The sequence below is a fragment of the Onychostruthus taczanowskii genome, unplaced genomic scaffold (genome assembly GCF_017590055.1).
Source record: "Onychostruthus taczanowskii isolate IOZ18803 unplaced genomic scaffold, ASM1759005v1 scaffold49, whole genome shotgun sequence".
In the NCBI taxonomy this organism is placed as follows: Eukaryota; Metazoa; Chordata; class Aves; order Passeriformes; family Passeridae; genus Onychostruthus; species Onychostruthus taczanowskii.
In genome coordinates, this window is record NW_024502458.1 from 4,822,654 (window position 1) to 4,925,257 (window position 102,604).

The 102,604-nt window shown below is 44.0% G+C and overlaps 1 protein-coding gene across 2 annotated transcripts; it reads right to left on the minus strand.

Annotated features, from left to right (window-relative positions):
* Positions 1-33,099: 33,099 nt before the first annotated feature.
* On the minus strand, positions 33,100-92,121 carry LMO1 (LIM domain only 1). Of its 2 annotated transcripts, none has more exons than XM_041415071.1 (4): positions 92,018-92,121; positions 49,026-49,239; positions 38,235-38,360; positions 33,100-33,540 (listed from the first exon to the last, which is right to left on the minus strand). In XM_041415071.1, exons 2-4 carry the CDS (start codon positions 49,229-49,231, stop codon positions 33,435-33,437), a joined length of 438 nt encoding a protein of 145 aa, XP_041271005.1. In that variant the 5' UTR covers positions 49,232-49,239; positions 92,018-92,121; the 3' UTR covers positions 33,100-33,434. The 2 variants fall into 2 exon arrangements, with proteins under 2 accessions (XP_041271005.1, XP_041271004.1); XM_041415070.1 differs by lacking the exon at positions 92,018-92,121 and adding an exon at positions 87,531-88,089.
* Positions 92,122-102,604: the final 10,483 nt, after the last annotated feature.

Here is a 102,604-nt window from a genome sequence, read left to right on the forward strand (position 1 = left end):
AAGGTGCCAGCTTCCCAAAGCCTGGCTCTGTTCAAGTATGAAGGCACAGTCATGTACAGTGAGCTCCTCTGTCTTTGGGAGGTGCACCTGGATGGACCCCAGCATGCTTGGGGTGCATGTAAATTCTCACTGACATCAGCAGAACTCCAGACAATTTGGATTATCTCCTGGGTATCAACATTTCTAATGTGCTCTCTCTCAAAGGCACTTTCCATGCAGAGTGACAGGCAGGACTGCCACTGTTCAAAGTGGGAAAATTATTTTGAGTCCACACTGCATCTTTTACTGCAGGAAGCCAAGGAGAACAAGTTAGGAGTTGTATAGGAAAGAGTGGAGAAGTGGGTTCATGTCGCTGCCTTCAGATACCTGTGACATAAACATTTATGTCTGCTGTAAAGCTGCTGCACCTTTCAGGGCCTTTGCTTTACTGGAAGCCAGGCAAGAGAGAAAGGCCTTCAAGGAAAATCAATCAGCTGTTTTGTAGGCTCAACTTGCCAGTGGTGCATTCCCATATGACTAAAGACAGACATATATTTCATAGAGGAATAAATCATTGTTTTCTAAGAAGGATAATCATCTACATCTACGAAGTATTTTCTAAAGAAAGAATGGGCCAAATCATGACCTAGTGCAAAGAGACACCCCTGATTTTGATATACCTGTATTTGACTGCCCTCAGTGTCTGCTGGGGATGATCCGATTGCCAGAAGAGTCTTTGGAGTTCTGTCCCTGCAGCCTGGTCTGTGCCAATTGAGACCAGATCCCCCTGCAGGATGGCTGTGGCAGTTCTGATAGGAAGTCTGTGCCAGTGTCTCTGTAAATGCTCTCTGTGCCTCTCCCATGGGCCCGGCTGCTGTGCCTGGGGAGTCACCTGGAGCTGACAGACCAGAAGCAGCAGCATCACATTTCCAGAGGAGGCTGTTCTGTGTGCCCAGAGAGCTCCTGCTGAGCTCAGCCCTCTTGCAGGCAATCAGCTAATGAGCAAAGAGAGCAGGTTGTAATACTGTGCTACTTTTTGGGTCAGGGTGAATTAATGTGTGTCTACTTCTGCTGAGCATGTGAGGTAGCAGTGACTGCAGAGCTGCTGAAGGAAAAGAGTGTGGAGGTGATGCTATGATTGAAACACTGTGTTTCAGCAACAACCTGTATGTGGAACACTTTAGCAAGGACGCTTCTAGGAGAACCACTTATGTACTGCGAAAAAATCATAAATTTTGGAGTGAAATTAGCACTGATTAAAAGAAGCATTTCAATTAAAAAACAGGTACCAGAAAAAGTTAATCATAAAATGAGTGCAAAAGTTCAGAACAGCATCAGAAGTACCAAGGAAGCCTCAAGTTTTATCTAAGAACTGCAAGTGGTCTCAAACTTTAGCTTTCAGCTTCTGAAAAAAATTTGACATATGAAGAAGATGCTGAAAATATTGAAAAGCATGTCATTCCCCATCAGTTTGTTTTATCAGTGATATCTTTGTGTAAGCTGAACATTGGATAAAGTAATAAGGACATTATCTGCTAGCCTTCACTAAGCTTTCAGATTCCAGGTTGAAATTTGAACATGGAAGCAGTATTGAACTTTTCAGTGCACCTTTAGTGGCAAAACCCCAGTGCACTGGCAGGCACGTGGTCCTGTACCTGAGACACACAGACATGGCAGTGTGGAGAGGTTCTGCTGCTATTATAGAAAGTGCATTTTTAGGCCTGGCAGTACTGCAGAAATGCTGTGGGAGGAAAGGAAAGGGAGCATTGTGGTGGCCAGCAGTGTGAACTGCCATTTTTCCAGGCCTGAAGAACCTTCTGGTTGGTGCTTTTGTTTTGAGGCCATTATTAGCTACTCAGTACTAAGACAGAAGAGCTGAAAGCCCAATGACTCACTAGAAAAATCTGAGTTATTCATAAATAAATCTTTGGAGTGCCATAGGAATTCCTATCCCTATTTACAAGGCCAGTTCAAGCTACACTTGCAGTAGCTTGTGACAGAGGAATCTTGGCAGATGCCAAGATCTGAATACTTACAAAAACAGAAGCAATGTGGATTCACAATCTGTCTTGGGTAAAATCTCTGCACTGCTGATGTGGTCTCCAGATAGGCTTATTGTGAAACTAATATCGAACATTGCTCTAAGCATGAGAGAAATTATTGCTGGCTGAAGGGAATAGATGTGTCCAGGGAGGGAAAAGAGTCTGCTGCCTCTCTTCTCTTTGCAGACATGCAAATGTTCCTCATCTATCAGTGGTGCAGTTGCAGGAAGACACTGCCAAGTAACCAACTTGACATCCATTTATCCTACAAAACCACAGGAAAAGTTTTTCTGCCTAAAAGGAAACTGCTCTTGTCTAAGAGAAAGATCTATGACAAGGTGTGATGTAAAAATCTTGCGGAGATCACCTGTTTCTAGTAAAAGGAAGGCCAGACATGACTTTTGCTTTGACCATAGTCAAAAAAGCGGTTGCCACTTTCCAAAACCCTGCTATCCACAGGATTATTTCAGAGAGCAATTCAACACTATGCACAGTGAGAAATGAACAGGCTGGGAAATTGAGTGCTAGTGACTTCCTTTGCAGCAGCTTTGATATCCTACATGCATCACAGGCAGAAAAAACCATATCAGAACCCACAGCATTAGTGAAAGGCTGTGCAATTTTTGGATGTCTCTGAGGTCAGCATCCCTGCAGCATATGGAGTGTGGTGGGAGCAGGAGTTGTGCAGCTGGAGCTGTGTGTGGCTGGCTGACAGAGCAGCCTATGTACCTGTATTCCAGCGCTGTGGAGATGGGAATGGTCCCAGCAGGGTGTGGGTAATAAAACATGAATACTTCACACATAGCTTCTGCCCAGCAGAGAGACAGCAATTGGAAGTGAAATTTGAGTAAAAACAATCCACTTGGTTTTGATTGAAAATATACTGAAAACAAGGCATGGAAAACAATAAAATTTGAATAAGAAAACTAACCCAGCACCTAGAGACATGGGAATCATGCTTGGAGGTGGGGGAAATCTTTCAGCACAGCCAGAACCACTGCTTAGTAAGTTGGTAGGATGTTCAATGCTAATTATCACAGGGTGGCTCAGAAAAGGCCAAGAAAGCAGGCAAAAATCTACAATGCCATCTCCTTCCAGATGGAAGCTGCATTAGAAGACTCTTTACTGCTAAAATCCTGCGGTCAGAAAGCAGCTGTTCCTGGGTAACTGAATGCTGGGGGGATTAGGTAAAGGATCCTGCAAAATTCCTTGGTGGGCAACCCATTTTGTGTTTAGGGTTATGGTTTGTAGAGAAACACCAAACTGCTGGAGCACTTGGTCATTCCCACCATCTCCTTTTGATAGGAGTAGCCCACAACACTCCACACACCACATCCATTCTTGTTCCTCAGCAAAATCCTCTGATAACAAAGAGCTGTGCAGCTATTTCTGCACCAAAACCAGGCATCTCAGCAACACCTAAAGCCTCAAATTTAAGAGCTTGTTAGCTTTTGTACTTAACCTCTCTCTTGCTCTTGAGAAGTTTCTTTCAAGGTGAAAAATTTGGGAGAACAATTTCAGTTTTTCCAGGAGATGGCAGTGCCACTACAGAAAATAGCTGAGTGGTTGAGTAAGTGGTTGAGCTGCTAAGGTGTCTGTTCTGTAATTTGCCAGTTTAAAACTCATATATAACAAGTTTTGATTTTTTTAAAAAAATAGATGATCAGATAATTATACTTCAATGACTGTCAAAAGCAATAATGATAGCACTCATTACAAGTTTAAAGTGTGTCTGAATTCCCAAGGGCTCACAACAAGCATTAATTCATCTGAATGGAAACAGGAGACATAATTGGGCAGTAATTCATTTCTATCACATATAGTATATGCTATAATTAATTTTCACCTCACGTTTTCACACTGGATGTTGAACTGGCCTCCTTACACACATCTCCTCTGGCTGGGTCAAGTGCAGGTGTTGCAGGAGTTGCAGCATCAGGCACATAGGCAGCAAACTCTGGATTCAATCCGAGGCAATGTGATAGCACATCTGGCAGCAGCCGACAAATTTGGATTATAAAGTAGGTGAATAAATGTATTGAAAATTAATAAGGAACAGAGCACTGCACCAGATGCAGTGGTATGCTAAGTACATTGCTAAATAGATTGCAATATGCTAACTAAACTGTCTAAAATATATTCTTGCTTTCATGAACTCTGTGAGCTGATGCCTTTAATTTTCAGGTTGAGCTTGATTTCTGATGATTTTTGTCACATCATATTTCAAGGATTTTGTATTATGATTACATGTGATTTACTAAAAATAACAGATCAATGAAAAGATGCAGAACTTACTGTGCTTCTCTTTCCATTCACTTATTATATTTTTCATAAGTCTTTCATTACAAAAAAAAAGGCCTCTATTCACACTAGAAAGGCTACCTACCAGTTCAGTGAGAAGAAGGCAAGCAAAGAGTTATTCTACACCCTGCTAACATATTCATATAAAACTCATCCAATTTTGTTAAGACCTTTTGTGGAGAATCAAAAGTTAGCTAAGATTGCATTGTAATTCCTCTTTCCTGACCTGAAAGTCACACAGCTGGATTCAAGTAGGCCAGAAATATGTGCTTTACAGAAGCACCTTGTGGCTGGGGCCTTTTTTGAAGCTCTGAAAGTTTATGCTGCTGACCCTGCCCCCCGTACCAACGACCGAGTCTCCAGTAGGACCTCACGGCAGAAGACAATTTGTCACAACTGTCAGACAGCTGTCAGAAGGAAAGATCCTCCTTGTTTCATCCATGTCAGCCCCTTCGTTTCCCTTGTAACAGGGCAAGAGTGGCACACTGCTCATTAGACCCAAGAGATTCCGGTTCTGTGGGACACATCAAAATTTAAATACCCTGGAGGAAAATAATTTGCTGCTTGATCCAACAGCACCTTTTGAAGTCGGTGTAAAAATGTTCATTAGCATCAATGAGATTCAGATTAGATCCCTGTTTCATAGTCAGCACTAATATAACATAATTGGCTGTTCAACATCATATTTTGCAAATCATAGGAATTCGTGGAAAGCCATGTCAACAGCAGTCTCATTTGTTAGAGCAGCAGCAGCAGCAGCACATCCAAGCTTTTCACAGCCTGACAGGCACAAATGTTCTGTCATTTGCATCCCTCCTTGGTGGTGCTGAACGAGGTCCCAAACTGTGTGGGAACACCACTTCACTGGTGGGTACTGGTAGGAAGGACTGATAATTTGTGATAAAGGACATAACTAAGGTACAAGAAGGAAATTAAGGCATGGCATAGCAGCATTTTATATGTGTGAATTTTAGATCTCATTGTTAATGATGATGGTGAAGTAATGATGGTAGTGGTACTTTGCATTACATATATGACAAAAACATCAGGAAATTAATGTACATGGCAGTTAATCTCTGAATTATTTATCCATTTTAATTTACTGCTTAGTCTTTACAAAAAAACCAAAACAAAACAAAAACAAAACAAACAAACAAAAAAAACCCAACAAAACCCAAACACATAAATAAGGTATTTAAATGATGATTTTTCAAATATAACATTCCACATATTAAACTGTGCATCAGATGAGTAGGACAGGGTGACACCAAGAGCTATTCAAACAGGAGCTCAGGTAGGTCCTGTGGCTGATAACTCTCATGTTAGGGAAAATGAAATTATCACTCATCCTGGTTTCTGACTAAGCGGTGCATCCTCCAGCCTCATGTCGTGACTCTGCACTGGTGGGTAAGAGGATGGCTGGGCAGGACTTGAAAAGTGCACTTTGGTAGAGCCACCTTGATTTATATCCACTCAGGATTTAATTCAGCTCTTTCAATTCAGCATTTAGCACAAGAAATGCCAACACAGGTGTCACGGACCGTGTTATTCAGAGATGCTACTCTGTACATGTGGACAACAATGAGCACCAAACAGGCCAGGTCATTGTGGAGTGTGGGGCACCAAAACCAGCAGAAGGAGCACAGCAGGTTCCTGTCATGTATAAGAAACAGCCAAGTGTCTCAGGGGTAGAGCATTTCTCATGCACCCACCTGATAGCATGCAAATGTCTGTAAAACTCCAACCAGACCCTGGAAGGACACACCCCCCAAAAAAAACCTGATGGAGCTGGAAGCAAGCTAGATGAATAAGACTGAGAGCATGTTCATAGTCATCTGTTGTCGCCCAGGTAATTTTCAGAAGTAAAACTCTGTACCTTTGAAGGCATGTGCATCTCCCACACAAGCTTAAGTGCAACTTACTCTGGGGTGTGATTCAATGTCATCCTACTCATGCAAGAAATACATGTGCAGCCCAGCTCCATGCAGCACATCCATCCCTCTGCAGCCCTAGGTAGGGTTAGTCACCAAAGGACAGGCAGATCAAAGAGCAGAACATTTACCAGGCTCTCAGGGGACCTGTTATTTCTGGGACAGTTACTCTCCATGTGTCTTTACTGAAGCCATTCAACCTCTCTTGTCTTTAATTTCTGCTTGGTTGGAACCTTCCAATTGCTACCAGGACTTCAGCTGTAGTCCCCATTTTATGTTTAAAGCTCAATTGAAGCTTCTAAGCACACCACTATTGCTACTACTGACAGATGGTTCCAACAAGTGAGGAAAAGAAGAATGCTCTGAGTATGGCTTGTTTTAGAAAGTCCCATTCTCAGAAACTGAAGAAACACCCTCAAAGAGAGGCACTGGGGCTACAAACACACCGGGATGAAGGAAGATTTAAGGGCTTGGCAAAGAGGGTAGAAGCGATAGGTTGTGATTTTTCAGTGATAGGCTGAGAAAACATTCAAGTTTAAATAATCTCTGGATGTGCAGCTGTAGGGACAGCTAATACAGAGTTCCCATTAAAAATCTCTCAGGAGATCTTGCAAGATTAAGTAAAATTAGCCCAAAAGCCCAAATTCTGTCTGCAAATCAGGCATCATCCACTGAAGTGAAAAAGCCCAGCCACACAAGAGCAGGCCAGCCACGTGGCCTGGCACTCACCCTACGTGTGTCTCCCTGCCTGTCCTCCCTGCTCCCTCCAGGGCTGCTCCCAGCCCACTCTGAAGCTCATGGCTCTGCTGACACACACAGTTACACACTGAAAAATGCCTGGAGAAAGGGCAGTTTGTTGATCCCACAAGGGCCAAAGCTGGATGTGCCTGATACTACTGCCATTGAAAACCTGGAGGGCTGGGCACCTGTCTTTGGGGTAGGGATGGCTGTGAGGGGCTGTTTGGCTGGCACTGCTGGCTCACACAGCAGTGACAAATGATGACAGCATGAAAGAATATAGAGAAAATAAATCAAAGAAAGTGAAAAAATCCCAGAGTTATTAATGGGTATGAGCTGATGGTGCAGGTTTGCCTTACTTTTTCCTGTTACATCCTTAGGCTGTGCAGCAGACTATCACATTGTGCCACAGCCTGTGATACAACGCTGGCAACAAGGCTTTTCTCCTGATGGCAGACAGATCTCTGGTGGAACTGCTGCTGAGCTGGGGGCTGGAGATCTGCAAGCCACAGCTTTGCAGTGTGCCCAGCTCATCTAACACACTGGCCAAAATTTTTATGCCAGTCATTACTGTTTGCATTTGGCAAACCCCAGCATTGCCAAGTACCTGCACCTGCAAATAATTCCCTGGGAATCGCTGGCTGCTGGTACAGCTTGGAGCTCAGCAGCCTCTCTGCTGGTCCATTAACTCTGGGAGATGTTTATTATGAAGGAAGAACTTATTCAACCAAATCTCACAACAAATAGAAAGCATAAGAAAAATATTAGGTCAGCACTTGGTAAAACAATGAAGAATATGCTGTTTACCAGGGGAGGTCTCAGTTCTGTTTAAGTGGTTGCAGGAGGAGACTGGACTGCACAGCTACAAGGCACTGCTTTAAGCAGACTTTTCCTCCCTGATCCACAAGAATACTTCCGTGGGAGTTGCTCACCTGTGCTTCAGTCATTGGAAATGCAAAGCTAGGTCTCTTAAACCTTACCAAAACCCAGAGGGATTTAGGCTAAGGAGTCCTGCGTGTTTGAGGACATTCAGGCGCCTCAGTCTGTCTGACTGTCTGGGGTGTGAGATGCAGTGCCAGGCACAGATCCATCCTGCTGCACTGGCACACAGTCCAAGATGTGCTGCAGCTTCTCCAGGAGTGCATCCATACACATCCATCTTCAGAAAGGGGCAGTTTATAGATCGAAACGGAGGATAATGGGAGGACGGTAATTTAAGTCAGAGTAGTTAATTGCACGTAAGGATTCCTACCATCCTCTTAGTTTCCTAATTGCTAATATACTTAACACTGATTTTATCAATAGTCCATGATATATAAAATTACTTCATATCAGCTCATTAGTTAATTAATTATAAGAAGGACACACACATCAAAGCCAAATGTAGACTGAGGACCCAAACTTCTCCTTGAGCACAAGGAGCAGCTCTAGTGCAGTGGTGCCAATTCCCTCTGTGTGTTTTTTCCAGATACTTATTCACAGCAATGCAATTTCACAAAGGAGAGGTAAGGAGGAGATGTGGCCATCACGCCAGGACCAGCCTGTCATCTCAGCTTTTTGAGACTTTACCTTTAGGGACAAAGAAGCTCCTGGGTAAACCACAGCTCAGAGCTGCAGCCAGCAGATCAATGGCTATGAGAAAGTACAGACTTAAAATTATATATATATATATATACATATATGTACCATTTTTTGAACCTCCTCCAAATAGCTGAATGAGTATGCTAAGAAATGGGATATAAAGTTAATTTTTCTATGAGAGCATCTCACTAAACCAACACAGAAAATATATTAGTTATAATTAGACAAGCACTCTGAACTGTGTTCAATGACTGCCTTCTCTATGGCTGGTTTTGGTGAGAGTGAAATATTGTACATTTTTCCTACATTATACAAAAATTGGATGAACTTAATGTTTCTGATTACCAAACCCAACAAACAAAGCCATTTCAAGCCACCACGTTCTACTTCTAAAGTAAGTCTAGAAAGGGACAGACAGCCATTAAACTGATGTGCCACAACCTCTAAGTGATGGTCTGTCCACAACCTGGAGGTCATCCCACTCATTTATGAGTAAGGATAAATAGGATTGTTCAGTAACTTGTGGGGTTTTGCCTTTTTCTTTCCTGGGCAATGGAAAGGGAGGAAGGCTCCTGCTCCAATAAAGAGTTTTTATCACACAGCAATCTTCTCTTTAATTGTCCAGTGAGTCAAAATTTCATTAATTCTCTATTTTAAACATCAAAGCAAAATGATCACACTTTCTTCCCAACACTGGCAAATGAATGGTTTCAATTTCCTCATCTAGGATTTCTCCCTCTTATGGGGCTGGAGACCCCTCTGCCCAACATACTCTCAGTCTTCTGCCCTTCAGCTTCTGCATGTGATATATATGTTTACAAAGAAAATGTGAACAGCCAACTAAAGTGAACAATATGAATTTTAGATTTGCAGCCTTCCAATTTATTATTTACAGAGAAACCCAAACTCCAGTGTTTGCTTCATGCTGATTATCCTTCTGGGGATTAAAAAAAAAAAAAAAACCCAGTTGATTTTAGTTGATTTTTCTTTTACCCTAATTTCCACATTGCTTCTGTGCACACAGTGTGTGCATACCCCCTTACATGATTTTTTCCCTCCTGTTGAAGACCAAAGTGAGGACTTTTTGCTTTTTGCAGCCGTGGACTCTTTACGAGCGCCTCGTTTGTCCCATTTCTCACCCCAGCCTACAGTTACCCCTCTGGTTTAGTGTGCCGATTTATTGCTAAAGACTGTATTTTCCATTAGGGGAGAAGAAGGGAGGGAATAAGTACCAAACAAACTCCAGTGGCTGCATTCAAAGTGTAATGCTTCTTATCACAAATAATTTAAAAAATGCAAGAACCCCAATTTGCAGCTAGGAGGCCCACTTGAGGGATCAGTTAAAATTTACTCCTTTATACGCATGCCAACTTTGACTTCAAAAAGACTTTATTCCCAAGGATAAACAACCCAATATTTGTGTAATATAATTAAGTGAAGGCATCTTTAAATGTCATACCAGCTTGTGCCATGCTTTAAATTGTTATGCATCAACAGAATTTAACGAGATGGCCAAGGATCCTGCTTCCTGCGTGAATGCGATAAGCCACAAATACTGTATAGCTCTTTAATAGATTGCCAAAATAAAGCATTTTGTATGCAAATTATTCATGGAGTGGCAAAGCTAATATAGTGCCAAAATTACGCCCACTGGTCCCCTGCAATTAGTAGTTAAGTTGAAGTATCTTCAAACTGCAGAATTTCTTTCAGTGTCTCCCAATACTTGAAACATCTTTTCATTTATGAAAATAGGAAATAACAGCTTTTATTTTCTCTTTAAGGTTTAGGGTATGTGTGCTATAGCAGAGAAGTGGCAAGAGGGATCTAATCACAATAATTGCACATAGGCTACCCAGGAAATAAATATGAAAGTCCAGTGACTTGCAAGAAAGTTGAAGGAGAAAGAAAAAATTTGATTTCCCCCTCCCCAGCCCATACCCCTAAAATAAAGTCTGTGAACACTGTGAAGTGGGTCTCAGAAAAGCTAAGTGGAAAAACCAGAGCAGGTAGAGAAATTACAAGCATTTACCAATAGCTGGGAATGGATTTTGGTGTGGCCCCAGGTACAGCACCTTCCCATCTCCTCACAGAATCTCCCTGTTCAAAACACGCCTGCATTCTCCTGGCAGCACCAGGAGAAAACTTCTTGGGGTGCACCAGGCATAAGAGCTGCCACCATGAAAGGCCCACAACTGTAAACCATTTAAGCTATAGCTTCACTGGCAAGAAATCACCTGAAATGTTCTTTTCCAGTAGGTTCAGGGATAAGCCATCCATAACCAGGAGTTTCTAGTTTCAGGTTAAGTACACAAATAATCAACAGCCACCTCACCTGGGAAATACTTGCAAAACTCTCATTTTTTCTGTAAAGTAATAATGTTCTGCCTTGAATATTGGTTATAGGAATCCTTTGTCAGAAACAGGAAAAAAAAGGAAAAAACAGGATTTCCCAGTCTCCACATTTCCAGTGAAAAATCTCTTTCCCTCTTTTTCTGCTCTCTAAGACAGTTATAGGGTTGGTGAGGGACCCATGGCAAGGGGAGAAATTAGCATTGCTCCGTGATGGACAAGTTTTTTGAGAAACCTTAAACTGCAAAGTATCCAGGCTGCATTTACCCTCTTTGGTCACTTGCAGCAGGATGTGGAAATGCAGCTTGGTGAAGAAGTGGAGGGGCAGATAGGTCCTGTAGATCAAGCCCCCATTCTGTAGAGGGAACTCCAGCTGTATTTTCCATTTACAACCTAATCATCAGAGTAGTGTGGTACATGCCAGGGGCCTGGGACGGTGATTTAAGGAGCCTGTGTCAAACTGCTTGGACCTAGATGGCCTTTCCATGCTAACCTGGAGGATTTACTGCTAGCTAAACAACAAATGTAAGTTCACTCACAAACTGTTCCATGAAATGTTGTGGAATACCATAAACAACCGTGTTCAGTCCAGTGAACTCCAAAAGCTGTAATCTACAGCACTCTCATAACCTGGGGGGCAGTGGGGACACCCAAAGCCACCGGACCCACTTCCATATTTTGATATTAAGAGAGGGAAAGGACAGCAGGCCTTACAGCAGAAAACTGCAGTCCCTCGGAAAAATAAATAAAAGCAGCCACCACCACCACTCATAACATAGATCTTGCATTTTGTCATTTTTTATAGCGAGGCAGGTTTAAATGTGTCCTTTTTTATGGCGATGTGGGTTTTAATGTCCGCCCCGCCGAGGGGAACGTTCCCACTGAGTCTCTGCCGGACAAGATTTGGCAGAAGGCACAGGGAGCACGCTGCCCCAGCACATCCATGTGTGCCTGGCCAGCAGCACCCCCGTGCCATGGGGAGCACTTGCCAGATGCTATTGGTCAGGGTCCCACACTGACAACTTGTCATCGATTCCGCCGGAAAAAAAAAAAAAAATTAAAAAATGGCAACCAATGAAAATCAATCTTCTGATGCTCCGCTGCCTTAAATACCACTAGAGCAAACAAACAGCCCTAAACAATACAGCAGAACCCATATATCAATTACCCTAAATGCTCAAGCATTTTTACTTCACAGCCTGCAACATCCGACTGTGGTACCCGCGCCCGCTGCGCCGGGATGATAATGGTGCCGCATTGTTCCCGGGCGTCTGGCGGCCTGATAAGGGCTGCCTGTGCTTAGATGATAATGAAAGTGGGCAGGCTTAACATTGTGATTGGAAAATTTCTTGGGTCTCAGAAAAAGGTTCTATTAAGCCCACTGACCCCAATTGAATATTAATTAGCTAATTAACAGATTTATTGTTCCACGCAATTTCTGGAGAGGCGATTTTTTTTCAAGTGCCATTATTTTTTTAAATTATTTTTTGCATTGTGTATAATTGAATCTTTGCAGCTGCCAGCATCTTCTGCATGATTTGGCAAAAAAAAGAAAGAAAAAGCACTTATAGCTTTCCTTTTTTTTTGAGACCCAAATGTTTCCAATCGCTTTAGCGAGTGTTTGGGGGTGGGGGAGGGAGGGAGGGGGAAAGACACAGCTGATTTATGTTACGTTCTACAGATTTATTTATTCTTAAAAGCTTAACTTAAAAATGTCCACACTTTTTTTTTTTTTTTTTTCTATTATGATTCACTGGTCTGTCTTTTAGCCTGAGGTTACCACACAGTGCACTGTTATTCCCAAGGAAGACACTGAGGTCTGTGCCCTGCCTTTCATACACATCCTTTTAGGCATTAAACATCTTTCCTCAGCTCTTACCTGTTTGTTCCTGCTCTTTTCTGCCATGCAGATACTTTCTGCCCAGCTGGGGAGGGCAGGGGACTTGGGCCAGCCTGGCTCTGCCCTTCCTACAGGAGGGCCCCTTCCATGGACCACATGGTTCCACATTTTTTGCACAGTATTTTCCTAAATACTGAATTATTGGTGAAGAGAGGAGAGGTGATGTTTTACCATATGGATGATTTCTGACCGTTTCAAAGAAGTTTATTTGGCACAGACTGCTCCAAGAGCTTCACGTGGAAGTGAGCAGGAGCCCACAGTGATCTGTCACATTAAGCTGTTTGTCGGGGTAGGGGGTTGTTGCAAATTTCTTACAAATAATTTACTGCCTCATATCTTTTTCTAAAGGAGAAAGATGTCTTTTAAATAAACCCATGGTATTTTTGCTGTTCAAAGACACTTTTTAAAGTTTCAGCATTAAAAATCCAGATATTCTTATAATGTTACAAGCTGTAGTAGAAAATGTCAACAGAGAACAGCATTATCCTGTTAAAAGTAGAAAAGACAGGAATAATCTTGCATTACAGAATAGAGAACTCAATTTATATGGTGCAAGAGGGCGTACAGATCTCTTCAGTCCACATGCCTGGACTTTGGGCTACTTCTGATGTCCAAACACAGGATTTGCATAATCTGCTGTAGCAAATGTGGATCAGAACCTAGACCTGGATCTTCTAACAGTGTCTTCTTTTAGGACCTTCCATGGCCATTGTGTAAGGCCATCAAGACAACAATACGTTATAGTTTAAAACTAAGAAGTGACACCCTGATGGGACATGTGAAAGACTCTCAGGCACTTACAGAAATTAAACTACATTTGCCTCATGCCCCATGGACAGAAGACAATACAAGAGAGACAAGTTTATACCTGCCACAGCAACAGGGTGATGTAAGGATGAGAGCTTACAGATAGTTCCTCCTTGGTTTATTTCTCAGACTGATGACTTTTCAGTTATTTTTCTTTCTTTTAAATAAAACTGCCAGTGTTCAATGAAATAATTGATTCATAGCTTTTAAGCAATGAATGTTTCTACAGCTCACAGTCATGTTTAGAAACCTGTGAAACAAGTCCTTGATAACTCAAGACACTTTTTTGGATCCACAGAAATGCTGCCAGATTAAATGAGTGGAAATACACCCAGTATCCTGACAGCTGCAGGTGACACCAGTGCAGATTATGGACTATACTTGCACAGCAGCGTAAAACCCAGCTTGTTGTTTCTGAGGGGGAATTGACACTTTCACTCAATGTCCAGAACTAAGTTGTATGACCCAGAAGACAACAAGCCAGCAGAGGCAGCTCTGGGCCCTGCCTAAATTTGGATCTAGCCCACAGCTCATGCAGTCACGGGGAGAAGTGCAGGTGCTGGGGTGCTCTTGTCCATTGCTGAGATAACTGAACTGAAATATCAAATCACAGAATCACAGAACTGTTAGGGTTGGAAGAGACCCCTGGAGATCATCCAGTCCAACCCCCCCTTGCCAAGGCAGGGTCACCTCCAGCAGGTGACACAGGATCACATTCAGGTGGGTATGAATGTGTCCAGAGATGGAGGCTCTGTGATCTCCCTGGGCAGCCCTTCCAGAGCTCTGCCAGTGCTCTGACACCCTCAGTGCAAAGAAGTTTTTCCTCACGTTGAGGTGGAACTTCTTTTGTTTCATTTATGGCCGTTGCTCCTCATCCTATACCAGGGCACCACTGGAAAGTGTCTGGCACCGTGCTCTTAGCCTGCCTTTGAGATATTTCATGCACTTTAAAGATCCCCTCTCAGCATTCTCTCCTCCTAACTAAACAGTCCCACGGTCTCCTCACTCAAAAGATGCTCCAGACCTCTCATCATCTTTGTGGCCTCTGCTGGCCCCTCTCCAGTGGCTCCTTGTCTCTCTTGTAGAGAGGAGCCCACCAGAGGACACAGCACTCCAGTGGCCTCAGTGGGGCTGACTGGAAGGGCAGGATTAGCTCTCTCAACCTGCTGGCTAACTCTTCCCATTGGCCCTCCTGGCAATGAGGACACACTGCTGGCTCAGGGACAGCTCACCACCCCAGACTCCCAGGTCCTTCTCTTTAGAGCTGCTCTCCAGCAGGTCACCATGATGGTACTTGGGGTCATTCCCCCCCAGGCCAGGACCCTGTTGAACCTCATCAAGCTTCCCTCTGGCCTGGGTGAATCACGGCATTTTCATGAAGTGCTGTTGACCTAAACTTGTTTTTATTCAGATTTCTCTGCCTTTTTCACAGCTATACCCAATCCTGAAGTATGCTAGTCAGGGAGGTGGTGTTTAAACCACATGATCATTTACTTTAAAATGTTAGATGAAATACTACTGGGGCTCCAAATAAAAACACCACAAAATGGGATTTCTATTTAAGCATAAAAACACAAGGAATAGGGAAAGAGAAACATAAAGCTTGCACTAGGCTTATGGAGATGCATGAACTGTGCCAGCAAAGAGCCTGGACAAGACTCATCAAAAGGTTGGTTGATACTATTTCGTATTGACTTTGACCTTCTACTCTAATGTAATTACTAGGAACAATTTAAATAACTTTCCTTTTTTTTTTTGTTCCCAGAGGAAAAAAAACCCAACATTTTCTATTGCTTAAAACTGGAAAACAAAATGTTTGATTGAGGTCATCTTGACATCCATTAGTGTGATAAATGAAGTGGAATTCAAGGCTGCTCCATTATCAAGGTTCATTTTCGTTGTTCAGATCTGGTTTCCCCCTCCCCTCTCCCTTCTTTTTTTTTTTGTTTTTTTTTTTTTTTTTTTTTTTTTTTAAAAACAACATGGCCTCAGACTCAAGGCTGATTACAATAATTACATTTTCTCCCCATAATAGTACAAATGATTCAAGGAGTTATTCAGAATGTTTCAATGTCAGCACTTAGATAAATGCTCCTTCTTTCCCAGGGATTGCATTTTTTATGCAGAATGTTAGTTAGCAGCAGCAATAACGGTGTAGTTGTCAGAAAACCGTGAATTTACGTGCCCAGTAACTATATTCACAATTGTTTGGTACTCGGCCTGGCAACGAGGCTGAATGGGACACCAGATAATTTATAGCTGCTCCCCAATACAAGAAGAACAATTATATTGTGTGCAGTATAAAATGGCCATTATTTAGCTCAATTTTTAAAAATTATTTGAACAAAATGCCTATCCTTTGCAGGGCTATTTTCTTCTTGGATCTAATTAGATACCCGAGGAATACAGGATATATAAATTTTAGCCAGCAAATATATTTATGGAATTTTAATTCGCTTCTTGTATACCTCTGCCATAAACTTTGTAAGCCTTCCTTGGGAGGTTTTTAATCTTAAAAAAAAAAAAAGCAAAAAACCCAAGAGCTGTACAAAAGGTAGCTGCTGTTTTTCTGATGAGCACCAAGACGCTGGCTGTACATTTCTCCTCTCGCACCATAAAATTGCTGCTGTTTTATGAGAACAAGTTTGTTTCTGCGGACTTGACAGATTGCAACTCCTGGCAGGGAGGAGCTGGGAAGAGCTTTGGAGGAACCTCAAGCAGGTTGGGATCCATGGGACTTCCTAGCACTTGAGCTGAAGTTTCCATCCCCAGCCTTCACCCCCTGCCCCAAGCCTCCCCTTGGCTTTCGTGATGAGCGGGTCAGATTGCTGTGGAAGGAACTTCTCAGGCAAAATGCTCCATGTAGCTGTTCTGACACCTCACAGAAGAGGAAACAACCCCCAAAACAGTTCATAAGCTCCTGACTGCAAAGATCAAAACTCCCTTTTTCACATGGGAAAAGACAAGGGGGTAATGGCTACGAGTTAGTCCTGGGGATATTCCAGATAGACACAAGAGGAAATATTTTCAAAATGAGCACAATCAGCCTTTGGAATAATCTCCACAGGGAAATGGTATATTCTCAGACACTTCTAAGATTCAGCTAGGCCTTTTTTTTCAAGTCATGCTTTTGCCAAGAAAGACTGGACCAGATGATCCTTGGGGTCCCTTGTTCTATGATCCTATGAGTATGTGACTGCCCACCTTCCTCTGAAGGTGGCAGGGGCAGGGAGACTCCACAGCACCAAAACACCTGGCTCTGGTACCCACTGTGCTTTTCCTTTGCAAAACATGGAAATTTTGGTCTTTACGGTAAAATTGATCTCCATTCACAAGGGTGGCACTTTTCCTTACTTTGCTCTAAAGTATTTCAGGGGTGAACAAAATGCATGATGAGTAGGGAATGGAGGAAAGTCAAGTCTCTGTATAATTTGTACCTAAACAGGAATTCAGGTAGAGAAGGGACAGACAGATGTCAGAAAGCTCAGGTTTGTTAATAACTGGGCCCAGTTTAAGATATCATCAAAACTTAAATTTTACCGATTTTGAAAGGAAATTATCCATGCTATTACCATGACGGTCATGCAATCAAAGTCTAAAATTAGGCTTTCTCCTGAATGAAACCTTAAAATATCTGACATATATTAATCTAATCCAGCTGTCTGGGAGTTTATGTCACCCATCACTGTAGAGGCAGGTCACAAAACATTGCATTAACCCCTGCCTTAGGAAGGAGATCTTTCCTGGAATTGCATCTGCATCCATCTAACTAAAGCAAATCCAGTCATATGTCTTGCAATGGAAAAAAAAAAAACAGTCAAGGGAGACCAGGAAGGCAGCAGGCAGGGGAAGGGCTGCAGTGGTGTCCTGCCAGCATTTCAGCTGCCACAGCTTCCACCTGCCCTTGCCTTCACAGAGTCCAAGGGTATGGATGCAGGAGAGAGCTGGGATGAGAGGCTGTGCTGAGTGCAATTAATTTATATCTCCATTTAAATAAAACCCTCTCATAGACGCAGCCTGGGAGGAGGCAGCGCCACTTGGCAAACAAAATTGTATTAAGTGCACTCCACTAGAAATGTTTATACTTTGTCCCTGAGAAATGTTTATGCTGGAGTACAGTATTTAACTTATCAATCTGAAAGTGAATGACGAGGAGTACAGAGGTTTTCTTCTTTCAGAAGCATTTGTTAAGTGCCTTTCATTCGTGGCAGCTCCAAAGTCAGGGTAAATTGTCTTTGCCTGGAGGAGTCTGCAGTGACCAGAGCCATGCTGAGTGTGCCTGTGGGGACACTCCAGCAAATGCACACACAAAAAAATGAATGAAGGTTTGGGGAAATATCTTCCTTTATGACTAAATTCCTTTCTTCTCACCCTCTCCTGGTGCTGATCTGCCTCAGGAGCCCAAAATTATGTTAGAGCAACTGGACCAGGGCTTAAAAGAGAAGACTGTACCCATAAGCATGATTTTCTCCCCATTGAGCAAACCAGTGCCTCCAAGTTTTGATCAGGGGCCAGCAGCCAGCTGATCCCATCACCAGGGAGGCTGCACTACTCTGCATTTTTTCTAGGGAACCTGTCTCTTAACACCTGGGTGCAAGAGGAGCGTGCATACAAGGAAGTGCTTGAGTCCATGCTCCTGTTGCTGCTGACTTAGATTCCTCACTGGAGAGTCTGCAGGCTTCCTGAGATGAGTGTCATGTCAGATTTCTAAAGGCATTCTGGAAAGGCAATGCAGTGGTGCAGAAGATACAGTTTTCTGTAGAAAAAAATTTCCCAATTAAATGTTGTGTTCTGCAGAAGGACAGTGTAGAAGTTTTGCATGTTGGCCATCTTCAGGAGTCTCAAAACCAGGATTATCTTGTCCTTCCGCAGCAGCTGGCAGCTGCTTCTCCCACCACATCCCAAAAACACCACAAGACTGTGCTGCCAGCCCCAGTTGTTTTTGCTTGGTGCAGTGTGGGAAAGATCAATTAGAGTGGAGGGAAATAAATGTGAAAAAAAGGAGCAGGAGGGGAAGGCAGATTGCTCACTCTACCCATCATCCATAACATGGCATTTGATCTTTACATGAGGCTCCCAGGGAGGCAAAGAGGCAGTGGAGGTCTGAATCTAGGAATAACAATGTGCACTTAATAGTTCTCACTGCATGATGGAGTGTGTGACACTGACATTTTACCAATGTATCTTCAGAGGTTAATGGGGGAAAACCTGCCTGGAGCCGACAGCCCAGGACCTGCCAAATGGGAACGGGTTCTTTCTGCTGGGAGAAGAGACCCAAAAGAGGGAAATCAGAGGCACAGAACAAACCACCCTGTGCATCTGCATGATATTTCAGTGGCCAACTATAAAGAGCAAAGGGGGGGAACCTTATGCCAGAGGGGAGGTGATGAGGGGAGTTCAGCAGCTCATGGACAAGGAGTAGGAAGAGAAGAAGAGCCACATGTCCTCATGGCAGTCTCAGCATTGAACATAACATCAAACAGGCTCTTCATTGTGTCCCTAATGTATCTGTCCCTGATATTTTTTCCCTCCTCCAAAGATTTCCTCTAGAATATATATGATCTGGGTGCCTGAATCAGCTCAGAATCAGCAGCATTGTGATAATAATAATAATTTTAAAAAGCATTCATGCAGAGTGGGAGAAATAAGCACGACCTCTGAGAAACCCAGAAAACTCTGCAACTCTTGGGTACAAGCACTAAATGAGATTTAAAAGCTTGCTGTCCTCTCCAGCCCATGTGTCAAGACCAGATGTGGTAGTGGAAGATTGAAGGAGAATAATTTGAAAGGGAGGGGTATAATTTATCAGATTCTGGGAAACTCATCACTTTGCTTTGGATGGGAACTAGTAGCAAAAATAGCTGGTAGTGATGAACAGATTTTAGGAGGCACCTGCTCCAAAAGTGCTTTGTATTATGCAGAAACAGGAAATAATTATAAAGTTATTTTGCCTTCCCCATGGTTCATTTGGTTTCCTCTCACCACAAAAAAGAAAAGCTCTCTGAGAAAAGCAGCATGTGTCCCTGCTGAGGGGGACAGAGCTGCTGCCTTTGGGACATCTTGGTCCACAGGTTGGACTTTTTTCCCCCTCAGCTTATTTTAGGAACGTTGCACTTCATTGGTAAGAATAGCATTCTTCATCAACAGTTAGAAGCACACATGTTTAGCCTTGAACTATAGGGAAAATTGTCTCCTGCTAACAGCACCTGTTCTCAGGGATGAGAGATCCTGATCAAAAGCTCATGTGACAAATCCTGCAATTATTCCTGACTCTGACACGCAGTGAGCTGTGGACATGGCATCAAATCTCATTTCAGTGCATTGGAGGGGCTTCACTGGCAGCCCTCAGGGCTTTCCAGAGCAGTGAATTCCCCACACACCTCAAAATCCATCCTGATCCTAGCCATGGCTGCTTGTGGCATGACTTGACCCAGCTTGGTGCAGCCTCCTTGTTTGTTTGGGGCTTTGTCTAACACAAGACCAAGACACCGAGTGCCCAAAGCAGGCGTGCTGCCGAGGTCAGGGTGCCTGAGGCTCTCCCCAAATGGTTTCCAGCCATTTGTGGTTTCTCCCCAGTGGTTCCCATGTGGCAGCTGGCTTCATAGCAGCCATCCTGTGGCTGAAGCAAGCCAGCACCCTACACACAAAAAGCCCCAAAGACAGGCATCTCTCCAAGGGACCAGCACATCTCCTGAATGTGGGGTGGGATGTGTGGCCTTGGTGTCTGCAGCATTCCTGGGAAGCATCAGTGCCACTGCTCCCCCAGAGCAGCAGAGAAGTCAGGAGAACTGGAGCACTGCCCAGCCTGCCCCAAGGAGAGGAAGGTGCTCCTTTATAAACCCTGCCTGCTCTGGAGCTGGGTGCCTCCCGTTACCCGGAGCCGAGATTTATATGGCAGGAGACGGGGGAGCGCAAGCACACGGGCTGGAGCAACTGGATACCCTCAGATTTATACTCCATTTGGGATGATAATGAGGTGGTTAATACAGAAATACAAGACAGCAATAAACCACTGACTTTTATAGATCTCAGTGTGAATCTGAATCATCATTTGGTGAGCAGGAGATGGGTGATATACAGCAGCCTGTCCCGCCTCCCTCCTCGCGGCTCCCTGGGAGAGCAGCAGCACAAGGGAGCACCGGGGCTGATAAATCCTGCCTGCCTGTGTAGGAACAGTGTCCGTGGGATGGGATTTGCTAATAGAATATGGACCAACTAATCTCGATTAAAAGCATGTTCTTGTTGCTTCAAGATCCTTTTTCCTCTGCTCATGTTGTGCTCATTTTAAAACCCTTAGATTTCATTGGAAACGCACGCTGGCAGCTGAAGGCAGATTGTGTTGCTTCCTTTAATAAAGGGACTAAAAACTCTTTGGTTTCTGATGGGCAAGGATCATTAACTACCACTAAATGATCTACTTTCATGTCACATAAAGTCATCTAAACTTCCCTCAACCTGTTTATAACTTTGAGAAAAAAAATCACAGAACTATGGAACATGTGTTGTAAATGCCTGAAAGTTCACAGGAGCTAAAAAAACCAAAATAGAAGAGCAACTTGACAAATTAATGGCTTGAAAGGCCCCCTTGCCTTACAATATGACACCTCCTTACAGCTGCCCCCAAAGCACAGACACCGGAGGCTGGACAAATGTTGTGGGCAGATGCACAGCCCTGGGTGCTCAGTGGTGCTGCTGCAGGACTCCTCTTGCAACTGTGCCCTTGGCTGCTCCTGCTGACCCTGGTTTTTGCTTGGTATTTTTTTCTATCATGGACCAGGAAAGCCAAAAAAAACCTTATAGAAATACCTTCCAAAGTAAAACAGGGACTTTAGGGTATCTGGCTTTAACAGCTCTCTGCTGAGAGCAAACACTGTCAGCAGCTCCCAGCAGCAGGGCCATAAAAAACATGAGCGGCTTCCCAAAGTATTTCTCTTTGTGCATGCATGTACTTTTCTGTGAGAGAGACTTAGAAGCTGAAGTGATATTTCATTAAGGGAGCTGGAGCTAATCCTTCCCATCCCCATTCTTCTCAGAGACAGCACAGGCAGGCAGGGCTGGGCAGCAGGGTTTCTGCTACCTGCACACCCCAAACCCATCAGGAATGGAATATAGGAGGATTTCATTTAAATATGATGAAAAAAAAAAAAAAGTTAGAGGAAATGATCCAGAAATGCTGAAATATAAATGAAGGACTGAAGTAATCTACACCTACTTTATTTGTGGCATAGATCTAAAAAAACCCTGGGCTTTATTATTATTATTATTATTTTTATTGAGAATCCTTCTTCTTACCAAGAAAATTGTTTATGTAGAATGTCCCAAGAAGCTTCAATTTTTGTTTATATATTCATATATATGAGTGGTGGTAATTTGAAGCCCTCCAAACAATCACTTGTAAATTACAGCCTTTCTAAGCAGCAATATATATCCACAAATCAGTCCCAGGACACTGAAGCTATATATGAAAAGGTCAATTTATGTTACTCCAGGCAGAGAAAAAAAAATTGCTCGGTTTTATATAAAAAGAAAATTTCTTATTAACATGTGCAGTTAATTGGATAATAAAAAAAAGACGACCTGGGCTGACTAGAAAGTTGATCTAGTGAACTCCTGAGCAGTGTAATTTACCAGGGCAGCCATCGCACTGCAGGTACAGGTTTACCTGCTGCACAGCCCCAGGTGTGGCTCCTGTGCCCCCCACACACACACTGGGAATGCTCCTGTGGCACTGGAGGTGGTCTGCACCACAGCAGTGGTGTGCTCTGCAAGAGATCCCTGAAAAACTCAGGGCAGGGCCAACAATGTGAGAGGAGCTGGAGCAGAGCGCTGTAGGACTCCTAATCCCAAATTCCACCTCTCACAAATGCAGCAGGCAGGCAGGCAGCCCTGGAGCCTCCTCCTGTGTCAGACCGTCTCCAGCCATGGGGAAGGGGCACTGGTTTGAGCTTTTGCTAATGGGATAAAACCTGAGTTTATTTTATTTTGGTGGGGTAGCCAGCCATAACCCCAGAGCCAAGCAGGTGCTGCCCATCACACCTTGCTGCTGAAAAAGCCCCTGCCAAGTTATCCCCTTGGGACCCTGATCTGGGACATGGATGGGCAGGGTTAACTTTGGCCAGATGGGCCCTGCCAGTGGTCTGTGTGCAAGGAAAGACAACAAAGGTTCAAAGCAAGGTGTGTTTGCACCTGCAACTTCCTCACAGCCTTTATCTCCTGCTGTAAATGAAGTTTTTGGGGGCAGCTGATGGAGGATAGCTACCACAGTGCTGCTTGATCCTGTTGTCAGCCATAAGTTGAGTTTCCAGGACCCTGAGCCTCAACACTTGTAACAGCAGAGTCCAGATCATACACACAGTTATTTTAAAATAATATGCTTTTCCTCAAAGCAAGACTTTAGGAGAAGCTGCTCACAAAGCCAGCAAATGACATCAACCAAAGGTTCCATTCATCAAGTGGCTTCTTAAATGGCAGGAGTACTTTATAGAGGCCAAAGCATCTATTTGCTGCACCTTTTCCTTCCATAAATTGTACTCTTGGCATCCTCAGTGGAGCACCACTGGAAACATGAAAGAAAACTAACAGTTGTATTGAGTCAAACATAAGAAAATAAAAATTACTAGAAAAAAATGCATCGAGGGCAATTTCTCAAACACTCAGGTGAGTTTAAACATGAGCAGCGCTGCTTAGAGGGCTTTTGTCTTCACCTTCCATCAGTGCACAAGCTTTGCCTACAGAGCCTTTTTTGTTAGGTTAATCCTGTCCACACCAGTCTTGGCTTTTGCCATATTTTCAGGGAATTACGACATTTCTAGGAAATTTGTCCTGGCTGTGCAGAGGGAGAGTGCTGGGCTACTCTGGCAGTACCAGAGAGGCAATTGGTGTGAGCCATTGCAGCTGGCCAGCAAAGACAGAGCACACTCACACACCCTGAACCAAAAGGGGAAAAAACCCAAACTCCATTAATTCTGAATAGCAACAGTTTCAGGAAGAGCACAGCCCCTTTGCAGATATTCAAGAATAGGAGTTGTGCTCGTTGAAGGAATTATTCACTGTGAGTTATTTGCTCTGCTAATAAGCTGCTTTCCCTCCACGTGCTTGCAGGAGGTGAGAGCCTCCTTGCTCTGCAAAGTCACCGGAATCACCCCAAAATCCCAACAGCACTGGGATGAGAAGGCATCATCCACACAGAGGGGAAAAGCAACTGGATCTTCGTGGGAGAGAGGCCCCTCTGCCAGAGGCAGGGCTTGGCATCAGGGGGCTGTCACAGCACAGGGATGCTGTCCTGGAGCAGCGCCGGAGCCACCTGGTGCCGCAGTCTGCCTGCAGCAGGGCAGGGAACCCAGGAGAGCCTGTGCTGGGACACAGGGACACGGGGACAGGGGCAGGTGGTGCCCAGAAATAACAGAAATAACCACAACTTCATTGCCTGCAGTACCCCCAGGCCAGGATGGGGCTACAGGGCACCTCCTGCAAGGGACACGGTGCCAGGAGCCCTGTGACACAGCACGACGCAGCACAGAGACACAGGGCAGGCACTCTGTGAGCTGTTCTCCCCAAAACTGCCCAGTGAGGACCTGCACAAGCCTCAAGCACCAAAATCAGAGCAGAGCTGACGTGTTCTGATCTTGGGGAAATTACATCCCCCACCCCCCCCCAAAAAAAAAAAAAAAAAAAAAAAAGGCTCTCCCTGCTGTAGCATGGGGACATCAAATGCCATCAGGGTTGAAAGGCTTCAATAATTCAAAGGTTTTTGATCTTGGAATAAGTCCTTTGCCTAGTGCCACTTGGAGCAGGCTTTGATTAAAGGGTATTTTGTTAATTGATGTTTAAAAGGAGGGAGGATTTTTTGGGTAGTTTTTTGCCTTTTTAAGAGGGGTTTAGTGCTTGTGCTATGCTCAAGCTGCCAGAGCAGTGTGACACTGCTGGGCATCACTGCAGCCTGGCAAGGGCCGAGCTCCTGGCCATTAATTGCCGGATGGCTCGATGTCCTCCAGCTCCTGCCCCCCTTCCAGCTCCAGACATTGATGAATTCTAAGCTAAAAGACCAACTGAATTTATTATCTTCCATTAGTCTAATACAATACAATTTATTTTTAAACAGCTTCGCTCATGCAAAAGCATCCCAAAATGATTCACAGCTGATGACAGGCTCTGCATGCAAATCCAGGCAGTTTATACCCTCCTGCATGAGTTGTCCCACTGGCTGGACCACAACCAGGAGGATTTAATTATCCACAAAATGGCAGCATTGTGCTTTGTCCCCCAGAATGTGCAATCAAAACAAGGTAAATATGGGAAACAACACATATAGGCAGGGCAAGGGGAGAGACAAAAGTAGATTAAAACATGAAAGAAAGGTTGAGAAAATCACACTGCAAAAACAATTCTCCACAATTTGGGAGGAGAGGGAGAAGCAGAAGGAGCAAGGAAGGGAACTGTTTGGAAATCAGTGGCACAGAAAGTGGACATTACTATAGAAGAGCAGGGGGCTGTCCCAGGACTCAGAAGATGAGAGAAATACAGTACCTTCACAGGCAGCAAATTTATTTGCATCAGTCCAGGATCTAGCCCAGTGCCATTTCTCCAAACAAACAACCAGCATTTTCCAAAAAAAAACACTAACAGAAGTTTTTTTGACCAAGCCTCTCCTCTAAGTTGTGGTCAGGACAGATTTACTCAGATGACAGAGGGGAAAAACTCTCACCACGACAGCCTGACTCAGTCTTTCTCCCAAAACCCAGCAGGAGGGGGTGGGAGTTTTGTGACCAAACAGGGCATCATTCCCTCCCTTGGCAGACCCGTCCTCCTGCCAAGGGGACGTGCCTTAACCAGTGATTTGACATTCCTTATGTACAGCTCCTAGCAAGGAGCCAAAACACAGCACCAACACATACCACCTGTCCAACACAAGGCTCACTCCCCTGCCCAGGATGTGCAGACACATCCTGCACTTTCTCCAGCCCAAAGAAAGCTCAGAAAACGCCCACTGATCTGTTCCAGGCAGAGACCTGCAGCACCTCAACCCAAACCAGCTTCCACCACCACCACCTGCAGAAGGTGTAGCCCTGATCATCTTCCTGCAAACCACCTGCAGCTGCTCCAGCACAACCCCCTGGGACAATGAAAGGGACAGAGGAAGGACACAGCAGCATGTCAGAAACCTGCAGGATGTGCCTCAGCATTCCTGGCCGAACTTGGAGAAGCAGGGCCTGCAGGATGCACGCGAGGAGCAGCATCACTGCCCGTGTGCAATGCAGGCATGGGGCAGGCAGGAATCATTGTTTGTGCACAGTGTGTGACAACTGCAGTAACAGCATGGCCCTCGGGCAGCCGGGACAGCCCTGCAGGTCAGGGTAAAGTGACACACATGCTAAAGTTACACAGCCACAGCCAAAACAACACCCTGCCCACGGCAGGTCCTCTTCCCTGAGCCAGCATCCGTGCCACCAGCCCCACCCCGCAGCCCAGGGACCCTCCTCAGCCCTGGCTGCCCTGCCCACGGCAGGTCCCCTTCCCTGAGCCAGCATCCATGCCACCAGCCCCACCCCGCAGCCCAGGGACCATCCTCAGCCCTGGCAGCACTCTGGGGACATCACCTGGCACACGCTCACCGATTCTGTGGTTGCTCTGGCAAACAACTCCCCAGGGATGATTTCAAGTCAGACACCCCAAAAATCAAAACAGATTAATCCCACACGATTAATTGCATCCCATGTGATTAATAGCATATAAAGCTGTCTCAGATGCCTTGATTCTTTTTTTTTTCTCCCCATAAAGAAATAGACACTTATGCCATGTGAAAAATAAATTTTTCCTTCTGATTTTCTCCTTGTCTGTAGAACATTTATAAAGTGGAAAAGCCAGCGGCAAAGCATGTCAGAATTGTCTTTTAAGGGGTTAACATTTGTAAGATGAATGCTGCAATAACTCCTTTTTTTTTAATTAAAAAATATATTTCTGGAGCAAAAACACAAGCAATAAAGAGTGTTTGCCTGTTGGGAGGCTTGTTTTGTAATGCGGTATGAATAACCAGCTGACAATCCATTTTTTTGTTTTCTGTTCGTATGGCCAATGGCCACGAGCCAGCCAACTTTATTGTCCTTGAAATGTCACGATTTTGAGTATGCACAGAATTCTTAACTGCCCAATTTACTGCATAACATCCCTTTTTATTATATGGCAACAATGTGATCCTGGGCTCAAAGACTTACTAGTTAAGAAGATTATGTGTTTTCCTTTTTCTGTTTTGTTAAAGTGCCAAGTCTTGCATTTTTGGCATCTTCTAAAGAATAAAATGTCTTCTGAAATATTCTTTCCAAGCACAGAAGTTACCTCAGAGGAGCTCGGCATGGCAGGGCTTTTCAGTACTTTCTCACTCTCTCAGAAGTTCAGACGCATTTCTTTTCCTCAAAAGCTTCCAATTTTTGTCTCTTTGTGTGTATTGACAGCAAAAAAAATTTGTCCTTCATAACTTTGTGTTTCTTTACTTTACTGATAATTCATTTCTCTCTCTTTTTATTTTTTTCCCCCCTTTCCCCAGTGAGGACTGTTCATGCTAGTGAGCGGGAGTGGGCAGGAGACAGGCAGGATGGGGGGACTGCCTGCCTGCACCTCTGGCCACATCCCTGCATCCACAGCATCCTTATCCTGCAAAGTTTTGGCCACCCCATCACCCGTGCTGAGAGTGCACACCCCAAACTGGGAGAGTTTTAGCCAAATTCAGCTCTGGCACAAATGTGAAACCCTCCCTTTGTGGGAGACAGACGTGCTGAGAGTGTGACAGCACTGGCTCCCCCAGGTCTGGCACCCAGGGAGCAGGAATATGTTGCAGCTGGAGAGTACAGGGGTCCATCACTGTTGCCCTGGGTTTCAGTGTGGCAAAAACCAGAGTGGCTTTGCATACCATCTCCTCCAGCTGCCTGTGCTTCCCCGGCAATGGAGCCTTTTAGATATGTTTTCATCAGTTGACATTTAAGTATGAATAAGCAACTATTATGCATGCACTAAATATTCATGTTTTACAACATTGCCATTGCACTGAGGAATAATTTATGAGGCTGCTGCTCCCCAGTGGGGTGAGGGGACCTGGTTCAGGGCAGCCAGGAGCAGCCCCTGGGCTGTCACTGTGGCCACAACTGAGCCACAGTGTTGATGATTGTGTCTTGCCAAAGGATGGCATTTCCTAGAGCTTCCTCTGAGGTGCAAAGGCAAGGCATCCTGCTCTGGAAGATGTTGTGTCCTGAACCTTTGCATTCCAGCTGAGACTTTGGGGCACCTTTCCTCCTCCTCCTCCTCCTCCTCCTCCTCCTCCTCTGGCAGAGGTCATTGCCTCAGCCCCCCAGGGCTGCTGTGGCTGCACTGTGTGTGCTGCCAAGGCAAGATGCTTCACTGCATCTCTGGGCTCTGCTCAGCAAGAATGTTAAGAAATAATCATTAGAAAACCCTAAATTATGACAAAGATATGCTCTTCTCAGAAAACCAAACTGCAAACAGAAGTCCCTCCTTCTGAACCCAAGCGCTGGGCGTTAAAGGGGTTACTTAAATTAAATAACAGACTTTCTGAAAAGCCATTCTTGAAGACTGGGGCCCTTCCTATAGCTGCTGCTGGAGGATGGGGACAGGGACACCTTGGGCAGTGTTTTGAACATCCACTGCCCTTGAGGCACCAGCTGGAGGCCATGGCTTGAGGAGTCACCACCGTGATGGGACCCAAAGCCAAGGAGAGAAGAGCGATCCAGGGTGGCTGTCACCAGAGTTTGTCCTTGGAGGGTGGCAGCATTTCTGAGCAGCACTGATGGCCACTCTATTACCACTAAAAAGCTTATCTGTAACCCCACTGGGATAGACATGGATGGCAAAGTGCATAGGGAAGCATTCTGGGGGTGAAAAATCCCTGTGTGAGCTGCAGAGGGAGAGGCAGACCAGAGGAAACCATTGAGGCTTTTCCACTGCTGGGAGGCACATGGGCCTGAAGGGTAAGCCCCAGAGTGAAATAGGTTTTGAACAACAATATTTTCATTAAATAAAATCACAATTTTCTAGTTTCTGTAGGGATGTCAAGACCTTTAAGAAAATGCCTGATCCTATTCAATAATAATAAAGCTATTCTCAAGGTAATTTTCTAAGTAAAATCACCCATAAAAGCCCAGGTTGCATTAGCAACATTTCTTTCCAGCAGTGTTATTATCAAGGACTAAAACAGGCAGCTGGCCCCTCTGCTCCCCTTCAGGCAGACAGCAGGCAGCACCTTCTTCCTCTCCTCAAATAATTTAAGTTAGCAGTCAAACATTCCTTCCAGGAAGCTCCTGCAGCTTCAGATTCACGTGGCCAGTCAGCAGTAGAGGCTGGATGTGCACTTATATTTACACTTTCACTGTTTACATCACTTATGAGGGGCTTCATAATGCTTCTGTGGCAAAACTGCTCTTGTTCTGGGCACTTGCCTTCCAATTGCTCACAAAAATCACCCAATATTTGATGCTTTCATCTACAGCTGATCCCCTACTTAATTCCACCTTTCTGTTTCCTGCTGTTTCTCTGGGTTGGTCCTTCCAACCCTGCTTTCTGTCAGACCTTCACTAAAAACCTTCAGCACTACAAAACTGCCCTGCCAGATGTCTCAGCCTGGCCAGAGTTGCCCTTGGTATCCTTCAGCATTTTGCTATTAAAACCAGAGCAAGACACCCAGGTCATTCCCTTCCTTTAAGCAGTGGAAGGCAGCAGCTGCTGGAGGAGGTGGGAGGTCAGGGCCCCATAAACAAGGACAGGGTTTATCAGTGGGACACAGAGTGAGCCCGTGAACAATTAAGTCAGAAGCTTTCACTGGAAAGCCATTTCCACCTCCAACAACTCCACATTCCTACCTAGCTGGGACAGCCCCAAGTGTGGGATCATTGATGTCACCCCGTGGGGCACCCCCAGCTCCATCCCCCTGCCCACCAGCACATCAGCTGGCACTGCTCCATGCGGCTGCTGGATCATTTGGGGAAGTGGCTTTTGCACGATTGCTTGCAGGACTTTGCTCACAGCTCCCTCACCCCCGCGATTTGGAAGTGAGGCACAGGGCCCTCACCGTGCTGTCTGTGGCGGACAGACAGACCTGGGTGAGTCCCTGGGGTGTGCAGGGGCACTCCCTGAAGGCCTGAGGAAGCTGTTGGTGTTGCAGACGTCTGCCCCGTGCCCATAGGTCTGCTGATTTCCATACTAAAGACATTTCCTGGATATGTTTGCCGCCAGGGAAAGCTGCTGTCTACGACTCAGCTCTATTACTGGAAGAGCAGCAGCGGCATTTATGCTACTCCCAATATTGCATTTCCAGGACCTGCTCTGTGGCTTTGGAAATCCTCCTCCGAGCTCCCCACATCCCCCCTGGCCAATTAGGGAAGATGCCTGGTGGGGGTGATGGCCCCCTCCCCGTGTGGCAGTGCCGTGCCCAGGGACTGAGCCGTCCCTTCTTGGCCTTGGGAAGCGCGGTTCACAAGCCAGTGACAGAGGGATGAAATGCAAATATAGCATTTCTTGTAAAGTAAATTAAGCTAACAACGAGGTAACAAACCGCTGTTAATATTAGATTAACTTGTTTGGCAAGATATGAAATGGGGTGAGCTGGATTGCCGGTGGCGGAGTGCTCAATAGCGCTAATGCTGCTCAGGGAAGTATAACATCCCTCTGACAGACAGGGGCATGCTCCAAAAATAAAATAAATTAAGTCTGCAGGAAGAGCCAGAATCTGTGCAGCAATTACACCAGCATTAAAGATGAATGGAGACGAAGCCTAAGATTTTGATTGCCTTTAAACACTGGCTTGTTTTTTAATCTCAAAATCAGACTGTGCTGTGATCAGCCATTAGCCCCGACCACAAAAAGAGAAAGAGACAGAAGATCCTAGATTTTAACATCCGTAGTATGAACTTAAAATTCCTCTTTGATCTAAGATAAGGAGGCAAATGGCAGATAATGCAGAAGTTAAAGGCAGTTGAGTGCAGTTGGCAGCTGGGGCTGACTTTGGGAACGATGGAGGCTTGGGCAGAGGGGTCACCAGCAGCTGTGTCCTCAACACGGGCACTGAGGCACAGGCTTAAATGTCATACTATATGCCAGTGGTCACTAAACTGATTAAGCAGTGGTTATCTTTAGCAGTAAAAAGGCTATCTGCTAATACTAAATTATTAGCAGCTAAAATGCCATTTACTCTGCTCTGATTCCTTGAATGAATATTTATGCCAAGTGATGACTATAACACCATCAAAAGGTTTCCGTGCTCTGCTCCGTAGAGTGGAAGCGATTATTCAGGAGCAGGTCTGCACTCCAGCCCTTGTTTCTATTAAGCAAATTTGCAGCATTCAGACAAGAATTCATGATTGCACTGTCCTCCTGGGATTTTTATTTTTAAAGGTGTCCCACCTCCAATGCTCTTTGGGGCATGGGCTGTGGCAGGTAGGCCTTGTCTGCTGTGCAGACACAGAAAAGAGGGATACAGACGCTGCACAGTTTCTCCCTTGTATTTTTTCTTTTTTAAATACAAGACAATTGGACATTTGCCCCACCCTATTCAGCGCTGAGGAGTTGTGTCCTGCCCCAGGCTTTCCTCCCATCCACCCAGGCTCCAGCTGGGGCTTTTGCATGAGCCAACATCATGAAATTCCTCTTTAGGAATCAGGAATCAGATCTACAGCAATGGTGAAAAATCAAGAGGGCTGCCCATCAGAAATGAAGCCCCTGCACCCCAGCAGGGGACTGCTGCCAACAAGGGCAAGTGCAGGGAGGCAATGGGAAGCCACTGCTCCTGAGTCATGGCCCATGGTGTAATAAGGTACCTATCTCTGAAGGACTGCATTTCTAAACTGGTGCCAAAACCCACCCTAAGAATCTGAACTGAAACTGAACAGTCTCTCCAGCTTGTTTGGTGAGTGGTTTTGGTTTGGTTTTACTGCTTCCCTCCTCACCACAGGACAGCAGCCTTGCCCTGCCACTGTGTGCTGAATTGCAGCAAATCCCACTGGCAGGCAAGCAGGCAGGGATCCATCAATCCAGAGCACAGGCAGGGGCAGGGGCTGTCTGGCAGCCCATTTCAAAGCAAGGAATGGAAACATTTGGGCAACAAGCTGCTCCTTCCGTAGCCCCAGGGTGGCTGCCTCCAACAGCCTCTACAAAAACAGCATCAACTCTACAGTTTCCCAAGAGACAACCTCCCCCCACCCCAAAAAGCACTAAAATGGAGCAGCAGTTTAAACACCACATATCCATAGGCAGCTCTAAGTGGCTTTTTAATTGCTATTCCATGTTTACGGGGATAAAAAGGGATGAGGCCACGCATTTTATACTGGGTCTCCCAACCCAAAACATCTGTTTGTGAAGAAAAATCACTGAATCAATCCACATGTCTGTGGTAGCTCTAGATGACAGGCGATATTTTGAAGCATGCTAAGTGTCTGGTGGTGTTTTGCTTCTGCTTAGCCATTATTCAGCACAGGTGTACATAAAAGCATTTCATGCAACAGGCAGAGCAGCACCAAGCTGCACTGCACCTGGCATTTGCAATTCAGAGAACACACACAAGCGACCCAGGACCAGCAACCAATTAAGTCACATCAGAAAAAAAGTACTCGGTGTCTATTTATTAAAGGAAAGGGGGGTAAATCTAAGAAAAAGCAAGAAGACAAAATAAATAGAATTGCAGCCATCCTTTACAGCTACTGGTGCACTATATTAAAGTGACACTCACTATACAAAGAAATGTGTTTGATACAGTCCAGTGGGTTGCACATGAATTGCATAACCTTGAAAATCATTGCACAAAGCATCGCAGCAGGAACACAGTTCAGAATTTTTTCTCCGGAAGATGCTTCAAATCTGATTGCTTTTATTTCGTGGGAGGTCAAAGCACCTGGCACAGAGTAAGCAAAAGGGCTGGGAGCAGGGATCTGCTGCATCAGCGCCCGGTCACGTCCCAGCCCTGACATCAGCTCTCGCAGCAGCTCTGACCTGGACAAGTGATGCCCCATGGGAAAATCCCACTGCCTAGCAAAGCCTTGAAATTAATATTCTGATCAATGCCCAGGCACCTGTTGGCAGGGCTGCAGGGAGCCTGTTCCTTGCAGCCCAGACTGGAGACACGGGATCAGGCAGCCAGCAGGAATTCCATGGCAATGCTCTGTCTGAATCCACAAGGAGCCTCTCAGCCAGCAGCCCAGCACGGCACGGCAGCCCCGCCAGCGATGCCAATGGCTCCCAGCCACCACCTGCCCCCAGCTCATTCCCCCCATTATACAGGGAAGCAGGTGGTTGGATGGAAGTCTCCACAACCCTGCAGCAGCATTTCCCCCAGTTATTACGAGAGAACTTGCCTCTGCTGTGATCCATGCCGTTTCCAGGGATCTATGTACACGTTTCCAACAGTCTGCTCAGCTAAAGCACAGGAAATACAGGCTTTTGCCACACGGGGAAGAAACCACGGCAAAGATGACCAGGAAACATTCATAATTTTTAATTCACACCAGTAATAAAATTGCATTACATTTTTCATAAAATAAATGTTCCAGTTTATATACAGAAAACAGACTGTACAGAGCCCTCCCCCAGACCCCAAAAACTCACAAACATACAGGCAATGCAGTGCTCAGCTAAGCAGGCACAACTGTACATCTAAAATTGTAACTGCTTTGTGTTGGGGGGGAAAAGTACTACAATGTATATAGTCCTCTCTGGACCAAGAATTAAAAAAATATTGCAGGCAAGCTGACAGGCGCCCTCGCTGCTCGTGCGGCCAAGCGCCCATCCCACAGTGCTCCAGCGAAGCAGGGGCTGTTATTGAACCTGGGACTCGAAGCTCCCGTTCAGCTGCCCTTCCTCATAGTCCATCTGACACAAGATCATGTTGTTCTTCAGGAAAAATTTGTCCCCCACGCAGAATCTGGAAGATAAAAAAAAGGATTGGTGGGTGTGAATACGAACAGACGTGAGAACGGGGGGAATATGAGGCAGTTTGGGTCCAAAGGTGACTCTGGTGAGCAGAGTTTGATTTCCAGCTCTGCCAGTGCTTCTCCCCTTGCCATCCCAGGGTTTTGCTGTCCCTTTCCCTGGCACATCTGTGCTTGGCTCCAGGCCACAGGGAGCAGCTTGGGGAGCAGGTCCCACTCCCTGCAGGGTCCCGTGCCAGCTGCAGGAGGAGGTTGCGAGCAGTTAAGGGATTTGTCCCTGCAGACAAGGGATGTTGGCTCTCCAACCAGGAAATCAAATGGGCGATATTACATGGAGCCTATTTGAAGTTTTTGCTGGTATCCACATTTCCACAGCTCCCTCGGGTGAAGCAGTATTTGCACTAATTTCCAGGCAAGGACTGGCTATTAAGTCCTCCCTCACCCCCTTGTGTACAGTGCTGAACAATAAATAGAAATTTCTCGGTGGCTGGACTCCTAACCTTTATCTTCATTGAGCGAAGGGCACTGCTCTCTATATACCATGTAAATTGTTCTGTTTGTCTTGAAGTTGACAGAGAAGCTTGTGATATTTAACAATTTTATTTGACCATTAAGGTCAAAAAAGTTCCACATATAAGATCGGAGAGGTGTGAATTGACAGCCAATAGCTTTTTCCGCCCTGCCTGCTTGCTCAGGAATCAGAAGCTAATCTTTATTTCTTAAGACAACAAATAATGTTCACTGCACCCAATTCAGGGGCTGTTTTTTGTCCATAACACTGGCAGGGCAATGACAGACCAGAGCACAGGCTGCTCCAAGAGCTGAGATTGAAACCAGCCTCAGGTCCCTAAAGCAGAGAGACACCCTGGGTCAGGCACTGTGCCTCAAGCCAGCTCTGCACTGAGGGGAAGGGGTAGGTACCAGCCTCTGGCAAGGCCAAATATCTACAGGAAAGTCATTGGGGGTGACCCCATCCCCAGAAGATTAACAGACCTCAAATGCCATTTTCCCTGCTCCCAGGCAGAGCTTTGGCGCTGCCTACTCCTTGTCTAAAGTGCTTTCATCATCTGTAACTCAGGCAGCTTCAGGCAGAGCACAAAAGTGATTATTTTCTGCTAAAAGAACAGGACTGATAATTTTAGAGCTTCTTTATAGGCCCAGGACAGGCACAAGTTTTCTGCAACTGGACACCTGCAAATAAGCTGATTAATGTTGGTAGACAGAGAACTGGGCATTGGTTCACACTTTATAGGATGTCACTGAAGACCTTCCATCTTCTTCCCTCTGTGGCACATGCTCTAGTAGTTCTGAAATTCAACCTTTTCTGCATGTTAAAAAGATAAAGATTATCCCTAATTTCAACTAACAGCTCTTATGGTAAAAACTTTACTGCACATGCTCTCCTTAACACCACCCTCCCCAGAAGCAGGTTTACTCACAATAAATAACAGACACAGCTGCTTGCTTTTCACTACTTATTCCCACCTTAAGTGCCATATAAATCTCCAGGAAGAGAAATGCAAAAATTACTCTTGCCACCAGCACCATCAACAGCTGTCCCTTGCCAAACCTGGTTTTGGGTGTAGAGGAGCCAAAGGAAGAGCTGGAGTTTTGGGAGTTGGAAGGTGTGGGAGTGTGTACAAGCACATGGGAACTGAACTGCTCTACAGGGGTACCCTAATGTGACATGAAGTTTTGGGGGAAGGGTTTCATTCACTGAAAAGGCTACTGTTTCTACCTGCCAGTCCTGCAAACCCACCAATAAACTGGGATTTCTTCAGCTGAAGCATCACAACTGGAGACAGAAGATTTAACAGGGTGACCTGAGGCCCAGTTTCACACTGCCAGCCCCCATGCTCAGAGCAGAGATGTTGCAGAGCCTGTCTGGGCAATCAAATTCCAGCCAGCAGCAGTAAGAAATAGGTGCTGAACCTACTTTGCCATTCCTTAAGAGTGATTTTCTTCCCAGCAAACCCACACTTCAGATAATGGCAAGCTGGATTTCCTGCAACCCTTGTAACACTGACCTATCAGCCAGTCACAGCAGTGACCAGCTTTTATCCAGCACTATGATGACCATGACAACTTCAGAACAGTTTAAAGCATGGCAGGATGAGTGGTATTGCAGGACTTGATGAAAAACCGATGTTTTAGGGAATGAAAGTGATGAAAACATTGTACACTTGGTAAAAATAGTAGAGATTTTGCTGTGATACAGAGCCCAGCTATAAAAGGGCAAGCAATCTGGAAGACAACTGAGGAAAGGCCTTCATCATCAAATCTTTTCAGAGCTGAAGAACAAGACAGGGTTTCCAGTGAGGTTCCAGTTCAGAACCAGAACTGGAATTCTGCAATTTTGACTTTAGGGTTACTTAATCTCACTGTTCTCAGTTCAGCCTGTACACTTGGTAAAAATATTAGATATTTTGCTGTGATACTATACAGAGCCCAGCTATAGAAGGGCAAGCAAGCTGGAAGACAACTGAGGAAAGGCCTTCATCATCAAATCTTTTCAGAGCCGAAGAACAAGACAGGGTTTCCAGCGAGGTTCCCAGTTCAGAACCAGAACTGACATCCACCTCTGCAATTTTGACTTTAGGGTTACTTAATCTCACTGTTCTCAGTTCAGCATCCAGTACTCTCTTACAGGATCACTTCCATTCTACCCTTTCAAGCCAAAATCTCCACAGAGTAAGTCATAAAAACTGGCAGCCCTCTGACCTCAGCCAAAAGCAAGAATCTACACATAGCCCATCTTCCAGAACAACTCAGCCCCTCACAAACTGAGCAAATCCCTTGTGCATCACAGCACAACTCTGCCAGAACAGGGGGATTACCTGCACTCTCCTGCTGGGCAGTGACACCCTGGAGCTTGTCTGAAGGACAGAGTGGCATCACACTGGCAATTGAAGAGGGAAGGGAGGAAGAGGGGTGCTTTGGAGCCTTTGAAATAAAGGGTGAAATTTAATAGAAATTACTCCAAATGAAAACTAGGCAGCACTAGGATTTTCTGGGAGAGAAAAAGGGTGAAGTAGGGGTTGTAGGGGTTTGATGAGAGATACTCGGCCTGCGGACTCCAAGGCCAAGCAGCACTCCTGACTGTGCAGCCCAGAGCCTGAAAGGACATTTATAATGCTCCAGCCCCAGGTTCAGTGTGGAGTTTGGGAGCAACCCTCTCCTGCCTGGGAATCGCCAGGAGACTGAAAAGAGCTGATCCAGAGGGCTGAGCCTGGCAGCACCCACCACACTCCGGAGTCTGGAGACAAATCCCAGAACCGCCTGGGACTGTAGCAGTGATGATGATCACTGATCGTAGCAGGGTGGGATGAGCATCTCGGGGGATGAGGTGGGATCGGCTCTGTCTCCAAGAGTCACAGAACAAGACTGGGCAACTGGAAGATCCCGCAGAGAGCCCAAGGCCAGGAGCCACTAGATGTCACTGCCGCCCCGGCACTGCCGCCGCGCCGTGCCGGCGACAGCCTTCATGGGACTTCTGTACCTGGAATAACACCAGGCCAGCGAGGAAAGGCACCTCATTCGCCTCCGCCGAGCCCTGGCACCAACCAGCTGACACCAAAGTCATGTCCAGGGCTGAGCCACTGGCGAGGGTGCGAGAGCAGGATCGGACAGGATCTCCCAAGTTCGGGGGAAGCTGGCAGGGGTTTGCATTCACACAAGTGTGTGGCTGCTTCGTGAAAGATCCCACTGTGACTCTTTTCTAGACTGAGCAAGGAATGTTTAAGTCAGGATTTTAGGTTGACTTTTACAGAATTGGGTTCTCCATCTTCCCACAAGTTTTGTCATCTCTCTCATGCTTTCCCATGGGATGAGGCATTGCGTTCTAGTTTCATCTTTGGGAAAAACAACCACAGGTCCAGAACAGGAACACCAGCACAGCCCTTGACCCTGGGCAATCATCACAGCCTGACTAAGCAAGCAGTAAGGACTGCAAGCAATTCCAGGTCTATCTTAGACAAGGATGGACAGGTAGATGCATCAGAAGTATCACATCTGTTCTGTGGGCTTCAATTCTGCCTATGATGATCAACATGGTGCTGGGAACAATTTTCACAGACCTCCCAAACTCAACTGGCTACAGGTAGTTCAAGTGAAAACACTGTGCATGGCCCTTTATTATACTCCCTGATGTCCCAGCAGAAATAAATAAGCCCCACTCATAATTATACCACCAAGATCCCCTATTAATTACACAACAACTAAATGGATTTGTTCCTAGTGTTGGAAAGGGCCCAGAGTATTTTTCTCCTTCCTGCCCCTTCTCTTAATACTTCTTATTTTCCACCCCCAGTTTTGAACATGTCAGAAATGTGATTTAAGTGAGATAGTGTCAGTTTGCTAGAGGAGGCCCATTCTCCATCATCTGCCTTCTGCAAAGAGGGCAGCCCCTGAAAGGACGCTGGAGCAGTTTGTTTTATTCAGCAGCAGCTGGACAGTCTGTGTCTGTGTCCTCCCCCTTGCCCCTCCAATTCCCACTAGCTCCAAGGGGATTTGCAGTAAAAGGGCTACAGGTACTCTCACATGGATCCCCCAGGTCAGCCTGGATCCCCCAGCCCCAGCCCTGCCCCCCAGGCTGTGAGCCCCACACGGGCAGCGTGCATCAAACATTTCCCCTGTTCCATGGGCAAAGGTATAAATTAGTTTGTGTGTACAATAACTGTGTCCTCACCGCTGGTTGCAGAGCTGACAGGCAAAGCAGTCCAAATGGTAAACATTATCTCTGGCCCTCATCACCATCTCAAAGGCAGGGATCAGTTTACTGCAGGCAGCACAATTCCCGGTGGTACCAAAGAGCCTGCCAAAGAAGCACAATCATTAGAAGCCATTTTAATTAAATGGTGGAAGGACTAATTAAGTGTAATTAGCAGTATCAAATACTGTATTGCACCAATAAATAGAAGTTGCAGTCTCCATTTCACTGACCAACCAGCGTGCAGGAGCTTGGGATAAAAATGCCTGGTGAGCAGGCTCCGATCATCGAGATGAAACTTCATTTGGTTTGTGAGCCTAGGGCTAATTTGCTGTCTAATGGAGAAAAGCATTAAACACTTAGAGCACTATTTTGGGGCTCACAAAATTTCAGTCAAAAACTATCTGCCTCTCTGCAGCAGTGGGGTAGGTGCTGGGAGCTGCCTGTCCTGCTCCGCAAGGGCTTGCTGTGCTTGGCCGCAGCCTGGCAGCAGGACACAGAAGCCCTGCAAACTTTGCCAATCCTGGAAGGCAGCGCTGTAACAGAGCTCAGGAAGAACCTCGCTTACCTGCTGCTTAAAAAGAAAAAGCACAACTTCCCTTGCAGTGAGTGCACAGCATTTCTCCAAGCATCTCAGAGAGCAAGCCCTCCTGCCCGGCTGTGCCTCCCTCCTCCTGCCTCCCTGGCCCTCCCGGGAGCCAGCTAAGCCCTTCCACGGCGGCCTGAGCAGCATGCTCAGCCGTTCCACTCCAGCTCCCCGCCCCTCCAGGACAGCCCTTCAGCACTGGAAGCGTTGCCATTTTCATCTTGTCTTTCACTATCTGTCTCCCCAGATGTCTGCTGCAGTTGCAGCTCCTGCTGGGGGACTCAAGCAAGACTGCGGCATCCTTCCCGCGGCTCCCTCGCCCGAGGTGTCCCTGCAGGGGCACGGTGCCACGGGCTGACAGAACCGAGGTTCACCCCAGCCTCTGGTCCATGTGGTTAGTCACTTTGCCTAGGGGACGACAGAAATGGTATTTTGGGGGTGATGAGCCTGAAGACGTGCAATCCCTGCTGGTCATTAGCTCCGTGCACGCAACGCGCCGCTGCCCGCAGACAGAGCTGGGCTCGCGGTTTGTTTCAAGCCATCGGTTCTGGCTGATTCCACAACACGCAGATGAGAAGCATCAGGAAAATCTATAACCAATTTCTAAACCTGCAATTTGCCAGGCAAATCAATACTAATTATTACTGGCCAGTAATTGTGAATTAAAACACCCAGCAGTGTTATAGAAACCTCCACACAACTCTCCCACCCTCCTACGGTGCTGTGCTCCCGAAGTCAGCTCGCTCTCCAGCTGTAAGAAAGCCCACTCTTATTTTTCTTTAAAAGTGGTATCAGGGGTCTTTCATTAGGCCTGGCTGGAAAATCCCAGGCCCTCCTATGAAGAAACAGCAGTTTTCCCTGAGAGCTAAACCACACAAACCAAAACAGAAACACTCATGCAGGATGGAAAATCTGCAAAGGAAGTACCAAAATTTTTTCCCCCATCATTCCATCATCTGAAGGCTGAAAGGCAGAGTGAAATCCCAGCTGTATAATTTGCACCAGCAAAAGGCAATCCCTTTCTCCCTGCAAGCTGACCCCTCTTGCTCCTGCCCCCACAGGCAGGCAAGGCAGGGGAGGCAGCTGGGCACGGGCCTCGGCTGCCTAACGCCAGCAGAGCAGACTGGAAAAATGCAGCTCTGAAAAGCGTCCAGGTCTCCACCCTGGAACACCCTGGCTCTCATTCAGCACCCACTCACAAATCAAGCCATTACTCCAGACATCCCTCCCCTCCTCAGCCTAGCTGCCCCTTTCCACTTGGGCACAGCAAAGCCTGACAGCTTTTGCCAGGATTTTCCCATTTCCCATAAAACCAGGCATCCATTTTTAGAGTACCCAAGTCACAGCAAACTCAAAAAAATGAGTCAAATGCATTAGGCAGGGAAACTGGGAGGTTAATCCTAGATTTGCTCTGTGCCCAGCACTGCTACATGCACAAGTATAAAATATCCATTATTCATTAGCATCACAGTTGTGTGGAGCTCAATCTAGATTAAACAAAATAAAGGGGCCCCAGACAGCACCATTTGCATTGTTAAGCAGGTGCTTTTCTTCAGCCTTCAAATAGGAGACTTTTCTAAATGGAAATGATGGGGAAATTTGGACAGATGTTCACTTAACTATTTAAACAGTTAGCTTAAGAAACATGAAAAATGTATTTGGCATCGTATTCACCTGTCTCCTTTCAGGGGTTTTGGGGGTAAACCAATTGTTAAACAGCTTTGACTGTTTGCATAAGATCTGAAGCTTATGTTCTGTCCAGCTGAAATCGTGTTGCCTTCTAATGTCTACATAACGTGGCTTCCAGCGAGTCAGAGTGCTAATCTTTGTCTCTTCTATCAAGTTTCACAGTCCTCCATACCCTCCCTTTCCCTACAGATGAACATTTCACACCTATTCTAGCACCTCCTAATTTTAATCTGCTTTTCAGGGAGTGATTTAGAGCCCCATGTATTCACCATGCTCCTAAAAATATGCTGTAACTTGTATCTCACTGAACATGACTTTTTTAAAATCTGTTGGAAGAAAATGCAAAATGTACAGAGTCTTTTGCCTTTTTTTTTTTGTTTGCTTGTAGAAAACCTGCCACCTCTGATATCTCCTGATCCAGAAGCTACTTGAGCTGAAACTTCCTAAAGTGGGGAGCTTAACGTTATTGGAAGGAGGGAGAGAAGATAAGGAGGAGGAGGAAAAACCTTCTGCCCCAAGCCCCATCTGTGGTTAAATTTAAAATAACCCCACATGAACAAACTGATCTGCATTCTGTCCCCCAGACACCTTCGTAACAGATGCAACACTCTCTCACACATTCACACACACAAAGTTGAAGCGCATTAGAAAAATCTATCAGAAGATGTTTAGCCTCTACTTACCAGCTCGGAGCCATTTGCATAAAAGAAGCTGGAAATACATAAAGTTTTCAGTTTGGGGTTGTTTTGCTTCTTCTAAAAAACCCTATTTATTCACTTGCCTTTGAAGTTAAAAGGCAACAATTTTTAAGTACAGATTTATTCCCCTTTATGTAACAGGAAGATCCAGCCAGCTTGTAAATAAGCATAGACCATGCAGATTTAAAATTTAGCACAATTAAACTTTTACCCTGTGGTAGTAATTATGTTTAATGGCTCTTAGCCTGAACTTAACCATGTCTATTGTTGTCAGCCAGTCTAAAAGCAGGAGTTTGTCCAAGGACAATTTTCTGTAGTTTATGGGCACAGTAAAAACCCCGCTATGCCCTGTTCTCATTGGCCATTGATGTCAGTGTGTATAGTAAAAATTAAAGCTAATTGGCATACAGGAGCAGCCCTGAATGCAAATGAATTAATGGGAAAAGTGCTCCTGGAAGCAGAAGGCAACTGTCAAAGGATGGGTTTTATGCAGTTTTGTCTGGGCTAAAGAGCAGTCTTGTGCATGGTGATCCAGACCCCAGCAACTCTGTGAGTACACCTCAAATTAATTCAAACCATAGTAATGTCACAACACCCTGCAGGTTTTTGCTTTTGTTGGGTTTTTGTTTTTGGTTTTTTTTTTTTTTTGGTTTTTTGAGGGGCAAAAGAAGGTTAAAGGGTTCTCACTTTAGGGAAAACATGAAGAAACTTCTCAAATGAAAAATGTTAAGTTTAGCACCTTTTAACAGATTTTTTTTGTTCAACCAAGATGTTCAGGGGGCCTAAACTGAGAACCTGTTTGCCTATTTCTGTCTCCACTAGGAACAACAATCTGGTTTAGTCATTGCCTACAAGGAGAGAGTCCCCACTTTTTCTCGCCCCCTCTAGCCTGGTGTCTGACTAGATAGCAGCTTGCAATCAAAAAAGAAGGAGAAAATCTCCCCTCTGCAGAAAGAGCAAAAATTTTGGAGCTGTTGACTTCATAGGAGACAAAAAAAAGAGGAAGCAGGACAAGCACATAAAAATAATGAATGGTACAGAAAGGAAAGGTTGGCAGTGTTAACTGGATTTTCTTAAACACAAGAACAAAACAAGTTCGAAATTCAAACAGTTGAGTGGAGACTGATAATTCCCCCACAAAAAAGTTTTGTCGACACTGAAAGATAAGAATTATGAATGGAAGGAGGACTAAACACTAAACTACAGATAAACATCTACATTTGTAGATATTATGTACAACTGCATCTTTTTCTACATATTTATATATCCAGATTATCTGGATATCCAAGTATTAGAAGAGCTATGGAAATCCATGCTCATATCCTCCCCAGCCAGGAGGTAAAATAGGTTTTCCCCATACACCTCCCCTATTTGCCTGCTGCTGTTTATTTCTTAGTTTCATCAGGGCCTGCTGTAGAACCAAATTTGCTTAATGTAACTGAAATCCATCCTCATGAAAAGAAACAGTTTTGCCCCTACCTTTTGGAACAAACCAACAACTGGTTTTTCAGTGAGGGTGGCTCTTAAATACTGCAATCAGTATCTTTCCCATCTGTGGATATTAGAAATATGCAGAGCTACAAGTGTGATTTAACTGGAGTATTGAATATACCAATGAATGCAGGGAAAGCCTGGACATCACTTAAAAAGAATAATCTTAAAAGCAACTTCAGACAACTTTGCTGTAATCAGCCTTTGTGTAGTATTAGAGAAAGCCTCAGTGACAGGAGAGTCTCAGCTGGTAAATACATATTAGCTGGTGCACCCTCCTATCCAGGACACCGTTGTCAGTGCTGCAGTGGGAAGTCATGTCAGCTGAAGGAAAGGAAATGCGTTTTGATACTAATGAAGTTGGTCAAGCTGTCCTCTCATGAAGCCTTCAAGTTCAATCCCAAAGAATTTACATCTGGCACGCCAAAGGGTTTGGCATTCAAGGACAGCATAGCAGGGGGAGTTGAACCAGTACAAAACAGCCCCTGGCCAAGTGACCGCACTGGTTCAGAGACTGCTGGGCCTGAACTTCAAGGTTGCTCAAGGGAGTCTGTTTTCACTTGAAGGACACATCTGAATGTTCACTTATTTTCACTCCTTTGGCCTCTCCCTCCATATTTTCAGTGGGCATTTACAGAGGGGTTGGGACCATGAGCAGGCAGGAGAAGTCCAAATCCCTCTGCCCTGCCCCAGCCTTTCCCACAGTATCACTGAAACTGCTGACATTAAACCCAACCTTGCTCTGGCACTGCTGAGCACAAGTGCAACAACATCCTCTTATAAGAGTTTAAACACAGCAGCCAGAAAACTCCAAAGCTGAAAGTGCTAGAGACATGCTAATGTACCACAACTCCCCATTAGCTTTCCTCCTCAGTGAAAAGTTGTGGAGGTGAAAAAAAAAGGGCAAAAAGCAAACAAACAAACCAAGTATGGGCACAGGCTGTGAGAAAGTCCTGGACCAGCAACTGCAGGGGGAAAAAAAAATAAATCTGTACTTTAACATCACAAAGCACAGCAATGTTGCCAAGACACATTGTATTTTGAGCCTAATTAATCCTCCTTAATCTTTACAGACACCAAGTGTAGAAGTGAGGGTGTCCTATGCAGCATGCACCCTATTGCGAGGCAAAAGCAGCACTTCAGCTTAGTGACATTTTTAGGCTCTGAGCAGACACCATTTGTTCAGCCACACTGCATTTATACCTCTCCTTCCCACACTAAACATGTCCCTTGAAAATCCAGCAGGACATGCTCTCGGTGCATACACACACACTGTGCTTCTCCAGAGGGAAAATATATCCCAAATTCTCTCCTTCCTGCTTCAAAGGTGCTGCAGCTTCTGCAGGTTAAAGCCACATTCTGAGCATTAGTGACGTCTTGGGGAGATTAACTTAAATTCTCCCTGTTGAGGCACACACATCTCAGTTCCCAAAGGCTTGTTCTCACACAGCCAGCCATGGTTTGGTGGTTTGGCTCAGGGCTGCTGTCCCTGACTTGGGGAAGGCCACCAAAAGAAGGGAATTTGTCCACATCCTCCTGTGCCAACAGAGCAGGGCACCCATGTTTGTGCTTTTATCCCACAAGAAAATGAAACCCAGCATATTTTCCAGATACAGAACACTTCACCTGAAGGGCTCCTAAAGCGATTCACTGACAGAAATAATGCCCTGGGACGTTTGGAGTAGAGCAAAAACCCCAGGACGTGGCATCTGATTCACTGGAAGTAGGAGCTGCCGAGGGTGGAGTTCAAGCCTCTGGGATACAGACAGTGCTGAGGGGTGACAGGGGATGGCAGTCCTGCCAGGAGGTCCCTGTCCCTCAGGTGACATGCAGAGGGCTGCTCTGCTCCCTGGAGGCACCATGTGCAGAGTGGTTCCGTGCTGAGTTTGCAGCCCTGATCCAAACATGTGGGAAAGTGGGCAAAAAGAACTGCCATGAAACCCCTGAGAACAGCATCAGGATTTCCCGGAAAGCCCTTCTCTTTTACTGATTCACCATCATTTTTAAATGCAGGTTTTAAGCTTTCTTCAGAGTCTAATTAAGGCCCCAATCAGTTTACATGATGAAAAACTTTCCCAACGCCAGCATATCAAACACACAGAAGCAACAGTTCTGCTCCTCTCAAAGCAAGCCCGACTCGCCTTTGCTCGTGTGAGGGCACCATGCTGAGTAAAAAGGAAAAATCACGTTCTTCATCAGCACTTCACAGTGAAATTTAAGTTGTCAGCTCCTCACGGGAAATCCTGATGCAACACCCAGCCCGTCCCTGTGAAGCGGAGCTTGGTGAATGTTTAATTATGCCTCGGAACAAACACACATCGCTGCGTGGGGGCTGCGAGGAGCCATCTGAGCCTGCATGCTAAGCTGCTCTGTCCCAGAAGCAGTTCCTTCAATAGCATTTGCTTATCAAAAATAATTAGAGGTAGGAATGCTGGAACTGCGATTATGAAACAAATGGTAAATCTATTTGCTGAGATGAAATGTATTGAAAGATACATTGAGACACAGCTGGAGACTGAGGTGATACCACAAGGATAACAACTCGAGATCCAATTTCATCTTTCATGATTAAAAAATGAGCAAGAAAGTGTTTTATGAAAAGTGAAGGTTAACAAATGTTCCTTCACAAGCAATGACGACAGTTTATCTTTTGAAACAAATGATCAGGCTGTGGTCTGCTCACAGCTCCTGGAACACGCTGGAAAGATTTCTGCTGAAAACCCACGGGGGATCAGCACACACGGCTGGCAGCCCACCCTGCTCCCAGGGCCTGGGACAAAGCCAGCTCCAAAGGGACGCTGCCACAGCAGGGAAGGGGCTGGCACTGCTCCTGTCCTCACCCTCTGCCCCAATCCCTGCAGTGGCTGTGGCTCATCGACACCTGCCCTCAGGAGGGTCCCAGAGCTGCAAACTGACAACAAAATATTCCAGGAGCCCTCTGACTGAATTCCTCTCACTGTTCTCCAGGTAAAGTGCTCCCTTTGTGGTGCAACCACAGTGTGAAGTATGAAAAGTTATTTTTAGGGATGAATTCTGCTAGAATTTGACTAGTAGACCAAACACTGTGAGCTGTTTAACAAGGAGGAAAAAATGTGGGTAGAGACTCGAAAACCACTAATGTGAACGAATTATATAATGATGGGAATGGTTAATTCTCTAAGAAGAAAAATTTAAATTACCAGGAGGGAACAGACAGTAGAGAAGATCGTGATGGCAACTTTAGCTCCTTCTATTAATAGAACTAATAGTTAAAATGGAGAAAGAAAGAAATATTATGTGTAGAAGATAATACAAGATGTTTTAAAGTAAAAAAATTGCTTTATACTTCTATAAATATGGGACTGCATTGCAATGCCTTATTCCTATCCTAGAAGCCTGAAAAGGTTCCTTAGCATCAGGGGAACAGATCCCAGGAGTTCAGCAGAACCCCTCAAAAAACCCCAGTGTAAACTAAATTTACTTATTTGTATGAATACAAGCCATGATAGCTGTAAAGCTGCCTAAACAGCTGAAGGCTAATTAACAATGCTGTTACAGAATTAATGTTATTCCTTCCTAGCTGAGTCCTCGACAAATTTCCCAGGATATGACAATTCTACTGCTCTTCCTAACAAAAAGCAGTCAAAGCTCCAACACCCTAAATTCAGATAAAGAGAAAATTCTTAATGTACAGGCCACATAAGTCTTCACAGTTTAACCATGTGGCACAAATAGCAGCAGACTTCCCCCTTGTCAGGCCAGGAACTATTCCAACCTTAAAAAGGGAGACAGAGGTGTTACAAGGCACCTTCCAGGCACAGAAGTTTGTTCCAGGGACCACGTTTAACTGGTGCTGTGACAGAAGCTGCATGGCCATGGTCAAACATGAGTCCTAACTGTTGCCTTCCATGGTTCATGTCATTAATTGCCCTCTCTTCACAAAGCTGGGACATGGGCCACTTCTTGGAGTCTGCAATGCCTGGCTTCTTTTCCATCTCCAGCACAGGCTTCTGGTGTGCCCCAGAAAATTCACATCATCTAGGGGCTGGTGAGGAAAATCACAGGTTAAGCTTTTCCACCTTGAAGCAGCATTCTTGGGATAAACCAAGGAAAGAAAGAAAGTGCTCTACAACTCCAGTGATAAAAAGGTCCTTCTAAACCTAAGAGCATCAATACTGCTGTCCTTTGGCACTTTAACATGTCTGATTTGATGCCACACATTATTTTTGTTATGAAACTAGACTAAACCAAAATCAATACGGTGCTTATTAAATGGACAAAACATAGGGGAGCCCACAGGTCTCAAAAAGCAAATGTAAATTGGAAACACTGTCCAGCTCAGTATTTCTAGTAGGGTTCTGCAACATATAGAATAAAGCTGAATATCTATCTTCAGGGTCAAATAATAAAATAAAAATCACAAACACCACACTTTTTCAAGACCAGAAATGACAAAATCAAGTGATAAATAATGAAGTGGAGGATGACAGATGGAGAGACCTAGATCACTTGGCAAGCTGAGTGCAAACAAGATAAAGAAAAGATAATGTATGAACAAGATAAAGTACAAACAAATACTTCAGAAAATAATGCAGCTATTCTTCCTGGAAAGAAAACTATTCCTGGAAGTGTCTCTCCTGAGAGATTTTGAGGGTCCCTGTGACAGTATCTAGCATGACCCAATTGTGATACTGTGATGAAAGGCTTCCTCAAAAAGGGAATATCAAGAACTGAAATATTCTTCACTGACACATCAGAATTATGTCCACAACACAGAAATAGTATAGCTGAGCTGAAGAAGGAGGACCAAAATGTTAATTTGGGGGTGGAAATCTCTGTGTTGAATTTGAACTTTCTAGAGCTCATTTCATTTTTGCTTAGCACTGACTGACAGAGTTAAGGATGCTTCTGGGGCAAGTGACTTGTGACATTAGTAAATATTCAGTTTTAAGGAAGGTACAAAAATGATTTCATTATAGTGGCGATAGTTAACTCTTTAACTCTTTCCTTTCACACCCTTTCTATTTTCCAAAGGCTGCTTATCTTGTCTTTTCCACCTCAGATGTGCTCACCCTTACCCAAGCTCCTCCTTCCTCACTTAGATTTTGGGGACACATCCCACCTAACCAGAGGTGCAAGTGCTGCCTGTGGGGGATATTTCATGTGTGCCCCGAAGAGTTTCAGCTCCAAAACCCTCCTGTGGGCAGGATGCTCTTGTGCACTGCTGGGCTGAAGGGCAAGGTGACAGCTCCCACATGGCAGCTGATAGACTCAGTCCTTCTGTTTGGCTCAGCACTTCATCTCTCATCTTTAGAAGGAGAAACTTGTTTGTTCAAGTTTACTAAGGAAATATTTACTGAAGATTTTCAGAAATATGTTTTACATTGAAATACATGAAGCATCTAAGCACTGACACTAATCTGGGCAGCCCCTGAACACTGCAAGGTTAGAAAGCATTTTACCTCCCTATCTTACAGCACTGTGTTGGGCTTGTTTTGCTTCAGATGTTTTACCGGTTAAGCTTGCCTGGGAAATGCTATCAGTGCTTGAGGAAAAATAAAAGAAAACACACACATTAGCTGGAGATCAAGTACATTCTTCCAAAGGAAAAACAAATCAAAACTCCGAGTGTTTTGCAGTGTGACCCTTATAATAATGTTTGCATTAGGCCGGCTGTCTTATTAATATTCATTTATGTTTGCATAAAGTATTTTGCACAAAACCCCCACACATCAGGCAAAAGATCCCATGAGTTGTTATGTATTGCAGACACACACTGACAGAATGGTTCTAACTCCAAGCTAGTGATGGTCTCTGCTGATTTCCTCAGACAGAAACATTTTTTGAAGTTGATCCGTAATTTTTAAGTTTTGCTGTGTTTAGTTAGGAAAGAGACAAGAGCCCCTTGGGAGCAACCTTACTCAAGACTAGAAGTCTGTCTAAAAGCTATGGCTAAAAAGGAAAAGGTAAAGGTTTGGTCAGGTCTCAGTCAATATGCAGGAGTATAACATCAGAGATATGCAAGGAGAATTAAGAGTTTTTCCTAACTTACTCAGCAAGCAGTTTGTTCTTGCTGGTCCATAATAATAATAAAAAACCATGACCTCTGCCTTGTATCATCACCTAAAAGCAGGATTTCACCTCCCAGACTACAAAATACGCTGAGTGCAAGTAAAAAGCCCTGCCTAGACAGCGGAAGGAACTCCAGTCTCTTCGGGGCAGGGCTGGCCATGCACAAGCACACATTTTCACATTTTTAGGAAGCCAGACAGCCGGCAGCACGCCGAGAGGCTTCGGGAAGAGCCCACAGTCCGTCCCTCTATTTACCTCAGGTAATCTCTGCGGCAGAGAATGAGATTTGCTTTTGTGTAAAGAGTTGATCCAACCTCTCCAAGACGACAGTCGCAGCAGGCACACTTTAGGCAGTCTTCATGCCAATACTTATCCAGGGCCTTCAGCAGGTACCGGTCCTTGATCTTTCGGTTGCAGCCGGCGCAGCCCTTCTGCTTCCCCTTGGGCTGTACGGAGAGCATCGGCACGCCTGCAAGGCAAACACAGCACTTCCTTCAGAGCACAGTCTGGGGGCAAACACTGCTGCTGCCATCTCAAGGAGCTCACAGTCAAAGGAAGCTCACATTGCGTGGAGCTGACAGTCAAAGGAATCCTAACTTCATTTGCTGTCGCAGGCTAACAGCGAGTTGACACTTGTAGCCCTTTTTGCTAAGGGCAGGACTGACCCAACGCACCAGACTCTTCCTAACCAACATCTTGCAGCAGAATAAACTGGCTGAAATTTCAACATTTATTTTTTTCCCCTCATTACCTGTACCCTTGTGTTGTTAATTACCTGCCACAGGCAATTAAAAAGAGCAGAAGGGCCATCACAGTATGTACCCTCCTGATTCATCATCTGAGTCGATTTTGATGGGAAAGGAGAGGAATGGATATAAAAAGATGTGGTATGCCACTGTTTTTCCTCTCTTGTGAATCCTGTGGGTGACAGAGGCCTGACTGAAAGCCAGAGCAGGCCAGGGGCTGCTCCAAAATAAATTTGATTCAAAAGCCCTTGAGAACTGCTGAGAATAACCCCACCAGTGCTCCTCTGCCACTAACGAAGCCACATTCCTTAAGCAAAGCAGAGCTTTCCTCCTCCTCTTGTATCACTGGAGAAGGCAGCACAAAGCCAGGAGTTTCAACCTTCCTGGAAACCCCTGTTGGGACTGCAAAGCAGGCATGAGATAGCTGGGTATGAGGTGGTGGCAGCACACTCAGCTCAGGAGGCTGCGGGGGACTTGCTGTGGTCACCTTCCCTTCAGTGCTGTGTCCAGCTTTTTCCTTTTCTCCAAGCAGCCAGTGCCTGCCATGGTGAGCACTGTGATGCCTGTCACCCTTCTCAGTTTAAGAGCCAGGTAGGAAAGGACTTTATGGAATCAATAGGCAAGGTGGAAAAATAAACAAGGATTGTACTGTGGGCAAGGGACAGGACAGGAAGCATGAATGAAGAAATTAGCTAACTGAGATGCCAGAATTCCAATTGCTCTAGAGCCTTGATTCAATTTGTTATGATTTTTATTTTTACCGGTGTCGGTCACTAAAAATGACAATGCTGGGCCTGTAACAAGCACACTTGGGGCTTAACCAAAGCGGAGATGATGAGAAGGGACACTGTGGCACAGCAGCAGGTGTCACTGGTTATATTCTCTTACACAAAGTTAATCCACCCTTTCTGCAGGAAGTGCTGGATGTCCCAGAAAGCAACAGCTTGACAATAGAATTATTAACAGTCCCTTAATCAGAGAGGACCCAGCCAGTGCCACGGCAGTAAGTGACATTTGCTGGCCTCCTTAAAAGCCAGGGTGACCTGAGAGTGGCTAATGGTCAGCACATGTAAACCCACCACTCCCACAGTAATAATTGCTTTGTCAGAGCCCGAGCAGACGACAATAGCACTTAAGACACCTCTACACAAACACTGAGGTATTGATCCATCTGTAATCAAAGTGGTCTCAGCAGCACAGACAAGTAACATTCAAAAACCCTTAAAGAACCCTCCTGCCCTCTGCTGCAGCACACTCAAAATCCAAGTCTCTACAAGCAAACTTTTGACACCATTGACAAACCTGCAATAACTAAGTGAAAACCTGTATCTGTATTAGACTGCCACATATGCAACCTGTAACACTCCCGAGAGAAATTCTACAAAGCCACAGAGAAACACACACACATTTGGAAAGAGGAACAAGACAGGCAAGCATCAGAAGTGGATTATGCTGCAGCTCAGACTGCAGAAGTCTCATGTGCCTGGTGAGAGCTTCTTATGAGAATGAGGGAAGCGGCCCTGTGGTTCTAGACACACCTCTGTTTGTTTGTTTGGGTTTTTAAAATCCAAAATACATTTCAATAGCAAAAAGAAGCTTCCATTTTCAAGTAATTTCCATGCTCTTCCCGACTCCACTCCAGGAAAACTGCACATTGTGAGAAGAGTCTGCCTTGTTGTGAGGCAGAGAAGGGTGAGCACGTGAATTTGCATTTGCAAGCTGTGTAAGATCAGTACCAGTGATGAAAGAAAATAGTTCGCACCTATGAAAACTAGGACCTAGATGTGAGAATTATGTTTTTAGACAGGAGCCCCAGACACCAGCAAGTCATTATTCACCCCTCAAACAGGCTCTCTAAATGCGTACCCTTAGAGGCAGAGGAGGATTTCTCACAAGAAGGGGGGTCATCATACAATCCTTTTGCAAGGTTTGTGTAGGTAACAGGAGGATCTGGCATCTGCAAAGACACAGATTCCACATAACCAGCACACCTTAAACTCAAGAGAGCTGCTGCATGGATGGGGTTAGAAATCAGCTCTGTGGTTCAGAAACACAAGATCCTCAGCCAGATGGGACATCCCAAGGTCTCACTTTTGAAAGCAGCGCCCTTTCAGAGGTACAGCTGCCCTCACCCATAGAGAGGGTGCCAATGCAGCAGCATCATCAAGCACAAGGGCAGTTGTGCAGGGATGAAACCCTGGCTGGACCATTAGGAGAGCATGGTTTGATCATTTAGGGCAGTTTAGGAGGGTCTCCCGTGGCAAGCAGGCCTGGATGGCTGAGGGCTGACTGCAGGGGCAGTTCTTGTTCCATCTGTGGCCCTCGGTCTCCTCAGCCATCTGAGCTCCTCGCTATTGCAAGAGCACCACTGTCTTATGAGAGGCTTCTGCAAGTAAGGGGAATGTAACACTTTGATTTGCTTCTAATAACTAGCAAAGGAACAGATATAGATATATTTTTAAGCAGTACCTTAAGCAAGGAAAAAAGCTATGTATTTGGTCAGCGTTCAGCAGGGGGCTTTCTAATGAAAAAAGGTACCATTTCAGAGATCATATGATGTTCAAAGCTGCTATTCCCACTCAGATAATAACGAGCAAGGTCAGCCTCTGCTGGTCAGGTTCAGTGTTTTGAAATTACATTTTGGGCTGTGAGGTTTCCCTCCGACATCCCAGCCAACCGGTCTGCACGGAGCACACAAGCCACTACAGAAAGTTGCAGCTGCAATTAGCTGGTGAGTTGACACAGCAGGCAAGGCGTGAAACAAAATTTCAAAAACTGCCAAACTTGATCAGCAAGGGTTCCTGGAACACTTGCCATGTCATTTCCAAGCAACAAGAGAGCAGCACCTCAGAAGCTTAACCCTTTTCACAGTTAGAGGCTTGCACAGAGAGGACACAATCAACACCAAACCCTGCTTTCTTCCTCCTGCCTCCCCCTTTCAGCAGACCTGAAGCAGCCTGGGCTCTGTAGGAAGAAACCACCTGGAGAACTGCTCTTTCTTTTTGATAATTTCCCCACTGCAAGACTGAGATGCTGCTTCATTTCTCTATGTCCTTTTCCCCCCAGTACTTGACTAAACATGCCAAGATACCCAGTTCAATTTGATAAGGGGCATGTAGTGTCTAACTGGGGCTGTCAAGAAACAAAGGGGTCACCTTCGACAAATTCCACACGTGCTCTGTGGACGAGGATAAGAAAATGAGAAAGAGTGTTGCCGAACTAGAAAAATTAACAGCTGGATGCTCACATATTTAAATACGTGATCACAAGGGAACACTGATTATTGCCAGATTCTGAAAGTACCATCAAGTTGCTCTCTTCTCTCCTGTTGCTAGACATCCAGTGCTCTCTTTTCTTAGAAACAGTAGATGAATCCTTTCTATTTCTGGCTACCTACACTCCCGTCTTTGCCCTTTACAGCTTAATAGACTTGCTGCTGGTAAATACAAAACTAAACCCGCTCTGAGTGCTCAGAGCTCCAATACACATTAAAAAATTATAGACACCACCTCTGGACTTACTGAAATTTATGTCTGTGTCTAAAGAGGCTGTTATTGTAGTGAGTAATCCAAACTTTACCACTATTCACAGCCGGACAAACAAGCTTTAATCAGCCTGTATCTGCTCAGTCGGAGTCTTTCTGTAAAATGATTCAGCTGGCTTTATAACACAAGTGTCCACTAAGTACACCTCTAAATTTTTCTAAGCCATTTTACTGATATTTCTATTCACATGGCAATCAGCTGCAGTTCCTCTAAGGGCACTGTTCATAAAGCCTCCTTTCCAAGAGAGCCTGGGAACTTTTCATAAATGGCAGACCTTTTAAATAACAGTTATCTGCACTGGTCCTACGGCGCACGGCTCCACAGTGCTCTGGTCTGCAGCAGAGCTAGAGGTACCCTCTGAAAGCAGGGAAGTTCACCACCTAATTTCTCTAATGCAACTCTAAAGGTTAATTGGTCTGAAAGAGTAATGGGGGACTGCTAGCTAATGATATATGCCTCAAGGCTTTGCAGCTTGCCTGTATTTTATACAGTCGAGTCCAGAGCATAAAACACAGGTGATATCACCAGGACTTTTCAGACCCCCTCCGCTCCAACTTGACCCCCTGGGCTACACCCACATGTGTGGGGAGAAGGCAGCAGGGGCTGGAGGCAGCTCTGTTCCACCTGCATCGCACGCCTTGTTAGAGGGGGCTCGGAGAAGTGCGCGGCTGCACTCCTCATTACCTCCGCGGAGAACTAAAAACAGCCCTAATGAGGAGAGCCGGAGCCGGCAGGACGGGCTGGGAGGAGGGACGTCCTCCCACTCTCCCCGAGGAATCCGGCCAAAATCTTCAATTTGCCATTTATGACAGCTAATTAGTTATTCTATTCAAAAATCTTTGCTTTAAATAAAAGAACTAATTATACACAAAGGTCAGTCCCCCACCTCCTGTGAAGCACACATAATTGGCTTATTTCCCCAACATTGTGTGTATGTTTTACACAATGCTTTCAGGCAGATGGCTTTAACTCTTTCCCTCGACAAGTTTTTTGGTGTTGGCTTTTTTGTTGTTGCTAGGCTTTTGTTTGTTTGTTTGTGTTTGTTTGGGTTTTCTCGTTGTTGCTGTTATTTTGTTTTGCTTATTTTACAACCCCAAAACTTTTCCTCAGAGTACCTTTTACTTTAAGAGTAAAAGCTTGTTCAACAACAAAGCAAATAACTATGCACACACACACACAATACTTCTACTCTCCAAAAGGTTTGTGACAATCACTCCCTGTTGTACAACACCTTGCACAACACAGTACTGGAATTGTTTTTATTCTCCAGCACAAATTCTTCCTTGAGCAGTGCCTTCAGACACTGCTACCACATTTCTGAACCTTTTTCTGCCAAACACCATAGTTATTGCAGGTTTACATTACACTTTAAAAAAAATATTTATAATATTTTTAAGGTGTTTTTTTTGTTGGTTTTTTTTTTTTTTTTTAATTTATAAAAGTGTTTATTATAAGGATGCAGCATTCCAGTGCTAAAAGCAATTCTGGCTTAACAACCAGGGGTTTGGCAGTGGGGCAACTGAGCCTAAGTTTCAGAGTTCCACTTGAGGGAAAAAAATGTTTATTTCTAGCATCAACACCCTTTAAATGAACTGACCTCCTTTTGCCTGCTAACAAAACCCCAGCACTTGGCTGCAAAAGATGAAAAAGTAACTGAAGAGTGGGAGTAATCTTATTAACTCCTGTCTCATCACAATAAATAAGCTGCAGTCTTATGTCTTTTATCAGAGGATCTGATATCATTTAAAAGCATTAGAGCCCTGCATCACCCATTTAAGTAAATGCAGACAGTCATTGCCAAAAAGATGCAGTGAATTTCATTCCCCTAAAAAGAAACTCACTTTGTGTTCCCAGTATTGTATTACTCACCTTCTATGAATATTGCACCCTGTGAAACAAGTCAGACCTTGCACTCCCACTGAATGGAGAGTGCTCTGTCTCGGGCATCTTCACCAAGAATTTCATCAGAAGAATTACAGCCACCAAGGTGAAACTCATCGTGTCATCTGTATATCCAATTAAAACGTTACATTTGGAACACCAAGTACCTGCAACTGAATGCTTATGAGTAAGCCTCAGACCATTCATCAAAATTATTCAATGAGAAACCACAATCTTTTTGCATTGCCAGTTTCATGCTGCAATATGCAGCTGGTGATTTTTACAGTGGCTTCAGCAATTCATTTGGGGTATTCTTTCTTCTGAATCATTACTGAACAAATTTCCCAAGCATGGCAAAAGCAGTTGGAGAGGGCAGTTAGTAGGAGAAACAACATTTTGATTGCCACTACTATTTTGACTATTCTAAGTCCTCTGCCCAATAACACAGGAACTTTTTTTTGTCCATACACTTCATGACAAGCTGTAGAGAAATATTTTTTAGGGTTTAGTGTCTCCTGGCAGTTTCAGCTCCCTAAAAGTGACCCAAAGCTTCATGAGTGGCTTAAACCCCCCTTCAATCTCACAGGTAGGGACCCTGTTTTCAAGCCATTTGCTCAGATAGACCAACACATCCAAAGTAATTATTTGGCATCATTTGAATCTGTACCAACATAGGTCCTGATTCAGGACATGGTTTAGGGTTAGAATCCAGACTTTCATTTTCCCCACAAGTTTTGAGTCTTACAGTACCTGCTTTTAGCCTCTCAGTTACAGAGTTTCTACTACCAGAGGCCAACCTGTAGCTATAAAGAAACACATGGCAGCAGGACTAAACACAAACCATAATAATTGTTGCTGCAAGACAGTTTCTATAAATCATTTCAGGAAGCAATGTTTTCCCTGTGCTCATAAAATGTGTTTGTTTGAGCTTTAATTTTTTGTAATTGGCACATGTCCAAAGTTTATTCTTAGCACATCCAGTGTTTCAGTAAAATCCATTTTTACTGTTTGAAGCCCTGGAAGCAGTACAAAGACATGCAGATTTCTTCTACTTTCAACCTAATCCGAGAACATTCTGATCAAGTTTTCTCCATTAGTCACAATTTAGCATACTGCAGTCTGGCAAAGGTCCTGATTTCAGGTGGCCAGCTCCCTTCTTTAGTGCCTGTAGTAGAAAAAAGTCTGGCAATGGACTGACTACCCTCAAACCACCTTTCCAGCAGTACAAGAATGAGGAAAAAAACCCTATTATTAGGGATGACTGGCCTGAAATCCCATATTCCTCAATATTCCATCAATTTGCAGGTGACCACAGAAAAGACACCAACCTCAAAAGTTGTCATTTAGTGGGTTTGGGTGTCAGAGCAAAGTAGTGGAAGAAGAGTCTCTGAGTCAAATGGTCACAAAGGTAAGAACTCATCCCTCACTTTTCAGTTCTTGTGAGAATAACCCGTGTACCAAAATTAAATACAAGGCAGGGTTTGTTTCCCTTCCCTTTTTCAACAGGCAAGAAAATCAAATGGAAAAACCTTCTATCAAGTTAAATATCCAGAAGAGTGTTCAAGAAGTAAAAACTCCTGTTATTTCATGCTGATGTGTGATGCTACCCAATGCTGACCTCCCAGGTAAAATGGCCTGTTTACATGAGACATGAGCAAAGCAGTGCTGAGGTTTAGCAGTGAAACATTAACATCTCCCAGACAGATCTGGCATGCTATACATGTGAATATTTTAAGGAGAATAGAACTATATCATTGCACAATCACCATCATCTTTTCTTCTGCCTCTTTGCAGACACACACAATGTCAACCTAAGCTTTCGGCAACCTTAATAGAATTTCAGTGCCCACTGCCAAATGGCCATTTGATGTTCTGCTCTGTGTACACTGATGAAGCAATCTGTCACAGCCCTTAATGCAGGCAATGATGACTATCCAATCTAAAGCTTTCACAGGCTTATAGAAATTTCTCAAGACTTTTGGAGCCTACAATAATTTGCGCAACACCACAAAAGAATTTGGAATCCTGGTGTGCTCTGTATTTAATGAAATATGAATATACTCCTTTAAATGTTTCTAGAAGAAATCCTACTCAGGCCAAAAGCACATTTTATACCATCAATCACCAGAAAGTTGCACTGGCAACTCTGAAATAGAAAATACTATTGTGATTGCAAGTTACTGTAGTATGAATATGACAGCCCCTCCTGCCCTGTCCAAACTTACTGCCAAGGCAAGCACTGATGTTCATGCCCTGCACAAGATTACTGTAATAAATATACTATGACTAAAATTTATTTGCATATAAGAGGCAAGGAGAGATTTGCCTATGGGGAATGCAGAGGGAACCTATCTACTTAATGCAAACTGTGCAAGAGATACAATTGCCGGTGACTGACCTTCCAGAAGTCGTGAAATACACTTCCCCAGTGATTTAGAAAGATGCAGTTATCCACCAAACCTATCCTCTTCTCCCTTTCCTAGCAAAACCAGAACAACCCCTCTGCTATTAAAAGTTGAAAGGAGAAGGGCAAGCTATTTCCTTGTCTTCTTGTTGAAAGGAAAAAACACAACAGTCAGTCCTTTGCAGGACCATTTGCATGCTGAGCTGTCAGACCATGCACTTTCCATTAAAGAGATAGCATCCCTTTTCATAAGTCCATTTGGGATCCATTTTAGTGTTATCTAAAAATCAAATCTACATGGTAATCCTTTTAATGTACTCTTGACTTTTAAAAACAGCTTTATGTTCCTTCAGGAAATGTTTTAAGCCATTACTCAGTAATTACTACTCACCCATGAAAACACTGATCTTTTACAATATATAATCAGTTTGCTGACTTAAAAAATAAAGCAGACTGGAATTTTGCCTCATGAAAGTAGCAAAGGAAAACCAAGGTTAAGAGAGCATCCCATCTCTTCCCCCCCAATTATATCTAAGTGGTGTGTTTTTCCTGTTGTATGAGAGAGGCTGAGGTGGTCACAGTTTCAAGCGCCTGTGTGTAGAGACTCTCAGCCTCAGTCTGTGAGCAGTGGTGAGCATTGGTGAGCACTGCGCAAGTTAACCAATAAATAAATGCTGATTTAGGAAGTGGAGCTTGGATCACTGTAGATATAAATAATACCTGACCTTTTGCAAGCCCTGAAGTTTTGAGTGATGCTACAAAACCTTCCGAAAGGCTGTGGAATTTGTGGAGCTGCTTTGATAAGCTTCAGGTGCATAAGAACAAGTCTCAGAAGAGGTGTCAAAAATGGTTCACATCTAGTGCAGCTTTACTGGATTTATCCACAGCTGCACTCAACATAAGAACGCTCAGTCAGACTCAGGGGCTTGAAACTATCTTGAAAGTCCAACTACCATCTCCTGCAGCATTTGCCTTGCTCCTTTCCAAACTCCTTGTCACACCCAGAGGTGGCTGGGAGGCAGAGGAGAGTTTGAGTGAAACGGAGACCCAGAACTCCCTTGTCCTTTGCAGCAGAAGCCAGAGAGAGGAGCAGAGGGCATTTTGCTCAGGTATACCTGCTGTCTGAGAAGGACCAGACAAAAGCCCACGACCTGTATGGTGCAGTCACTCAGCTACAGGAGGACCATGGATAATCTGGCCTTGCAAGCAGTTTGACAAAGACCAAGATGTTTAAACAAAGTGTAGCCCACCAACAACCAATCCTTCCTCTCCCAGTGCTGACCCCAGAGAGCACAAAGCCCTTCATGATGGCTCTGCCAAAGCAGTTTAATATTTCACGACTAGATAAAGGGCAGGGTGATGTTTGTCAGAAAGAATTTGCTGTACCTTGCAAAGAATATCAACCAAAGTTGTTCTCTTAATGCCATGAAGAGAGAGAAGGCAGAGAAAGCAGTGGCTGAATACTTCATTACCTCTGTTCTTCTGTTTACTGAAGTCTAACTTAAGCCTTACTGAGCCACAGTTTGCTTCCACAATCAGATTTTACTCTACCTCATTTTGCTACTGCAATTAGGACAGAGAAAGTCCCACCCCTGGACATTTCCCCTTTCATTCCCAGGAAAAGGTATGCAGCCCCCAGTACAAGGCTGATCATTAAACATTTGTTATAGCTTCAGTTGGCTAGTAACTATATGCCTCAAATTAATTTTTATTATTCACTTCTGATTAAGTCAGGGCTCACAAGCCACAGCTGGCCATTAATGCTACCCTTCTTTACAAGAAAATATGCTGATAAGAATGAAAAGTGGTTTCTTGGCTGTTGTATACTCATTCTATAATGAGTTCCTTTGAGGTGACGTATAGAGGCAGGATTTGAGCATTATTACCCTGGACAACAGCAAAGACACAAGTAGAATTGCAAGACTTTTTTCTTTTGTTCCTCTTTTTTCCTTTTTTTAAATGTATTTTCATGTCCAAGCAAGGCTTTGAAAAACCCTGCTGCAATTCATATATTCCAGAATAAAGTGAGCACTATGGGTTTGGGGCAAGTTAGCATGACATTTAGTTTGCATTAAAGCATCCTAGAAGTCATCTGAAGTATATCATAACAGAGCATATTCTACTCTATTAAGCATTCAGGAGCATCACAGTATTCAGAATATGGATGAGAAGCTGGAATTGCACAAGACATTCCTCCTCTTACGACTGACCACTGAGTTGAATTCAAGCTGATCCTGAGGGAGCCATTTTCATTAACCTACTGTAGCTCTCTAATCCTATTCCTTGAATTTCAGACCACCACCACTAAAAGAATTTATGACCTGCTGCCTGCACTTTGGATGGTGCTCACACTTCACTCTTTTCCTCAATGCATCCTGCTCCTCTGGATCATTACCACTGCTTCATGCAGCAACCCATCCCCTTAAAGTGGAAGCCTGCTCTTCAATTCAGATCTTCATGCTCCATTTAATTCTCACCAACATACGTGAAGATGGCGATGGTTACACTTGGCCAGAAACAATGAAAAAAACATAATAATCATATGACCCAACCCAATGTGCAGAACTGAAAGCCTCCTGAAATGTACCTCCTGAAGTCTGGCCTGGATACGTAGCTACTAATGCTGTGCCTGAAACCTCAGACTAAAAAGAAATTCTAAACCACTAACCTTCAGCTCCAAAAAATGCCACATTTCCGGGCCAAAAAAACTTACTGAGCAGCTTTTCCTCCTCTCCGTTTCCGCGGGAGTGTCCGCCGCGTGATTTGCTCAGTTTTTGCCCACCTCATCATGAGACTCCTGACTGCTGAAAAGAACTCCTTCACTGAACTAATGAAATAAGGAGTCTTAAGTGCCCTGCAATCCTTTTTAGAAAAAGCTGTATCTCCAGATGAGTCTCAATTTCACAGCATCAGGGAACCGTGTGCCAACGCGCTGAACCGGAACGCCAGGGCTAGCAGGAGTTGCAGACAACAATGCTAACATCAGGGTTATTTTAGATTAGAGCACTTCCAAATCAATTTTGGATTTAAACTTTTAAATGCACTCTCCAGAAGGAATCTGCACTGACTGAGTATTTCCAAGGCTAATTTTCTAAGCTTGAATGAAACTCATTCTTATCTGAGAAAAAGATGCAACTAACCTTTGCCACAAAGGCTGGGTCACAGCTAGAAAACGAGGCAGACAACAGCCCTAGAAAGGAATAAACTGCCTAACTACACATCCTTAAAACTGCTAATAAAAACAACAAGAAAAGCCATACTGATTCTGTTGGGACTGATTTTAACTGAGGCCAGAAGCTGACAGGGTATTTGGAATCCAGGGCACTTCTCCTGCTGCTGAGGTACCCCATCTCCCACAAGCAGTCCCATTCTAGCAGGGGTGTGGGAATGCACTGGGATATCCAGGAGAGCAGGGCTGCACTCCAGGAATGGGCATCATGCTGCAGTGGGATAAAGGAAGAGCTGAACATCCACAGCCCAATGGCAGTTTTTTTCCAGACTGAAACTCCTGCTGAATTAAGACAGATCCTCAGCACTCCACAGAAAAGAAAGTGGTTGTGATGAGAGCAGAGAATTTGTAAGACAGATGGGAGAGTTAAGGTTAAAGTTCAGACCAGAAGCAATTAAGACGGGTAAGAGTGCTCTGCAACTTGACACAGGTTTGCTTTGTATTCAGAACTTTTCACTAGCATTAAGCATCTTAACTTGTGTATAGAGAGATTATAATTAAAACCTGACAAGCTTAAATTAGCCATTTAGAAAAGGTTCTCCAGAAAGCTTTTAAAGTAGACTAAACATATCTATTAAAATGGAAGAAAGGGAAAAAAAATCAGAGCCATTTTCAGTTACAATAGTTTTCCCTACCTAGATATTTCAAGAGATTAGACAAATTTGAAATCAAAGTTCTGCAACTGTCCAAAGCCACTTAACAGGGGGGAGAGAGAGGAAGTGTGGCAATTAGAAAAATCTTTAAAACCCCTCTATTTAATAGCCACAATCCTCTGGATGAACATAAGCACCCCAGAAACCCCATTTAAAAAGTTAAAAAAAAAATAAAGGCGAGAGAGAGAGGGAAAAAAAAAAAGAAAAGAGATCCTTATTTCCCTTTGGGATTTTGAGCACTTCAGGGAGTGCTCTATTATGGTTCCCCAGGGATGGGGGAATTATGTCAATCTGCCACAAGGTGGGCAGTTAGTGAGGGAGGCAGCCTGGGAACTGGCTTTCACCAGGCCATTCCAATTAAAGCATAGGGAGCATTTTCACCTCACACTGGCTATTTAGATTAATTCCTAGTCTTTCAATGCTATACAAATTTTCTATGAGTTCAACAAAAAGACTGTAAAGCAAATTTGCTCTGTATCAAAGAAAGGAACATATCCACCAGTGCCAAATGACACCAGGTAATTTATTCCCCCTCGAAAGAAAAAAGCTACATATACATTGATATTTGAAGAAAAAGTTCACAGACTATAAGTATCTAATTAACCACGTTTGTGAAAATAAAAGTCATTAAGGGCAAGGGTGCTGCAAAGTCCACCTTATTACTTCCAAATCATACATTCTTTCTTACCTGCCTTGCTTGTTCATAAAACAGATGCAGCCCTGGAGAAATATGGCTGGACATCTAGCTGAGACACAAGACCCAAGGTTTGCTTTCCCAGCACACACATCCAACCCTGCCATGCTGCCCAGGAGAAACAAGCAAGCAATTCCAGCTGGCTCTCAGCACACCTTTCAGCAAGGAAACACCTCTGATTGCTCCCAAAGCCACATCAGCTTCTCTCAGCCTTCGTTTTTAAAGCTCTGGAGCAGATGTTTTACATGCATGAAGTGCATGACATGGGTATTTGTCTAGGCCACAGGGTGCCCTTGTCACAACCTCAGAAGTTCTACAATCGCAGTATCCTGCTTCTGGGTGAGAGAGGAAGGTGGATAGGTAGTGGAGGAACAGAAGACAGCACAAATGTGATACAAAATACGGTGCAGACACAAGTAATGTAGTTCTTCAAAGTAAGGAGAGAGCCAGCGCCTGTCCCTAAGAAAAATAATCAAGCTGCAGCAGCAATGATCGCTCTAAACCCATGTCGTTTATCTGCAGCCTACATTCACTGCCTCCACATGCAAACTGTAATCCTTTTCTCCAATCTACCTCAACTCTACTGCACTCCATGCAGCACCTCTTTTCAGAGGAGTCTCTAAATTATCTAAGCGCAGGAAAAAAGAATGTTACTTTAAAGCAAGCCATGATCTGCCACAGCAAAGCGTGAGATGAGTAATTTGTTACTTCAAGTGCTAGGAGGTCTTTTTTTTTTTTTTTCCTGAGTGCTAACAGTATTTGAAGTGGTAATGTGCATACAGAAATCTCAATTTACTTTGCTTCATCTTCATAGCCCACCAGTGTACTTATTCCTAATTCACAGTGAACCAAAAATCTGATAAGGAAAAACAACACCTGCTCCAGACCTAATACCTAATGGAAGTGTGTGAATAAGGATTTCCAAGGCTCAAGATCCATCTGGGTCTTTAACTGAACTGCTTACAAACAGGAATGGGGTGAAAAATAATAGGTATATGCATTTCAGGCACCCTAAACTCCAAGTAAAAATATCTATCCCAGTTTCGCTTATCTGTAGCAGCAATTTCACAGCAACTGCCGGGTGTGCAATTGCCACTCTGCTTTCAGAGAATTAAACAGCAGAAGACTTCTCCAGAGACTTCTCACTTCTTATGCAGGTTCAGCCTTATTTTCACTTCATTCCTGAACCTAGGGCAGCTGAAATCCATCTCCACTCCCAAGCAGGTCCATCAGGCACACCAGAGGAGGGCAGATCCCTCCTCCCAGCGCTGCGGCGGGACCATCGCTGTACCCTCTACTGCCTGTCCCACTGTGCCTCTGTCCGCCCCTGATGACAGCTGCCACATGTATTTTCCCCTGGCAGTTCCTGGCAGGAATTCCTCTCTCAAGCGAGAGCCTCTGCTCCTCTCTGAGAAGAGTCTGGCTCAGCTGTCTCGAAATTCTCCACTAGTGACATCTCCCTGTTGTTTTCTCCTCTATCTCCCAATTCCCTCAGTCCCTCTCTGTGGGTACCACCAATAAGATGGCTCTGAAATGAACTTGCTAAGGACTCTCTAGTCTGTCTGCAGGACTGCTGGCCAGCTTTGATGGACATGTATCTTGTGCTCAAAAGGCTACACCAGATGTCTGGGAAGCAAAAACTTGTCACTGTTCTATGACACTACCAATAACATGGATCAGGTACACCAAAACATTTACCTTTATTTTAATGAGCTCCATGACAAACTGCTTCTACAGCCTGAGCAATCAGAAAGCTTAATTTTTAAAAAACCCCTATGATTCCAGTACTGACACTGCATACTTTCTGTCTAGAGACTCCTATATTACAACCATAGAACTGGAGGGGGAAACGTGTCCATCTCCAGAGAGAAGTAAAGCCAACAGGCAGCACGATTTAAACAGCCAAGAAAACCAGGGGAAACCTTTCCAATGCATGGGAGCTCTGAGACATCCTCAATCTATGCAAAACAGGCACCACTTCCATGCCTGAGATCTGCCCATCCCTCTCTCCAGGACCAGCCCTCAGCAATAACAACAGTTCATTGCTGCTGCGAAGGTCAAGGGCTCCGCCAGCCCTCCGGAGATTTGAGCTACTGGTTCCACAGAGTCTGCCAGTATCAAACCTGACACTTAGATTAGCAGTTACGCCCCAGACATATCTAATTTCCCATTTCTTCAGTTTCTAGTGTCAAAATACACTTGCAGTACAATATGCAAACCTCCACTGGCAGTATCTTTTCTCTCTCTTCAGCTGTGGTGGGAGTAATGCCTATTTCTTCAGGAAATAGTTGTACTTTTATGTTAATGTATTATCATACTCATAAAGCTCTGAGTTCATGTTTTTGTTATGCAGCATCAAAAATGGTAAAGCTGCATTCCACAGTTACCATCACATTATCAGTAGACATAAAAATATTTTGGAAGTTAGCATGTAAGACAGATGCTCTGCATTATAAACACTAGAGAATGATCAGTCTTTGATATGCAGTTCATGCATAGCTTCATCACAGCTCCATTTGGTGGCTTTCCTTGAGCCAATCCACTGCAGCACTACATAGCATTCTGGTAAGATTTGAATAAGCACAGGGACCTGCAGGTTCCTCTCCTCAGAGGCCAGTGAAGAGTTAAACCATGGCACCACTTCTTCCCATTCTGCATGACAAGATTGGAGCAAACCTATGTCCTTGCCCCCTCCACAGCCTTAATATATTAAAACTATTACTCACTTTTACTCATCATGAACAGGGTTTGCCTCATTTTTATCCTAAACTGTGAAATGGCAATTTCTGCCAGCACTTCTGCAATCCAGGTCCACACTCACCCACCCACAAAAGGCTCCTGCCATGTCACACAAGAGCCATCATCCCTTTGTTTGGGGATGCCAACATCTTAAAAGCCTTCCAAATAGAATGGGCAACCTGAGTAATTTCATGCCCAGCTGCAAGGAATTTTTAACAGGGAAGGAGACAAAATGAAGCTTAAAGGGCAGGTATTAAATCTCATCAGTCCACTGTGTGCCAAGGCTATTAAGAAAGTTTGGAATCACAACAGAGCTCTGCTTCAAAACCTACAGACCCGGTTCTCCAAGGCTACCTATTTAAGTAGGTTGCAGACACATGCTTGTGTCATTCAAGATGCTTTTACACTTTTACACAAGCCCAAAGCTGCAGGAGCAGCGTGCACACAAAAGCTGTTCTTGCACAGCACGCGGTGGCAGAGAACAGCTTGTCCTCGACGGCTCCACTGGGCAAACGGGCACCAGATTTGTTCCATTAACTGCATTTCTTACATGGCTGCACTGGTTCCTTTCCCTCTCCCTCTGTCTGTCAAAGGACAAGCCATCTCTGAACTCTGGGACTTTTTTTATGAAACTGCCATTGGCGATTTTTGAGTTCCATTAATTCGGGACAGTTCTGCAGAAAAAGTCCACGTTTGGATGCAGTGCACCTTGTAAAGTGTCGAGAGAAGAAAAAGAAGCCATAGCAATGCAGAGGCTCAGGCCACAGAAATGGCAAGAGGATATCAAATGTTGCTTTAAGTGCTGAAATATTTGTGCTTTGAAAGAAAAATGCCTTCAGGAATCCCTGCAGGAGTCACCTCTATATAAAGACTTCACTTATAAAGGGACATTTATTATTCTCAATTAATGGCATTCTAATAGACACGTTTACATTTCTATGTGTCAGATTCAGCAGAATACAAAATGACTGAAGGCCTCGTATTTTGTTCTGAAAACGGCCATAAAAGGATCTAAAGGTGAGAAAGAAAAAAGAAAAAGAACGAAAAATCCACATTTTCTAGAAGACATATGATGTCCTTTGGTTCCTTACAGTTCTGATGCCTGGTTAGTACAGCAAGGCTTTTGAAATACAGATTTAAACCTGCAAACAGCAAAGCTAAATGCCACTACAGCTCCTCATGAAATTAGGGGACGACCACACTATTACAGAGGCAGTAATAGATCTTGATCACATCCTCCCATGGATTATTAGAGAAACCTAATGTGGCAGAACACTGCATAGTAGGTTTCTGGAAAAAATTAATAGCTAGAAGTCTCAAAAAAATTCCCACTTTGCCAGCAAAATGTATATAATGTTACTGGATTTCAAACATCCAAAATAAAAGGAGATGGAGAATGAACACCTTCATCTTGTAAGAAAAAATAACTTGTCTTGGGGAAAATCTGGAAACAAGAAGCCACTTCAGTGACATGTTGTAACTGATGCACCAATAAATTCTTCCCACATACACATACCCCCCTACAGGTTGCTGGTGTCACAGCACACACATGGCCAGGACTGACACACGTTTGTCACTCGTGAGCCTCCCTAGGGCTGAGGAGAAAAAGACAACATTTACTCAACCACGAGAAGGTAAGGATCACATTTTTAAAAACGCTAAAACAGTACAAATAAAAGTGCAGACACTTAAGGCCCAAAGCCATTGCACTGCCCAACTCCCCAAGGCAACAGGTCGTCTGTGTGTCGTGTGAGCACACGTACATCAACCATCAAATCCCTTTCCAGTCACCTCCAAATCATGTATGTATCTAGAAGAACAATTTTACTGATGTTCACTCTCCTTTCTCTGCTGGAAAGAGCTGCAGACTGTTTGCTTTACCAAAAACTGGAACACTGGTTGGTTTTGTTGTTGGGTGGGTTTCTTGTGAGCATTCTTTGATATTTTCTTCTTGTTGTATTTAAAATTAAGAATACCCCACAGAAAATTAAATCTTCCCATCAAGTTACAGAGGACTTCAAATAAAACTGCCTAACCACCAATTCAACGATATAAATCTACGTGTTGTGGGTATTCCCACCCAACGGCCTGTAAATAAATAATTCAGTACTCAAGTAATAGCAGCTAAATTTAAAAAGCACCCACAAAACCTACTAGCATTAACTGGAGCTTTCAATGCCCAGATTTGGTTTCTTGGGCAGGGTGGGAAATGCAATTTACTACCAGGGGGAAGTACAAGTGTTGAAAACTAATTCAGCAATGCCTCCAAGTATGGAAGCTGTCCCTCAGCCCAGGGGATTTGTGGGCTCTGCCACCACATCTGGACTCACAGGACAAGCCCGTCCTAAAATCCCTGGGGAAGAGCTGGGATGCCAGCAGCTCCCAGTTTGGACTAAGCACTAGGAACCAGAAAAATCTCAGATTATAACTGCAGTTCTGTCACTAATTTTACATGTGAAAACCTCTGCATTGGTGCCTTCGCTGGCGATGTGGAACCAGCAATGCCAATTATTTCCAAAAGATTTCAAGTGGTCTCCAGCACTGTGAAAAAAAGCACCAAGTTGCTTTCTAAGTGTAAATGTGCTGCCAGCTGCAAAAGATTTAACATAACAGGCTACACTTACCTTATTCTAAGATCCTTTATCAAAGGCCAGGTAGATTAAAGAGATTAAACTTTCTGGAGTATTTTAAAACTTCCATAAAGCCCCCACATGAGTTTACAACTTTTTTTTTTTTTTCTGAAAAAAACCCTTTGTATACTGTGAGGTGCTCTGGCAAATACAACATGGATGTATCTTACCAGCAAAAAGGCAGTTTTCCCTCCTTCTAAATGATGGAAAGTCAATTTGCATCATAATTAAACCAAGGCTCTGTAACGTTACTTTTAGTTAAAACAGTAAACTACTATAATAAAAGTGTACCTGGGGAATATTTAGAGAAGGCACTAATGATTTCTTCCCCAGTGGTTAATAAATTCACTTCCAGATCAATTTGTTCATGATAGAAACTTGAGAGCATAAACAGTTACACAAGCACATTAGAGTGTGTCTTTCTCAGTATAAATGATTTATTACAATGATTAGCAGCACATAAACAATTTAAAATACAACTCTAATTAGCTTTTTGGAAGAAAAGGAGAAAAACCTTCCTGACTCCTTCTACACATTATGTTTTACTTTTCTAAGTGTGTACTTTTTAATTAAATCCAAATGTCACAATAAATTTAAAGTGTTTTATTACCATCCTGGCTAACTAAGCCATTCATGCAAACACCCATTATATTAAACCAGATGCAGGACTGAAAGTGGTTGAGGAGAGAGGAGAAAGAAAGGGGGAGAAGGCAATTACTTCTATATTTGACAAGAGATTTGTACAAATGTTTAAAGACAAGAGGATCTTTGGCAAGGTTTCTCTGTTTTATCCAGGGAGGCTGGCCAGCTAATTGCTCTTTAATACCTGTTTCCAAGTTTGAAAGCGTCGCACCGGGTTAAGCTTTCCCCATCCGAAGCGTCAGGAGGGGACAGGAGAAAGGCAGCACAACCAGTCTGCATGGACCTCACACAATTCACCACAAACAGCCACAGCAAACCGTGCCTGCACCTGTAGATACACACACCCACTTCTACGCCTGGGCAGAGCAGAGCATAAAGACATGGCCTTCCTAAAGGCTTTGAGACCTTTCCCAGGAGGTGGCTGACAACCAGCCCTTGCTGTTCATGACGACCATCACTCGTCTGTGGGATGAAGGGCCACCTCCCCTCGGCAGTGTCCAGAGGGGAGCTGGATGTGGCCGGTCATCCCAGACAGCTGTCCCACAGCCTGGGCTGGTGCCAGCAGCTCAGTGAGGGACAGCAGCAGCAGCAGAGGGCATTTCCCTGTTAGCTACAGGGAAAAGGGGAGGGAAAGGCTTCAGGTTATAGGAGCTGGGGGGCTGTGAGGGAGGGAAGGAGGGAGGCAAAGGGAAACCCAGCCCTAGAAGCCCCCAGCCCATGAAGCCTCAGGGCCACTCCACAGCACTCTGTTTTACTGCTTCCTCAGCAGCCTGCTCTAAACAGGACAGATTTAGCATGGTTCAACAAAAGCTGCCCATTAAAGAAAGCAGCTGTGATTATTAAAATAGGTTAGAGAAAATGGGCATGGTGCAGATAAAGCTTTTGACCTCAGCGTGCAGCTCTCTCAAGAACATTTTAGCATAATTTATCTAAATTAAAAACCAAACACCAAATTCCAAAAGATCGTTTAAAAAATGCGATTAAAAAAGCAGGTCAAGGGTTGAAAATTAGTAATTACTACTACAATTAACCAAAATCAGACAGAGACACATGAATTGTGCACATTACTGCGGTTCACGTCAGAAAGGCAAATGTGAGCGGAGCGCAGAAGAAAAAGCCGCGAGTTGCAGAACCACTCGTATAATTAACCTCTGCCACAGCACAGGACCCGCTCTTGTAAGTTTGCGTCATTTGTTTCTAGAGAGAAGTGCTGCCAGCTCCTGCACCCAGCTATCACACCACGCTCCTCACCAGCAACCCAATCCCTTGGAAACCAATATTTTGATTTTCTTCCAGTCCAAGATCTTAGTGCATCTTCACCCTATTAGCAGTGCGTTTGCCCTTCACCTCCTATTGTAACAGTTCTGACGAAGATGAGAAAGGCCAACATCTGAACGTCCTGGTATTGAGAAGAGGTCATTTGCCAAAAATGCCACCTGCTAGAGTCCATATTGTTTGAGAGCAAAAGCCTATTGAGAGCTGCAAAGAACAAAACATAAAGGTTTTCTAAAACAGACTACTTAGCACTGGATGGAGACAGAAATACTCTGTATGCAACTAACATCCTTCAGATGATTTTCCTTAGATTTTGGGGGGATAAAAGATAATTTAACAATTAGCACTTTGTTCCCACTTCAATCTCAGAAGGGCTCTTTGTGAGCTTCCTTGGAACAACTCTGAAAGAGCTCAGTGGGAAAGAACAGACTGACTACTGTTTTGAACTATAACCAAAATGAACTATTCTCTAGGTCCTCCCTTGAAGCTATCATCTAGTTTAGGGTAGATGAGGGAAATCTAGGTTCAAATTTTATTCAGGCTCCAGTTTAATTTTGAGAGCTCAGAAGGCTCCACAAATCATTTTAAGTTAAAGTAATGAAAATAGGTGAACTTGAGAAGGTGGACAGGCACGAATGATCTCTTCCAAAATAGGGAAGAATCCATCTGTTCCCTTTTAAAGTGTATAAAAGTCTTTGTAGCAGTAATGAAAATTCAGGGATGTAAGTCATGGACATCATAGCAGTCTATTAGAGAGAGGACTGGGGCTGTATTACAGAATACTGTGAGCTGCGGTGATTATATAAAAGGGATGCAGCAAAGGCAGCATAGCAGAGGGCAAGTCAAATGATTCAAGGACTCAAGAATCTCAGCTTTTCAGAAATGGAGGGAGAAATGAAGATTTCTATCTTTTGAAGAGGCAGGATGAGTACAGAGCCACTCGGATGCCTGAGAAAAGCTGTGAAGATGAAGGTATAAAGCAGAAAGGATTCCTCAGATGCAGAAGGCAAATGGCTGCACCTCCAGGTTTGCACCACAGCCAGCACAGGGACAAACAGGCTCAGCCACAGCCCTTAGGAAGGTCTCTGCACTTCCTCTCTTCGTTCCACACACAAAACCATCCCCTTCAGCCATGCACCATCAGGCAGGAGCAAGACACAGCCTCCAGCCAAGTGCCTCAGCTGGGGTAGAGCTGGTGAGGGTATGGGACACCCTGGCCCTGGCAGGGTGCTGCCCATGGAGCACAGCTTGAAACAGGCTGGCTTCTCCCTCCCAGCCCTGTGCCAGCAGCACCACCAGCTCCCTCCGTACTGCTTCCCACAGGACAGCCACGAGGCTGGAGGCACTGAGTGCTTGCAAGAACTCTGCTACCCCACAGCAGAACTGGACACGAAACCACCCTTTTGACCCTCTGCACGGGACTGTGGCACAAAGAGGAGAAATGCTACACTCACCACCTGCCAGCTCTCCCGCTGGATCTGGTTCCTGTGAGGCACCCTGTGCAAAACCAGCCAAACCCCATGAGACTCGTGAGAAGACTTAACATGAGTTGATCAGTCATCATGTCAAATAAAGACCAAACGTTGACAAACCCTTAAGTAATTAGAAATATTCTTCTGTGTATATTCTAAAAATGGCAGGTTCCACATCCCCCCTGAAGGGGAGCTGAAGCATCAGTTCTTCTGACTTGGAGCCAGTAACACCAGAAACCCACAAAAGCTCCAGCATGCCTGGCTTAAACTCATGCATCCCTTTACCTTGGTGATTACACTTACCTCCTTCAAAACATAGAGATCCAGTTTGATTCCACATTTCCAAAGACAGTGGAAATGTGCTTTGTTGCTTATCTCTTTGCTAATATTTTTAAACCATCTCCATGTACCTTATTTAGTTTGTGCATTGTTCCCAAACTGGTTTTCCATACTTTAGAGGAAAAGCACTTTACCATAATACACAGTACATAGCAAAGTAAATCAAGCAAGGGGGGAGGTGAGGATGACATATTAAATTGCATAAGTGATACAAAAAGCACAGCCAGATTAGCATTTGATGCAGTATAACACAAAATCTTACTCCCAAAGTAAACTGGAAACAGACTGACAGCCAGCACCCATGCTGATCTGCCCTTGGGTCTGGCACTGCAGAGAGAATCACATGAACTTACATGGGGTTTTTTTTGCAATTCATCATGTAGCATTCACACCTGAGATCTGGAACCCAGAATTTCATTCCACCATGGATTACCAAAATGTTGCTATTTTGTGAAGGTTACTGTACTCTCATTGCACTACTCAATCCTTTTCTTGGTGTTTAATTCAAACATTCTAACTTAGAGGCTATTTCTTACTGTTCTCTGAGCATACACTGACCCACACAGCAAAGTACCAAAAAAATAGAAGCAGGATCAAGTCCTTTTGGGTTTTTCTTCCTATATGATGTCTTAGTGATTTTTTCCAGGAAATAGAAAACATTTTCAGCATTTATTTCATTAAAATCCTGCTATTCAGCATCCACAGGATGTGCAAAACACTTCCTTCACTGGGTAGGCATCTCTCCTGAACTCAAGGGTAAACACTTAAGTGGAAGGAGTGCTCTAAGAGCTGGCAGAGAAATGCTGAGTAAACACAGCCCTGCTATGAACACTACTCCTTTAATGACGAAATCATTCAGATGTTAAAGTTGCCTCAAGCGCTTGATCATGATATGCAACGTGAGGAAAGTTCAAAATCAACTCCTCCTCCTGCATTCTCATACAACTTCAAACAGTAATAGGCACTTACCTGGCTTGCTTTACAGATCTTGCTTTGATAAGCAAAATTTTAACTAGGTTAATAGCATTTCAAGTGTATCCATTTAATTGAAACAGAATGAGACTTGTCACACTGTTCACAGCTGGTACTGTAACAACTCTCATGACCCTCCCTTGTAGCAGGGACCAGAGTAATCATCTTCACAACTGACTTGTTCTGCAGATCTGATAGAAACTTGAGTCAAGACCAAGAAATGGTTGCTTTCTTTGCTAAAGCATCATGAAGGAGCACTCTCTGGAGAGTCAGTGCTGCAAGCTCACCAGCTGAATGAGAACAGCACACGCTGAGGAACCGTAAGTACAGCACAGGATTTGGCGATATCAAATTTTTATTCACCTGCTTGGGATGTGAGTAGAGCGGGAAACAAGTCACCATTTGAGACTAAGACACTTGGAGCTTGTGCAGTGACGAGAAAGGAGCCAACCAACCTGAGCAGAAAAACCACAGGATGAAAGGAAGCAGAAGCAAACACTGAGTATCCATGAAGTGCAGCACAGGGGCTACTGCAGCATGTCCACGGCTCCCCAGTTCAGGGTTTCATTTGGTAAAAAGTTTACAGCGGCAAAAGACGGTGAAAATATTTGTCTCAAGAGGCAATCAGAGCTTTGGTTACTGTACAGAAAATGGATTTAGTTTGTACAGTGGAACATGCCAGAACTAAACTGCAGTTGTGACCACAAGGCAGCAGCCCCTCTAGCCTGGGAGTGCATGCGAAGTGAGGACATGACTGTCAATCTCTGGTGTCATTTTTCAAGTCTTGCAGACGGAAACTGTCTGACTTCATAGCTGGTCACCTTCAGGAGACATCAAAAATCATTCTCTTTTCCTCCATCTTGGCTGGTGCAGTTGCTGCCATCAGCTCACTGAGGATCCTGCCAACACATATTTTTCTTCTGAGAGTGACCACTGGCAAATTGCAGCTCTGGATGTGAGCATGGCCAAGTGCCCATGGGGAACACAGAAATTGCACTGGGCACAATTAAAGCTGAGCAGTACATTACTGCAGCATGGCCTCTCTGCTTGCTCTAACTCAGAGCCTGTCAGCATTTCCAGCATCTCCTCTTCCTGGATTTATCACAACAGTTGCAAGACAAAAAAAGAAAAAACAAACCACCCAAAAAAACCCAAAAAACGCCAAGGTTTTTGTTTAGCCTGTGATATTGGCTTACAGCCACATTGCACTCACCCCAAGACAACCCAGAAGAATTCCTAAGAAATTGCTCAGGCAAATGTGATCTCTTTAACACAGATGCACCAAACCATTGGGATTGTTCAGTTGTGAACAGCACTGATGTCTCTATCAAGCACCAAGAAGGGCATCAGTGCTGTGACTGTCACCAGGAAGGTCTTCAGTGCACCAGACGTCACAGGAGGTAGGAAATCAGGAATCCTCACCTGCAGCAAGATGCTGGCTGATTTACATAGCTGACCCCTGTGACCTGGATGAAGTTTTAATGCTGGTGGGGCACCTTCTCTGATGCTCTATCATTTCAAGGAGCCACTGGCTTGGTGAGGAGGCTGACAGGAGGTCAGGAGCACATCTCAGCCCAGACCTTTTTCTTTCCACAAGGTGCCCAGCAGAACTTCCACATGACAGCCTTGGCTGCAGCAGGAGCAGCAGCAGTGCCTGCTTTGGTCCAGACCCTGATGGAGCAGGAATACACCAGTCTGCAGCCTGGAATTGCTTCACACTGAGCCCATCTCTGTATGAGGCAGCTGCATTCAGCAGGACCTTTTTAAAAGCTACTCCAATGCTAGCAACTGCAAGTGTGACACCACAAAGCCCACAGCCTTGTGTGAGTCAGCACCATTAATGCCATTCCCACATTAATTCATGATGCCTTTGAACACCGATGCTCACATGAAACCAGGTTAAAAATCTTCAATTCTTGAAAAAAGGAGCAGTGATAATGCTGCACCAAGCTAATTTTATTTTGTCTGGGGTTTATTTTTCCATTCAAAAGAGCACTCTGCTGCCATTTCCACTACAAGCAATCCCATCTCATTATGGTCAAGCCCACAGGGCAGACTGTGCATAGGGAAAGGAAGGAAAGATTTTGTGATACTTAGGAACTGCACTTGCTGAAGAACAGCTGCAGCAGTCAGTATCCCAAGCATGCTACTACAAGAATTATGTTTCTCTCCCATCCTCCCCAAAGTATTTAATTCAGGGCAGAAGGGGTAGAACGTGTTCACCTTTGAGCTCCCTTGCCACAAGCAACCATATTCATTCAGCTTCCCTATTTAACTAAATGGAGTTCACACATGCTGCAGGATAAAGTTACCTCTTGCCATCTGAAAGCAGTCCAATCAATGCTGTACACAGAGAGTAGCATTTGAATCAGCCTTAAGTTAATTCTTAGTCGTCGAAACTGTGACAGCATGCTGACCCTTTCAAGTCAACTGGGAGCAGGCAATCTTTGCAGAAGATCCTCAGGCCTTTAATCAGATTCTCAGTGGGTTTTAAAGAGATACTACAGCATCAGTTTGTAAACATCTCTCTAGTGAAAATAAAGATTACTTCTGACCTAGCCAATTACTCAGTCCCAGAAGATATATCCTAGAGTTATAATTGAACGAACCATAGGGAAAGAAAATACATTTTAGGTAGGGGGTAGCGAACCCAAATCCCAACTTAGAATGCAGGCAGCACTGTATCCCACAAAAAGATCAGATACAGAATGCAATGATTATAAAAAAAAGTCCATTAAATCATCTGGTCCTTTTTCCCACCATAGCAAGATTACACTCTTGAGCATAAAGCCCTACTAAGAAGATTGCAAATTATCAGCTGTTCCTGAAAAGCAACTGTGATGGGGAAAGACAAGATCATTATTTTGAGAAGACCCATAATATGAGGTATTTGTTTACCACATCACAGAGAATTTGGAGTGAGATGCCAGCTCCTGGTAGCATGGATTTGCTGCAATACGAGTAAGGAATGAGAAAGAAAATGCTGAAGAAAGAAAACACAGGACCTGTGCTCAGCACCGAGACTGTCAGAGACATTAAACAGTCTCTTGCTGCATTACTTTAAAACTGTGCTTTAGCATGAGAAGCCACTGCACTCCGTTGTGGAGAGATATAATTACTGATTTAAAAAAAAAAAAAGTTATTTATTCTGGAGCTATTACAGACTAATGTGTAACAGACATCATCTGATGGGCCATAAAGGCTCCGAGGGCCATTACAGCCTCGCAGGTCAGGACCCATTTGAAAGGTTTAAAGTTTGTGGATCACTGCTCTCAAGCTGAACAGCACAGGCAACACCTGCACACGGAAAAGCTAGGGGAGACTTCTGGGAGCAGCAGCTGCTTATGTGTTTTCACACTCAGATCAAACCAAATCACATCACTGAAAAGAAGTTCAGAACCTGCAGACATGGCTTTTGCCATTCCCATCAAGGAGCTCACCCGTAAGATTGTAGCTTGTGCCTTTTTACTTACTTATTTATTTATTTTTAAAGGGAGCACTGAGGAAGAAAATGACACTATAACCTCCATGCTTCCCCATCAGGGCCCCCCTTCTATTTCACTTTCACAGAAAACTAAAATTCCCAGCCAAGTGACAGGTTTATAAAATTTTAATAGGGAAGAAAAAGGTAACCTCAGGCAGGATCTTACGTGCAGACTTTCGCCATAAATGAATGTTCATGAAAATACAGGGGTTTTATGGAAACATTGACAGAGCTTCACAGGCTGTGACATAAATGCCTCAACATGGACTGATGAGAAGGACTAGTGAGTCCCAGCTCCTACAGCCAGAGGCTATTGCACCATCCCTTCCTCTAACCCAAGCAAGTCAGCTTCATGCCTCCACTACCCTCTGAGGAAAGCAGATCTAGAGACCAGAAGCCCAGAAGCTTTTAAATTGCTAGCCTAGAAACATTCTTTTCCATTTCCAACTACTTGTTCTAATGTTTTGGGGTAAAAAGTCCACTTTTCCTTCATCCCTAGTGTTTCTCCTCTCAGAGTGCTTGCCCAGACCAGTCAGCCTTCATTTTGCAAAGGCAGATGAGTTGAAGCACAGATTGCTCTTCATGAGCATCCTCTCTGCCCCTACTTCCACGTGGATTTACTGTCCCTTAGCTTGAGGGATCTGCAAGTTATCCGTAGCAGACTAGGTCTACCATTGCCTCTCTCCAGCATTATTAACAGGAATCATCATTAACAATTTCTTGTTCAATTCATTCCAGGACTGCACGTGCCTTTTACCACCTACTTCACACCTCAGTCCTTTTGAGGTCAACCAGGGTCTGTCCAAGCCACCCTTTTCCTCCTCTTCTGCCCTTTCCAGCTGGTGGTAAGTCCTACTTCTAGATGTTCCAGCGATCCCCAAACAGATCAGATGGGATTCCTGAGCTCCTTTTCCTGCTGTTGTGAGCTTCATACAGGAATGAAACCATGGGGCAACAACACATGGCTTCAGTCCCACTCCCACCAGTTACTTGCACCACCAAACCTACCAGTAGTTTATACCATCAGGAAATCTGTCCTTAGTGCTCACAAAGTAGGTATCCCACCCTCTGGACTAAAAGCTCATCTGAATGACTCCTGTTGGAAAGCAGAATTCATGGCTTTGGTTTCAGGATCTACAACACTGCTTCTGAAGACAGTGACGCTTGAGATTCATTTCCCCTCTTCTCCCAGGTTTGGAATAGAACCATTACTTCTCATTCACAATAAAAGAAAGATGCCACAAGGAACAGTCACGTCCTGTTTAGACTGTCATTTCTTAAAGCAGCATGAATCTAAGAGCAGTGCTCCATAGCTAAGGCAGCACAGAACCAGAATGGTTGGGAAAATCTTATATTACAATCCTGTACAGAGCTAAAGCAGTTTGTTACTTTTTCTCTAGTCACTGAGTGTGTACAAGCACTTCTGAAAGTCAAAATTCTGCCTCTAGAAAACTTGAAGCTTCTTAACTGCAAGAGAAGTATGGGTAGCCAGGAGTGGTACCTGTGCCATAGATAAAACCACTCTTTCAAGAGTGACAGAGACCTAAGGTGGCCAAGACCCAGCTCCACCCAAAAGCTCCTCCCAATCTCTTCAGAATTTAATTGGCATTCTTTTTAGAACACATACAAGACAGATTAAAGAAAAACCCAAGGAGTGTGCAGGGTGGAAGCACCATTACATGGTATTAAAATGTCAGAGGTTTGAGCTCTGTGTTGGTTTAGTCATGAGTTACCAACAACCACTGATGGCAGACATAAAGCTTCCCTTAAATTATTAAGCATAAAACAGCAGACTGTAATATTTTGCTAAACCAAAGTACAGACACAGACAAAGATGTCATTTCAATATTTGAAACCAGCAAGTTTAATTTAAAATAAGAGCAAACCAATAAGCTCAGAAAATAGCAATGTGTGAGAGGAAAATTACACTGCTAGAGAAAAAAGTGGAAGGACTTAAGAAATTTATAAAAGTAATCTCCAAGTGGAAATTAGAAATCAACCCCTAGAAACAGAATAACACAAAAGAAATATTACTGTCCACTTTCTAAATCAATATAACACTGCTACACGACAGAATTACCATGGTAACTCAAGTAAAAAGAATAAAGCAATTCTTATTATTTCAAAATAAAATCACAGCCTGAAGCCCAGCTTTTATTACAACTGCTGATAGATCGCTGGCTTGTATTTATCTGAAATATTGCTTTTCAATCAGCTATTTTATGAATGTACAAATTTCACTGAGCAGCCCACTTAGACCAAATGCTCAAAACCTGCCCCCCCAAAAAACTAGTCAAGGAATCGATTATATATATGCATAGTTTGTTGGGGTTTTTTTTTAAAGGGAGCATTACTATATACATATTCTCTTTCCACTCTATCCAAGTTAAAGAGAGATAAGGAAATGAGCGAGAGTAAGTTAAAACCTTGTTTAGTCCGACCTCTTTAAATTCCAACTTAGATTCTCTGGAAAAACAACACCACCACCAAAAAAACAACATAACAGTAATAAGAAAGAACAAAGAGGAATAGCAGCATACCCTAAAAACTGCAGCCCTGCACAAGGACAGGGAATGCGCGTACATCAGGGGGTGCGCGCAAACACACACACGAGAGGAGGCACATCTGTTCCCTCCTGATCAAAGGCAAAGAGAGAAAACACTGTCTAAATACAAAGTTGCTCAAGGACGTTTTGACTTGCCCTGCTGGGTACTTCAGACTTTTCAAACATTGTTTGTACAGCTTGGAAAGTGCATCAAGCTCAGGATCCTCGTCTGCGTTTCAAGCGCGCTGAAGGCACAGCTCAGCCGAGCTCCCGCACGCCCCCGCTGCTGGTGCCACCTTTTAAACACATTAGTGCAAGGGGAAAACCAGCAGGTCACCTTCTGCTCTCCTCCCCCAGACGTTCAAAAGAGCATCGATCGGCACCTGAAAGCAACAGTCGGACTTAAAAATAACAGGCTCCTCCTCTGCCCCCGGCCGCAGCAAGCAGCCCGGACCAGCGCTGTGATGGGGCAGAGCCCCGGGGGGCTCCGGAGCGAACACATGGATAACCTACACAACTGCGGGCTGGGAAGTTAAGGCACCATCTACCAAAAAAAAAAGGTCCCTGAGGAAATGCCTGTAGACTGTCAGGATGTTTTACAGCACAGCCGTACCCCGTTTCTTCTGTTGCGCCCAGAAAATGGAAGAGGGGGATGAGAGCCATGCTCACAATCAAGGCAGGAGCAGGAGGCGAACGGGACCAATGCTCATAATTACGGCAGGAAGACAGTGAAGGCTTTTCTTCAACAATTTGTAATTGCTTCGACTGGACCTCTGAGATTAAAAAAAACCCCAAAATTAAAATTTCCAGTTGGGGATCAATAAAACTTTCCCTGAAACAGTTAAGGAGAGCAGTTTCTTCAATAGCACTCTGTCCTTCCCAGGCAATCCAGAAGTTATTTCTCCCTTCTTCTGCAGAGGTCTGACCTCCTAACCCAGCACGGGACAGCTGGCAAGGTGGGACCCAGGCCCAGCAGACAGAAAGCAGAGAGGAACAAACCAGGGACTGCTAAAACACAAAAGTCCACCCATGCCTCACTGGGGTCAGGCACATCCCCCAGATATCCAGGCTTGAGTTCCAGGGGAGCTTGGGGTGCACAAATTCCTCACTACTGCAAAATGCTTTGAGGATTAAAAGCAGCAGTGATATGCCAAGTATCATAGCTGGAAGTAAAGACAAATGCTGCAACGAGAGCAATAAGCCACCTGCCAGCTGTCTTTTATATTAAAATATTTCAGTGTTCTTAGAGCTGCTTAATTTCCCATCTCGCTCCAAGTCCAGAGGAACTTTGTGGGCTGCTAGCTTTGCCATGCAACAGTGACATTGCTCATTATTTTTAAAATAGATTTAGAAGCTGTGATCACACAGCTCAATCTGAAAGTATGCACTCTGTTTTTTAGTATAATGTGGTCCTTTGCCATCTCCTGCAAATGGGTTTAAAAGCAGTGGTGGAAACAATGTGTGCTTAATCTGAATGTGGACTGCAGAAAGGCTGCACACTCAAATATCCTGTTTTATGTGGTATCTGGTTGTATTTTAAAACACTTTTTAGAGACTTGGAGCCAGCTGAGGTCACAAACAATCACATACAGATTAGAAAAGGGAAAGAAGCTGGGGGGAGCAATGGAGAGCCCACTCTGGCACGCTGAAATAGGACACTCTAAATATCACTTAGTATTTCTTTAAAATAAGAACTGGCTGAAATAGTAAGCATCAGAGAAACAATAAATGCAGAGGTGGTTAAAGAGTTTTTATTCAAATAAAGTCTTGCCCCAGGAGATGGAAGTAGAGTCTTGAAATACAGAGATAGGATTTTACATGTGCTAAAAGCATCAGTGTGACACTTTTTGGGAAAAAAAAAAAGGCGGGGGGAATACCTTCGTTGTTTTACATGACAAAATAGCAACTAAATGTTTGCTTTGATCCCAGCGCGTAAAGGGTGAAGCTTTTAGGCAAGGAGCGGCAGGTGATCTCAGCTCTTCTGCAAGTCCTAATGCTCCTAAAAGCCACTCTTCCAGTTTCTGTAATTGGGCATCAGTAGTTAATGTAGTATTGACTGCATTACATGCTCCTGTGCATCCTCTCACTAATGCCAATTGCATCACCTTGTACATTTACCATATTGCTTAGCCAATAGCTGTTAAAAGCAATCCAAATCATGAATCATATAGGAAACTTTTAGCAAGACACGACATCCAAAGGAGACAATTTACAGTTGAGTTAATCTGGGTACATTAGCGAGACATGGATTCAGGAAGACAGACCAATTTATGTTACTTTGGTTTTACCCTTTATTGCTTTGTATAGGCAAATGAATGGAAGGGCATGGAGTAAAAACAGATATAAAGGAGTCCTTTTCAAAACAGATCTCCATTCTGTGCAGACAGGTCAAAGGGTTTGAGACTGATGCTTATTTAGGCTTTCATAACCGTAACAGGGTACTTACATAAATAATTTTCCACAAAGGAGTATAAGGATAAATACATAATGGATCCTGAATAATGTTCAGTACCCACCCTCACTGCAAGTACATTAATGCAGAAACCTGGCTGCTCAACATTATTTAAGGCATGGCCTGTCCAGGAGTCACCTGCCACCAGGAATGCCAGGAAGAGGCTTCACACAAGGTCCCAGGGAGGTCTGCTCATGAGCTCAAGGCAGGAGGTGCTCTGCAAAAGACACCAAGGCTCACCAGCTCAAGCCAGTCCTCTGCCCAAAGATCTCTACCACATCACTTGTGAACACACAGAAAGTCCAATCTTCTCGTCCCTACCTGCCTTGAAGAGATTGCATCTTTTTGAAATGTATACCCATTTCTCTGGAATGGAAGGAAAGGATACAAGAGATAAAGAGGTGTTGCTTAACCCACTTCAGCTGCAAGGTAGAGCCAACCAGGAAAGAAATTAGGAGTGAGTTCCCTCTGAAAAAGAACATTTTATAGAACAATTTCACACTGGATGCTTGACCAAAAGATGCATAGCAAATCGACATAGCCCCTTTCTGCTGTTCTGATCAAGCTCTGTAGCATCAGTAAAATAGAGATGGGAAAAAAAAAAAGAATAAGAAAAAAGGACAGCTAGGAAATGTGTTGTTCCCTCAGCTTTTATGGGTAGAGAGTAATTTGAAGTATTTGTGGATGGGAAAAAAAGTGGTAAAGGAAATCCAGAAGAAATAGTGGCTCATCAGCCAAAAACTTTACAAAAGAAAAACTGAACTGCATCCTTAAATACTGGATTCCAAAATACTGGAAACTCTGGTGCTCTAAGCCTAGTTTAAAAAAAGATCATGATTCCCCTTTGAAAAGCTTCCAGAAGTCCCTTCGAAAGAGTTGCACATGCAGGGAAAATGCCAAAACAAAACATTTTCACTAGCTGATCAATTTAAACAGCTGTGGTAAAGCTGCAGCCACTGGCACCATCATTAACAATTTAAAGCATGGCTGCTTTTGTCTTCCTTCCCAGTTACATTCTCATTATGCCTTTTTATTTATTAGAAACACAGTCCTCCGGAATACATTTCTATATCTCAGATCCATAATAAACCAAGTAGGAACATCCCTGGCTTCTACTCAAATGGATGTTGGCGAGAGGGTTAATTGTTTAATTCTGGTCCAAGTTCTCTGCAGTTCAGTCATGAATATGCAACAATCATCCACTTTTTCTTTAAGAGAAACTAGAACTATTGATATAAATTCTTTTAAAAGACGACAATTAATACTTTCACTGCCCAAATCACCCTTTCAGAGTTTGATTAGCACACAAGGAACTCTGAACATTGGTGTAAACAATTCAAAAATGTTCAATGAAACTTAAAAAACCCTCTAAATTTGGACAAGAGCATCCATTATCTGCTTTGATAAGGAATGTAAGTAGAAAGTAGTTTGCAAGAACATTCACTGGAGAGTTGAGCATCTGTTTGCATGGACAGCACCCCATGTCATGCTGGAAACTTGGGCTTGGGAGTCATCCCACTGGAGGACAGAGAAAACACACGCACACACATAAAACTAAAAAAACTGTGGTGAATTCTTCTCAGATAGGTTTAATTATGTTAATCTAATAGTGAACAACGTTCATTTCAAAACGCCCTTCCCTCCACCCCCAAGTCTTCAGTGAATAGGAGCTACATTCACTGAATAAATCATTCCCTGGCAACAGTTACGCACATTATTGAAGTTGGGGGCAGTGATTTCTATACGGTTTACAACTATGTCTATGTATTCTAAATGATGACAATTCTGTCCAATTTTTAAAAGATATAGCCCCATTGGAGTTTTATAGTTCAGCATTTAGCAGCATCTGCAGTGCCTTCTTTATTCTTGTACTGCAACACTTAATGCTTGATGCCATTATTCTGATTTTGAATTGATTTCAAGTACAATACCGTATTTGCCATAAACTTTCATATTCTTTACCTAAGTAGGACTCCTCACAGATGCAATCAGTCATAATGCTAAAAGAACAGTTTGCCTTTAGCAGAAATGTTCATGGTAATGACAGCGAAGCAAAACTTTGAGCAGCAAGCACATTTCCAAAGAGAATAAAACCATCTCTAAACACAATGCCTGAAAACCTTAAGAAAGCTTCCAAATGAAATCAATTAATCCTCCAACCATGATAAATTTCTTAACCATTTAAGAAACGTATTTCAGACTCTGCTGTGACCCTTTATCACCAGACCTAATGGATTACTTTATTAATAATGCACTGCTCTTAAAAGGAATTTTTCCAAAGATTCTACCATAAGAGAACATTTTTGGAATGGCTATGACAAACAGGCTGACATATTCACGTTGTATTTATTAAAGATAATAAAATTTAACACTAACTCCAAAGAAGATGAATTATGTTCTGCTGCCAGGGCATCAAGTACACTTTCTACTGCATTAAACCAAAATTAGAGCAAACTGATTTCCAAGAACAAGCTGCTTCCTTTGCCCTATTACCCAAGTTGAAAAACGTCCTTACACTGTTTCAACGCTTGTTATGTCAACCAGGCAATTATCACATGTCAACAGCATCTGGGGATGAAGCACAATGACATCCTACCCAGATCCTTCAGCTATCTAGTCTGAGCAAACACTAGGAACTATTTGATTCCCTGCCATACTCCTATACAAAGCAGTTTGCTCCTCTTAGGCCTGCTACCTGCTGTCACTCCTTCCCATAGGATGGGATTTCTTTAAATGGATATCTAGGTTATCAGTGCTCCAACTACAGTAGCCTCCATTTCTTGAATAGGTTTAGGCCATTACTTTACTACCCCATGTTTCTGCCATGCTTCCACGTTTGTCATTTCAGGGGCAGAGGGCATCTCCAGGAAGAACTACCTCTAGCTCCACACTTGGTCAGCTTTGGAGAAACAGTCCAAATGGTCTTTTGGTCCTTTATGGCCAAACCGAGTCTCATGTTCTGCTGCCAAATGTGCTCCAATTTTATTTAGAATACTTCTTTGACAAGTTTTTATCTCCTCTTCATAAACATATTAACCCATTGCTGTTATTCTGAGTTACAAAAGGACACTGTGCCATGAATTAAAGCCAGAGCAAACCCCTAAAATCGCACCAAAACCATATGTGTGAAGATCAAGCCCTCAAAAAACCAACAGGTAATGAGCTAAAGAGGCAAAAATAAGGTCTTTGGTAACCTTTACAGGTCAGCTTTTGAATAAGCTGATGTCTGGGAAGATGTGTTGGGATTCTTCATACATGGTAAACTAGACACCAGTGGACCACGGAGAAGGTCTGAGGTAGAGTGGCACAGGAGATAAAAAGGAGAAAGAGAGAGAGCTTCAGGAACGTTAGGCAACAGAAAAGTTATGTTCCATGTCTTGTGAGGAAAAGCCACGGTGCCATCTCCCTTTCTCTCTCTGTATGACTCCTCAACAGGCACACCTGAGAAAGGTATGCTCCAAGGAAAACAAAGACACCAGCAGCACGCAGAACAGCTCTTCTTCCTGCATGGCACAATTTGTGCCTGCTGCATTCTTGTGTGTATCACGATTTTTATCCACAGAACAGGACTGCCTGGACCTGTGTTGCTGGAGATAGGTGTCTCTCCATATCCCTCTACCTATCTATAGGTACCTCCATATGGCAGCTGGCGCAGTCCCTTGTGAAGCCAGCCCACAGCCCTGCTGTCCTGGCAGGGCGCTGTGGCACAAGTCCTGTCACTGACATGATACAATCCATTTCTCTGCTTTTCCAGTTCCAAATGCTGTGGTTTTTTCACCTTCTGTGTGGGACAAGATGGGCTTTCACACAACAGGGAACCCAACTGCTGCTACTAATCCAGTTTCAAATTACCTAATATTCATTGCCCTAAATACCTCCCATCAACCTTAGACCCATTCTCCAACCCCAGTGTGCACAACCACGAAGTATCTATGTTTTCCTTTTCATTTTTAAAGAAACTATGACATTTTCTTTCTATATAAAACCAAGGTACATGTTTAATGGAGTCTTCTGATATTTTACTCAGCCTACTCTTGTGATCTGTTTAATCAGAGTTCTGCTCAAAAACACAAAGGACCCGTGATTTGGGGGGCTCCTGTCTGTGCAAACATCGGGATGAACACGCAGCTGATCAGTGTTTTTATAAGTGCACACACACTCCACAATTTGGTTGAAGGATGCCATGTCTGGTTAACACAGCACAAGTTAGCTGAAAAGGAAACTTTCACCCCCCACACACATAACAAAGAGCCGTGATTTCTATTAGTGCATTTCATACCATACATGCTGATTACCAGGCTGTGCTTCATTGTTAGCAGAGATTACAGCTGGGATAAGCTGCAGCTTTTTCCTAATTGCTATTATGATGACTGAATTTTTGTTTTGTGTCAAGCATTATTCACACATTATACTCCAAAATTTGATCCCTCTATGATGCATTATTGATTCCATGCAGGCAATCATACTGCCGCCAATGTGAAGAATTAATTTGGGCTATTCTACTTGATTTGCATTGCTCCATCATAGCAGAACATAGTTCTTTAGGGAGGCACAAATTGAAAAGGGAGATTTAACAAAATACAGAAAATGCTGCTGCCCTTTAAAAGAGATGAATCCTAAGGAGGGGGGGGAAAAAAAAAAACCCAAAAACCCAAACCCAGCACAACACGTGTGGTCCAGCAAGAAATAAGGTCAGCCAGCCAAATTCATCTTAGTCAGAGGAAGGTTACAAGAGTAGCCTTATGCCTCTAATAAAGTAAACTAGCTTGCTTCAACTTATATTGCCAAAGAAAACAACTGAACACCTCTGAGAGTGACACTGCTTCAAAGCCTTTGAAACCCTGTTAGCTTCATTTGTTTTCCCAGCATAAGCAATACTCAAGCACTTAGCGTGTCTTTTATCCACAGGCCAGTCAACTGCAAAGCTGATCTAGAAGATGTGTAACAGATGCTCCACATCTACTCTTTTTTTCAAGTTCTACTGTGTTAACAAAGGAACTTAGAATATCTTAACAGAAATAAAGCCCATGATTTAGGTTTTTTTCTCCCCATGAATAAGATTATTTCACAGTTTTGAGATGCCAACTTAATTAGCACGGAATAAATTCAGAAGGGCATGACAATTTATACAGGGACTTTGATCTCACATTGGTCAACTCTTAGTCCAAACCTGATTGAATCTGCATACAAGGGGGCACTGATAATGATGCATTTCTGCTTGGTCTCCTATTTTAAAGGTGTCAGGTCTTTGTAAAAAAGCCCACATTTTTTTCATTGTCCCAAATGCTTCATGAAGCAAAACCTCACATGCCATCCCAGAAACTAGATTCAAATTCTACATGCATGAACATGCCAGAGGGAGAATTTTAGAAATCAACCTTACAATGAGGTAAGACCTCAAAATGCTAGGTCTAAAATACTCCCTTTTTTGGGAGGCAATGAAAGGAGAGAGGGAAGAGAAACTTTAGTAGAAGACTTCTGATCTTTCAATAGTCAAGCCTTCCTAATTATTCTCCAGTGCAGTACTAATTCAGTTGTAAAATACTAGAAGACAGATATGGGATGTGAAATAAAAATAATATAATTTCAACTTAATAGCACTGAGCAGCTCTTAGTAGTAGCCACAAAACACAGTTAGCATGACTCTGACACAGGAAAGTAAGTGACTTTGAATTACAAGTTATTTTTCTCATAAATATTTTAAAAAGCAATATATATATTCAAGTAAAATCAATGCTACTGCCAAAATGCCCAAATTCCAATTTCTCCAAGCTCTTTTGCTCCCTGTGAAAATCTATTTCCTGTCTACAGTCTTACAAATATTCAGTAATTTCTCTTATTTTCCAATGCCAACAGCCTATGACCTTTTTTTTTTAATGCATAAAGAGGTTCCTGAAATAAATTTTAAAAGATCAGGGAAATCCATTACATGGCCCACTTCATCCATTTATACAGGTAGAATGAAGTAAGGAGATATTAGGTAGAAATGCCTGTTAAAAGTTAAGATGCAGTTCCCACTTTCCAGGCACAAAGTGCCACCAAGGCGGAGGTCCTTGGAAAGAGGCAGCACCATGGATGGAAGTCCATGTGGATGGCTGCAGAAGCCTTCTGCTCTGCCTCAGTTTTAATCTTTGCTTTCAGTGTACCAGCTGTGAGGGAAGACCTAAGCCACAAAACAGCCTCAGCTAAAAAGAAAAAAAACCCAAACCTCATTAAAAAGTTGTGATTGAACTTACCACCTGCATCCCAGAAACTACTGATGACTGAGCACTTAAGTTGCACAGCCTGGCAGGCAACGTGCAAAAGATACCATCAGGTCATGCAGGCTGCTAACTAACACTGATCTTCCTCACATCAATTTATTCCCCTTAAGCATCCTTGATAAGGACTAGTCAGCTTAAAAAAAATAAGCATATGCGAAATCCTAAAATCAGTCAAGCTGCTCTCCTTCAGCTTCATTCATGAAATTACATCCCAAATGAACCTCCACTTCTGCTATTAAAAGAAGGGAGTAAATTCTTAGAATACACCAACGCTTTTATTTTTTTTATTTTTTTTTTTTGCCACAGAGGGTTATTAGCTTATTGTCATTATGTTTATAGCTATGAAGAAAAGCTGTGAGAAAGAGATATTAAAGGCGCACATTAAAGAGACCTAAATGGCATGCAAATGAAAGGGAAAGAAAAATCTCAAAATTAGATTTACAATAAAAGCTGTTAAAACAAACAGGCTAAAATGGATATATTAGAGTAACTTGCAGAAAGAAAAATCTACATAGATATTAAAAAAAAGAAAAAAAAATCAAGATGTTTCTGCTATGTCCCTCAGCAAACAGAGCCTAGAGTAAACCCTTCTTGGCTGTCCGATCATGTCAGAGATGAGATTAAAAAAAAATACAGAGCAAGCACGCTTTTACCTACACAAGAGAAAAACATGAGAAGCTCAGAGCAGAACACTGTGAAATGCACAGCGCACATCTGTTTCAAAACTATTTATTTCTACATTAGCAGCACACAGAAGACACCGAGCGCAGGCTTACACAATCTCAGCCCACCTACCGTCCTCCTTGTCCAGCACCATCATCTCCGCAATCAAGAAAAGTCCGGGCACAGATGCTTCTTCTCCAGCAGCCTCCGCTCAGGGGAGAGGAGAGCAAGTCTCTGGGAACACAAATGAGCTACGGTACAGCTGATCGTCCTTTAGCAGCAAGTGAGCTCTAATTACCCAGTTGTCCAGCTTTTAACCTAGATTGCACTCAGTTAGAATTACACTCAGAAATAAAGCACTTTGCAGATACAAAAGCAGTCTCACCTACTTTTGTGCCTCAGAATTGCAAGGAACTAAAACTGCAATTTAGAAAGAAGGGGGATCAGAGCTATTTCTTTGGTTCTCACCTTCTAAATGGCTCAATTTGCACAGTATAATCTATTTTAATGTAATTGCCTTTGATAGCTCATAACCCTGGCTGTTGCAACTACACAGCTTTCAGCCTTATAAAGTGTTTTCCCTTTGGATTTAAGCTGAATCTAAATCCGAAATTACATTCAGAGAGGCTAGAATACCTAAACCCGACTAGCGCTGCCTCTGCCTCTCAATTGGTGAGCCTTGCACACTCGCGATGAATAAATGCACGCGTTTCCCAGGGCCCCCTCTGGAGCTCCTGCCGGGATTTCCTGGCGGAGCGCGGCTTCCCGGCTCAGCAGCACCACCTGCAGCCCGCCCGGCCCCCGCCCAGGTGCCGCGGGGCCACCTGCGCCGCCGCCGCCGCTTTGTGCTCGCCGGGCCGCGGGGATGCTCCGGTCCTGCTCCCGCTCTGCTCCAGCCCTGCTCCCTGCGAGCAGGGATTGTGTCTGGCGTCACGCAGCAGCTCGGGCAGGTCAGAGGCTCTCAACTCTCCGCAGCTGATGCCGGCTGAGTTGCGCCAGCCCCGCTGCTCCCAGCTACGTTTCACCCATCTCTGGTGACCTAAAACTTGATACTGATTTGCTGCACACACGTTTTGGGTTTGTTTTCACACGTTGGTGTTAGTTTCAGGGTGTACTCCGGAGAACGCAGCTCCATTTTCACTAGGTCGATATTAAAATGAATTTACCTAATCAAACACGATACAAACACTTAACAGGTTTGCTCTGCTTTTCAGAAATGCTATCAACACTCAAATATAAAGTGACAAGTTGGGGGCCCATGTCTTTTATGCTACATCCTGAAACTCTCATTCCTTTTCCAGACAAGTCATCTGTTGTCTCCAATGGCTCTCACAAGGATTGCGGGATCAGACACTTCGCTACCAAGATCAGCACCACCGTTTCACTCATCTTAGTCTTTTAATCTGAGAAAACATTTCATTTCTGCTTTGATGATACTTCTTCCTCCCCTTTACAACTGATACAACGGTACTCTAAAGAGCATGATAGCAGGCTCAAGTTATATATCCTTAATACCGATTTTTAATTAGATTCCTTATCCCCAGCTGAAGTGGCTTTTCCTTCCCCCTTCATTCACAATACTTAATCCTAACAGTCCTTGAGAATATTTGATGTTAAATGTATCGGTTTACATTGAGCTGTTTTCATCCAGTGCTTCCAACAACTCCTGTTTCCTAGTGATACTAGTTTGCAAGTGTTGAATATGCATTTTAGCATAAGAGTGCAAGCACCATAAATAATCACTTTCTTTTAGGAAGTGTCACAAGCTGGAAAGGAAGAGGACTTTATCCCAAAGATTAAAGTCTCATAGTTAAAAGGATCCACGCAAAAACTAACAAAACCACAGCCTTTTTTAGATTTGAGGTGCTTTACCACTTCCAATATTTTATTGGCCTCCATCAGAAAATGGCGAACTCCAAAAATGTTCCGTCTTTCTGTCTGTGTTCTTTTCAACCCTGCCACCTTCAAAAAGGACAGACTTACCCCAAAATATATGGTACATTTCAACTTCCACTATTTGGTAACTACAAGAAAGGCAAGGTTTTGATAAAAATGAAGTTAGCCATTGTCTGTCACAGCTGACTTCTGCAGCAGAGCAAACTAGCAGACATAATGCACTCATGAAAAAATATGCAGTACCGGATCAATGTACATTTTATTCCTTTACTGCTCCATCATGTCATAGAGGCTGAATTACTCCCTGTGAAAACCAAATTTTTTAAACACTTTATCTGCTTACTCATTTCACACACCAACAATTAAAAAAAAAGTTTTCTAACCCCCAACACATTTGTACAGCAATTTAAGTCAACTACAATTAACACAATCTGTTGGAATTAATCATGCTACCTGATGTCAGTTTACTTTTTTAAGCAGAAATCTGGTCTTTGCGATCAAAACATTTACGTATTTCAGAAATATCTTAACTCTCATTATCTTGAAATATATAAATGCGCTGCACGGTGCGTAGGTTGGCTTGCCCACAGCAAATTCTGCTGTGATTTACACAGTGGAACTGACTAAAATGAGAGCCTCGAAGTTCTTCTCTCTCAACCTTTCTCTCCCCCACCTCTCTCGTCCCTCTTCTCTCAGTTGCTAACATTTGTTTGGGGAAGATACCTGCCAGAGTTCCACTGTGAACCGGTATTTTCTAATATCAAGTCATGTTGCATCAGTCAAGTTATATTATGTCACTTCAAACATACAAAATGCTGTTACCTCCCTGACATAACTTGACGTGATGCCACAACACATCAAGTCAGAAACATTATTACTGTTGTTATTTTTTCAGTCTGCCCCTTCATCCTCAACGATATCCGTGAAGACCCACAGAAAAGTATTACTGAGTCTCTGCTACTTCTCGGCACCGCAGAGCGTGCTTGCCAAGGAAGCTTTATGCTCACAAACCCGGAGTGGAAACCCAAATCCGCAGCTCTCGCACCGCTGGGGCAGTCCTGGTGTCACACTGGGGCTGGCACACACCCTGAAGGCCCCAAGCTGAGGGAGTGGGCAGCTGCCCATGAGGCCAGTGGCCATGACCCAGCTTCCCAAGTGGCCTTCAGGGATGCAAAAGCAAGGGGCTCACATCTACAAGGCAGCAAGTGTCATCCTTGCGATGCACCAGGACTTCTGGGAGGGGTAATCCTGAAATCCTGCCTTCTCTATGCAGCAATAACTATGAATACCCCCACCGCTGCCAGAGACCTCAAAAGAAGAAAACCCCTCAAAGAAAAACTGTACATGGCAAAGCCTCTTAAATCAAGGGGAGAATTGGATAGTAGCCACAATGCTGGGATTTTTAGATGGTAAAAATCAGACCGGCTTCTGGGAAAAAGAAAAATAAAAGAAGGGAAAAAAAAAAAGGCCATTTATGGGAGTAAAACAGACCCATTTTTATTAACAAGCTCATTCAAGCTTGATTTCAAAAGGAATTGGTTTAGTTAGCAAAAGCTTCCATTTTAGTCCATTTGTAACCTATGCAGGTCCAGCATCCTCTTTTAACATTCACAGATGAGCGGGCAAGTGGAGCCCATTTGAATCAGGCAGAAAGAAACTTACAAAGGTAAAATGACCTCTTGATAAAAGGAGTTTCTTCTCCGAGTCTCACCTTCTCTCCCCTATTTCTCCAGGGCATCTTTAAAAGTGACCATAATTTCCCCTCGAGCATAACTACTCCACCAACAGCACAGGAGATTCCTAGGCATTACCGCACCTTGTTGCTCTGATCTCCACATCCCTCTCATCAGAGGTTTGTTTCCTACTTTGCTCCTTTTTTTAAGTGCACCCCGCACTAATTTCCTCTTTACCTCTCCCATCCACCACCATTATTCCCCTTTATACACAGCCACTCATGAAATCTCCTGGAAGGAGGCTGTTGAGAACTGTCTGGATAATCAAGGGTTCTAGTTTCATTTCCTTACAGCACCGTCAGGCCGGCCCCGAGCTCCTCGTGTTTAATGAGTACGTCTGAGACACTTGAAAGAGCCCAAACACCCCTATTAGGAAACCCTCTTCAGATGTCGGTCTCTGCTCGCAGCTCACCTGTGCCTCTCGCCCCTGCAATGGAGGCAGCATCCTGCTGGCAGCCTGTCAATCACAGGGAAACAGACACGGCTGGCAGGCACCCCCTGACAGAGAGTCACCGGCATGAAGACATCACCCGGTTATTATTATTATTATTAAGGGGTATTAATAGAGACGTTAAGAGCCCTTCCTCCCTTTTCCTCCAGCAGCTGAGCAAAATTCAGGGGACTCTCGCAACGCAGGTTACCCCTGAAAGTGAGGTCAGAGAGAAACACAAACCTTGTTCCACACACCAGTAAGAAATTACCCGTGTTTAATTCCTCCGTCATTACTTAACCTTTTTACCTAAGTGCACAGGGGGCAAGGGATGAGAAAAGTCTTCCTCCTGTTATCTCTCACTGACCAGTTAGATAAGTTCATTCCCTCTCCTCCAACACACGCGCTTTCCACTGGAGCACTACAGACCCCATTAACAACACTATACCAGTTTGCTTCAGAGGGCTTCAAGAAACTGGAGGGGGGAAAAAAAAAAGATGCTGGGAGAGGGATTCTCCGAGGGCCCAGAGGCATGTGCAGCGAGCTCCCTCCCCACGCACCTCTCCGGAGCAGCGAGCATTTAACCTTGTGGCAGCGGGCGCTCCGGCCCCCTCCCACACGGCCGCTCGCAGCAGCCAGCCCGGCACTGCTCTTCGTGCCCCGTCCCACTCGGCGGTGTCGCGGCGGGCAGACTCTCCCCGTTCTGAGGCAGAAACTCCAGATCAAAAGACAAGGGGAAGGGGAAGGAAAAGAGGTAGAGGGGAGGGGGAAAAAAAAGAAAAAAGAAAAAGAAAATAGCGAAGGAGAGCATCTCCCACTTGTCTCTTGAGCCTGGCATCCACTTTTCCGAGTTGAAGCCGCCGCCAGCCCGGCACAGGGACGTTCTGTGGCCATTTACACAAGCAGGCAGGGCCGCCCTGCCCGCAGTGGGAGCGCGGGGCGGCGTTCGGGCACCCGCGGCCTCGGGAGCCGGCGGAGCTGGCCCGGCGGGGACCCACGCTGAGGCCACCGGCGCTGATGGCGGCCCGGTGTCGGGGCCGCAGTGTCAGACCCTCCCCGGCCGGCCGCAGCAGCAGCGGGGCCGCGGCCGGCCGCACCGGGGCGCTGCCGAGGCGGGGGCAGCGGCGCGGCCGCCCCGGCGCTGCCCCGGGACGCGAGTTTGGAGCGGGGCTGCGGCGGGCTACGGCCGCGCTGGGCGCCGGAGAGCTGGAGCCGGGCTCCTGCACCAGCCGCCTCGCCCCCGGCCCCGCCGCTGCAGCTCGAGTGCCAGTTTAGGGATCAAAGAAGAAGGGAAGCGGGGGGGAGAGAGGAAAAAGGTACGGGAGGACCAATATCGGGGGCTGCTCCCCCTGCTCCGTCCTTGCCCAACCTGCGCTGTCAAAAATTGTCTTAATGTAATCGCGTGTGATCGCTCACAACCTCTCTCCCCTTTGCTGTTGCCACTGCAAGAGCTTTCCAGGCTTCTAAAGTGCTTTTCTCTTGATTTCACTCTAAATCTAAAATTATATTCAAAGGAAGGGGGGGTGGGAGGGAGGAAAGATGTGAACCTATCACTGAAAGCAAAAGCACTTGCCGCCTGCCTCGCTCGCTCGCTCTCTCAATTTATGTGCTTTGCACTCTCTCCTGCTGCTGAATAAATGCACACATTTCCCAGGGACCCTCAGATTCCCCTGTTAATTAAATCAATTCATTATGCTCAGATCTGATTAGCAGCCCCTTCCCCCCCTCTTTGAATCAATTATTCAATACACAAACATAATTGCCTGTGCCAGAGGTGTCTAAGTATTAGCTTATTTAACTCCAAGGACACTAATTACCCCTAGGGCAAGGGAACTTTTCTCATTAATTCTGACAAAACACAAAAGCACAGTTAAAGTGTGTGTGTATATACGTGTGTGAGAGAGAAGATGGGGGAGCGCACAGCCGAGGAAGGGAGGCATTACTCTAACACACGTGTTACTGTATAAATAAGCTCAATTTTTCTTTCTACCTTCGCCTTAGATTTCCCCCACATCTTGCCTTTGCTAAACTTGCCCCGTCTGCCTCTCTGTTTTTATAGTAAGGAGCAGATTGGCATTGCCAGTCTGTGTCAGTTCTGGAGTGAAAGTGCTCACATCCAAAACAAAAAAGAAAAAAGTACATGGGACTGATAGGGAGCAAAGGAGAATTTGGAAATAGTTTAGTAAAGCAGAAAATTCTGTGGCAGACAATCTTCTGTACTTTAAAAACATGTGAAAGGCTCAGCCCTCTAAAGCAGCAGGTAAGATGATACATAATCTAGTATGTACTGGGAACAGTTCTGAATTGTTTACCATTTGAATTAATGTCAGTGCCCACTATTAATGTACTTGCTTCCTACGTTTACCATAATGGGCTTGATTTCCATTAGCTGAAGCTGGAATGCTAAAAAGAGCCCGGGCAAGGCTGATGCAAACCGAGATCGACCATCATTGTGGTGTCTGAGACGCATGACTTCTGGCTGGTGTGTTACCCAAGTTTTACCTCTCTGTGAACTTCCTTTAAATTAAAAAAAAAAAAAAAAGAAAGGTAAAAAAAGGAGTAATTGATTCCCCCAAATTAGGTTTTTACTTTCTAAAGACCCATATTGTTCATGTCCTCAATGTGCACAGAAGTATTGAAGATTTTCTTTTTGTTTCCTTAGGCAATGCATGAGCTGATCCATTAATCCATTTGGCTTTATATATCAGGAAACTAATATTAGCTCAGCTCATCTATTAGCTTTTATTTAGGTCCCACCATGTTGTCTTTTTTGGACTTTTCTTCAGGCTGGTTCTCCTTGAGGGGAGACAGAAAATTTTTGAAAGATTTGAGGTGGAATAGTGCTGCACATCATCTCATGGAACTGTCATGTCCTCGGTTTCCTATCTTCATGTTCATCCCTGTCAAGATACCCATTCTTAAACTTGCCTGTCCAGCAACTCTACCCACTCTCTTTAAGGCACACCTTGTACACATCACCTCTAGCCAAGGGGGTCAAAAACCCACAAGCACCTCCTCTTCACCCCTACAATAAACCAAACAAACCCATAGCTAAGACTGCTTGGCAACAAACAATAAATAGGATTGGGAACATAAAGTTGTGTTTCATTAGTGCAGTATGTTTTACTGTGAGTACACACATATAAGGATAAAAATGCTTTCAGCTTTGTAATACAACAAACCCTGTTAATTTTCTGGTTTTTAATTTCCACTCTGTGGCACATACTGCACCCACAGGAACTCGGTCCTTCTAACTCCATGAATCTGGGGTTTTTTTTTTTTTGTTTTTGTTTTTTTTTTCTTCCTTTGAAGTAACAGAGCAGCACTTGAAAAATGCTGACCCTGGAGAACATTGTGCATCAACTCATTTCTGATTGTGCTTTTGGTTCTTGAGCCCATTCCTTTTCTCACTGTGGCCGAGGAGACTTTTGGGTGCAAAGCCAGAATTTCAAGATCTTGGTATGCAACTCTTGAGCCTTAATTCTGAGCTTGCCACAGGCATGGTGTGGTTTAGTCTAAGCACAGACTTACTGAGTGGCAGAAATTTGTCTGCATGCACTGGAGCTCAAGGTCACTGTTGGGATACCAAGGGTAGAACAGGAAGAAACTGAGGAAACAGAAGCTGACTTTGGTATTATTCTTCAGAAATGATGTTTGCATTTGAGCCAACAAAAGTGGGATCACTGGGCATGAAAAAGACCTGGAGAGAAAAATCAAGAGAGAATTTTGCACTTGTGTAGGCACATGGGAGAGCATCACACAAGGGGAGAAAAACAATGCCAAAACCACCAAAACATTGACTTCCCTCCCAAACACACATCCTGCAGTTTATCCAGGATGAACAGGATCCTGCTGCCATCCTGCAGTTACAGTCATGGGCATCTTTAGGTTTACAACTTTAATAAGGTAAAGAGACAAACCCCAGTGTAAAGGTTCCTGCTCTATGTAAATTACTTTTTCTAGTGTGGTGAAGCATTGTCCTGCGTTTGTTTCCATTATATCTGCTCAGAGAGTTATTTCAGAGGAGTGAGAAAGTTTCAGTAATTTTTGAGCCTCCTTCACCCAGTAGATTAAAAGTCTCATACAAAGAATTTCACCACACATTTTTTTAATACCTTGACACTAGAGAAGAACAGCTAGATTAGTCCTTTAAAAAGCACTTGTGTGGGCAACTGGCCCCTTAACGAGTTACTGGGAAAACTTGACATGGATCAGTGTCTGGGAACAAGCCTCAGCTCCCCAACTGTCCATTCTGTGGAACAAAGCACTAAAAGAGCTCGCTGCTGGAGGAGGACCAGACAACACCATTGCTGAGGTGCCAGTTCATCCCTGATGGGCACTGGTTTTTATTCAATTATGGTGCCTCACACACTCCCTGGCTAGGCAGCTCTGAGAAGCCATCACGCTCAATGCTGCAGAAACTACAGCGAAAAGGGAACAGCTGTGCTCTGCCTAGGAAAGTTTCTGGTCTCATACTAATTCCTGCTATTCCTAGTGCGTGAGGGAAGGGGCACACAGGAATAAACACGCCTTTGTGCAGCCAGAGCTTGGGCTCAGACCTCTGGGTCTAACTGCTCTTGCTCACTAGCTGCTCGTACTTTTTTCCTTTTGCTTGAGCACAAGCAAGAGAAAATGAAGTTTCTTAAGAACAACGCCCCATTCTTATTAAATTGCAAAGTCCTCAGTATACTTAAGTCAAGCCTTTAGCAGACCCGTGAGGTTTCATATTATCCTATGCTTGAATGAGGCAGATGACTGGAGCAAAAACCAGCTGATGACATAAAAGCATTCTTCTACTTTCAGTCTCTCTTAATTAAGGGCTTGGTTAATGTTTCAGTGTTGGGAATTAGAAAATTTCATCAGGGAGGTGAATATGTTTTTTATTTTATCTTTCAGCTGACAGGATTAAAAAAAAAAAATCAAAATAAAAAAGGAAGGTGATTAAGTCACATGTGCCAGTCAGAATACCACAGTGAAGCAGCACCAGGCCATACCAAAGACTACCCTGCACATGGAGAATTCAGCAGTTGTTTTCAAAGTCAGATTTCTCAACAGACGAGACTTTTATCTGCCAGTTTGACACATGGGTTTTATTTCTAGAATTCACACAAATAACTGAGACAATTTGCACAGGTCTGTATTAAATTAGCTACAAAACATCTCTATTTTTACCCATTTCAGAATCACTTGCACCTATCTTGCTGGTGTCAGAAGAGAGTGACCACGGGCCTGACCTCATACCACAGTTCAGCAGCCCTGTAAAGGAGGAAAATCACAAGTGCTTTGAAAAGTTATGTTCACACAGAACATGGGTGGCAGTTCAAAAGACCACTTAAATACATACCTGAGATCTACAGACCTCAATTATTTCTAAACTCTGGCTTGCTCTGCTTCTCTGCCTATGCATTGTGAAAATAAATCACTCGATTCTGTTACTATGTTTTACGTGAAATGAATGTTAAATATTTTCATAAATATAGGCTCTCCCTTAATAAAGAAAACTGTGTATTAAAAATACAGCATTTCCTTTGATAGAAGCAAATGGGAAAGCTTCAAAAATAAAACCTCCAGAGAATAAGTTATTTGCCACTGTGATATAGGCTGTAACTTTAAGCCATTAGGCTTTACAACCTGTAATGACCTTTTAGAGAAATTTACAGTGGATAAATTAGTTATTCAGAAGTTTTGCTGCTGCTCTCCATAGCAAAAAGTTAAAAGGAATTTTTTTTTCAAAAATAAAAGTAGCAAGACCAGAATTTTTGGACTGTTTCTCGTTTCATAAGAAGTTTAATGGGCAGACTCTGCACCTCTCATGTCCAGAACAGCTCAGCTGCAATGGAATACATGAAGTTTCTTTCTACTTGAGAAACTGGTATCAGGAAGGCTTTGTGAGTGGGTACAAACTGCTGGGGGGTGAGGTTAACACTGCAGATTTGCCAGTGTCTCCCCAGCACCAACACAGGCAGGGAGAGGATAAGGATCCAAGTGAATAGCTCTAGAGGAGGCCCAGGCATGGAGCTGGGACAGGCTGGATTTCCCTGGGAAAAGCATAAATAGAGGAGGTGCTGTCCTGATAGAAGCCTCCTTTCTCCTTCCACCTCTCCAAACTCTCCCAGGCTCAAGTGAGATGTGTTCTTCCATTTGTATGGTCCATCAGGTCTCAACAGTGATGTAAGATTTCAATCTGTATCAAACTGAAGTTCAGCAATAGTTCTGGGATGCACCTTTAGCCCAGTCTTTCTGAGCAAACCAGCATGTGGACTCCGACTCTGCCACCTCTTCTCACAGCAGTGCCTGTGCAGAGTTTCTTTAATGCTTAACACACATATCCCAGCAAAAAGACACGTCCAAACTTATGAATGAACTCTAGTGACAGTGTTTTCATAACGTCCCTTGCTTTCATAATTGACTTTCCTGTACATTCTTCTCTATGTCAAAGTCCATTGCTACTGCAGTGTTCTCCTGCAGATAGTCCTGCCTTTTACTCCTCACCTTGGCAGAGTAGGTAGGAGTGGATAGACCTGAAAGACAAATCTGGCATCCCTGTGTCTGCCTCAGTTGTTTCTGGAGGAATCCAGTGAGACAGTGCCTGGTTCTGGAGTGACACGTGGAGCTCTCGGGCTTGTTGCCACACACTCTGTTATGATCAGAGCTTATTGCTCCCAGCCTGATGTCAAGCAGAGACTAATCAAATGTGGGATGGGTGAACAGGGACAGAACCATGCAGCTGCCTTTTCATCATCTCTTACTATCAGCTCTTCTTTAAACTGCAGCGGCATGCAGGGGTCCCAGTCATGGAATTAGACCACAGCATATTGTCCAAAAATCCCAGTGCCCTTCTTCAATAAGACAGCTTCTTTCTTCACTGCCTTGCACTAAAGAGACCAGGAAAAACTGACACAGAATAGTTGGAGATGGAAGCACATGAACTGAAAAGATAAAATGCAATGTCAGGCTCATGTTGCTTTGTGATAACAATACCCTAAGACACTGCCAGTGTCCCCTATGTTGTGTGGCTCCCTCTGCCTCTGCTTGGCATGGATGACATTGTCAGGTCTTCATAACATCATTCTAACAACATATCATCTAAAAATGTTGAGCCCATAGGAAAATGGCTGCTGGCACTGGAGCTGTAGGTGCACAGAAAGGATATGGTGTGGCAGCTGAACACACAACAGAGGAATTCCAGCTATTCCCATGTTAGGGAGGGTCTGTTGCACTGGGCTGTGTTTTGCATTTGAATTCATCAGCATCCAGTTCAATCTGAATCTAATGGTGATAATCTTCTTGATTTATTAACATGTGAGATGAGAAAACACATACACAAACCAGAGAGATTAATATTTTGGTGTTTGTTTGTTTGTTTTAAAATAAATCCATACTGTGAAATTATGAGATTTCTCTCTGAATCCAAAGACAGAAACAAGTTCAATGAAGATGAAAGTTAGGGAAGATGTTCTGATAAAAGCAGGCAGGTGGAGGCTCTAATGAAGGCATACACTATAGTGCACATCTTGCCAATATTTCTTAATGAATAATATGTGCACTCAGATGAGAATACTATTGATTGAGGTCTGCAGGGAAAGTTCTGTAGGAAAAATTTTTATTCTAGGAGCAGAGTCCTTTTTGGAAGATTTTGATCTTTTCCTGCTGCAACCTTTCTCCTCCCCTCTCTTTGTGCTACCCAAAGCAACTGACAGTCAAAAAATGAAAAGCCTCCCCTGCATCTAATGTATCTATCAGATCCAAAAAGAAATTTATACACCAGTACTAAGAATGGCTGCACCATTCTCCTTAGCTGGTGGAGGACACAGCAGTGTATAATTAGGACTGGATTACTTCGCTCAGAACTGGAACAGAGAGCAGATGTCTTGCATTAATATTGGCATTTGATTTCACACACTTTCTTTGCCATGTTTGCAAAACCAATTTGCCTTCCTATCTTGGATCTTGCCTTTCGTTTGCTCTCAGGCTGCTGTAATGCAAACAAAAAGCCACCAGTGGCAGTATGAAAGTACATGTAGAAGTTCAGGCCCTTACAAAGCGGGTAGAGCTCAGGATTTAATTACTAATGTAAAATATCAATTTATTTTCTGATTGTGTTGATGAGATTGGTATGGTTGGAATGTTGTGCTGATACCAACTCTAACAAAAGAGGTTGTGGCATTAGAATGCAGTTGTGAACATAAGCCAGCAGTAAAGAAAGATACACCTCTTCCAAATTAATGTCATCAGACTCTGTCTGTAATACAGATGAGACATGCATCCCCCTTCTCAAGCATAGCTAACCTTTTTTTCACCTGTTTTTCCACACAGGGAACTTCAAGTCTTGATTTTGCTCCAGTTCAAGTTTTCATGTACAGAATCCTTCCAGTGAGCCTACAACAAAATTTCATGCTGTTAAAAATATTGGCCGCAATTCTGAACTGCAGCCAGCTTGCATTTGATAGCAGCTTTATGGCTGCAGCTGGGTTCTGGAGGTTTCTTAGGAGGCAAAGATGATCTGTCTTAATTTAGGAGCATCCTGAGGCTGATCACAATGTTCCACCCTACAGCAGCACAGAATAACTGTGATATGGGCAGCATGCAAGCAGCATGGTGATGCTGACAAACTCTAGTCAATACAAGTGAGTTGACTCTAGAGTCAATACAAATTGCCTCACCACTGAAACTCTTCTGCAGTGGTAGTTTTGGCTTCAGAACACTGTTTGCTTTACTTGGTGATGGGAAATGCTCTCCAGGCCTTGCCATATAGCATCAGGAACACACCTGTACCGCCTGTTTGCAGATGGTAGCACCTGTTTGTATCATGCAGAACTTTTTCTAAAGAGGTGCTTTGGGAAGACAACTCTACCCAGACTTATATCCAAATCCATAGTTACTGCCTTTGTTCCCTTGTCATGCCACATACTTAGAGAAGGGTCTGAGAGACCAGGAGATTTTGTGCTTGTAGACCACCAAGTCCTTTCCCCATGAAAAGCTATCAATTTTCTGTCTACTCTCTGTACGCAATGGCAGCAACTCCCCTAGTCCTAAAGAATGTGTATCTGAACAAAATGACAAATTAGGAAAAGACAACTGGAATGTTGTAGGGGTAATTTCACATTATTCTGGCCCATCAGCAAATGACAGAAGTGCAAGGACTAAAACAAAAAAATAACTGGAAGAAATAGTAGTGGTTGCCACAGCTCTCTTTAAGCAGGTGAGAAACTCAGTCTGAAAGCTGTAAAGATAACTACAGAAATGTTATCATTCTCTCAGTGAGAGCTGGAAAAGCTTCTGTGCTCACAGGGAGGTCAAGAAGTGAGAGCCCAGTGGATCATTTTGTTGCGTTTTTAATGCTTCATGGCACAGGGTCAGTCAGAAATCCCTATCCTGAGGTCATGGTTGGGGCAGTGTGGAAAGCAATCTTTTCTGCTGCTGGCAAGACCCTGCTCAGGCTCCGCTCTTTCTCTCTCTCAGATTATTACAGCCCACTCCTCCTGCTCATCATGCCATGGTTAAATTCTCCCTAGGCACTGGCATTCAGCTTCTCTGGGATCACAGAGGCCCCAAGGACCTTCCCTGTGGCATTCTGTGCAGGCTGTTGCAATGTGGTGCAACAAAGAGCCATCCAAAGCTGACCCTGGGCAGCATTCGGGGCAGTACAATTCCTCACCGTGCCTATTGATAAGCAAGGACTAATATTTATTTTTAGCTCCACATTTAAATAGCACGACTGAGACAGAATGAGGAGCATGGATGGCAACAAACTGGTCTGATAACTGAGCAATGAGTCCTATTTTTGTGGCACTAGCCTCTTGTCAATGCAGCAGTGTGGTTACACTTGACATGTGGGGAAATGGGAATAATCATCCCTCTCTGAACCTGCCTAGGAGATGCTTTGACCTAGAAGAAGTTTGACTTAGAAGAAGCTGAGAAGTACAGTTTGGATGGCCTCCTAATGACTACATCTGGTTTAAATAGACATATTTTGACTATGGCTTCCATACCAAACAGTCACCAGAGTCAAGTGATCACTTAAAAAGGGTGAGATACAACTCTGCAGTATTTTACAGTGGATTTAATAGCTAAGCCTTAGAGGAAAAAATACCACCCTGCAAGCACACAGCTGAAGCACGGACATTTAATGAATGCTGCTCACTGCCTAAATGTGAATTCATACTGCAACACTCTTGCAAATGATCTATATTGCTAGTATATCAAATTTGCATAAATATACCTCAAATATTTATAAATCAATATATATAAGCACGTGTTTAAAAGTGACTATCAAAAGTGCATACACAAAGTTCTTACATGCTCTAATTAACCCAAATAATCACATTTTACCCTATTAAATTAAACATTATATGGATAAAATGTAGCTTGCCATCTAAGCACTAAAATGCTGTTAAAAAGAAACACTACTGCCAAAAAAAGAAACAAGAGAACATGCCCATGGAGGAACATTTAACTGAAATGTAGCTGCAGGATCTAATGCCATGGAATGACTAACAATAATGTATATATTACTTTTAAACAAGGAGCAGTTTTGGATAACTTTCCACTTCTCTCTCTGGTACTCCAGTTTCAGCCTAGTGAGCTATAAGAGTTCAGGATAAGCAGAGAGCAGTAAAAGAGCCTGCTAAACCTCTTGCCCATTTAAAAAGGTTTCCTCAGAAGCAACAAGAATTCCTTATTTCCTCCAGCTGCTTATTTACTGGTGCTTCCCTGCCTTCATTTAATTAGAGCTAAAAAAACAACAGCAACAACCATCCCTGATAGTTTTTAAACTCTTTCCAACTAAGAAACCCTTTACTTATCAAGAGGTACAAAAAAGCACTGAGGACAGCTGTGGAGTTTGGAACAAATTTCTTGGTGGGTCCCACATTAAAGCTTTTATACACCTAAGAAATCTAGCCCTGACTGAAAGGAAGTGATTAAAGTTTTTAAAGACTACAGAGTTTTACACAGAGTAGTGTGATACTCAGGACCAATTAAATGTCATCTTAAGTGCTTAACTGAAGCTTTTTTTTTTTTTTGTACACTAGGAATCAGTTAAGTGGAAGGTGCCAAATTAAACTTACATTGGAGTTGACTTAATTTCAAGTGATTAGGCATCGTAATTTAAGAATGATTTCAGAAAGCTTTCAGTGGAGCAGTCT

Bases quoted from the DNA above. Each gene is read 5' to 3' on its own strand.
- LMO1 (XM_041415070.1), bottom strand. From the start codon at position 87,555: ATGATGGTGCTGGACAAGGAGGACG. The intron at 49,240-87,530 runs GTAGGTGGGCTG...TTTGCCTTGCAG, and splicing joins GGTGCTGGACAAGGAGGACG to GCGTGCCGATGCTCTCCGTA. The intron at 38,361-49,025 runs GTAAATAGAGGG...CTTCTTTGGCAG, and splicing joins TGCCGCAGAGATTACCTGAG to GCTCTTTGGTACCACCGGGA.